The following is a 138,448-nucleotide window of genomic DNA, read 5'->3' as shown; positions in this document are numbered from 1 at the left end:
ACAACGAATCAAATAAAAAGGTCAAGTGCTCAAACAAATTACCTCATATCCCTTACAGTAAGGTAAAATCTCCAATTGACCTTGTGATAAATGAAATCTCTAGGATTTGATTTCCAAAATTTTGCTTGACGAAGATGAATGGAAAAGAAAATCAAACAACTATAACACAAAGAATCAACATCAACTCAATGATGTAAAGTATCGATCAAATTTTTCGAGATTATTCTCAAACCAGAGAGGAGAGAGAACTTGGAACTGTGTTGAGCATCGTTGAAGTAGAGCTAGACTTTCAAGGATGAAGAAGAAGAGATGGACCTTCAATGGTAAATAAAATGAGCGTTAATGAAGAAGAACTGAAGAAGAAAGGTGAGTGAAAAAGCAAGAGAAAAGCGAGAGGTGTACATGAAAAAAAGCGAGAAAACTTGGAACTGTGTTGAGCGTCGTTAAAGAAGACCCAAACCTTCAAGGATGAAGAAGAAGATATGGACCTTCAATGGCGAAGAAGATGAGCGTCGATGAAGAAGAACCAAAGAAGAAAGACGAGCAAAAGAACGAAGGGAGAGCAAGCGGCGTACCTTAGAAAAAACGAGAGAGTTTGAAGAGGAAAAGTGAAAGGTTAGAGAGAATAAGATGAAAATGGAAAGTGTTTTCACCTTCTCATATGGAAGAATTCACTTTCCTCCCATAATACATAATATTTGTGTTGACTGAAAAGTATTTTCCGTTGACCAAATCTTTTTTGGAGAACCAAACTATTGAAAATCCAGAAAATAGTTTCTGGTAAAATGCTTTTAGTGAAACAAACACATCTTGAGTGTGTATTTGGCTCAACTTTCCCAAGAGGTTTTCAACCCCTAAAGTCCCTTGCGGAAATACTAGATCTTTAGCAAGCATTTTAAAATAGTTTTTCGGCCAAATACTGGAGCTGGAAATGCTGAAAATTTAATGTTATTTATATTTAACCTTCTAAAGTAGGATTTGTGGAATGCCAAAACTAAAATTAAAATAAGTTCTTCCTTACGAAATTACTCTCACCAATTCTTTAATTTTTCAATTTTGCCCTTTACATAACTATTGATCTTTTTCATGCGACGGTGGCTAGGGAAGGGTCGACGAGGCCAAATCTGGCTGGTCACCCAACCCAGGCGACCTCTACTGGAGGTGGCACGACCTTGAGTGACCATTGCCTAGGTCTCACGACCTCCAACAATCCTTGCCTAAGGTCACATGACACCCAGGCAAAGGCAGCTTGAGGTGGCGAGACTTATGTGGTGGTCACCTAGGTCATGTGACCTTAAGCAGTCTTCGTTTGGGGTCTCTCATGGCCCAAGCAACTATTGCCTGGGTCGCACACCACCTACGTCACCCCAGTTCATGTAACCTCAGGCAATCATTGTTTGGGTTATGCGACCTTTGCCGAGTAACCTTAGTCGATGGCCACCAATGCTAGATTTGGCTCGCTAACAGCCGTAGTCATTTGGCAACTTTGAGGAAGGACTTATGTTCTTTTTTAATAAAAAAATATGAGAATAATAACCAAAGTCAATTACAAAAGTTTTTTTGCCCAACACCATTTGAACTTAAAGCCCATTTGCAAAGAGTTTGTACTAAATACAATTTACACTCCCAAAAAAAAACTTTGGCTTTTCAGTATTCACATTCCCTTAAAGCCCATTTGCAAAGCTGTACCAAACACACCCTAAGAGCTTTTAGTCCAAAGCAGGTTTGGAGGTCCTTCGGGAAATAGCATTTTTGAAGTGTAAGTCTTTAGCCCATCAAAATTGTTCATTCACTGTTCATATCTTCCATGGTTTGCACGAAGAAATCAAACAGAGGTTGACAGTGGTCGTGTGTGTTGGCGACCGCCGCTTGAGGAGTCGCCTGACCCGATGACCACTGCTTGGGGTCGCGCAACCTCATGCATCGCCTAGGTTCCCGTAACCTAATCGTCGACCTTGGCATCGCTCATTTGAGTCACGCGACTTGGGCAACACTTGAGGTCATGTGATCTCCAACGAGGTTGTTTGGCGGCCAACCAACGGATGTTTTGGCCGTCAATGGTTGATGTGACACCCTCACTTCAAGGTTATCATTGTGATGTCTCAAGCTTGTAGTCGTCTCATTTTTTTGATCATGTTATTATGCACATACAGATTCATATACTTAAAACTTTTACCCCAAAGAAACAACAACTGGAAGACAAGATATTCTCATTCAAACACACTACTTTTGTGTGTATATATATATATTCTAGTAATACATTACATGCGCTTCTTTGGCTACTCTATTTTTTACATAATAGCAAAAGGCTGGGGTGTCCTAGCCCCATTACAGGCCATAGTCTCCAAAATTAGGAATCCCTCCACTACTAGCCCGTATTAGGGACTAGTTTCCCGTCTCATCGAACAGTGCTCTATAATTCGATCCGATTGGTCCATTGAACTCACAATGGGGGTTGACGAGATCTCCATCAAACCATACATACCAAGTTATATAACAGTAAGGGACCAACTCATCTAGCCCCTCCTCGACCCATACAGTAGTAGTGCATTTACAGTATGTGTATGTAATTTCCTCCTCTATATCCACTATTTCGGTGACTGACATCTCTAGGTTCACGAGGAGATGAAAATGTTCGAGTAATGGGTTTGTCATACTTACAAACTTGAAAAAGTATAAGAAGTAAGTTTTGGGAACTTAGTAAAATTCCTAGTTCTCTACTAGGAAAATATTTCATCATCAAAGTCTAGTAAGTACAACACTTGTAAATAGGATCGATGGCATATCACTAGCAAATTACTTGCCATGCCTTTAACTAAGTACATGATATCAACGTAAAACTATCGTTGACTTAACAATGAACACATCAACATATCATACTTATGTATAATCGACATTTATGCAAATTCATATATCACTGTCCTAGCTCAATCAAGCCCTCCTGGCTCAATCAAGGCATCTCGCTTCTTGCTAAGCATCTTAACTCAATCAACGCATCCCAAGGCTAACTAATCCGAGGCATCTGGGCTCAAACCCAAGCATCTTGGCTCAATCAGGACATTTCGTTCGATGAATGAGACATCGCCGCTCATGCTATGTGGTGACGGGCACAATTCTCTTTAAGCGTACACAAGTGCATCATACAAATAAGTCTTATCTTTTTCCTTTAGTCGATTCATACATGGCTTGAAAGTGTGCTCATTCATACATACATGTAGGTCATGAATTCTTATATCGCATTATACAACATGTATGGAATGATCCTTAATTTGTGACTTGAATCGAACACTTAGCGTCGATTCCTGCACCGAACAAGGCTCGAAACCAACATGCCTCGATGTATATCCAAGACCTTGAGGCTTGGGTAAACCCTTCCTTGTGAAGATTCTAAGCTCGATGGACCTTGACTTTACCCAGCATGAACATACTTCAAGCACCTTAAGACACTATTCGATATCATGCCATGAATGACCCTTGGTTTATGACTTGATTCAATTGCCTAGCACAAAGTCCCTGCACTAATCAAGACATAGAATTGGCACACTTCAATGCTAATCTAGGGCTTTATGGCTTGGGCAACCTTGTCTCACATTGAACTCAACTCGAGCGAACTTCGATCTTACATCCTACCCATAGCTTGAACAGATGAGCACCTAACTAGACTCAACGATGGAGTCTACCACCTTAGAGGATAATTATGGATCTTACTTACTTGGATGGATCTCAAGAAAGCTAGAGCGAGCAACTTGATGAGGGGTGATAGTGTAAGGCTGAGAGAAAGGGAAGAGTGGCATGCAAAGGGCAAGAAAACTCAAATGGTGAGAATGAATGAATGGTTCTTATTTATAGGCACCATCCTCATCATTACTTATCTAAATGGCCCAATCACCTTTCTTGGAGTGGCATAGCTACAAAGTTGAGGTGGCAAGTTTGATTTGCAAGGTGGCACACATATTTGGAAAGGTGACACGCCTAAGCTTATGTGGCAATCTAATAGCCTAATGGAATGATTGGAGGCATGGTTTGTCTCCCTTTATTGGTCCACATAAGCTCTTGATTTATTCTTGGAGAACAAGTCACTATAAATAAATGGCACTCTAAAAAGGGTAATCTGGCACTTAAGCCTTAGGATAGTAATAATTGCCCATTGTGTCTCCTTTTTATTGGTGTATATCGTGACCTAATCTCAGGTAAACTACTTAGGGTTTGGCTAATGGATTACTAAGTCTAAACTTAGCTTGGGCTCTCCCAAACCTATACTAATCCGCGACTTAGGTTTATGTATTTAGCATGCAAAAGATTATTAGTTAGGAGTCGTCACTAATCTATTCTTTAGTGAGTCGATTAGAAATCCAAGTAACATGAGATTTAGTTTACTCCACAGATTGTGAGTTCAGGGACTTGATTATACTAAATTTCTTTAATGCCATTCTGGTACCATTCTTTTTTATTTTCAAAAAAAAAAAAATCTTTGTAAGCAGTCTGGATTGATTTTAATTTACTTTCCTAATATATGAGGTGACCATGCGAGTGCGCAAATCACAAATCTAAAGTAATAAATAAATTACGGGACTTATCTCATAGCAATGAAAGCATCTACAATATTAGGTCATAATTCACATCAACAACTCTAATCGAAATCCTAACTAAATGCAATCACTCAATTATTTTTAGGATTTTCTCTTGTTTAATGAAATCTAAGCTACATGTCATGCAATTTAACTAAATGGCCTAATTCTAACGACGGACAATTTCTAATTAAATGGTCCTAGCAACAATTAGTACATGCATTTCATGAACCTAATTCTATATGAGATACGCATGATATTTTTGTATTTTTTATAAAAAAAATTGTAATTAAAAATTACTAATAATAAAAATCTAACAAAAGTGAGATAATATCCATTTTAAGTTAGGAAATAGACTAATCGAAATCCTATCTTAACTTAGAAATTTATCTCAACATGCAATTTAATTCCAAGATATTATCTAACCTAGACATCATCTAAACTTGCGTTCTAATATAATTAGAAAGGTATCTAACTATTTTATCATGCAGTTCTTTATTTAGGAAATCAATTCTAATCTACATGATATGCAATTTTTTATTTTTTTTTTTGTATTTTCAGCATAAATAAAGCAATTAAAGCAAGATAAGCACCAAATCACTCAAGATCGTATATCATCTAATCAATGCGAATAAGGAAATAATACCCAACTAACTTAAAATTTTGCGAATAAAATCGATGAGTTGATCTTAAGACTTAAAGATCAAAACATCAATTTAAAGATTCCCGTGGAATCAATAATTCCATCTAAAGGCTTAGTTGCAAGTTAGGAAATAAATCTTGATTGGGGATGCACTTATCACTAAAATTCAGAAACAATATAATATTCCCAATCAAATTGAATCATAGAATGTTCAAATTAAGGGCAAACGAGATAATTACCTAATTCAAATTATTGTACAGATAAGCTTCCAAATTGGAACCAGCAAACAAGGAGCTTCGACGATGGATCGTGAACCGTGGTCGGTGATGGCTCGTGGTGCTCCACGGGGGAATGGTCAATGACACGTATTCAGTAATGCGGAGAAGAACGGTGGTCGAATGTCTTCTCACTTGGTCTTCTTTTGTTCCTTCTCTGTATGAATGTATTGGAAGCTACTGGAGGACTACCTTTAAAAATTAGCTAGCCACTTGGACGCCTGCGAAGACAAATTTATAAACTGCCGAGATAGCCCAAGCAAGAAGAGAGCTAGTCGAGTGTTGCGATTAGGAATAATGAAACTCGGACAGTGACTTCGTCAAGAACTGTAACAGGACGTGGCGCAAGTGCAGGCGATGGAGAGGCGACGGTCAGTGAAGAAAATCAGCGGGAGAGCCTTGTCGTCGGTCAGAAGAGTCCGGTAGAGCAGCAGCGGCAGATGGTCACCGTCACCACAAGGAACGACAACGTAGTCGCGGTCAGGACCGGAGAGCAGCAACTTTCTTCGTGGGTGCAGAAAACTTCGCAACCGGTGACGTAATAGGTTCGTCAACACGAGCTAGCGGCGTGGGTCTCAGGCAACGTGCGACGCATAACCAGGGATGGCAGCTCGGGCTATCGCAGCGAGACCAAAGCAGCAGCGTCGTCGGGAGAATGACCCACATCAAAGCTTGAGCGGAGGTTACACCGAGATCTCTCACGTGTTTCTATGTTGTGAAGGCCCACGATTCCTCCTTTCTATTCTCTCTCACGTGTGCTCTTTTTGTGTATTTAATGTGGCCATCCCTTCGATTTCTCCTTTCTATTCTCTCTCACGTGTGCTAAAAAAAAAAAAATGTGGCTTCTTTGTGTGTACCCCTCCCCAGGATATCAAACTTTGGACAAGGAAAAGAAATATATTCTTTCATTCCCTCTCATCAAGTGAGATTCACTTTTCGCTTCTTTCCATTATTTATTACTTTGCCAAAATTGGGTGAATATGACGAGAGAATCATGCATAATTTTTTTCCTCTTAAAATAATGTTGGTCAATTTCTTGCCCCCATGTTGACCGAATTATGGCCAAATGCATAATTTTCCTTCACGTGGATGGGCTTCTCCATGTACAAATCGGTGGCCGCTTACATGTTGTCCTTTCTTTGCATTTGTTCCCTCAAATTGGTGAGCATGCACAAATATATCAGTGCCAATGTGCTGGAAATTTCTTAATTGACTTTTAACAATTTAGGACACCCATGTAAATGTAATATCAATCACCATGGAGAAATTATCAACTTATCCAAAGTTTAATGCTCTTGTGGGCTTCAATATTCAAAGCCATTCACCTAAATCCATTCGCAGCCGGTTCAACAAATATGCAAATAAATGAAATATGCTCATAATAACTATATGTTATGCAATTTAATTCTAATATTTTTGTTTAAGGGTTAAAAATTAATCTCTAATTTTTAATGCGATAAAAACTAATCGAGTTGCCAAAATTTAGGTGTCAACGGTATATTTGTCCAAGAGTCCCTTACTTAATCCCCAAGGCAAATCTTGAATAATGATTACCAAATTCTCCTTATGCCACTTAAGGTGGTGAATCACCCCTTTCATTAAATGATTCAAGGGGTTCCATAATATTTTATTATGTCCATCTTCAAAGAATAAGGCAAATATGGGAAGGACTTTTTGTGTACCTTCCCTATTGACCATTTCAACACATCTGAAGTTCATGGCAAAGTCACCTTTGGTGTGGTTGTCGTAGGTAAAAATGGGCTTAATGGTCAACCCTTGGGTCAGCACTAGCTAATCAGATCGACTTTGGATTGGCCTTAGGCTTTGTCCAAGGCAACTCCCGAATTGTCATGTAGTTGTGTGAGATCGATCAATCCGTAATTGACACACGGTCGCACCGGGTCAACTCATGATTGTCTATGGTTGGTACATGACCGAGTGGAATAACTTGTGACCAAAACATGACCGCTCGAGATCGATTCATGATTGCCCATCGATCATGATAATATGTGACCATCCCTCAATCAACTCTTATGGTTAAGGCAATCGTCCATTAACCAAATGGCTTGGGTGCACTTACATGGTCATTAGATTAGTCCGTGGCTAATCCTTTATCAATCTGTGACCGATTCTTTAATTGGAACATGATTAATCCATCAATTATCCTTTCGATCAGGTCGATCGGTCCATGGTCGATCCTTACCACTGGTACACCGGACTCATAACTATTTCTCATATGGTCAAAAATCACGAATGTTATAGTTGAGCTCCATCAAAAAGTATTTAAAACCTTTTTCTTAAAAAAAAATTAGCAAAAGTCATTTACAAAATGTAATTTTTGCAAAATGGTATTTAAGTCAAAATTGTTTCTCAATACACTTTAAAATTATAATTTACCAGATGTTATTTATATTCAGAAAACCCTTTTAGCCCAAAAATATTTGTATTTTTTTAAGGATATTTTCCCAAAGCCAAACCAAATGCATCCAAAGTCCCTCAATCCAAGCATCGCCTCCATGTTGATGGAGCCAAATCTGCAGTCATTTCGAACCCTAACTCGGCCCTCAAAGAAACCCCCAGTCGAGAGCACTTGATTGAAGTCGACGGCCTAACCTACGACTACTTGAATCACGAAGACAAATCTATTTCGTCTTGCAGATTGACCTGGACAAGCAATCCCCTAGCGTTCAGGTACTGCGACTTCAACCTTAATGGGGTCACTTTGTGTAGGAAGCAAGATCTCGTGGAGTCAAGGATCAACCAGTTATAGGCCGGCAGTGACTGAAGACGAACGAGAGAGAGAGAGAGAGAGAGAGAGAGAGAGAGAGAGAGATATTGAGGGATCAGGGTTTAAAAACAAAACGAATTTACCCTTGATTTGTTGATATAAGGCAAATAAATGTCGGCAAACGTTTACCTTTTAAAAATTCTTCTTCATCTTCATCTTCATCTTCATCTTCTTCTTCTTCGACATCAACTTATGCATCCATGTCTTCATTGCCTTCCTCGTCTTCATCATCACATCATCCCCTAAGCTACGTCGGACTATTTATTTTGAAATAATGACATAGACAGATTTTTTGACTACTCAAATCAGAAATGGCACAGAAGTAATTGATTTTTTTTTACAAAAAGTAATAATTTAACGACCACGTGAAAAATTTTGGCACTAAAGTGAGCATCTTCCAATCAATCAATGAAGAATTGACATGTGTGGACGGATCAAATTATTTTTAGCAAAAGGCTCTCAAAATCAAGTGGTTTTGAATGAAGCCAGACCAGCGATTCTCCTGAGCTCTCTGTCGCCTTCATAGGACAGATATTTCCACGAGCCATCCGCTTCTACCAAATTACCAAAGAAGGGCGTGCGTATGAATTGACCGCTTACTCACTACTTTAGTTTTTCTTTTTCTTTTTTTAATTAATTCGGATTGCTTGAAAATTTCATAATAAGTAAGCTAGGCACAACATAATTTGCTCATATTCTCTTTATACTTGAATAAAATTTTGAACTTTCACAAAAAGTTAAAAAAAAAAAAAAAAAAATCACGAGCCCAAGATGTTGTTGAGTAAGTGACATCCAAATCGTTTAAAATCCATGGGTGGCTGATCTTTCAAAATAAGATTGAAAAATAAATAAATTAATTAAAACCAATTAGATTAAATAGAAGAAAAGGAAAAACCCTAGGTGTTTTTTTTTTCGTTGAAAAACCCTAGGTGTTATGATTGTGGTCGATGGTTGCCATCAAAGATAGCTACCAGCCTACCACCAACATTGCCTCTACATGGTGACACGAATATATAGATTTGAGACTGCAACAGAGAGGAGGTGAGAGAATTTCAAGGCAACCATCATCGTCGCATCCACAATTATCGATGTACGGGTTGTTGACTATATTGAAGATCTCCGGCCTCTCTCCATCACCAACTTCACCTTCCCCCTTGAGAGGTCTGCAATCCATCGCATGTCGTCGTCGCTATAGATAGGGTAGCAAAATTAGGAAGCCTTGCAAGATGATTGCTGATTTTAAGACCTTAGTTTCTAGCATCAAATTCCAACAAATCGGGAATTTGCTACCCTTACTCATGGTGTGGGAACTTGAATAATGGTTACAATTTGTTCAAGATTGCTAAAAAATCACGAATTTGAACAAGAAATAGCTTCTCCAGTGGCCACCCTTCTAATATGGAATGAGGAGGTGAGGGGTTCAAATCCCCACCTTCTCGTTGGGGAGGGACGCGTAAGTTTCGAGTGGTTTTACTCCCACGCCCTAGCAAGGTATGTCAAAAGTCCGAGTGAGTATAGAGTGGGAATAAGTAGAGACCGACAAAAAAAAAAATAGCTTGATTTTAAGTTATTTAAAAAAATCATTTATTCAATGTTGATTATTCCATTTATTCTCTCAAATTTCATATTCATCATTTTATTTAGGCGTTTTCAATTTAAAGAACGTTTCAAATTCAAACTATCAAAAATTGAGTGATTTATTATTATGGCTCGTATCAAATCTTGTGGGTGTGGAGAGGCCGCCGAAGCTCCTTCTTATTTTATTGTTTTTTTTCTTATGATTATTTAGAAAGAAATGGTTTTTATCTCCTCATTGTGATTTCTTTTCAAATAAAGTAATTTTCTTTGGGATGTTGCCATTCTCCCCGGGAAGAAGACGACAAGGAACGAAATCCTCGTCGTGGTTTCCCAAGGACAATGCCGAGTGGTGGGATGACGTCAGCCCGATCCCTCCTCCTCCCTTGTCCTTCACCCATACAACAAAATACATTTTCAACTGAAAGCTCAGAAGATTCCTCAGCTGAAATCGACGTAACGGCGAAGTGTCCATTCCGAGCATGCTCCGCGTGTCGCCTTTGCTGATTTCACGCGCCTCCACGTGTCCACCTCCACGTCCTCTCCCGCCACCGGAAGCGACCATCCTGGACAAGGCAGCACTAGACTTTTTTGCCATAAGCTTTTCTTTTCTTTTCTTTTTTGAGGTTCCGGGGAAGTAAACCAATGAATTATAGCATCTTTGACGTTAATTACAAATATAAATCAATAGCTAATGCGTTGATACAATTTCTTGTATTTCTATTAGAGCACTAAGGACCCGGGCACAATTTTTATGGACCCAAACTAAAGTCCTAGGCATATGTTGATGACCTGAGCACAGTATTGAGATCGACCCCGGTCTCAATGAATTTGAAATCAGGTGCTTGACTGGGTTTTGGACACCAAGGATTATGGAAATGATAATTAGGGTTGTTGACTAGGAATATATTTTTGATTAATTTATTTTAAATTGTCCAAACACCTTCAAATGATGAAATTTTTGCAAGATAAATGAAGCAAGAACTCGAATTTCTTCTTCCTTTTTTCTTTGAATCCTCTCACTTTTAAGAATTGCAATGCGAGAACGGAGTCGTTGTTTTGGATCAAGGTACTTGTCTGTGGACAATTCAAAAGGTTTAAAATTAGCTGTGTAATTACAAACGTGACGCAACGATCACAGGACTTAAGTGCAAATTTGCCATTTTTCACAATTGGACCAAGAGCCGTGCCCTTGTTATCAACTAGCCTGAGGGAAATTCAGACATTTCACTTTATCCGTCCCTCTCTCTTGTCCTTATCCTTTATTTTCGGTTATCAAATAAAATCCAAAACCCTGAAAATTTCAAATTAGAAAATCAACCAGAATTTGACTAATCCCAACATAAAGACGATTAAGAGTGGCGTCTAGTCAAAAGATAGAGTGACGTGACGAAAGGGACAATGATTAGAATAATATACTCTATTTATTTGGCAAAAAATTATTAATTTAAAAATTATTTCACTAATTATATCACTTGTAAAAAAATGAAAGAAATTTTTTTATCATCTACAAAAATATTTAGAATTATCAATAATGAAAACATTTTATATGGGCTAATTTTTTTTTAAATATAAATAATCATGACCTATAATTTGGCAGCAAGAGATTTTTGGGAACTTGCAGGGGAAGGGGGTGATGTGTCATAGCTCCACGTGGCGTTTTAAGATCAAAAGCATAGCATGCACCAGAAGTTTTCTCTTTTTGTTTTCTTCTTCTTTTTTTTTTTTTTTTTTTTTTGGTAAAAGAGACAGGAATTAGTAGTAGGACTCAGACTTTTTGCCCGACTAAAGTTACCGATAATCGTAACTTGTAAAAGAAGGATTTTGTTTCTTCTATAGATAAAGATAAAATTCTCACATTGATGGTAATCTCCACGTTACATGCCACTTAGATTGAAGTAAAAAGCTAATATGTAAATATATATATACACAATGATTGAGATATATGTCCAAGCTCTATCTAACATTAAAAGAAATTAACGGTTACAATAAAGATATTTGGTGACGTTATGCGTAATAAATATGTGCAAAAACCTATTAGAGGAAATGTTACTTAAAATACGAGTGAACTTTATGTCAAGTGACATATTGAAATTATAAGAAAAAAAATTATTCGATTAGTCCAAAATACATTATATGAATACCAACTTGATTTAAAACTTTTTAACTTAATCAATTTAATATTGAACATTCACAAGAACATCAAATACAATCATTCCAGACATTTTTCGCCAAAAAATTACTAGTCATCTTGGGACATTGTCGCTCGTCGAAAGAACTAAATTGGGACACCACGCAAGATTAAACTCACAAAATTAAAAAAGTTTATGGCTAGGCTGGGGATTGAGATTTTGCAAATCCCAAAAAGAGCATTCCGTAAAAACGCAACAAATTAGTTGGGGTTTGAAAAAAAGCCAGGCTTGTCCAGAGAGAGAGAGAGAGAGAGAGAGGGTCTGAACGTACAGAGGGAAGAGAAGAGAAGAGAGAGAAATTTGGGCCCCACTTTGCCACGTGTCACATCTTCAAGGCTCTTTTTATTTGTTGTGCTGGCCCCTACTGTGTAACCAATATTTTCTCGGCTTCGTCAAAGATGCTCGCTCAAAAACGGAAACTTCCAAAATCCCTCTCCTCCCCTCCTCCCTATAAATAACCGCCTCTCTCTCTCCCCCCGAACGAACGCCTCTCGCCCACGCACCGCCACCGCCAGCAGTCAGCAGCCAGCAGCCAGCGAGCTTCCTCCCCGCGAAGGAAAAGATGGTGGCGGCGACGGCGACGGCGACGGCGAATCAGGAGACCGCGCTGCACCGGAGCTCCGCCGCCGCGCTGAAGTTCCTCTGCAGCTACGGCGGCAAGATCCTCCCTCGCCGGCCCGACGGCAAGCTCCGCTACGTCGGCGGCGTCACCCGGATCCTCGCCGTCGACCGCTCCGTCTCTTACGCCGGTGCGTTACCCCTTCCCCTCCCCCTCTCGCTTTCGGTTCCGTTTCCGTTTCGATCGATGGTTTGGTTTAGTGAGACGCTGAGAGATATGTGCGGTTGCAGAGCTGATGGCGAAGCTCGCGGAGTTCTGCGGCTCCCCCGTCGCGGCGCTCAAGTGCAAGCTGCCCGGCGGCGACCTGGAGACCCTGGTCTCCGTCAAGTCCGACGAGGATCTGGCCAACCTGATCGAGGAATACGACGAGGCTTCGCGGAGATCGAGATCTTCTGCTTCTTCTTCTCCTCCCGGCGCGCGCCTCCAGATCAGAGCCGTCCTCTTCGAGCCGAGGCCGCGCGAGCGAGCGTCCCCGCCGCCGCTCTCCCCGTCGCCGTCCGCCGCGTCGAGCTCCGGCTCTTCCCCTCGCGACTCGCCTAGGCTCGTTGCCGGCGGCTGGAGCCCCCGCCGGAGCTTCTCCCCCAGGATCGCCGCCGGCGTCGGGTGCGGCGGCGGCGGCGGCGGCGGCGGATCTCCGACGATCGGCCGCTACCGCAACTTCTACGGTCCGGGACAGCCCGGAGTCGCGTGCGCCGCTGTTCACTGCTGCCGCAATTACTGCCAATAGCGAAGGCCAGGTCGGATCTCGTAGCAGTAGTAGGGCCATGAGAATCGAGAAAACTATACAGTTTCAGTTCGAACAGCAGCAGTAGGAAATTTGAATGTTACAGTATAGGTGCAGAAAAAGGATGACGACGATGGACTCTCGAGCTTTGGTTTTTTTTTTTAAAGCCTTCGTGCTTCATAGAGACTAGTCTTTCTTCCTGGATTTCCGATTCGCAAGGGAGACAAAATTTCCGTCGTCTTTTCACTGCATCTCCTCCGTCCGAACGACGTACAAATTTCGAGCGACCGTGCTGGGTCGCGTCGGTTCGATCTCTCGCTATCGTCGCTCGTTCCCCTTCCCACGCGGGCGGGAGAGATCTTTCTTTCGTGCCGAATCGCCGGTGGACGATCCTCGAAAGCTCCGGTGCGCGTTCCGATGCCGTGTGGAAGGGGGCTCGTGGCTTTCGGCCCCTCGCCGAACGCAACGCGTGTAAGTGACTGCCGCCTTGCTCGGTTTTTTTCCACCTTCTGCAGGACGCTATCTTTCTTTCTTTTTTTTTTTTTTTTTTTTTGGGAGCGGGATTGGGTTCTCGAATTGACTAGGGCATGGGCCTCGTACTGACACGGATACGGTGATTGTACTCGTATAGATCGAATTATTCGTAGACCTAAATAATCTTTCTTACATTGCTGGTGGGGAAAAGAAGAAAGGGGAAAACGGAAACTAGCTCTATCCATTCCGCTGCGTATGGTTTGATTTGCCTATTGTAAAGTACATTCTTAAGTGCATGCTAAATGAGAATCTATACATAAATTGAGAGAAAAGTAACAAAAAAATCCTAAATTTATTGCATTGATATTAATTCATTTGTAAACATTTTAATTTAACCAATTTAATCCTAAATTTTTCACATTAATATTAACTCAGTCCATCTGATAATTTAGATTATAAATCGGTCACCTGAATGCTGTCAATCTCACGTGGCACCAATGGCGTTGATGTAGATATTTTAAAATAATTTTTTACTAGAATTTCAATTTTTTTTAAACTTCCTTTTTTTTTTTGTCTTTTTCTTTGGACCGTGGCCAGTACTAGCCATTGTCAGTGATTGGCCATAGGTAGGGGCCAGCGAGGGTGAGACCCTCACGGCCTAGGCGAGGGCCCTCGTTGGCCCCCGTCCATGGCCGATACCAACCATAATCCAAAGAAAATGGGGAAAAAGGAAAATATAAATACAAAATAAAAAAATTGAAAAATTAATAAGGAATTATCTTAAGATGTCTACGTTAGCGTTGACGATCTTACGTTGATGATTTTGGCTGACGATGCCATATAAGATCGCCGACTTTCACGTCATTGATTTCCGACTTAAATTGGCCGAATTGACTGAATTGGTGCAACTGTAAAAATATTTAGAATTTAATTGATCCGATTGAAATGTTTATGGTTAAATTGATATAAATACAATATATTTATGATGTTTTTGTACTTTTCCCAATACACTAAATGTTAATTATAAATTGAAATGAAAAACAAACTCACGTGGAACTCCTACAGCGACAGTTGAGAGGAATTGCCAACGTTCAATCGCCATTTCCCGCCGTTTCCATTGATTGAACAAAAAGAAGTACAAAAGCAACTCGCAAAGATTTTAAAAAAAAAAAAATAGCAGGCCTTCAAAGATAAAGGAATTTAGCCAAGGTGTCACTATATTTCATCCAAAAATAAGATAGATTTTTATACTCCTTGTGAACGAGAGGGCCACTATATTTCACCTGGTAAAGGACAATTTGATCTGCAAGTCCTTATCCAATTCAATTTCGAAAAGAAAATGTATGATATAAGAGGTAATAAAACATTTATACACCTTTTTTTTTCCCTAAATCATAATAAGGAAGCATTGGACAAAAAACAATACTATACAGTCACGTTGGTAGAAGGATGTCCATAGACTTGAGCATGGGCGTAATAACAACCTTGGCCCGATGGGCATAAAAGTTAAATGCGGGCATTGGCTAGAGAGCATGGGCATAATAACAACCTTGGCCAAGTGCGGGCGTTCTAAGGAAAGACTTTTAAATGGAAAATACTCGATGCAAATAATTGAGTCCAAGCCCATAATCGAGAAATCACTATATAACTTTCACAAAAAGGCTTTACATGAAACGGTCCAATGTGAATATTTGAGCATCATTTGGTGACTTTTCATTATAAATGAATAAGGATGACGATAAGATCGCCGGCTTAATAGAGTCGGATGCCCATGAACGTACCATGTCGCAATGCATCCCTCCTTACCTTTTTCGACAACCAAAAATCAACATACGGCGTTGACTTCGAACGTTAAGCTAATGTTGGTGTCGACTTTCGTCATCTCATCTAGACGAAGGGAAAAAGCGCGACCCCCTCGTGGAAAATCGTGTCATTTCCAAAACATGGCGTAACACCGCAGAACACAAAGAGCCACTCTACTCTACTTTGAATAATTACAGCAATTTAGGACTGCCCCATCAATCCTCGTGAAGATCAAATCAAATCAAAGCCACTCTAGTCTATATATTCTATTACAAAAGGCTGCGTTCAACTACCAAATCTCGTTTTTCTCTGACAATTCTAAATGGGAATCTCCTAGAAATGTATAGGAAACAGCGAAAGCACCGGCTGGTCTAAGCCTCTTATTTTCCATGCCCACGAAAAATCACCTTCTCTTTCACACTTTTCCTAGAAGAGGACGTGAAGAATTCCAAGAAACCGAAACATTAAAAGCTTCGAGATAAAAAAACCGTCTTCGAGAAGTTGTCGTCCTCACCTCGACGTCTCCGAAACGCCGGAACCGAACCGCCTCTGCTCTCCCCTCCATTGCACTCTTCGATGTTTTCTCTCTCCATCTCCTACGTGTCCCCCTCTCTCGCCTCCACGTTCCTTCCCCCCGTGGCTCCACTTCAACGTCTCTCCTTCTCTCTCATCCACCACCACCACCTCCTCCACCGCCACCAGGAACGCACGCCCGCATTCCGTATCCGGAACCGATAGCAGACCCACTCGAGATCTCTAGGACTCGTCCGAGGTCGTTTGCTTCAGCCATGAGGGTGTACGTGTACGTGCTGGAGGCGAAGGGGTTGCCCGTGAGGGACTCGTACGTGAAGGTCCAGGTCGGGAAGCTCAAGTCCAAGACTAGGGTCGTGGAGCGCGCCGAGAACCCGCGGTGGAACGAGGAGTTCGTGTTCAGGGTGCACGACTGCGAGGAGGAGGTGGTCCTGTCCGTTTACCACCATGAGGATGGCCGCGGGGGGCTCTTCGGCTCGTCGGGGGAATTGCTGGGTCGGGTCAAGATTCCGGTTTGGTCCGTCGCCGACGAGGAGAACCGGATATTGCCGCCGACGTGGTTCGCCGTCGGGAAGCCTAAGGCGGGGAAGTTCATACGAAAGGATTGCGGTCAGTGTGTTCCATGTCCTGTCGTGTTTGATCAAAGCGGTGTGACGTGAATAGGGTAGTTAATTAGTAATGTGCACGCCATGACCATTTATCTTGCTTGCATATGTTGTGATCTGTCTATCCGGGATCAGGTCCGAGATGTGCAAATATTTCATATTGTTATTCGTCTTTGGGCAAATTGTAGAGCTGTTCTTTAAGTAGTTTGTGTTGATGCGGATGTTGAGGAGAGCAATGAGTCTGTGGTGATTAGAGGAAAATTACGGCGCATTACCGTTGTCCTGACTGAGAAAGATAATTTATTAAACTAGGAAATGGCCGATCGTCAAGGACTAGAACTAGTTTTTGTGATGATGCTTCTTCAAGAAGACAAATTTTTCAGACATTAGGGAACTGGGAACTTAATGACCTTGTTGGTCGGGTTATATAAGGTTGAGCAACTGGGTCTGTGTCCCTCCATGCAGCATTTGAACCTGCGGCAACTAATTTCTCTCCCCGTGAAAACTATGGGGAACCTTTCTGGAGATATCTAAATTTTACTGCTAAAATGTCCCCTCATGGATTTGTCCAACTTGGGTTGGTTTTTTTTGGATCCCATGGTGGGCCAGCAGTCCAGATTACCTATGTTGATCTTGCATATTTAATTCTACTGGGCATTTGGATATAGATCATACATGTGATGGCACAAGTCATTTTATCAATTTACCAAGCATCTGAAATCATTATATAACCCATGACGAGAATTTCCTTTCACACATCAACACTATCTTTATAAGGTGCTAAATCTGGAAACCACGCTTTGTGGAATGCTGCCATTGGGATCCTTTTGTTTTTGTCTCCCGGCTTCCATTTTAAATGCGAGATTTATCTTCGATCCTTGGACATATTCGTCACTTAAGATTTAGTGGCATTGTCCATTCAAACTTATAAAGTTGTCTGCCAGGGGGAAAAGTAATTCTAATTCTAAAATTTGATGCACCACACAATGCAGGGAAGATACTTGTATCGATTTCCTTGCATGGAAGTCTCCAGGACACGTCTTCCGACAGTCCACTCTTTCCCAGTTCAAATATCAACTCCAATCAGGCTGAAGAAGAGATGGCTTTAGCTAAATCTCAAGCCCAGAAGATACAAGATGGGAAACATTGGATGAAGGCTATCGCAAATCGTTTGGAGAAAATCTTTGCCAAACATGAGGATGTGTCAGAAACTTGTGCCTCATCAGAAGTATCTGGTACTCCATCAGATTATGAGGATTGTGTGGAAAAACAACAGTCTGATTACAGCTTTGAAGAAGCTCTTTCAATGATGCAGTCAAGGGATTGCCAAAGAGAAATGCCTGAAGACCTTCAAGGAGGCATTCTGTGTGATCAGATCTATGTTGTACGACCATATGATTTGAACATTTTTCTCTTTGCACCAGACTCTAAGTTCAGGAGAGACCTGGCTAACCTGGAGGGAACGACAGATTTAGAAGAGGAGCTGTGGACGTTGAAACAAGAAGATCCGCCACTTTTAACACGAACTGTTACCTCTACTAAGGCTGCCACAAAGTTAGTGAAGGCTGTGAAAGCGACCGAGCAACAATCTTACCTTAAAGCAGATGGAAAACACTTTGCTATCTTTGTAGAGGTAAGTACTCCCGAGGTTCCTTATGGGAATGCATTCAAAGTGGAGTTGCTTTACAAGATCATGCCTGGACCAGAAGAAGGATCAGGAGAAGAGTCTGCACGTCTAATAATCTCTTGGAGGGTGAATTTCCACCAGAAAACCGTGATGAGAGGTATGATCGAAGGAGGTGCTCGTCAAGGTCTAAAGGACAGTTTTTATCATTTTGAGAACTTACTGGCTCAAAGTTTTAGGACACTGGATTCTGCAGAGTTGTCGGACAAAGGTCAGATCATTGCATCCCTGGAAAATGAACAGCAGTCAGATTGGCAATTGGCCATCAAATACTTCTGCAATTTCACCATGCTTTCCACCATTTGTATGGTTGTGTATGTCATTATACACATTCTACTTTGCAAGCCTAGTGAACCACGGGGTTTGGAATTCCTAGGTATTGATTTGCCAGATAGCCTTGGAGAGCTCATTGCATGCGGAATAATAACCATTCAGGTGCAACGTGTTTTCTACATGGCTTCACATTTTGTGCAAGCCAGGTTGCAGAGAGGTATGTGCTTCATGACATTTCAAGCACACTTTAACCTCCGTTTTGACTCTGAGTGATTAAGCCATCTTAACTAGCATGGCCGTGTGTTTTTGTTAGGTAGCGACCATGGCATCAAAGCCCAAGGTGATGGATGGATTCTTACTATAGCTTTGATAGAAGGGACGAACGTGGCATCCTTGTCTTCAACCGGATATTCTGATCCATATGTGGTTTTCACATGCAATGGTAGAACAAAGACGAGTTCTGTTAAGCTCCAAACTTGTGATCCTCAATGGAATGGTGAGACCCTATATTGTACAGGTCCGTTTGTGTTTCCATCATATCATGGGCTAACAATAAGTCCTTTGGATGCATATTTTGCAGAAATAGTGGAGTTTGATGCTATGGAAGAACCGCCTTCAATTTTAGATGTGGAGGTTTTTGATTTCGATGGTCCATTTGATCAGGCCACTTCTCTAGGGCATGCTGAGATCAATTTTTTGAAACATACATCCACTGATCTTGCGGATATGTGGATCTTCCTTGAGGGGAAGCTGGCTCAGTCTGCTCAGTCGAAGTTGCACCTGAGAATCTTTTTGGACAACAACAATGGAGTGGAAACAATTAAGGAGTATCTAACAAAGATGGAGAAGGAAGTGGGAAAGAAGGTAGGCATTGTTGAGACTCTAGTTTTGACAATTGTTTGTTCAGTTTGATGATAATGACATGTCATTAATTCGATTTGTGGCATGTGCAGTTGAGTATGAGGTCACCTCACAGAAATTCTACATTCCAGAAACTGTTCAAGTTGCCACCGGACGAGTTTCTCATCAGTGATTTTGCCTGTTCGCTCAAGAGAAAATTGCCTTTACAGGTTTAATCACATCTCCCGTTCGTGGCTGTACCCTTTGCTGCAATTGGTTCTTTTGTGCGTAAGGGTTACTCTTTATGTGGCTTCTAACCCTTTTTAGGTTTGGATTCTTGGAAGTTGCAATTGTATGGCAATATGCCAAAGCAGCAGAAAAGATTTGTAAAGCAACACAGATAATTAGAATCTCAAGGTGAATTTTTTGCTTGACCAAGAAACTAGACATAAATGCTAGTGAAGAAAAGAGCTATAATTACCAAACATAAGGGACTTTTTGAACATTTCTTTGTGACTAATGTTAGACCTGAATGAGGTGGGCTTATATGCATGATGTTGTTATGTGTTAGTTTATCTGATTTGGTGGCCAGTATGTTCAATTTGCTTCTCATTTTCTTCTTGCATGACGTTTATCCTTCAAACAAGTATGGCTTGCTTAGATCTTGTACAATTGATTGATGTAGGGCCGCCTTTTCCTATCTTCAAGAATTGTCGGGTTTTACGCCAATTTGTTTGGTCATAAAACCAGGTTTTTCTTCCTTTGGGAAGACATTGAAGATATTCAAGAGCTTCCACCCTCATTCATTTCTGTGGGTAGTCCATCCCTTGTCATCATTTTGCGTAAGGGTCGAGGTATGGATGCAATGCACGGCGCAAAGTCTCAAGATGAAGAAGGCAGGCTTAGGTTCCATTTTCAATCATTTGTTTCGTTTAATTCAGCAAGCAGGTATAGGTGTTACATTGTACTTCCCTAAATGAATGCAATTACTGGAAGTGGAAGGTGATCGATCATGATTTTTGGTGGATAGGACAATTGTGGCCCTGTGGAGGACCCGAGCTCTGATGCCTGAGCAGACAGAGCAGATTGCCAAAGAGCAGTATGATCAAGAAAACACCACTGTGTTGGTTGATGAAGCGACCATTCTGGATAAAAAAGATGCAGACATGTCCATAATCTACTCTGCCGAACTCCCTATTGAGGTAAGCAGACAAATCTTTCCCAATTCTGCTTGGTAATGTTGCCTTGCAACTTCTCCTTTTAGGAACCGAGAGATGTCAAATTGTTCGAACCTTGTATCTTGGGGCTTGGGCAACAAAAAGTGAATTCCTATGAAATTCGTAAGGCTGTATATGATGTAGAATCGACTACTTAGGTGTTCTATCTGTACTGGTTGTTTCTCCTTTGTTGAATAGTTGACTGCCACTTGTTATTCCGGATGGAAATGCTGGCCATGCAGTGTGTTTCTAGTGCCTGTGACCAACGTCTTTTTTCTTCTTTTCTTTTTATAATTTTCCCCATAAAGTACTCATAATTCTGCAAAAGTGGAATCTGGAATAATCTGTTCCTGGTTCCCTACCTCATTTCATGTCCTTTTCAAGTCAAACCAAACCAGTCAGTAAATTCACTCGCCAACCAATGGAGAGGTCGAGAACATTTTTTTTCCTGATGCATTGCTGGCTGCTTGGATGACTGCATGGGATGACATTTCGAGCGACGTGCAGATAAGCTCCTTGATGGAACTCTTTGGTGGAGGGAAGAAGGAGCATCAAATCATGGAAAAATCCGGTTGCCTTAATTATTCAGCTACTGAATGGGAACATGTGAAGCCTGGTACCTTTGAGCGCTCGGTCTCATACAAATTCAATCGCCACATTTCGATATTTGGAGGGGAAGTCACCATCACGCAGCAGAAAGTTTCTACTGATGATGGGTGGACAGTCGATGAGGTCATGGCCCTCCACAATATCCCATTTGAAGAGTATTATCGAGTATGTCTTAGCTTCTATTTTTTCCATTCTTCTGGACACTCAAAGCCTTTTTCATTCAATTTCTCTGTCAAAGTCTCCTGCCATTGCTTTTCCTTGAGCTGCCTGGCTTACCTAACATCTTGTCTCACAAGCCTGAAAAGTTTTTCTTCGTTGTATTTGCAGGTGCAGTTAAAATATAAGATCGAGAAATCGGGCCAAAATCACAGCTCCTGCAAGTGCGACGTCTATATTCACATCATCTGGCTCAAAAGCACCAAGTTCCAGCACAGGATTACTCGCAACATAACCAGTAAATTGTCCCAGAGATTAAAGGACATTTTTGAGCTAGTAGAGAGACTCTCTTAGCGACACGTCTTCTTAAGTCTCAGGTACCCCGACTCTTAAAATTATCACTGTATCAACAAGTCAATGAAAATTATCACTGTATCAACAAGTCAATGAGAGATATCACACGTGTTGTTGTAGTCCTGTTTCTTCTTTGTTGATTGAATAGGAAGACAATTTTTTTTTTCCTCAGTGATTGGCTGTTAAGTGTGACAGAATGAACCGAAACTGCTGACTGCATCATGCTCTAACTCGGCATGTTGCGATATGTCTGTTCTTCACCATTTACCAGGAGGCGTTTATGGTGATTGTCGTTTCGCTCTGCAGTCTGATCCTATACTCACATTGAATGCATTCGAATGTTGCACTGGCCGTTTCAGTTTTGTCTCGATGAGTAGGACTATTTTCCTAGGCTGCGGTCCCCGTTGTACCGTCGACTTGCAAGCGTCTGTCTGGTTCGTTCAACGCGTCCATTTGATGAATTGAACAGTTCCATTCGATCCAAATCAAGAGGAGCGGAAAGATCCGAATCATTTTGTACCATGTTCCGGAAATTCCGTGTGCGTGCCAGCCTTAAGAGCGTGGCGCACATAGGATAACGGCGACTAGGTACACAAGCTTCCAAAGACCACGAACGTCGCGTGATGAGATGTCCTCTGGGGTTTGACCGAGACAAGGGTTGGCGTGATAAGATAAGCATGTCGTGCTCCTCGTACCCACGGGCGCCTTATCACTCATCTTATCTTGGTAGCAACTTGGCGGCCATGATCTCTACCCAATAATAGAAAAAGCAAGGACAGGAATCTGTCAACTTCGGACAGGGAAGAGAGATCCCTCCATTGCCAAAGGGGTCCATCTTCTTCAAGATCAGAAACCACCATCAGCTGAGAGATTGGCTGGGGGAAAGGGGAAGGGAAGTGACGTTTTGTGGCCTTCTTCTCAGAGTGGGACCATGAGGAATCCCAGTTAGCCAATCCTTCGCTTCACTTGACGATTGATGAACAGCATGTTCTCGTCCGGCATTACATAAACGGTAAAAACCATCGGCCATTGTCAGAAGTTCAAGGACATTCGTTTTTCTCAAAAGCAGAGGTGGCCCATCCCTGTTGGAGAATAGATTGGAGATACCATAATATGGCATGTATGGAAGGAGAGTCCCACACGAGTTTATGACAAAGAGATTGTAAGCAAATAAGTTCAAAGCGCAAGAGATATTAACATGGAATTGAAAGTGAAATCCACATACAGCCATACATTGAATCATATAGGAAGATAAGGAAATTTAGGAAGAACCCTAATAAAATTCTACTCAGAATTTTCGATTTTTATGATTGTAAATTCATTTTCTCATCGGATCATAAATTTATGAAGATAAAGTGAAATTCATATTTAATCATTCATGGAGCCATATAAGAAGATAAATAATTTTATGCAGAACCTTGATTAAAATTTTATTAGGATTTCCCGATTTTCATGATTTTAAATCCGTTTTCTTATCGAGTCGCAAATTCTAGACAATATTGCCCTTGCTTTATTTATCAAAATAGGTCAGCCAAAAAGTTGGCCCGACCATCCTTTGTTTGAGAAAGTTCACTCCCCTTCGAATTTTCATTTGAAATCGCTGCGCAAAAAAAAAAAAAAAAAAAAAAAAAAAGAGAAGAAGGAAATTAAGGAGGTTTATAATGAGGAAGTAACAAAGATCAAAGAATCGCAATTTGGTCGTGATTAATTGACCTCAACTTTTGGAACTCAAGAAGGAGGGTAGCCTTCAAAATGCTGACGTGACGCTGACGTGGCGCTTCGCATATGGTAAAGTCGTCTGTTTAGAAATCCGGTAACGCCCTTTTCGGCTATCCACGCCTTCTTCTAACTTCTCGTACTTTAAACCCTCTCTCTCTCTCTCTCTATCTCTTCATCTTCCTCCATAGCCAGCCGCTCTCGCACCTCCGCCAGTTCGCCGCACGCCGCCGCCGCCGCCGCCCGAAACCCTTATCCCGCTTGAGCTCGACCCGCCTCTGGCGATGGACCCGAACCCGAAGACCCACCCGGTCCTCTCCTACGTCATGGCCCGCCTCCCCTCCATGGGCCCCCGCTTCACCCCTCCTTCCCCCGCCGCCTCCGCCGGCCCCTCCGACGCCGCCTTCTCCGCCATCGACATCGAGCAGCCCCTCCCGCTCCCCGCCGCCGCCCCCGATCCCTCGTGGTCCGCGTCCTCCTCCTCGTCGCCATCGCGGCCGCCCCAGATCACCGACCAGATGCCCCACCTCGCCCACCCCAAGCTCCTGGCCTCCATGGCCAACGCCGTCACCGACGTCGCCCAGACCCGATCCGTGCTCCGGACCCTGGGCGAACGCCCCGACCACGAGGTCGTCGACAATGCCCGGGCCAAGCTGGCCGGCGTCGAGGCCACCCTGTCGAAGAAGCTCGAGGAGATCGTGCTCTCCCAGCGGCCGCCCGAGGTGGAGCGGCTCGAGTGGCGGGCGCTCCTCGCGGAGAAGGAGCGGGAGTGCCGCGAGGCCGCGGAGAGGGAGAAGCGCGCGTACCGGGCGGTGATCTCGCTCGACGAGATGCACGAGGCGTACGCGAGGATGCTGAGGGAGGCGGAGGAGAGGCTGGTCAGGATGTACGATTCCTCCTCCGTCGTCGCCGGGGAGGACGACGGGAAGTGCGACGTGGGCGTCGGGGAGGAGGTGAACGAAGAGGTGGTGGGGATATTGCAGGAGGGGACGGGGAACGGGAACGGGGGCTTGGACCGGGTTGATTTGTCGGGGAGGAGGTTGCGGATCTTGCCGGAGGCGTTCGGGCAGATTGTTGGATTGGTCGTGCTCAATTTGTCAAATAATCAGCTCGAGGTTCGTACAGTGAACGGGTGATTCTGATTCATTGGCTTTGTACTTACCATGGTTGCTGTGTGCTAAATTAAAGATGTGGCCTTTACTCATCCTTACACCCTCTGCTGATTCCACTCGAAAGGACATCCCGCATGTTTCTCTAGTGGAAACTGTGGATTGAGTCTATTCTATGTCTTTGGGAAGTTACTATTCCTGTTTAGGCACCATTGTATGCAAATTTGAGATTGAATTCTGGCATACAAGTAGTATCATTTCTCTCTCGATAAAAGTTTCTTGAAAGACTGTTTGGGACTTGGGAGTTTAGAGGGAAGTAATGTAGCCAGAATGAATTTGTTAGATGTTAATTTGTAAAATCTGTTGTCTGCATAGCAGGGTTTGCTTGCTGCTTTGTCCTATTGAATATCATTGGATATCTAATCTAATAATGAATCAATAGCCAACTGCTTGTGTTGATAGTGGAGTACTTCTTTGGTGGTTACTGTGGTTAAAGCCAATATTGGTTTTTGTTTTTATGAATCGTGCATAGATTTTGTTTACCGGGGGTAAGATCCTTGTAGATCAGCTGATTGGTACTTTCTTACCTGAATCAGATATTATGTGAATTGTATGCCAGAATTGCCTTATTGAATGGATGGCTGACCAATGAAGACATCCTATTTTGTTATGCCTCTTCGGTCTTTATCCTATGATATTTGGTGCATGTTGTTTTTATTCACTTGCAAAGATAAGGCCTAGTTATGAACTGAGAATTCGACATGCATTGAGTCATTGGCCCCTTAACTGCTCAAGGCAAGAGTGAGCTGCAGAAGATTGTTCCAAATTATTGAGGTTCTAGCAAGAATGTTCAATAGCAATTGATGACTTCATGTATTCTGTTGTAGCCATAAAATCCACCTTAATGCTTGTAATTTGCACTAGGCACATCTAGGTACATCTTTCTACCTTCCTCCTTTGTATGCTTGCTTTTGCCTTAATAAGTAGAGGAACCGTCTTTTTTTACCATATCATAATATTCCCAATTCTTTTGCTACTTAAAGAGGAATTCCACGGTCTCCACACACAGAGACCATCAATTTGTGATTGCATAATGCATCCATGAGAACATGTTGGGTGTAACACATCTCTTATGACCAAGCAATGCTAAGACATTAACTACAGCTCTGGAATTCCTGCTTGGAAGGAAGAAAATTCTAGAAAGATGAGCTTTTGAATATTGTGCATTTAGTGTGTTAGGTTTTTGTTTTTTCTAGATGATATTTCTGACTTCTTGATTGCCTGCAGACCATTCCTGACTCCATAGCTGGGTTAGCAAATCTGGAGGAGCTTAATGCTTCCTCAAATCTCTTGGAGTCTCTGCCAGACTCAATTGGACTGCTGCAGAAGCTTAAAATTCTCAACGTATCAAGCAACAAACTCACTTCCTTACCAGACAGTATCTGTCACTGCAGGTAATGTCAACTTTCAGCATGAAACTTGACATTGTTTTCGATTGTATCGGCCATAATATTTGATTTTTGTCTTGCCTGCCTTAGATCATTTGTTGAGCTGGATGTGAGTTTCAACAATCTCACTTACTTGCCGACCAACATTGGTTATGAGTTGCCCAATCTACAGAGGCTTTCTATCCAATATAACAAGATCCGTTCGTTACCAACTTCTGTCTGTGAAATGTACTCTTTGCGGCATTTGGATGCTCACTTCAACGAGCTTCGTGGACTGCCAGCTGCTATTGGGAAACTGACAAACCTTGAGTATCTTAATCTGAGCAGTAATTTTAGTGACCTGACAGAACTTCCTGACACGTTTGGGGACTTGATAAACCTCAAGGAGCTTGATCTAAGCAACAACCAGATTCATGCTCTTCCGGACACCTTTGGTCGGCTTGACAACTTGGCCAAGCTTAATCTGGAAGAGAATCCCCTAGTAATACCCCCGGTGGAAGTTGTCAAACAGGGGATCGAAGCTGTGAAGGTATTCATGGCTAAGAGATGGCTTGACATACTGATGGAGGAAGAGAGGAGGAGCATGCTTGAAGTGAAAGAACCGGCACAAACTGGTTGGTTGACACGCAGCACCTCTTGGATGAATAACTTTGTCTCGGGTGTTTCGGGGGGCGTTTCTGGATATCTGAGCTCCCCCAGGACTCCAAGGGACCCCTATCTTGATCAGCAACTATGATTAGGGGGATTGAAAAATTCCTCTTGAGTTGTGCGCCTTCTTGTGATGGCATTGACATCTGATGAAAGAGTGAAATGGTCAGATGTAAGCTGCAGATCATTCTAATAACTCTAAGCTTTAGAAATGGATAAAGGTCAGAAGTTTTGCTTTCCTTGGGTTATGCAGAAAACAAATGGTCGCAAACAGCCGCTGCATGATTCGATTTGCATGTTCTTGTTTCATTGATGTAAATCGAAGTCGCCAGGAAGTTTCAGGCTGCTTTAGTTCTGATACTTTTCTTTTTGTTTTTTTTGTTTTTTGTCTTTTTTTTTCACATAAGAGTGAGTCTTTTGTAATGAAATTTTCACTGATGGCTGATGACCTCTACTGTTTTTTGGGGTTTCTCGATTTTGTATTTCAGATTGTTCCTGATTTTCTTAAGGAACACAAGCGATGGTGGTCGGTGAAACCGATCGATGTTTATATTAAAAAAAAAAAAGTAATTCATACGAAATGTTATGACCTCATTTACAAGCTTATCCCTAGCGGGAAATGCTGTGGAGTGATTCATAAGGTCTGGCCCTGTCGGTTGTTGAAAATATATTCCGAGTCGTGAAATGTCGGCGAGGTTCTAGGCTAAAACCCTCTTCTTCATACGATAATCTTGCGTACCCTTTTTGCACCGCCGACCTGCTGCTGAGGTTTAGAGTAAGTTTAGCACATGTCGAAGTTGACCTCCCCGGCCCGATCTCGTCCCGTGCCTTATGCTTCTCGAGGTGAAGTAAAGCACGAGACCTAAGTCGCCCGCCTGACCGTCGCGAGCAGAGGAAGGCCGTAACACGAGAGGGAAAGGGAACGTTGAATATGGACGAAAAAGGAAACTTTACAGTGAAGGACTCACGCATCTGCCATGGAAGGATGGAAGGCGAGAGGCATTTTATAAAAGAGAAAAGAAGCTGGTCGCCAACCTCCCCATGTGCGCACATGTCTCCGCATTCCTTCCCACTCACCTCAATCATGTCTCAAGACTTAATCAAAACTCAATGGCAATCCTTAATCTCTTCCTTTACAAATCATAAACACCGCACGGAGCCTCCTCCTCCTCCTCCTCCTCCGCCGCCACCGCCACTGCAACCACCGCTGTCACATCCATTTCAACATGAACTCGATGAACATCGACTTCCACGAGACGAGGATGACAAGGACAACGTTGCTCTTCTCGTTCTTCATATTCTTCCACGCTCTCTTGTACTCCATCTCCATCAACACCGGCTGGTTAGCCCTGTGCGCCTCCATCCTCCCGGTTGCAGGGGTCTTGTTAACAGCCATGTTGCTGGTCGTTGCAGCTCGGGCCACGCTGATGATGTGGATCACCGTCCTAGTGCTGCTCGCCTTCTCAGGGAAGCGTCGCCGGTTCCTTGCTCTCCGAGGAAGGAAGATCACCACCGACGTCGCCATGTACGTTGTTGAGGTTGCTTTCCGGGGGAAGGGACTTGTTGCTTTGGTTTGTGCAACCTTCCTCAGCTGCCTACTCATCATAGCTCGGTGATAGTCAATTGGAGGCTTATGCTGATCCTGAGGAAGCCCCTTTAAGTTTTGCTTTTCTGATTGCAGCTTCGAGCCTTCAATACAAACTAGACACAATCAATATACTCATGATGTCCCCTTGCATTCTTTCCTTCCCCGATTGAAAAACGAAAAATCTCAAGAAACGTTCTTTGGCTCTTTGATGGGCTGTTGTAAGCTGAGATGATAAGTCATACGACTGTTGTAAAACTTCAAAATTGAAGATGCAAATCAATCCGATCATGATTTGAGCTCGTTTTAGATGTGTATCTTTCCACCGTATAATTTTGTATGGGCAGATTTCATCTTTTCTGATACTAATTTCTCCAAAACTTCCAAGCCAGCCATTTTCATTCACATTGCAACAGATTCATGATAAAACATGTTCTGCATTGTCTTAAACCACACATTTGCAAAAGCTGACTAATACACAAAAGCCACGGTTCTCAAGGTGCATTCCTGTGGAAGAGTTATGGTTAGCATCCCGTTCTCGGCATCGTACCCGAGATCTTCTTCCTTCCCACTGATGCTACAAGACCTCGGTTTCGAATTGGAGTAGGCACCGAACCGTCCGCACCCTCGCGCCTGAATCTCGATCTTACGTCCAGAGGAGTCGAGGGAGCTGTTCATTACTTCAACTGCTCCCCCAGAGTTGTACATGTCCAGTAACCCGAGTGGAGCGAATTGATATTTCTCATCAAATACCTGTTTTGCAGAAAATGAATATCACATAACTTAGGCTGAATTATCCCTACTCCTATGATAAAGATCTCATGTGAATATGCAAAAGATTTTGCTTTTAAGGGAAGCCCTGCAAGAATCACCGACCCTTATAGGAGACACCGTAAATACTTCAAATCCTAGAAATCCTAAAGTCACTTCAAGTCTTCCTTTCTTTGGCATTCTTGACAGTTCCCCTACAATACAATATAGCAGACTGTCAGAAAACTAATTCATGGGAAAATAAACTTATCTAACTGTATCTGAAGCTCAACTTATAAGTGGAACCTGAAGTATATGAGTAGACTGCGCAGTCTCCAAGCCAGTCTTCTCCTGCAACCTCGCCAAGAAATTCGACATCTCTAGGACTAACAATGCCCGATATGATGAAGGGTTCAGATTCTGAAGGTGGATTGTATGGAGCACCTCTTATAGGTGGCCAAATTCCACCTCTTTGGCAGTTGAAAACACCCAGGACACCCGTTATTTTGTTCAAGTTCCATATCTTCATCAAACTGCAATCGCCCAATTCAAGGTATTTAATAGATGGTGAATAGTCAATTTCAAAATGGAATAAATCAAAAAAATTGTTTATTTTTCTGGATGATTTTCACCTCTTCCCATCTGTTATGGGGTCACTGAATAAGCAATCTCGGGTAGGTCGACCAGCATATCTCGCTCTTAAGATAGATCCATCAGGCAGTACTAATCTCTTGATGACATCAAAGCCATGTTCACCTGGCTTGTCACTGTATTACCAGTTTCAAGAAAGAAAGGTATGACCTTCTTTTCAGGCAAAATATATTTATGAAGAATATCATTGACATGGATGTTCAATAGCCACCTGAAATATACTGCGCATCCACCTATTGCTCTTGCCGCAGCATGGAATTTGGCTGTGTAGTGATTGCTCTGAGATGAATGCAGAAAGTCAGCTTAGATAAGCACTAGTATGATTCAAACTTGCTCTTGAATGTCACTAATGCAAAAGCAAAACTTATATGTCAAATGCTGGGGATATTTCAATGTTACGAGCAGAAGCCATCTCACATGAAACATGTCCCAATCTGGCACAATTATTTCTCCTGCTAGAAGACATGTGTAGGCAACACCAGCAATGTGCATCGTCTGAAATGTTGGCTCTGTTGGCATGAAATCCTCAGATACTCTAGCAACAGCAACCTTCTTTGCACTGTACAAGATAGGAGTCATTTTAACTCATGTTGTCTGCTACATGTTGCTTCTCATAAAGAGAAGACAAACCTGTATAAGTAATCTGTACTCATGCACATAGAGCTGATCAAGTTGATATCCTTGAAATTATTGACCACTGATTCCTCAAGAGCTCTTAAGAATTCTCTGGTCAAGGCAACACGACCTCCATAACCAGAACCAAGAAGTTCTAATAGATTCTGATCATCTACCTTCACTCCATTGACACCACAACTTGCGAGGTAGCGGTGGAAATCTTCATAAAAGTCACGAATTCTCAAGGGCTCAATGAATGCAACCCCCTCATCCTCTACACACAGGATGGTGCCACAAACAACATGGCTCAAGTTACCGGGTGACTGAACTGGATAAATTATCTTGGCCATGTATTTTTTCATCCCCTCTGACGTTGGACTTACCCCTCCCCAGTAACCTAGCACCGTATGCCAGGCATAGACATATCTGCATTTTCTTTTCACAATTATATTACCAATCTTGAAAACAACAAGGGGGGGTGTGGGTTTTCAACGTATGGGTCATAATTATATCAACAATGATCATAATTAAATGGAGAATCTCACTTCACCCCATATTTTTCCTTGATGCTTTTGCAAAACTCCTGGAGTTCGATTGGCTTTCCCTGTCCAGAACCCTTGAACTTTGGATTGGCATCGAAATTCACTTGTCTCGACACATATCTGCAAAGCAACATGTGAGAGCCTACTAGCTGATAAAACAAATTGATGCTACAATATCCCTGCTATATCTGCAGATGACTAAATTTGATGAAGAGAAGACTCACTTTAATCCTTCCACATCGGCTAGTTTATGGTTGTCCGTAGTGTCATGTAAAATGTTTTGCCAACCATCATCTATGATCAACCATTTAGGCGGGAATCCTCCTTTCAACAGACTACTCCAAAAGGAAAAATTAGACCGAATAAGCACCTGCTTTATAACCAATAAAAATACATTCATAAAATACCTTTTGAGACCCTCTTCAATTCCGATGCAGTTGACTGCGTTGTAGAAGGCATCCCAAGTGCTCCATCCAAACAAGTCTATTTGCGCGGGGAGCTATGGATGAAGATCCAACGAAATTCTTCACTAAATGTTTATAAGTTGCATACAAGATTATGAAAATGAAAAAAACTTGCAATCTTTCAGACGAAAGATGTCTGATTTTGTACCTTCTTGTGTTCTATGCAGCTGAAGGTACCTTTATGCTTCTCCAATATCCTGGAGGAAAAAGCTCGTCACAAGACCCTTCAGAAATAGATCATTTTCGGAGGTTCCCAAATCAAGATCTACGCTGAAATTCGGTGACAAACCTGATAGATTTCTTGATTAGATCAAATGGGTTGGTATCCGTGTTAATCAATACAGCTTCTGAAAATTTGGAAGTCTGGACATTCGGATCCCCTAATACAGACATAATTATAATCGTGCTGCAGAACAGAATAACATTGATGACAGTACAAAAAAAATGGTGGTTGCTTTGAGCTCGAACAAACCACTCTCAGCACAAAACTGAAGTGTATCGACATCTGTTCCCTGCAGACTAGTCCTGAATGGTCCATCCAACACGGGCAAAATTAAAACATAGAAGATTTCGTCGGCATCCTCGTCCCCTGTGATGTTTGTCCCACTGGCTGGGGCAGAGGCTTCTCTCGCCTCCAAGAGAAGCATTTGAGTGTCCACAGGTACTTTGCTGGCAGCATCTCCAAAAGTTGGGATCATCCACCAGAGCTTGAACCTGAAGAGACTCAGGAACCTGTATCCCCTGCAATTAAGCTTAAAACTGTTACAGAGGCTTAAGTATCACCAACAATCATTTGGAGATTTCATTACTTATAGTAACACACAACACGATCAATGCTATGCAAAGTGAAGCAGTGAACTAACGAGAACTAGCGAGAAGTAATTGACTCGCTTCATTGCGTCCCAAGATATCCTTAATAATCTATTTCATCATACAATGACCATAAAGAATAGTGGAAAAAGAAGATACCCCACCTGAGAACTCCAATGTTGAAGACGTGGCGGCTGCTTGAGCTCCTCGAAGTTGCTCCAACAAAAGCAGCCCCATCTTTCAACGTTGTGAGGGTGATATTGGGAGCGACTCTGCTCAAGAGGACCTCATCTCCCACCATGAGACACCCATCTCTGATCTGCCATGGACTACAAGCAGCAGCAGCAGAAGTAGCCATCGTTTTCCTGCAATTCCTTGAGACCATCGTTTTCAAACAAGAAACAGCACAAGAATTGGGCAGAGTGAACATGAAGAGGTGGAGGGTTTTATAGCAGCCGCTCCGTTACATGAAAGATAAAGATGGAAGAAATGAACTCACCTGGACATTCTAGCGGCTGGAACAAGACTCTGCTATTACCCATCACAACGGTACAAAAGATCACCGATCGGGTTTCCACAGTTACTGCTTTCTTGATTCCTCCTCTTTCGGGGAACTGCCAGCACCCAGCAGGAACAGGCGATCGTGAGGCAAAGGAAAGGACTCGGGACTTGGTGCATGGCAACGTGTCGTGAGGACCTCAAAACCAAACAAAAATGCTGGTGATCAGGAGGTGGCTTTAAGTTCAGCAAAGAAAGACCGGCTGAAACCATGGTTCGAGGAAGCTGGTACTGCATCGTGCATGCATTCGACCCACGTGGACCCTCCAGATGCTAGTCTTTAGATCAAAGTGAAGGTGGCATTCAAGGGTCCAACTCCATTTGTCATCTACACCAGTACAGAGAAAATTGCAACACTCATTTTATCCTGTCTGCATAATTATTTGGGGAAATATACTCAGTCAGGAAACACAAATTTTTAATCCATACTTTCCTTTTTATAAACTTTTCGTACTGTTAGAAATGTATCATGGTCCTTAAGTCAAGAGCTATAAAATTTTATCTTCAAACTTTTATTTTGAGGTATGCGCGAATATTTATTTTAACTTGCATAAACTTTTTGTAATTATTGAAAATTGTCACTTGAGAACTTATCTTAGCCCTTTATTTAGCAGTTATAAGGGATGTGAATTCAAGTATTTGATTTTAGTTGTGAAATTGATTGTAGTACTGTAAAATGAGCTTTATTAATATTGACAACAGTCACTCTGTAATTTTATAAATTTATATCATTTCTTTAGTAGTACTGTACAATGAACTTTATTAATATTGACAACAGTCACCGTGTAATTTTATAAATTTATATCATTTCTTTAGGTCTTGTTTTCATGATAATAATTTCATTATCACATAAAATGAGTCTTATGAATAGTGACAAGAATTATCTTGTCATAAAACCTCCATGCAAGACTTTGTTCTATTTTTAGTGATAACAAGTATCATATAATACATTTTAAATTCAGGAACAAAGATATGAGGATGAAATAGAATTTAACCTAGGGTGGCAGACATCTAATCTATACATCTTAAGCTTTGATTTGATATATTAAGAGTCCTAAATGGATCTCATTTGCTAATATTTCCACCTTCATTTTGGCTAAGACACTACTCTTTTCTAGCTAACTTATCAAATCCTCCTCTCTCTCTTCAATCTATGGTTTCCTTTTCTTCAAGCTAACTCAAAATTGCCTTTATTTCTATCATCTCTCTTATCTTAATAGCTTTCACAATATAAATGTCAAATTACACCTAACAATATCATGAATCCTATCATCACTTTGTATAGAGAAAGTTATTAAATTTAATATATGATCTCATATTTTTAAATCACAAAAGTTACACAGAAGAATAGCAATTTTTAGTCATAATGGCTTATGAACATATGATTAATTGTCTATTTTTATCAAATAGTTTAAGGGAAACTTTATTTTAAAGTTGAAAATTAAAATTCAGTCTAATTTTCCTAATGGATTTGTGTTCTTCTGGAATGAGTTTGTAGGTTTTTAAAGTTAAACATTGTTGTTTTGTGCATATTTTAAAATGGGGGTAGAAAATTTATTTACAACTTCAAACTCGCATCAAATTTTCTCATAGGAAAGCTTTAAGCATATTTTAAAGTTTTGATCTACTTGATATGATATTGAATCTACAATCAACGCTAATTACTCTCTTCATAGTAGGAGTGGAATAGCAAGAAGTTTCTTCCTTGGTTTTTTTCCTTTATGCGATTATCTTTTGCTAATATTTAGATATGATCTAAAGATAATTTTTTTAATTTTTTTTTTTTACATTTGATCATGCTTCTGACAATTTAACCTTTTTCATATTTTGGTCAATTTTTCTTTTTCTTTTTTGTTCAAGATCGGCTAGATAATTAAATTGAATTTTAATTTTGACTTTTAATTATAGTTTCGCTCGTACTATTTGATAAATTGATAAAAAGATGCATGGTTAAGTGACGTTTTATTATGTGTAATGTAGCATTGATGATGAGAGAGATGATAAAAATAAAGGCAATTTTGTGTATTAGCCTAATAAAAAAACATTAAATTGAAATAAGAGAGGAGGTTATTTTAGCAAGTTAATTGGAAAAAAGAAAAACGAGTCTTAACTAAAATGGGGTGGAAATAGTGCCACGCTTTAACCTACCATAAATCTTCCATCATTCATCTAAATAGAATCTACATGCACACACAAAGGCCATGTTTGGTAATCATCCAAACAGGGCCAGATTCTAATTCTTTGTTCCTAGAATCAGTTTGGGTCTAGAATCGCGTTTGGTAAAAATTTTGTTCCCGGGAACAGATTGGGAATAGAATCAAGAACAAAAAAAAAAAAATTGATTCTTGTTCCGGAACGAATTTGAGAATCAAAATCAAGAACTCTTCTTCTTCCTTTCGACCATCTCGCGATCGCCGTCCACCACTGTTCGCCGTCCACCGCCGCCGGCCTGGCGAGCTCACCGGAGGCTTACCAGACTAGGGTGAGATCTGACGAGCTCGTTGGAGGCAAGCCCAGCCACCGGTGAGCTCGCCGGGGCTGGGCAGGGGCTGGGCAATCCTCGCGATGCCTAGCCCCACCGGTGGTCAGGTGAGGCTCCCTTGGCCACTGGCGAGACTCGCCTAGCCCCGCCAGTGGCCTGGCAGGCCTCGCCCAGCCTCGGCGAGGCCGGCCTGGCCACCAGTAAGGCTAGGCAAGCCTCGCCCAGCTGTCGGTGAGGCTCGGCCGATGAGGGCCGGCCTCGCTGAGGGCCGGCGACGCTTCGGTGAGGTCGCTAGCCCTCGTTTGGCAAGTTGCTTGGTCGGCGACCGGCCACAAGAAGAAGAAGAAGATGAGAAAAAGGAAAAAAGGAAAGAAAAAGGAAAAAAAAAGTAAAAAAAAAAATGAAAAAAAAAGAAAAAAAGTAAAAAATTTATTTAAAAATTAAAAGAAATTGATTTGGAACAAATTAATGAGCACGGTACCAAAACAATTCTATTCCAGAATCGAAATTTTGGACAGTTCTCAAAATGGCTTAAAATGTTTATAATCGGTTTAGAGCAGAATCGTTATCAAACGCGCCCATAATCATTGTTATTTATCACCATGCATAGCTCTATAGTTTCTTGTACATGGATCAGAGAATTATTACCAAAATTTGCGCAAAACTTAGAGATTTGTTAAGATTAGAGATTTTTAAAAGTGCCCAAGAAAATTATATTACAGAATAAAACTCGCACGTGAGCATACGATACGACCCGCCCCGCGTGAGATTTACTCTTTGTTTTTCTAATAGTCTCAGCAAATTTTGATGCTTGTGAGGAAAGAGAGATTCTTTTTCTTACATGCCGTCCCATGAAAGCAGAGGCAATCACGTGGACCATTTTTATAATAATCAAAGCTGTGTCCCTCCCAAAATCAATATGTGGGGGCAGGCTCCATTTGTTAATTATTGGATGAGAAGGGGAAAAAAAGTACAAGTGCCATTTCAAATTATGATAAACTTTTTGATATTTTGGAGTCTGCGTGTGTACTTGGATGGTACTTTAGCCCATTCCATGAACCAAATGCCCGCAATTTCAGTTACACTGGACACATACACCATCCCTTGTCTTCAACATTCATCGTCGTCACCAGCAACATCATCATCTTTGTCGTCGTTACTTTGTGGCCCATGTGTCGTGTTAGAAGGAACTCGAAACGCAAATTTTTTTGGACAGATACAGTAGATCGTCATCTCTATGTACACGATTCCCCTCAGGCGTGTGTAATACAAGCCCGGAAACCGTTCTCGTGACTACCATCTTGTGATCTTGGATTGCTACACTAACCATCATCCTGGAATTTGTGACACAAAAGAACAGAGGGATGGTGGGATTAATGATGTAGGGATTAGTACTGTCTCTGTCATCAACTCCCTGAGTTGATGGTACTTAATTCTCCGGATTTTGTGTTTATCGACTGTCATTGCTTGAGATAAAGTGCTCAATTTGTCCTTCACTGGACAAGAAATCAGGGAATGGGTGGAACTAAATGCAAGACAGGCAATGTGGACTCACTCACTAGACAAAACCTGTCTGCCTCATCTCTGCAGTCCTGCCCTCTCTTGCCACATCGAACTCTTTTACTGTTATCCATCGGTACCTCAAATTTTTTACGGAAGGTACCATCTTCTTTCTCCCGTTCATGCTTCATGCCCCCCATGTTTGTCGATCAGTCCCCATGTGCTCTTTCATTAGTTTACGTCTTCCAATCCATGTTACATTATTCACTCACTCTCTCTCTCTCTCTCTCTCTCTCTCTCTGTGCTTTGTTTATTGAACACGCTCTCTTATCTTTTTTCCGTGATTCTGTCTGCAGATCAGAGTAGAGCCCTGCACACCCCTCAAAGATTTATAATCAAATCAAGACTCCCAAAAGGCTATCGACCCTTTTAGTAGCTTTCCATCTCCGTTGTGTTCGCTGATGAAAGATTGGATCTTTCCGCGAGAAATCATGTTGATTGCTTCTCCTCCCCTGTTCCACTTTTTGGGGATTCTTCTTCTTACCCGATGAACTCGGAAGCATCTTTTTATTTTTTTGGGTCTCCGAGCTGTCTTGTTTTCTCTTGTTCTGTCCTTATCAAGAACTGCACTCTCTCTCTTCACCTCCTGCTTCAGTGTTCCATCTCTGTGTCTGAAACGTTTGGGGTACCCATTTCTTTTTGCCACGCCTTCAAGTTTTGAAGGTGGTCTGGTCTCTTCGAAAATAAGGAAAAAAAAAAAAAAGATTCTTGATTTTGGGGACAGTGCATTTATGAAAAATGCAGTAAATTGCAGGACATGTCTTATCCGTTGGTAATGCTGAACGAACCTTTTCCCGCTGTTTTTGAAGTGCGTTTTGCAAATTTAGTCCGAAATGGCATGGAGCTACTGGAATGACGTGCTTCAGATAATTATCATATTCTTTTTTGCTTAAGAGAGAGAGAGAGAGAGAGAGATGGAATCTGGGAGTAGAATTTACTCAAATGACGATTTCCGGATGGATGCTAAATGGCTTATTGACGCGAAGAATCTGTTTGTTGGGCCAAGAATTGGAGAAGGAGCGCACGCCAAAGTCTACGAGGGAAAGTAAGCTTTTTGGTTTTTTCTTTTTAACCTCTTGTTGATTCAAGTTTCTTTCCTGGACTCTCAAGTCATTGAACTTGTGTTCTGCTTTCGCATTTTGTTCGTTTGCATGTGACGTTGCTTCAGATCTTAGTTCAGGCTGTGGAGCGTTGCTGATATGGGTCTGTTCTCTTTTGGACAATTCTGTTTGATTTGATTTTGTGCAGATGCGCCGCAACTTTGCTATTGTGATGGTTACCGGATCTGACATCACTTGATTTTTTGTTTTGTTTTTTGGGTTGTTGTTCGAAGACATCTCTTGATTTTTTTTTTTTTTTTGAACATTGAAGACATCTCTTGATTGAGTGACCAGGAAAAAGTCCATTTTGGAACTCAGTTAGACTCTACTTCGTTTCAATGGCTATGTGCAGCAATCTTCTGAAATGTCAAGGATGTTACACTTTTTGGTTTTTATTCCGGCTGAAAATTGTCATCTGAAAATTTCAAGGATGTTCTTGTGTTTTTCCTGACATTCTGATAAAGGGTGTTGAATTAATGAGAAATTCGCGTTGTTGGTGTTTTTCAGATATAAAAACCAGACGGTTGCCATTAAAATCATCCATAAAGGGGAGACTCCGGAGGAAATTGCCAAGAGAGAAGCACGATTTGCAAGGGAGGTGGCCATGTTGTCTAGAGTTCAGCACAAAAATTTGGTCAAGGTAGGATTGAGAAGTTACTCTTGTTGCTTTCTTTTGTATCTTCATCATTATATGCTAATGGAAGAGATTGGTAGCTTGTGAATATAAAGACCCTTTTGCTGACACTTTGCTAAACCTTTTGAATGGCCAGTTTATTGGAGCCTGCAAGGAACCAATAATGGTGATAGTCACTGAGCTTTTATCAGGAGGAACTTTACGTAAATATTTGCTGAATATCCGCCCAAGATGCTTAGAGACATGGGTTGCAATTGGTTTTGCCCTTGATATTGCACGTGCAATGGAATGCTTGCACTCTCACGGGATTATACATAGAGATCTCAAACCCGGTAATCTTCACGTTTCCAAGTCCTGGATGCTTGATTATGCTTGACAACATGCTCAAGTACCCCTTACTGGATTTCTCTGCAGAAAACTTGCTATTGACTGCTGACCAGAAAACAGTAAAATTAGCAGATTTTGGTTTAGCCAGAGAGGAGTCATTAACGGAGATGATGACTGCTGAAACAGGGACTTATCGTTGGATGGCTCCAGAGGTACTCGATACATGGACACACACAATCACATGTGCTGGATAATGGATTCGCCATAGCGTGAGCACAAGCATGATTTTGATGTAAGCTCTTACTTTTTGTTTTTGTTACTGTTGGGGCAGCTATACAGCACTGTTACATTAAGGCAGGGAGAGAAGAAGCATTACAACCATAAAGTGGATGCTTATAGCTTTGCGATAGTGTTGTGGGAACTTCTACACAACAAATTGCCTTTTGAAGGCATGTCAAATCTTCAGGCAGCTTATGCAGCTGCGTTCAAGGTAATAGACATTCTCAGGCTCTCATAAAATGATCCTGTTAACTGGTGGACAGGGCCACTTGTTAGACAACCTATTATAATGTTTTGACAATTTCAAAGCATTGCCATTGTGGTATGCAATGCTTTGAACTATTCCATATAAAGTATGCTTAACAAATGTCTCGAGTGTAACAAGAATCCTCATAAAGAAGTGGTATTTCCAGTTTGGCTTAGCTATGTCTAATGGTGTAAAGTGTTGTCCTGAAATTTCAGAATGTGAGGCCCAGTGCTGATAATCTTCCGGAGGAAATGGCTACTATTCTCACTTCGTGCTGGAAAGAGGATCCTAATGATCGCCCCCACTTCAGCGAAATAATCCAAATGCTCCTTAATTATCTATACACCGTATCTCCTCCCGAACCAGTCATTCCTTCGCGAATCTTCACTTCTGAGAACAGAGTCTTGCCACCGGAATCACCTGGTACAAGCTCCTTGATGGCAAGACGTGATGCCTCGGGAGAAACGCCTAAAGCAAGGGAAAACAAGCCAAAGGGCTGCTTCTTCTGCTTTGACCAATGTTACTAACTGCACTAGCTAAAGATAGAATGGATGGGAGTCTGGTCCTTCATGGAGTCAAGACACCTGTAAAAGAAAGGTAAGTTTGGTCTTGCCCCATCTGTTCACTTTGTACCCAGAAAGGCTTATCTATGTCCGTTCATTGCACATTCCAAATGAAAAGGATAAAAATGCGCACTTGTTTCACACTATCCAAAATGTGCTACGAACCTCAAATGCTATATTTCCTTTTCTCTATGTGTCCGAGAATGTATTTCAGTGAAGCTTAGCAAGTTTCAGGTCATTGTCCCTGCATCAAAATTCGTGTAGCTCATGCATTTTACTCCATCTGATACATTTTCTCAATTTACAGGATCCTAGTTGCTTATCTAGCTATGTCATGGAAGAAACTCGAGTATTTAGTTTTGGGTATTGTATGATGCTTCAAGCTAAATGGGAAATTGTTCAACATTATCCGGAGAAGTTCTGCGAGATGGATAGGGAAAACCCTGCCTCTCCTTGAAATCTTTGCGTGTAAACAAGTCTATTACTACAAAGATGCATTTTGCGGTTTTCGCATTTGGGCGAAAACCATTGTCCATGTTGATCTGTATGTCCCGTGGTTTTAATTTTTAGTAGCTTCAATCTAGCAAATAAAGTTTAATATTTATTTTTTTCCTGAAAAACTAGTGATTGACTAGACAGTTTGCCTAGACATAATTCTGTCAGCAAGTTCATCATCGAAACGGGGATATAAAATTTCATTCCATCCATGATACGCTGAGTATACGGATAGTTGAAGTCTATGGGGAAGAGGGAAGTTTTATTAATTAAGTCTGTCAAAGTGAGTGACTATCTAGACATGCAACTGAACAGATCTTAAAACTAAATGCTGAATAGGAAGAATAAAAGTAGCATCTGCAATATTCTGAAGCTGAGATATGCTTGTATTGTCAAAACTATTGACCGAATGGCGAGTGGCACTATCTTTAATACTCCATGAGTTCTTCAGATAAATAAACTTCTCCTTTCAGTGCAATGCGTGCACAAACATTAAAATGTCCACATGATTCTGGTTTGGAGTTTCCCGACATGAAAGGGTTCTACATGTCCGATGCAACAATAATTTGCACTCACGATTTCAGATTTGTAATGACTATGAATCTTGAGTTTTTAATCATTTGAGGGAATCATCCCAGTAGGTGGCTTTTCAATGCTAAAAAATGTTCTTCGAAATCAGATGTTTAAGAAGATGCCGGACTAATTCATTCCAGGACTTTACATGATGAGAGCATGTATGATGGAAATGGTAATTGTACACGGAGGTTCTCAAATGGTTTCAGGAGATGGAGTTTGTACTGAACCAACCATTCACACCTTTTTTGCAAAGGAGGCTGCCCAAAGAAAGCTATGTTATCGCCCCCCCCCATTGCTAAAGAAATGAGTAAATATTCGTATCGCCAACTGGGACACGGTCAGAGAATTTTATAGTTGAATTTGAGACCGAACATCATGCAGCTCGAACACTTAACCTACCCAAGTGTTCACCAGTAGTCGTTGCAGGAACATTGCCCATCTCTGAAATGGTGGAACCTGTTCCTGTCTCTGACAATGATCTCTCTATTAAATACCTTTGAAATCATCTTTGTGGCATTATGGCAGTCCAAGCATACTCTAAGGTTTTTCGTTATTCTGATAGCCGTTCCCGGAAGGGTCCTGATAAGAGCAAAAGCAATTGCCAGCTTCTCGCTGTGATGAGAAACCGAGACCTCCTTATCTTCTTCCTCTGCATCAAATCTAGCCTCCGCTGTGTTGGGCACATAGCCAGCAGATTTGATCTCCCCTAGCATGTCCTCAATTGCCCTGTATATCTCCTTTGAGTGAGTATGCGCATCATCTTCAGAAAGAAATTCGTGAACGACTCCATCGACTTCAATCAGGCTGCAGCCAGGTGTCTTCCTAATTCCTCTCCTCTTCATCCGACTCCTCACTGTCATTGCATCTTCCAATCTCCCAACAGATGCATATAAGTTCGAGAGAAGTATGTAATCGCCACTATGCATGGGTTCCAATTTGACTAGATGCTTCAATGATTCTTCCCCGAGTTCCACATTCTTATGAACCCTGCATGAAGCTAGCAATGTTCTCCAAATAACGGCATTCGGTTTAATGGGCATGTTTTGTATTAACTGGTACGCCTCCTCGATCAACCCGGCTCGTCCAAGAATGTCAACCATGCAGCCGTAGTGTTCCATCCTGGGCTCGATGTCAAAGTCTCTACTCATACTGGCAAAGAGACACCGAGCCTCATCGACCAGACCCACATGACTACAAGCAGAAAGAACAGCGATAAAAGTCACATCATTCGGTGGAACTTTTTTGTCCTGCATCATGTTGAAGAACTCTAGGGCCCTCTTGCCTTGTCCATTGCTAGCGAGACCTTGAATGAGCACCGTCCAAGAATACACATTCTGCACGGGCATCTTCATAAACACATCGATGGCGCTAACAATTGATCCACATTTCGCATAGAAATCAACTAATGCAGTTCCAAGAGAAACAGTGAGTTTCAACCCTCTCTTCTTTATGAAGAAGTGAACCCACTTGCCAGTTTCTAGGGCTCCAAGGACTGCACATGAAGAAAGAACACTAACTAATGTGATCTCATTGGGTTCTACATTTGCAGCCTGCATCTCATGGAAAAGATTGAGCGCCTCCTTGCATTCCCTTGCTTGGGTGTAACCAGATATCATGGCGCTCCAAGCAACAACATCTTTTGGTCCCATCCGATCAAACAATCTCCTTGCAACATCCAAACAACCACATTTTGCATACATATCAACAAGACAAGTGATCAAAGTAGCGTTTTTCTGCATCCCATTTATCTCTATATAGTCTGCAATCCACTTTCCTAGCTCCAAATCAGCTAACCTCCCACAAGCAGTCAATACACTGATCAGTGTAACTTCATCAAATCCAACACCCGATTCTCGCATCCTCATAAACAACTTCACGATCTGCTCCCAATGCCCACCCTTACTGTAACCTGCAAACATCGAATTCCAAGCCATAATGTTCCTTTCAGTCAATCCATCGAACACTTTACGGGCAATCTTGATTTTGCCACAGTTTGCATACATATGAATCAGAGTGTTGCCAATGAACCCAGTTAATCTAATCCCCCTTTTCAAAACCTGGGCATGGATCTGTTCACCTTGATCTACAGCTCCTAACCTAGAGCAAGCCTTCAAAACAGAAGGAAAAGTGAATTCATCCAGCGGCACCGAGTGTTCAATCATATCCCGGTACAAAAGCACGGCTTCAAGAGGGGACTGATTCATAGTGAAACCTCTGATCATTACGTTATAAGCCGACGTATCGGGTCTGTCAATTTCATTAAAAATGGAGGCTGCATAGTCCATGGCGTTGGGGACGATGAGCGCTGCCGACTCGAGGAGGTTCTCGGCTATGGAGGGGTTGAAGAGGAGGCGGGTCTTGATGAGGTGGGCGTGAATTTGGTTCAGGTCTCTGACGTTCTTGCATTTTTGAAGGATGAGGGTTTTGGGGTTCTCTGGAAATTGAGGTATGGCAGTCAAGAAGTTGATGTTTTTGGCGGGTGTTGCTGGAGTTGCAGAAGCCATAGTTTCTTGCAACGGCTACCATGGAAGTCAAGCTCTTATGTATGAACCAGTGTGTCCTATTTGTCATGAACGGGCATTACTTTTTCTGTCAAAATGAATGCTCATGCTCATTTAGGCTTTAGCATTTATGTAAGTAAATCTCGTCGAAGACCCGATTTTCTGGGAATTTCTTTGCTGTGAAACTCCCGATCGACTTCCCCCTAATGGACATTGGTCGCGTCGAGGAAAAGTAAAAGACCATTAATTGCTGATATAACAAGATGTAGAGTGGCAGAAACAGATATATGCCTGAATCAGATGAAATTTTCATCAGAAGCAAGTTTTTCGTATGCATTTTCACCTCTGAAGCAAGTTTTTCGATCGACATAGATTGCAAGAGGGCTAATCTAGACTTCCAGTCGGATTCGATATAGCGACGTATGCGGTGAAACTGATATGAAGGCAAGATTGTCCTCACAGGATACTTCGACAAGATTCTTTGTACATTTTATGTGTAACTTTAGGAATTTATACAGGTTTATTCGCCTTTGCAGGATACCCGCGTGAATAATTGTTGCCACTTGCCAGGAATTTATCCAGGTTTATTCGCCTTTTGCTAGAAAATGAATCGAGGTCCCAGGAATTAGATGCACACTTTATCACTTGGAATCCCTAGAAAAAGCAGCAATTCGCCTATAAATTCACTTCAGAAACTGAGCTTTGAAGTGTGAGAACAAAACGCCTGAAGAGATGTATAAGAGCGGTGATTGCCAATCGTGGCAGCAGAATGGCTGGGACACCTCATCCCAAGAATACCATGAGCACCTCACAAGAATAGCGAGGTCGCCCAGTATCCATCCGAACGTCCCTCAATACCCGAATGTGCACCCTGCGTTCCACCAGAAAGTCACTTATGAAGAGGAGAGTGAATGTCTCCAGAGCCAGCACCAGCACCAGCACCAGCACCACCATCACCCCCCTCAGTTCCAGGAGAAGGTCGAAGTGATGAAGTTCGAGGAGGAGAGGTTCGGGCGTAACAGGAATGATGAGTTTGTAATGGTTGAAGAAGTCGTCGAAGTGAGGTCTGATGGCTACGTTCCACCGAAGCACCGAGGATTTGAACTGTGCAAGTGGGACACCTGAAAAGCGCATTAGGCCCGTAGAGCTATGAATGTCCACACTTAATTTGGCAGGCAAAATAACCTCCCTTCTCGTAAGGGTGTTACTAGCAACCTTAATATAAATAAAAGGCCTGTCTTTTGCTGTCATCTCAGTTTCTTTTAATCATGCTTGCTTGATGCCTTCTTATGCTACGCTCGCCAGCAAAATCACATTTCTAATCAGACTAAACCGGCAGATTCAAAGTGTTACAAAGATAAGCATTTGCAGAAATCAACATCGATAGAAGGAATAGTAGATCTCAGCAATGGAAATTTACAGAAGCCTATACAAGAAATGTGATTGAATTGACAACAGCCAAAAGCTGTGGGACTAATGTAAGGTGAATCTGATCAAAATTGATTGTCTAGTAAACTCGGACTCGGAGCATCGGGCTCATTATATCTTCTTGATGACATCAGATTGAACAGATTCCTCAAGCTATTCCTACTCTCCCGCTTCCTCCTAATGACTTTACCGGCCCCGGGCAACTCCCCGAATGGGTCGTCCAAATTCAACTTTGCCTCGAGCTTCTTGGCGACCGTCACGATCTCGTACGAATCCCACAGGGATTCCCTGAAGTCCCAGGGACCGCCGCTGAGACTGCCCTTGCCCTTGGAAGGCACCACCGACTTACCACTTATTGCCTCCATCTTGAACCGGGAAGGCCTGCTCTTGAAGTTAAGCCGGCGGGTGTCAAACTCGCTGCTGGCGGCCACTCTGGAGCCGCTGGAGTGGCTGTGCCAGGCTTGCGCCACCGCCTTGAGGATCTCAAGCTCGTGCTCGGGTTCATGCTTCTCTGGCTGCTGCTGCTTCTTCATCAGCATTCAGGGTTGGCATGAGGTTGGCTTCTGGTATGAGCCATGGTGGAAGAGAATCATAGCCTCACATTACTTTGTTGCTATTATGAGATGGGAAAGGTGGGTTTGCACCCATATCTGTTTTTGTCTGAGAGAATAGCGGAATCCCAGTACAGGATAAAAGATGGAGGTGAATGATTTGTCTGATTGTCCTAATCCCAGTACATCTAATCTGATGGAGCAGGATGTTTTGGTTGTGTGGATGTGAGATGCTGCTGTTCCACAGGAACTCTGTGTAGGACCAGGCTTTTTGTCTCTGTCTCTGCCTAGGAACTTTGGTTGCAAGTGTGGAATTTAAGGAATGGACTTAAACATAGAAAAAAAGAAAGAGAATAATGCTAGATGTACTAAGATTAATTTGCCACATAATATATACTGACCTATGCTGTAGGATTTTATGGAACAATGGATATATCCAATTTATTTAAAGGCCCATCAGCAACTTACGATGGAATTTTCCAATTTAGCAAATCAATCTGAATATTTTTAACATTAATATGAATGAGTTAAATGCTATTTCAAATAGTACAGATCGATTCTACATGGCAATATGTTTTTATGGACCCCATGATGCAATCACAATAATAACCATGGCCCTCAATTTAACATTAGGTTGGTGAAAAAGGAACACATTTTTTCAACCTTATTTTGGTCATTTTATTTTCTTTTGATTTAGCAATTCACACGTTTTTTTTTTTTGTAATTATGAAAAAGAAATATAAAAAAAATGAAAACTCAATTAGGCGAACAAGCTAGTCGAGTCAAGTATTAACGAGTTTGAATTCGACTTGACCAATACTCGAGTAGCTCGAGCTCAAGCTAAGGATGTCAACGGGCGGTGCCAGGACGGGCTTTCATGATACACGACAGGACCCGACCCGATCCCACCCGAAAACAATCTTGTCGAGCCTCAAGCTGGGCTCGAATTTAGGTGAGTCGATCTCGAGCAACTATCGAGCCGGGCCCGAGCTACTCGCGAATAGCTCGACCGAGTTTCGGCCCAATTCTCTCTAATCAAGGAGGCCGGCCCAATCGTAATTACCATAATGCCACTCCTTCGGCAGCCACATATATCCGCTTCAGAGCTTCGATTCATTTTCCCTCCCAAATTTCAAAAACAGACCGAAGACGAAGACGGAAGACCCCTCTCCTCCTCTAGGGTTCGCGACGGAGACGACGATGAGCGTTCCGATGGAGATCTCGGTCACCGATCTGGCCATCCGCGACCAGAACGGCGCCGCTCCTCCGCCTCCATCTCCGCCGCCGCCGCCGCGCCCGCGCCGCCGGTCTCCGACGACAAGATCCTCGTCCCCGGTAAGCTCTCGCTCTGCGCCCCGATCTTACCTCTTCGAGTCCCCGCCGGCAGCTTCGGTTTTCCGAGCTGGCGGTTCGAGGCGCGGCGATCCGTGTCGATTTTTCTCAAGCGGAGCTTTGCGTGTGTTGGATGATGCAGTCGAGGTCTGCTTGAAACCCTCCAGCACGGCTCGCACAGACGATGTCAGATCTGCCGTCGAGAGGTAAATCCGAGAAACTCTCCGAATTACTTGTTTTTAATGTTGGCACGACGCATGTGATCGGCGGCCATGGTTCGTTCGACTATTAGCTCGTTGATGAACGAAGCATGAGATGTTCTGTTTGTTAAAGGTTAGACCGATAAACAAGGGTGCCGAGGCGAAATTTTGGTTATATAACCTCGTGTGTTTTTGTACCATTTCCAGCCTGTGATTTGAGAGAGTAGGTTGCTTTGCAGGTGAGAACTCAGAAATAATTTTTACCTTTTTAATGTTCAGGATGCTTGAAAAGCGCAGTTTGAGCTACAGCGATGGCCCCGTTCCTGTGCCGATCGATTACGTGTTTCTTGTGGATAATGTTTGGAGAATTCGTATTTGCGAGACCGGTATGTTCTGACTCTTGAGGGAAAAAATTTTCAGGTTTCTCATTGAGAGGATATAGCAGATTGAGAAACAAAACCTGATGACATCCCTGATGCTATGCTTTGTGGTTTTGTGGTTTAGGCTGGGTGGATTTGTGTAGTGGACAATGTTTAAGTTGATTATATAGGAATCTTTCTTCTTCTTTTCAGGAACTTTCTTTGTCAAATGGGAGAAAATTTTTTACACATGAGCTCTGTTTATTCGAATTTTTTCCTTGTAGATGAGGGTGTCAAAGATCATGGCGTTCTTTTGTTCTGGCAAGTCAAGCCTGTCGTGCATGTTTTCCAGGTAACTTTTGCCCAGGCATATAGGATATACTTATTCTCCCTCTTCCCTTCCTCTTACTAATGTGCAGTTCTCCCAAATATAGTCAGTCACTTCATTTTCCATCGGTATTAATGTCTGCTTCTTAGCACTGCTTGGCGTACTTAATTTGATACTCCAAAATACTGCATTTCAGCAAACCCATTAAACTCACTGCTCAAATGGTTCTTGGCAGCTTAGCGAGGAAGGACCATGTGAAGAATCAAGTGCTGATGGCCAACTATCTAGTTTCCATGAGTGGATACTCCCTGCAAAGGAATTTGATGGGATTTGGGAAAGGTGTGTTTGCGACTTTTTTCCTGGAAACCACAGGAAGTTTGTTGGTCATAACTTTTGTATATCCAAATGCAGCTTAATTTATGAACCAGGTCTGAAGCAAAGGCTGTTGCGGTATGCTCAAAGTGCACTACTTTTCACTGAAAAGGGTGTGGATCCCTTTTTAGTGTCTTGGAACCGGTCAGTGGCATTTGCACATTTGTTTGTTTTTTGTTCAGTATTTGTAGCATGGTTCCCAATGTATTGAACAGAAATGTAGCTTCAGATAGTCATGATCTTGTCAGCATTTGTCTAGGATCAATGGATAGCTATGTAAATGTGCAGTCATTAACGTATTACATGGAAATAAGAAACCAGTAACAAAATCTACTGTTAATAATCTCTAGTGCATTAATTTACACTGATACTGGCACAAGGTAGTAATCATTATATCTATATCATTAATCACTTACTTCCCCCAATTAAGGTGTTGTCAGCTTTTTGTGAATGATTTGTCCTATTTTTGCAGCATCATTCTTTTACATGGACCTCCAGGGACAGGAAAGACATCATTATGCAAAGCTCTAGCACAGAAGTTGTCTATACGTTTTAATTCGAGGTTGGCATGCGACTTTAAGATTTCTATGTCCTGTATGTTTTTGGTGGAATCTATGTAAAGTCTGGTATTGGTCTTTTGAAATTTTCCACTTTCTCTTCCTTCAGATATCCACAGTGCCAATTAATTGAAGTTAATGCACACTCTTTGTTCAGTAAATGGTTCTCCGAAAGTGGCAAGTTGGTATGTGCCTAATTCATCTCAAGATAAATTATCTGATGCCTTCTCTTCTCTTTCATATAGTCTACGTTTAGTTTTTTTTTATTAATTAATTAAATCTTAGAAGAAATATTAATATGAGGATAGTGATTTAAATCATCTAAGCATCTGATGACTTGAATTCTGCCTGTGAGAAATCGCCTCTTAGTCAGCACGCTATGCTCATGGACAAAAGATTACCTCTTTTTCTTCTACTTTTCTTTTGAAAAGAACGGCCAAATTGTGACTGATGTCGCTTCTTGCTGGTCCAAAAAATAATGAGCCTTCCTTTGCCTTGAAATTTCTACTCTCTTCCTTAAAGAATTCATGAATTAGGTTCTATTTATTTCATAGAAAATGATTGATTTGGAAAATATTTTTCTAAAAATGATTGCTTGTATTACTTACAGAATGAATGAACAAAACACATTTCATCATCCAAGAAAATGTTTAGACATAAAGTAATGAAAAGATTCTTTGTGAGTATAATTTTAAGCAATATAAGCGATCATTTTCTGGAAAATGTTTGTTAAACCATTCAATTTCCGTGAAACAAATGCGGCCTAAGTATTCTCAATGTGCTGTTTCTTCTTCAGTGGAAATAGTTTGTTTGATACTCTTCACATGGGCAAGACACAATAATTAGTGCATGTAGCCATGCTGCAGTAGTAATTTTAACTTCACTATGGAGATCTTGAGCAGATATGCATTATCCTCATATCATGTATGCATATGATTAAAATTTCCACCAATAAGAGTTTCTTCCATAAGTTGGGAGGTATGGAGTGTGTTGCTCATGATTTTTTATTTTAGGTTGCAAGGCTTTTTGAAAAAATTCAAGAGATGGTGGAGGAAGAAAACAATCTGGTATTTGTTTTGATTGGTGAGATTATAATTGCAGCGTTTTTGCAGTTTAGCTCTCTTTCCTCTTCCTTTAGACTAATATTACATGGTGATGATGCAGATGAAGTGGAAAGTCTTGCAGCAGCCCGAAAAGCTGCTTTGTCTGGTTCTGAACCTTCAGATTCAATTCGGGTACTAGTGCAATTCTCTGACTTTCCAAACAGCAGCAAATTTACATGTCTATTCTGCTCTTTCTTCAAGCACCTGCCTGAAACCTGAGAGAATAGAGTATCGAGGAATGAGAGACTAATCTAATATTCTCTGAATGCATTGTACAAGAATGAGTGTAAATTCACCATGAAATGTTTCCTCAGGTTGTGAATGCACTGCTGACTCAGATGGACAAGTTGAAGTCATCACCAAACGTAATAATTATGACAACATCAAACATTACAGCTGCTATCGGTAAGACTGATTTATATCAACTTTATATCCTGTGATTTCCATCTGTACAGGATGCTGCATGCTATGTTGGACCTTTTTGTTGATTTTTTCTATGTAATACGTTCATATCTTTGATTGCACTTTTCTACATTCATAATATTATGTCCTTATTTAGCGTTTTCTGAATTCAGTCTCTGCAGATTCTTTTTTCTGCGAATTATTCTGTCGATTTCAAGAGATTTTCTTGGAAATTAATCACCAAGTTTAGTGGAGTCCCTCATTTTAGTTCATTGTTACTTGCGGGGTTTATTCTTGTTATTGCCTGTGTGATCTCATAGGGTTCTTATGTAAGAGTAGGGTTGAAAAGTATTAACTTAAAGATTATGCCTTGCTGCGTTGCAGATGTTGCGTTTGTTGATAGAGCTGACATCAAAGCATATATTGGTCCCCCGACTCTTCATGCTCGATACGAAATCTTACGTTCTTGTGTGCAGGAACTTATGAGAGCAGGAATACTGTCAGATACAGAGGTATAGATACAGCCACGCTTATACTTTTCTGGAAGATTGTTTTGCCATGAAAGAATTGTGTTCATTTTTCTGCTGCTGTCTATCAAGTCTTGAATTCATATGCTGCGATGCCTTATGCCATCACCTGTCTGGCTTGATACTTGGGACTTTTCTTTGGCTATGGTACTGAGATTGGGTCAACTCTCACCAGCACTAAGTGCCAAGTGGAATTGTTTCAGGAGCCGGTTAAGTTCACTCTTCCAAATTATGCAACTGCTCAAGAAAGGCAGGTTGCCCAGGGACCAGAGATGGAAGGACTTTGCAAAATGTTGCTTGAAGTTGCAGAGACATGTGAGGTCAGAGAGTTCCATTTTTCTTCATTGTGTTAGCTTTGCAAGTTTACAGCTGGAGGAGATCGTGCAATATGTAAGATTTTTTATATTGACCATGCTTATATGTCCTTGTCTAGGGATTGAGCGGAAGATCATTAAGGAGGCTCCCATTCTTGACACACGCATCTCTTGCAGATGCTTATTCTTGTGATCTAGCCAAATTCTTGTGTACTATGAGAGACACAGCAAAAAAGGAGCAGACTGAGCTACCTGATTGAAGTAACCTTGGTGTACAAGAGATGTCATGCCTAAGTTTACTGGGTAAAGGGACAGTTTTCGCAATTCCTTATGCCTTCTGCTGTCACGAGAAGGTGCACCATGCAGTAAAGGGACAAGCTAATCCGCATGGATAAGCATTTACTGATCAAAGATGGCATAAGTATTATGTCCCCATATAGCCTTTTCTAAAATCAAAGCTGCGGCCTCTTTCTGCAGAGTATTCAGTAGATTTCAGCAGATTTACTTAAAAATCAATCAAGTTTTATGGCAGGCGCTACAGCTTTGGGAGGATAAGGGAGCATGTAGCACGAGAAGGGGCACCTATCCAATTATTCAATCGGCTAATCCGCAAGCCGCACAATGCTCCTCCACTTTTGTAGAGAAAATAGCAGCTTTTCCATTTCTTGGTTTCTCATGTATTCTATCGTTTTCCTATGTTGTCCGTGCATTAATCCTTGAATCAGAATCTGCATCTAGATGTATGCGCTATACCTCTGAGAAGACTAGGGGATGATTAGGCATTGTGATATAGCATTGGGAATCTAGTGATATTGTTCGAGAAAGTTCTTATTGAGCAATGACCCCTTGCTTATGGCCAAAAGTTAAAGCGATAAATCTTAACCCTCGCTTAAACAAAACTGTTCATGAAGGTGAATAAAAAATGGTCATGGCCACAATATGAAAGCAAAGCTCAGGACAAGACGAGCATGGGATGCTTTAGTTAGGTTCAAGAACATGGGTTTGGGGTGGGTCAAATGTGTATCTTAGCCTATTGACCTTGATTGGGTTTGGAGCGTAAGCTTAAATAATCGGCCTCTGCCCTAGAAATCCTAGTATTTGGTCTTATTTGGCTCATTAAACCGAGAATTGTGTTTTACGATTTTATTTCCCAAATTTGGCCCAAGAAAAATGGACCTTGCCTCATCAAACCAAATGTGGATATGTATATTGCCCACAATGAATGGGCTCAGTCCAAGAAAACCTATTGGGCCTTATTAGGTTGAGGCTTACGAAATTAAGTTTTGAAAGCCACTTTTTTCTCTCTCCTCCTGGTTGCATTTACTACAAATTTTTACTGCATTCTCTCTCCTTTTTGTAACAAAACATGTTTCTTTTCCATCTTGCTTTTGCCTCTCTCTTCCCCAAGTGCTTTCCCATCTTGATTTTGCCTCTCTTCCCCAAGTGCTCTCTTCCTTGCCTTTGTCTCAAACCTATCCCTTTCACTCACCTCAAGTGCTCCCCTCCCTTGCCTTTGTTTTTGTTGCTGTTGTCAACTTTCCAGCCTTGGCTCTAGAAATTGCCAACCACTGATTGGCCTTTTGAACTCTTTTTTATCTTCTACCCCTTATTTGATCCCGATTTCGAGCTCGAGTACGTTGCTAAGGATTTTGAAGTGGAAGAGGTTTGCAAGGTTGGATGTAATGGTGGTGGCATTGAGTTTTGCGGTTCCGGCGATGCACATGACAATTGCGTGGGATATTGTGATGGAGGAGAGAGTGGTGTATGGGTACCATGAGACCTCTCTATCTCTCATTCCTTTTTATTTTATTTTATTTTTTTTTCCCTTTTCCATTAACTCTATTTTGGAGGCTTGGTGATAGTGGTTGCTTTGACTTCTAGGTCCAGTCGGCGTTAGGGAGCTTATCGAGAGATTGAGGGGGAGAGTTCTTTGCTAGCCGTTGTGGCTCCTGTGAAGCAACTTGTGTCCTTTGCCGTTCTTGCTGGAGTATTTGTCATCATGACTTTTGGTATGAAAAATTTAACATTATTGTTGATTTGCTGTGAGGATGAGAGTAAGAGTGATCATTGTCTATGATGAGAGTTTTTCTTAATAGGATCGACTAGAATGTGGTTGTTTAAGGTTTGACGTCACACCTTCTACAGTTAACGCTGCGGACGAGCAATTGGAGCCATGGACAGAAACTCAAGTTCTTTGTCATGCTGTCCTCTAGCTACTACACATGCAGTGCATTGCGTGCGCAGACGGGGCCGTCATCGTAGAATAGATCGAGGTTTTTTAGGTATGGAGACTTGGTGATAGTGGCTGCTTTAGCTTCGAAGTCTAGTCGAAGTTGGAGAGCTTATCAAGAGGTTGAGGGGAAGATTTCTTTGGTAGCTGTTGTGGCTCTTGTGAAGCAGGTTGCATCCTTTGCCAGTATTTGTTGTCGTGACCTTTGGTATGTGGAAGTTTTAACATCATTGTTGATTTGATGTGAGAAAAAGAGTGTGAGTGATTATTGCCTATGATGAGAAGCTTTTCCTAATTGGAATCAATTAGAACATGGTTGCTTAAGGTTTGGCATTACACCTTCTATAAAAAACAATGTTTGGTGATGTTGTTAGTAGGCTTAAGACTATGCTACCATTCGATTTTCTATGTGTATCTAATTGTTTGGATACCCCTGGCTTTAGCTTGCTACTTGGAAAGATAGTGCTTTTTTTTTTTTTTTTTTTTTTTTTTTTGCTTCATGGGAAAAGTATAGTTCCTTTCAGTGATGTCATGCTTTACAATTCGTGAAGTTTAATGTACAATTACGTTTGATTCAAGTTCACATTCTTCTCGAAATTAGCTTTGCATTGCCATATGGGCTGACTATTGGCATTGGGTACATCATTTTTAAAAGTCTAAGACAAGATAGCAAACTCCCATCAAAGCAAGTCGGATCATCTCTAATTCTAAACTTTTGCATTTTCATGCTTTGGCATCTACATTGGTCTTAAGCTTGGGATTACTTTGGTTTTTGTCCACATTGACCAAAACGATGGATTTGATTCATACTTTTGTATCAATGTCCATCTTAAGTTTTCCTATGACGGTTATTGATAACAGTTCCTTTATTTTTCCTTTTTATCTTGTAAGTTTTGTCTTTTCCTTCCATTGGAATTCTTTGATTTTTTTTGTTCAAATTGTTCAATGAGGGGTTCGGAGCAATTGACAATTCATGCATAAGCTATTCAACTGTGTGATACTAAATTCAATTTTTTTTTTTTTAATCATTGGTTGTCTTTGGAAACTCTTATGCTCAATTTATTATGTAATTGCAGAGGTTGGGACACCTGGAGTGCCATAACTTAGCACGGAGGGACACTTAAGTGCCATAACTTTAAAATGGTACACTTAAGTGCCAATATCGGAGTAAAATAGGACACTTAAGTGCCACTCCGGTGAAAATCTGGCCAAATGGCTGACGTGGCCATTTTTCAGCGAGTTTGGTCCAAAACGGCATCGTCTTGCATGCTGACGTGGCGGAGAAAATGCAAAAACGACGCCGTTTTCGTGTCTACATGTAAATAATAATATAAAAATTAATTAAATTAGATTTAAAATTAATTTTATTTAAAATATTCAAAAATTTAAAAAAAAAGAAAATTTTAAAAAAATTTAGAAAAATTTAAAAATTTTAAAAAATTTAGAAAAATTTTAAAATTTTAAGAATTTTAAAAATTAAAAAAGGGGGGTTCGAACGGGGCGGGCGAGGAGCCCTCAGCCCTCCGCCTCCCGCCGCCGCCTCCCCGCCTCGTCGCCGGCCCCGACCGGGAAGGGCGCGACCCTGGAGGGGAAGGGCTCGCGGGCCCTTGCCGTCGGTCGGGGCCCCCCGGCCAGGGCGGCCGACCCTCCCCACTCCGTTGCCGGCCCTTCCGGCGGTGGCGGCGGCGGGCGAGCCCTCACCGGATCCGGCCGTGACCCTTGCCTTAGATGGGCGCGGGCCGCAACCCTCGCCACCTCCCCGCCGCCGCGAGGGGAAGGGTCGGCGACGGGGCCGAGGCCAACGGCGAGGCCCGTGAGCCCTTGCCCGGATATGGGGCGAGGGTCGCGGCCCTCGCCGCGATCCGGCGGGCTTGCAGCCCTCGCCGTCGGTCGGTCGGGGCCGGCGACCCGGCCGACCCTCCCCTCGTTGCCGGCCCTTCCGGCAATGCGGGGGAGGCGGGCGGCGGCGAGGGCTTAGCCCTCGGCCGCCCCGTTCGACCCCCTTTTTTTTTTAATTTTTTAATTTTTTTTCTTAATTTTTAAATTTTTTAATATTTTAAATTTTTAAAATTTTCTTAATTTTAAATTTTAAATAACTAATTTTAAATAATAATTTTTTTATATTATTATTTACACGTAGACACGAAACGGCGTCGTTTTTGCATTTTCTCCGCCACGTCGGTGCAAAACGACGCCGTTTTGGATCAAATTCGCCGGAAAGTCGCCAAGTCGGTCATTTGGTCGGATTTTCGCCGGAGTGGCACTTAAGTGTCCAATTTAACTTGAAAACTGGCACTCAAGTATATCATTTTAAAGTTATGGCACTTAAGTGTCCCTCCGTGCCAAGTTATGGCACTTGGGCTGTTCTTTTGCCTGTAATTGCATATTTGTTTATGGTGGTATGTTGAGCTTGCAATTGAAGGAAGTAAAGTTTATGTTGATTGCAAAACCAAGAGCGAGAACATACCAAGAGTGTCTCGCAGATAAGTGGGTATGTCATTTTCTATTATGACTGAAATATGCACATTTCACAATCTTTTGATCTCATTAGCTTACATTTGTACAATTTTTTGATAGATTATTTTGAGTACTACACTACTGGCTCGACTTATTGTCAAAATAATGGATATGACTCATCTTTTTAGAATTAAAGTTAATTTTCCCTTTATTTACATTCTTTAAATGATTAGATTTTTTTTTTTTAATTTTCTAGAGGCTGTAGAGGATAATATCATCATGCATAATATTGATAAATAATTTCAATTTAGAATTGGCATGACATTTGTTTATGAGGATGAAGCATATAAGATATATAATACATTTGCAATTTCCAAGAGGTTTGGAGTGAGAAAATGATAAAAGGTTGATAGTAGTTAATGAATATTGTGAACATGCCTTTTTTTTTTTTTTTTTTTTTTTTTTTTATAATTGTGAAGGATACTCTCCACTAATTTCACTTTATGAACAAAGAAATATTTATAGGACTATGAAGAGAACTTGATGTCAAGTTTGTATAAAATTCAAAATTGAAAATGGAGTATGGATAGTGGACAAGTTTAAGGATTTTTATAATCATTATTTCATCGATGATAAATAGAAATATCTTATATGATCATATTGACACATGATGGATACTAATAAAAGTATTTTGACTTCTATGGTTGTAGCTGGTATAAGGGCTAAAAAGCATATTTCTACCTTAGTAGTGAAGACGCGAGACAGGAGAATATTGGCTTTACTTTAAGTGATTGTCAAAATATTTTACAATTAAAGAGAATGAACTTAATTAGTGCGGGTGACTGTCAAAGTCTCATTAACCATTTTAATTGCTTACAATCAAATGGAATCAAATTTTTTTTTTTTATATACGTTTCAATTGTATGAGGAACATAGACTAATCAACTTTTTTTTGGTCTGATGGTGTATCTAAGCTAGATTATGAAAGTATTGGAGATATAGTGATATTTGATATAACTTATCATACAAATAAGTACAATTTGATATATGTTTCTTTCTTTGACTTGAATCATAATTGGAAGAATGTCATCTTTGGGTGCATTTTTATTGAATGAAACCATTGTTTCTTTTGTTTGGGCATTTCAATCTTTTCAGAGGCAAAGGGTAATAAGGTACTCAAGACTATTTTTATCGATCAAGATCATGTCATGGCGAATGCCATTAAAATTGTTCTTCAAAATACTAATAATCGTTTATGTGTATGACATATTGGGAAAAATGTTACACATCATATTTGATATCTTATTGGAAAATAGGGTTTTTTGTGATAAATACTAGCATAATTTTTTAAACGATATGTGTCAAGAATGGAGCTTAAGAGACCACAAGTGGTTGGATAACTTGTATCGGTTGAGTTATAAATGGTGTCATGCATTTGACTGGGATTTTTTTTTTTGGGTAGGAATTAGATCTACACAAAAAAGTGAGAGTACAAATAATGTCTTTCAAGATACAACATGTAAGACCGTGAGTTTATATAAATTTGTCAATCATTACAAGAAGCAATCGGAAAAAATGCGCAACTCTAAAGTTATTGATGATTTTGAATACACTAGAAGAAAGTTGTAGATAATGGTTGAAAATAGTAGAATATTGAAACATGTTGCAAATGTATAAACTCATGTCATTTATAGGAATTTCCAGGATGAATTCTTACATGTTTTGCTTGTGTTTGTTTGTAAATTAGAAATTGATGGGCCATTGCACAATCATATCATGGCAACTGAAAATAGTGAAATGAGGCATATTATTTGTTTTACTTCGGGTGATTTAACCATTATATGTAACTGTAAGTTGTTTGAAATGTGAGGATGGTAGTGTATGGATATTTTATGCATCTTGACACATGTTGTAAATGTCACAAGTATTCATTCACAATACATTCTAAAAAGATGGACAAAAGCTGCAAAACAAGGGGCTTATTGTGATGTTGGGAAAAGCTCTCATGCTGCAGTGAAGTAAAAAATATTGCGCTTGAAAAGATTGATGCAATTATCTTTCAGTGTGATGAATAATGCAGATCATGAAATTATAGAGGAGCTTGCAACTATAACTTTCTTGCATCTTTGTTCTCACTCATATCACAAACAAAATGCAATCTTTGAGAGGTAATTATCATATTAATTTCTTGGTGGAAAATGATGAATCCAAAGATGTAGAAAATTGTGAAATTTGAATACTTGATCCCCTTCGGAGAAAATTAAAAGGTAAACCAAATACTCGATTTAAGAGCATTTGTGAAAAGCGAAAGAAAAAAACGTCTTCATATACTAGAGACACCTCACATAAGGTATGATGTTTGTTAATTTGATAGAATGATTTCATTAATTAAAATCATGGAGTTTATGATACTTTCATTTTTGTGCAGGATTGACTTTTTGCGGTCATTATTGTTGGATTTTCCTTCATCAAGTAATTTCAATATGGAAGTAATTGATGCATTAGAGGATTGTCATTGATAAGAAAGCATCTTTTTGTTAATTTAGACTACACAATCTTTGTTACTAGTTATTTATCATTTTTTGTTAAATTTTATTTAGGAATTTACCTTTTTTTGCCCTTAAATTACTGATTGTGGTTTGGAACAAACATGAGTGCATTGTGAAGAAATTGGGTTTAGAGTAAGGACAACAATTGGTAGAGTTGTTGAAGAAAAACTCAACCTCACAAGTTCAAGAGTGGTTTTAGAGAAGGTAATGGGATTCACTTTTACTTATTTTATTGCCTTTGAGTTTATGTTAATTTTTTACGTTTGGCAATGGATTTTTTTTTTTTTTGGGCATATTTATTGATTTATGGAGCTGATGGTAATGCAGTTATTGAAGCTACGCCAAGGAAGCACGTAGCACTAGCTGCGTGCTCGTTTAATATGTGGGCGCAAGAAACTTTTAGGGCATAATCATGTTATTTTGAAGGATTTAGTTATTGATATGTGGACGTAGGAAACTTTCCGCATATACAATTGCCCTTTTTATATGCTTTGTTTTCATTTAATCTATTGTGGCATTGTTTGCCATTTTGCATGATTAAGGCTACTGTTGTAGAACTTAGTTTAGTGTTTCTTTAGTTAAATCACTTTCATCTTCTTGTGCAAATTAATAGGATTTCAATATCAAGTATGAGAGTGACAGTTTAACCTAATGTTTGGGTTTGCAATAGTTGTCAAATTTAAATAAATAAGAGGGCTGACTCTTGTTTAACAAATCTCATATGGTATTAGCAAATGCTTCTTTGGTTCAGATTGCCATTAGTAAAAGTATATTACTTCAGAAGGTGCAATTGCGTGGAAAGTTGGTTAAGATAAGATGTTACACAATGCTCAGTCTTCTTGCCCACATTATCATGCAAATCTAAGCAGTGTATTTTGTATGACACAAGTATTCTATAGCCGAGGGCCAAAAAGAACTTGAACGCACCTTTTGACCTTTGAATAACAAAATTTTCAAGATATCTTGCAACAATACAAAGAGTGAAAGAGTTCATAATTGTCATATTCTTTATAACAAGAATTAAAAACTTGAAATTGTTCCGATTTCCAAAACTGATTGAAAGTTAACTAATGTTGATTTCATTTATATATCTATACATACTCAAGAATTGCAGAGATTCTATAGATCCTCTTCCTTGGCATACCGACTTGGTATTTATCTAAAAAATGTGAGGATATAGATCCTTGTAGGATATCCTAATCATCCCATCGGCGACTTCACTAGCAAGTGATATATTTGCATAAACATTTAGTTATTTATATGTACGCGCTATTTCAAATGCTATTTATTTATGCACCAGCATGTCTTTAGTTGTTTGAATTGAATAGGATTGGAGAAACTAAAACCTCGGAGAGGCTTCTTCTCATTGGAGAGCTGAGTAGTAATGTAAATTTTATTATGTTCCCGGGAAGCGATTTGCAATGGATATGGGCGTTTGGTCTTGCAAAATTTTTAGGACAAAAATAGAGAAGAGAATAGACTCATCACTTGAAAAGGAAAACAATATAGCATGAGTTTGAACTAAACTTGGTAAGTAATCTTTATACATAACAGGCCTATATCGAGGAACCTGCTTGAATCACAATGTCTTTCAACCTCAATAGAAGAAAGATGAAATGTCGTCAACTAAGTATTATAGTTTTCGATTTTTCCTCCAGCTTTGCCATTGCAATTTTAGTTGATAAGAGAATAACCACTGATATTCAAGTAACTATTAGCTAAAAAGGTAATATTGATGACAATTGACAATATCCCATTAAAATATTAAGGCACCATTACCCTTTAAAGTGTAGATTCCTATACCTGTAGAAGCTATGATATTTTGCTCGTGTTCTAAAGTAAAAACACCCAAATTTCTACCACAAAGGAATTTCAAGCAGCAAGCGAAAGTTGAGGGCACTTAGACAATCAAATACGTACAAAAAATCGAAATGTAACACGATCCTAAACCTAGTAACAATATCACCTGGTGCTGTTCTTAAGGTGCAATGCTAAACCTTAAACAACCATGTTTTAATCGATTTCAATTAGGAAAAACTTCTTATCATAGATAATAATCACTCAATAGACTCATCACTTCATAACAAAACAATACATGAGTTTGAACTAAATGATAAATAATCTTTATACAGGAACGGCAAAGGAACGCTGCTTGAATCACAATGTCTTTCAGCCTCAATGGCTAGAAATAAAATGTCTTCCTCTTAGCCTCCCGATTTTTCCTCCAGCTTTGCCATTGCAATTTTAAAAGCCAAGAATAACCACTACCAATTCAAGCCTAACTATAATTAAAAAAAAAAATTAGTTTATTCTTAAAATGGTAAGGCTCTTCCCTTTAAAGTGCAATTCACTATGCGTGTTTATTCTATTTTGGTGGCTCTTCTGTAAAAACACCCAAATTTCTACCGTGGAATTTCAAGCAGCTAGAGCATGGCATGCCAATCAAAACGTACAAAAAATTTCGATCCACGGCTTTGAACCACTAACAATTTCAGCGTTAACTTCTTAAGGTGTGATGCCAAACCTTAAATAATCATGTTCTAATCGATTTCAATTAAGAAAAGCTTCTTATCATAGACAATAATTGCTCACGCTCTCTTCCTCATAACAAATCAACACATGCTAAATGATAAATATTTCGACGGGAATAACAAAGGATGTGACCTACTTCACAGGAACCATGATAGCCAACGAAGAACTCTCCCCTCCAACCTCTCAATAAGCTCTCTGACTTCAGTTGGACTTAGAAGGCAAAGTAGCCATTATCACCAAGCTTCCGTATAAATAGAAAAAAAAAAAAAAAAAACGTTAATTCTAAAATAAAAGCTCTTCCATGAATAGCCGTGTCGTGATTCTTCCTCTTCTGGGGAGTGAAATAGGTTTAGTGGTATTGCTAAATGATGGCATGCCTAAGGCCCATGATTAGATGCAGAATTTGACCACTCCAAGCCTATACCTCGGTGTGATGTTGGGGTATTTTTAAGAATTTTGTTCTAATCGAGTCACCAATTAGTCTATTCTTCTTATCATAGACAATAATTGCTCACCTCTCTTCCTCATAGCATTCAAAGAATCTAGGGACAAATATTTCGACTTGAATAACAAATTGACCAATTAGTGCTATTTCGATACCTAATCATGTTCTTTTTAAAAACATGATTTTTGGTAGGCAATTTCGATTGATTTTATACCTATCCACTGACATGTGAGGTGAGCATGCGGGTACGTAATCATCAAAGTAATAATCATAACTACCGAGGTCCTAATTGTAGTAAAATTGAGCACGTGCAATTAAACATAATTAAATATACAAATTAAACACGTGATATAATCAATATACGGGTAAATGAATTCCTAATTACACTAAAAAGACAAGACATGACAATTCCTAACCTAACCTTGCATTTTTTAGATTTTCGAAAAAATTTTAACTTTTTTTCGGAAAAATAAAATATTTTTATATTTTTATATTCGCCAGTGGGTCGGGTTGGGTCCGACTTGACTTAGGTTCGGCGCGGTTAGTATAGATCGAGTCCGGTCAAGGAGGGTCAGGCCCAGCCCACTTGGGTCCGGCTTAGTTGGGCTAAGCCCAACTTGGGCCCAAGCAATGGGCCCAAGTGGAAACAAGAGCCGAGTGGGCCAAATCTATGATCTTGCCCACTCAGCCTGCACCCCTTGGTCTCGACTACTTAGTTGCGACCAGAGGTGCCAGGATGGCACATGTCGGCAACGGCGCCGCCTTGGCCAAGTGGGGGGAACAACCCGGCTCTCCTGGCCGCGGTGGCATCCCTCCTAGCAACTAGGAGTCCTAGGGCTCTACATGGAGGAGCTTCAAGGAGGGAGAACCCACATGGGCATTTTGGCGAACAGGAGGTGGGCACAAGCGGACCGGGAGGCCTCCGACCTAAATGGGACTTGAGGCGGCAGTGGCGGGGACTAGCAAGTGACCAACAACCAAACGGGGACCTAAGGGGGACCTACGGAGGCCGGAGCTCGCCCAAAACGGACGAAACAAGCTCCGGCCAGCTCGATTTCAAGAACTGCACACCGGGTGTTCGATGAAATACCAACTTGAGTTACGGTGGGAATGGCGGCTCGGAGACGGTAGTAGCAATAGGTTCTCGCCACTCCTCCCTGCTCTTTGCCCTTAGTTCCTTCTTTCCCTCTCTCTTCTCCCCCGGTTGGGCACTCCCCGTTTCTCCTGTTTTTTCTTCCCTTTTTCTTCTTTTGTTCTGCCTGTGCCTTCTTTTCCCTCACGGCTCCCCAACCAGCTTTCCCTACCATGCCAGATCCTGTTGTCCCCTATCGTCGCTCCTTTCTATCTTGGGTGGGTGCTTTCTACTTTGTTGCTTCCCCACGCAAAAGACAACTGGAGGGGAAGCAAATTTGAGCACGGGCCGAGCCAAAAAGGGAGAAGGGGTTGGGTCGCACGAGGGAAAAGACCTGGGCTGCGCATGGGGGAAGGGTAGGAAAGAGGTGGGTCGGGCCAAGGCCAGATTTGGCCTAACTCGGCCTTTCTCACCCCTTTTTATTTTTTTTTTAATTTATTTGGAAAGAAAAATTAGGTGTCAACAATGAGAAAGAGAGGTTTCATGGTACCCATATGTCTCTCTCTCCTTTATCACAATATACTTCACGGTTGTCACGAGTGTTGCCAAAACCCCAAAACTCAGCGCCGCCCATAGTATATCCAACCTCACAAACCTCTTCAAAATTCTTGCCATTGTACTCGACCCCAAAATCAAAATCGAATAAGGAGTAGAAGGCAAAGAAGAGTTCAAGAGGTCAGTCGATAGTTGGTGGTTTTGGAGCCGAGATTGGAAAGTTGGCGGCGGCAATGAGGATAGAGGCGATGAGGGGACCGCTTGAGGTGAGTGAGAGGGATAGGTTCGAGACAGAGGTGGGGACGGGAACGCTTAAGGAAGAGAGAGGCGGAAGTAGGAAGGAGAAGAAGCGTGTTTTGTTACAAAAATGATATATATATATATATATAGAGAAAGAGAGAGAGAGAGAGAATTCAATAAATATTACAATAAATGTAACAATAAATGTAGCCAGCTAATCTAGTAGAGGAGACAGAATTCAATAAAATGGAGCCACCAAGGCTTACAATAAATGAAAGTAATAAAAATTGTCAATGAAAGCAAAACTTAGTATGAGAATGTAGTGCATGGGAACATGAGCCTTGGGTGGGCCTAATGCATATCTTAGCCTATTGATCCCGATTGGGTCTAGAGCATAGGCCTAAATAATGAGCCTCAGCCTTGGAAATCCTAGTATTAAGTTTTCTTATTTTCGTCCATCAAACCAAGAATTGTGCTTTACGATCCTAATGCCTAAATTCTGCCTAATAAAAATGGACCTCACCCCATCAAACCAAATGTTAACAATGTATATTGATCACAAAAAAAAAAATGGGCTCCGTCCTAGAAATGCTTTTGGGCCTTACTAGGCCGTTATAAGACTGAGCCTAACAATATGTTGAGGCCCAAGAAACCAAGTTTTGGGCTATGCTATCTCTCTAGATTGAGTCTCTATGGGCTTCAACTAATTTAATGGGCCTCAACCTAGGAACCTTGGCTTTGCCGTATAGGCTTTATATGGCCCATGAACCTTGGCCCAAGAAATCTAGTTTTAGGCTTTAATGGACCCATGGGCTGAGGGCCAAAAATGGGTTGAGACCCAGTAGACCCAATTTTAAGTCGTAGCGGCCCATAAACCAACTAGTGATGCTCGACCCACGACATGGCCCAACTTAATGGGCTTTAGCGGGCCATGTGCCCATTAAAATATGGGCATTGGTCCATTAAATTTGTTCCAAGTCTTCTTAGGGCCTATGGATCCTGTCCTAAGAAGTCAACTTTTATGCTTAATTGGCCATGGGTTGAGAGGTCTTTAGTGGTGCATGGGCCTAATCTTCAACTGAGAATATGGCCCAATTACCATAATATTAGTCTTTGCCCATCCTTTATTTGGCCAAACTCATGGGTCTAAATAATAGAATTGGGCATTTTTAAGCAAATTTTTTGTAGCTTACGTGGTCTTGGGCCGAATAAATGGGCCTAGTTAAGCTATAGGTCTTCCTTGACCCAAGTAAGGCTTAATACATAAGCTCTTTAAAGGTTGACCATTAATGGTACACCCGGCAAGCCCAATAGTGGAGCTTGGAAGGGCCAAAACAGTTGAACTAGAAGGCTCCAATCGGGCCTAATTTCCTAATAGAGGCCGATGGGCCTAGGCTGAAGCTAAAGCAAGTCAGCTCATTTATCAATTTCTACTAATTGTATGGGTCGAAAAAAGTTGCTTCTCTTACCATTCATCAAGCGCCAAATATCATGACGCCTGTAAAGGATCCAAAGCTCTATCAAAATGCCTAAACTTTCACTCTACTTGCCATCCATTGAGAGCCAACCATACCAATGCCTAATTGGATAAAAAAAATATCAAAATGCTCCAAACGTGACTTGGTACCACTAGATAAATTGCATATACTCTTAAGTACACAAAAACTACATACATCCTATCTATCGTGCATTGCCAAGACCTTATCCTATTGATAACAAGTTAAATTACACAGGTCCATAAGTATTCTTGGCCTCCAAAACACAAACAAAACAAATTTGCATCATATATAAAGCTCCTATGAAGATTTGACATCAAAATCAATCCGTCCTCCACATAGAGTTCAAAATCTTCATGACTCCAACCGCCCATCGAATGAAGTCATAGCCATCTTGATACTAAAAAGGTGCTGCAAACAAGTAAAAACCAAACTTCAGCATTACTAGTTAGCTAATTACCATATTCCTAGCTAATTGCATAAAGATTCTTGATTCAGTACTTTCTACTTCATTTCACATAATGTAAATAAGTTCAATTGGATTTCTTTTGGCCCAAACAATTTTAACTGGTTTGCAACTCTCAATATCCTACATTAGGCTAATTGGAAAAGACATACCTGAAGTAAATAATAGACAAACTTACAGAGATATTGACTATCCTATCTAGTTAATCTACATCATCCTATCCATCTAAAATATGGATTAACCTGACATCTTAACCCCAAAGCACAATAAGAAGATTCTTTTTGTTTTCAGTGATAGTCTTATGTACCATGATTTTACAATCATGTGTCAACAACACCTGACAGTTATGAAGATAACACTATAGGAACTGACAATTTCCACTTCATTTAGTGTAAGCAAGTTTAATTGGATTTCTTTTGGTCCAAACAATTTTAACTGGTTTGCAACTCTTAATATCCTATGATATATTCTAAATGGGCAAGACATACCTAAAGCAAACAATGGACAAACTTACAGAGATAATGACTATCCTATCTAGCTAATCTCATCAGGCTATCCATCTAATATATGGATTATCCAGTCATCTCAACCCCAAAGCATAATAAGAAGATTTCTTCTGTTTTTAGTGAATGTCTTGTGTACCATGATTTACAACCATATGTCAACAACACCAAACGGTTACAAAAATAACACTATGGGAATTGACAATAAGTTTAATAGGAATGGGCCTGGTTTTACAATTATTCATTGGAGAATGTTGATTGTACAATGAAATGCAAGTGAAGATCAACTGCATAAGTCCTATCTAAGAGAAATACAAATCACTTAAGAACCTTATTGCAATATAACAGTTTTCACCATATGTGATTAGTATGAATAATGCATAAAGGACTAGAAATAAAAGAAAAGAAAGGAATGAGAAGCACTAATATTTTCATAGTGACAATGAAGTACTTCAGCTCTATCAAAAAAAGAATGGCAAGTGCAAGGCCATATAAAATATGAGAATCGAAATGGCATAAATCCTAAGAACCCCAGAAATTCCAAAGCAACGCCTAACTTGACAACAGATATTAAGAGAAAGATAGTAAACAACTCCATCTGAATTATGAGGAGCATAGTTCAAAGAGACAATAAATCAATAGAATAATGCATAAAGAACCAGGAAAACAAAAGAGAGATGCATTCAAAAATCTCCTAGTGATAATCAATCAATGACTACTTAAGCTCTGTTTACATGGAGAATGGCAAATGCAATGCTAGAGAGAGAGAGAGAGAGAGAGAGAGAGAGATACATCACATGTCACCATAGCTGTGAAAAGGAGTGAATGGTGGGGATGGAGTTGACAAGAGACAATTTCCATCGCTTCTCAAAATATGAAGAGTAGTTTGAATTAAATGTCTCTGTCACTCATTCATTGATGGACTGAATAACACCGGCTGCAACGGTGTTCCCACCTTCTTTGATAGCAAACCTCATTTCTTGCTCACAAACCACAGGCATAATGAGCTCAGGTACCGTCTTAGCACAGTCACGAGGCATAACCATCCTAGACTCTTCATCCTCATCATCATGATTGACGTCACACTTCCCTTGGCATCAGTAGCTCTTATGTAGGATTAGGGCCTGTACCTGTGAAAAAAGGCGAATGCCTGCTACCTTCTTTCTTCTTCAACACATACATAGTAGCAGACAATTAAGTTATGGGTGTAATTGTTCTGGGCTTTCAGAAACCACCCCTCTAAAATGTCAACCTAACGAATACCTCGAAACAAAAGACCCACAATATCCCTAGCATTGCCTTATCGAGAATGTTTGGAACATTTCAACACCAGTAATAATAGCGTTTCTGTTTTTCTTCAAGCCAACAACATTCATGATCTCTCTGACCCTAACTAAGCACCTCTTATGACAGCCTGTGGCAATGTTGCCACGACTAGTAATTGAGAACACGTCTTCAATAGCAAGTAAAATGAAAGATTCTTGCATTGATTCTTGCCTCATTTGATGTGAGTTTAGCCATCAGAGCCTCTAAAGCCAAAAGACCAAACCCGAAACTAAGGGAAGATTGTCTGCGAAGAATTAATGTGGTTAATGAATTATTCATGTGATTAGTATATGTAATATGTCTAGAATTTGTAATTTACATGTGATTACAAACTTTTGTAGTAAGGGCCCCAGATTTCATCCATTTTTTAACCCCACAATAACCCCCTGATGGCATGAATTTAACCCTCCTCCATGCAAAGAATTTTCATAAATAACCATCAACCATGGGGAAAGAGTAGAGAGAAGAATATTCTAAGAAACAGACACATAGGATAATAATGAAAATAACGCCACAGGGAAGATACAAATAGCTATATAGCTCTGAAGATAAGCTTAACAATCGGTACAATGGATCTGCATGGTCTGTCATTGTTACTAGGAGAATGATGATTGCACTATGAATCAATTTATAACTTGCAGTTAATCAGCATTGACGGGCTTGTTGTAATGATTAACACTCTTCTATAAGTTACAGACATCTAAACATCCAAAATCCACATATTAAGATACCATTGATCACAACTCCTCCTGGCAGCTAAAAAAAATAATTTGATCAGCATGATAAGGTTGGCCATTCCTCTACAGAAATAGGCTTTCTGTTATCTGTTATTATGCACGGTTCCAACTTTATTTCCTTGGTTGCCACAAGGATTGTGGCCTAGCGGTCACACACCCCCAATGACACGCGGGAGGTGGGGATTTGAAACCCACCTTTTCACAGAAGATGTTTCTTGCTCAGTATTTCAGCCAAAGTAGTGGAAAGAATGAGCAAAGCAATTGAAGACAATTTTGTTACCTCATAGATCTTCAATTTTTGAAATAGTGCCGGTACCCAGCATTATCAGAGAGTTGACGTGGTCAAGTTTTACATACACTAACTTCTCGATCCAAAGTTAGCAAAAGCACGAGCATCCGTTTCTGTTTATAAAGCAAGTTCGTGTGTCATTTTGTCTTTCAGTTTAATGAGTTCTCAAACAGCTAATTGCCACCTTCAACAGACGTTAAACCCCATTCCAATAATAAGCAGCCGACGTTGTTTGAGTAATAAATAAATTAAGAAAAAGATGATGAAAGGTTACGTCTTAATTAGAGAAGAGTATAGTCCAACTACGCTATATATCATCACAAAGCAAATCAATGACGAAAAAAAAATATGGGAAAAAAAAACAGTTACACCAATGGTCGCCATATCTGTGAAAGAGAGCAAACTGATTGGGAGGAGTTGGCAAGATACGACTTCATCACAACTCATAAAATTAAGAGCACTTCGAATCCAAACCAGATGCTTCCAGTGCCATTGTTACTCAATAATGGACTGAATAACACCGGCTCCAACAGTCTTCCCACCATCTCTGATAGCAAACCTCATTCCCTGATCACAAGCCAAAGGCATAATGAGTTCAACCACCATCTTAACACGGTCACCTGGCATAACCATCTTAGACTCCTCATCTCCATCATTCATCATTGAACCCACCCTTCCTGTGACATCAGTTGTTCTCATATACAATTGGGGCCTATACCTAGTGAAAAACGGTGAATGCATACCACCTTCTTCCTTCTTCAACACATACACAATGGCAACAAACTTAGTATGGGGTGTATTGTTCCAGGCTTTGCCAACGCCATCCCTCTCTGAATATCGACCTTCTGAATACATCTAAGCAAAAAACCCACATTATCCCCTGCCATTGCCTCATTAAGAGTTTTCTGGAACATTTCAACCCCGTAACAGTAGTGTTCCTAGTTTCCCTCAAGCCAACAATATCGACCATCTCTCCTATCCTAATTGTGCCCCTCTCAACATGGTCTGTGGCAACGGTACCGTGATCCATGATTGAGAACACGTCTTCAACGGCAAGTACAAATGGAAGATCAGTTTGTCTTTGTGGAATTGGTACATAACTGTCCCCAGTGTCCATAAGTTCATAAATTGTATCGTCCCATTGGTTCTCACCGCGTTTAATGTTAGGATTAGCGATCAGAGCCTCTAAAGCCAACAAGGTCGAACCAGAAACCATGGGAACATCATCTCCAAGGAATTCATATGAAGAAAGTATCTCCCTGACCTCCAATTTGATGAGCTGTAAGAGCTCCATCATCAACCTGGTCTTGCTTGTTAAGGAAAACCAACATACTGGGAAACACCCAATTGTTTAGCCAATAGTATATGTTCCTTTGTCTAAGGCATAGGTCCATTAGCTCCTGACACAAGAAGAATAGCACCGCGCCCCAGTTATCATGTTCTTCACAACGAGAATAGCACCACCCGTCAACTGTTACATGTCATCTACCTTAATAATTTGATTGTAAAGTTTAATGAAAATTAATGAAGAATAAATTTATTATAAGTGTATTAATTTGAACATTTTGTTACTGGTATATTAATTTAGGGCTTTCACAATATTAATCCTCGACAAAATATGGTTTTTTAACAGAGGAAATGAAGAAAATATAGATGGGTTGGTATTTAATCCAACAATGTAGAAGAAATTTTTCTTTTCTTGGAGTTAGAAAGAGCAATTGACATTCACATCCCATGACTTTGGAACCGAAGAATGAGAGCACATTTGAGTTCAAAGGAGCAAGAAGCGGCCTGCACCAAACTGAGACATCTTGGTCAGAAACCTCAGTTTTTTACAAAGAAGAACCACCACAGGAAACCAAATTGGAGCAACACTTGACACTTTAGAATAACCTTTTTGCATCTGTACATGTATACAAGCCAACAAATCAGTGGATGGATCAGATCAAGAATAAACAAACAATGAATGAAAACCAACATGTATTCATCTCCAAGCAAACGCAGACTTTTATATTCAATCGCCATGCGAACTGAAATTACGAGTGTTATCTCGTGCATCTCCACCATCAAACCAGGTCCTCCTAGCAGCTAACGGAATCATGGCGTCGAAGGTTGAATCAGTATACCCTTAACTGGCTATCTCCATTCCCGAGTCTCTTTAGCGGAATATTCTTTAACTGGAATCTCTCGTACCATGACCATCCATATACGAGAGTCACGAGACAGCGAAGTTTCCCATTTTAAAAGTAATGTGTATCCTTGAGTTGGCAGGGTGCCTCACTCTTTACTCCACGGAATTTTTTTCTTACAGAGATTTAGAACCAATTCACGGGTTTCAGGAGAAAGTTCATCCAAAAGATCTGAAATGGCGGCTTCATGCTTCCTCCTTAGCTCCTGTAGTTCCTCCTGCTGCTTTATCAGCAGATGCTCGAGCTTATCAGCAATTATATTTAACTCTTCAGATCCAACACCATCCGCAACTAGCGAGTTAGCACACTCACTGCCACCAGGCAGATCTTTGGTTGCACTACCTGTGCCATCGCATTGTTCTGTAGATGCATTGTCTTCTCCATCTACGCTCCTTTCACCACCAGAAGCAGATTCATGCTCACGCTGTTCGAGTTTAGGAATGCCATTTGGCCTCTCTCCATCACTTTCGCTGACAGAAGATTGCATGTTTTCTTCAAGCAAACTACTTTCAATAGAGGCTAAATCCGCAAGAGATAAGTTAGAAGGGCTATATCGAGCAGGAGAGATTCCATCTGGTTTCGATGAGTCGGCCCAGTACTTCCGACCAGAATTTGTTCTTTCCAACAAAAGATTACCAGAAGTAGATGGCTCAGTCGTTGAAGCAGAAGTATCGTCTACATTTGCTGAGGCACAGGCATCAGAGTTTTGAACTTCTTCACTAAAGTCATCCCCAGAAGGCTCTGCCGGTGTCCAATCTGGTATATGAGAACGAATTTCATGATTGATCATTGCAGCAATTGCCGAAACATCCTGATCAGTCAAGTCTAGTTCCTCGACCATTTCACTGGCAACTGCAGTTGCTGTATCTACCTCAATATCAAACGGAAAGTGGATATTCCGAAAGTGACCTGTGCAAGTTTGAGGAAGTGTGTCAGAGATGAAAATACTCACTTGTAGTAAAACGGAACCATTGAATTGCTAAAATGCAAGGAAATGCTTGCACCTGCAGAATCTGCAATCCTCAATTTCAGAAATATTGTGTTGACATCTTTTCTTTGACCCTGCACTGTAAAGTCCCTACTAGTCTCTGCTGTAGAATCATTTGCCCCTTTTCCAGCATTGACATTATGAGGATTATCTGCATTTAATCAAAAAAGCACATCAAGTGGCAGGACGACAAGAGAAGAAGCCAAGAAGCTCAGCAAAGTTCTAGAATTTACCCATCTCTTGAGGTCTCAATGAAGGCAACAATCTGCTAACACTATCACTTTCTTCCTCCGAATGCAGAAAAGGATCCATCAAAAGTTCCTTGGCACTCAATCGCTCAGAAACGTTTGCAATGCATTTTTCTATGAATTCTCGGACTCGATCGTCTTTCACCTTTTCCAGTGATGCAGGTTTTATTCCCTACCAATAATCAGAATATATATTACATACATGATCAAGGAGCTGAAGAGTGCAACAGTGTGTAATTCCAGCCACTGATATGACCAGATTAACTGCCACCACTGGACATATGTAAATTAACTCATTTTCTACATGTGTGCATGCATGACTATGCGGGCACATATGCAAATCTGCATTGAGAAACATAACCTAATCTCCTACACTTTGTGGAAGAACGGATGTAATGTCAAGGACCAAAGAGTCAAAATATAAAACCTTTCTAAGCTTTTATATATCAAAATTTTTATACTTTTCTCATCATATTTAAGCACAATCCTCGGTTTTGAAATGGAACTAACAATCAACCAGGAAGGAAAACTTTTGAGACTTCAAATATTTCCACTGATTAGGTTTCAGCGATGGAAAGGACTAGAACACACAGTCTGAACAAGAAGACTGAATGTGAATTAAGCAGCTTCATTGAATGTATGCTGCGTGATTTGCAAACAGAACAAAGGATATGACACAGTCTTATTGAGGAATTGCAAATTGAACTTTGCATTAGAGAATACACTATCAATGAGCCAGAAATTTCCGCAACTTGTGCCCAAGTCCGTTCCCTAATTCAGCTGGCTATCTAGTAATCGACAATGGTATCTACCACAGCCTCAACTCCTATAAACGAGAGGAACCTAATCAACGCCAAGCGTACACTGACATTTGACCACGACTTGAATCGCTCCCACAAAAGAAGTTGTGAATCCACGGCATGGAGATTTGTCAGTATTAGCAGAGATGAAGAGCTCATGGTACTCAACTTAAAGATGTTGCAGGAAAAAAAAAGCACGACAAATAAATAAAAGAGGAGATGCTTGGTGCCTTACCGATGTCACCTTTTTGTATATTTGAGCTGCATTTGAGCATTCGACATACGGGTACTCAAAGGTCACCAACTCCAGCAAGCACATTCCAAATGCGTAAATGTCCACAAGCTCGTTGTATTCCTCCTCATAAAGCTCAGGTGCCATAAACTCTGGGGTTCCTGCAAGTGCAAAAACGTTGAAATTTTTTCTTGGGTCATGGAGACTCATGTCACATGTCATACTCTCTGCGAGAGTATTGAGCACACAAATATAACAGGGTCCTCACCAATGACACTGTGAGCTGATTGAGCATGACGCAGAATGGCAGCAAATCCCAAGTCACCGATTTTCACTTCGCCTTGGTTACCATTAATGAAAATGTTGTCACACTTCAGATCCCGATGAATAACAGGTGGATCGTGACTGTGCAGATACAGCAGCCCCTCAAGAATCTGTCTAGACCATTTCTTCAATGCCCTCAAATCCACATGTTTGTGCTTCTTCCGGTACCTGGGGAAGATGGTCATTTAATGATCCCAACAAGCCTATCTCTGATTGATGGAGCATTAAAATCGACAAAAACTCACTGCCGCAATGTTCCTGATGTGAAAATCTCGGTGATGAAGTTAATATTCTCTTTCTTTGTATCGACCCAAGAACTGTAGAATTTGATTATGTTCTTGTGCTTCAAAGTTTTAAGCAGGTGAACCTCTGAATAGAGACGCTCCAAGTCCTCTGAATTTCTCAAGAGATCTGTCACCTTAATCTGATTCCAGGCCACTTCAATTCCTTCCAACTCATCAAATGCTCTATATCTACATTTCCATGTGCTGTCAAGGATAAACTCAAATCCACCAACAAGAATTTCTACAATGCACTTCAACTAGAAGAAAATCAAACAACTTTTATCCGAAGAAACACAATAGGGATTGCAGTGGCAAATTGAGAAAGGATACACTTTCTTGAAAGCCCCTTTTCCCAGAACTTCCTTGTACTGCCATAAGAAACCATTTTCGAGAGAATGTCAAACACTAAAACAAGAAGGACGAATTCATCCCATCTTCCAAATTCAACCAAAACAACCATCAAACGACCATAATCGAAATGCCACACAGAGCAATGACTTGAATTCACTCCAAAGCAAGCAATCAGCCATAAAAAAAATCACGCATTTTAGTCACCGATGAATCACATCACAAAAAAAACTCCCAAGAAAAGGGCATCCCAACTGAAATAGAGAAGATAAACAATTGCGGTGAAGTACAGACCCGAACATATCGACCAGTGGGATCAATTTCGACGTACTCGACATCGGGGTCATCGGGCTCTTGATCAGAAGACACGTCCTGCGGCATTCTCGAGCAAGCACCAACGCGATTTCAAGAACCGTCGGCCCAAGCCCTCGAGGTCAAACGGGGGGGAAAAGGGGGTACTAAATTGTCCTGATCCCACGCAATATGAAGGCCCTATGAAGCCGCTACAATGGTTGGCATCAACGTGGGCAGACCTCGACCCACCGCCAGAGACAAGCCGACCTCCAAGATGGCGGAGGAAAATTCTGACCCAAGAGAGGAGAGCGGCGTGCGAAAAAAGGGTGTCCCGTCGTTTGTCAAAGCCAAGAAAGAAGGCTGGAGCTTCGATCTCAGACAAAATACCCAGACAGATTGACTTGCGATGTAACGTAGTTTCCCACCTAATCTAAATGTCCTTTGAGCTTTCTTCTGAACTGTGTATTGGCGTTTCTTACCTCCAACATGACCATTTATTAATTCTTGATTATCTTGATCTGGGGGAGCGTTTTTCTTTTGTGATTATCTTGATCCGACAGAGCTTTGGGCTACACTTAGATGTCGCCTCTGCGATTGTGAAATTTTAAGGTAGGGCCCGTCCACATAATACCCACAAAGGAATTTAAAAGAGGGGCGTGTGTTTGTGGAGCAGCCAATATACTACTAATCAAAACTCAATCTTGCCCCCCACCCCCACAAAAATTTCGTGTTTGCCATTGCAATGTCAAAGCATAGTAAAATACTAAAAATTCATTTCATTTGTCCCATTGCATATGTTGGGGTTGTTCAATTTAGAACATTTTTCGGAATGTGCATAGCTGCCCATGGCTCTGTTTATCATGTATGGGATTGAAATTAAAACGGTGTGTGTCGCGAATGGATATGTGCTGCCATTTTTCTTAAAAGTGCTTGAAAAAAAAAAAGAACTCAACGGGATAGTGATTGAATTTATAAATCTCGTTAGAAGTGTTACATATAGATGAATAAAATCAAAGCATAAAAATAAAATTTTGATATTATCACATGACATTTAAATGATAAAATTAAAATGATATAATACTTGGTTATGTGAATATGACATTATATAATCATATATGCCGTGTGTGTATATATATTTATGTCATGTTACATTATTAATTGACACATCAAAAGGTGTAAAATAAGTAAAAAGGGATTGAAGTATTTTTATGTCCGTATGGGTATTTTACTACCAAAAATTTGTAGTGACTTTTTATACCTTTTCAAATTTTGCAGGGTACGTATTTTGACATTTATTATTTCAATTTCATGCACTTGAAACTTTCATAATTTATAAATATCAAAATGTAAATTTATATATTTTAGTTTCGTAACTTTAGAATTTGAAGAATATTTTAATGTTGAGCGAGAAAGAAGATAAGTTGCTTTTGATTTCTTAAGAGACGTAAATAGAAGAACTTTCCACTTGCTACAACTCTTTGACATCATGAAAAAAGCAGAAGCTTTACCCTCCAACGAAAACTCATTTCGTAAAAATGTTAAATAAGAGCAAAACTATACATTTTTATTTCACGTGCTGCGTTATGAAAGGACGAATTTCAAAATTAACTTTCTTAAAATTGCAATGAATCTCTTCATCATTTTCAAGGGGAAAATAATGTACAGATTTCTTCTTTAGAGGGTCAATAAAAAATATGGATTAGTGGGGCAACACGATATGGTGCGAGAAGAGAATGGTCAGTTGGGCATATTCTTTCCGTGACTATTCATTACAAGAAATTTATTCCTTGTTGACCAACCAGAATCGAAGAGCCGTATGATAAATATGTTTAACACCTTTTTCATGTTTCACAAGTTAGAGAGACAACGCAAAGATATACCCAATTAAAAGCATATTGATCACCCCACGAATTCCACGAACTAATTTAGTTAGGGCCTTGGATCTTGCGAACAACCCCACAATCCCCAATAAAGTATGAACAGCCGATGACGCACAAAAGTTTCAATAGCCGAAATGCTTTCCCAGTCAACAATGTCTTTCGGCCTTGACAAGGAAAGCTACTAGCATGAAATTATTATGCCCAGAGAAGCAGCGGGACCACCACAATCGAGCATCCCCTTCCAAGTTCCGCACCAGCAAAACTTTTAACGAGAGAGGATGGGAAAGTGACGGTCGTTTCGATCACGCAACACCTTGCCTTGAATCTCCTTTTCACGAAACATGCAAATCCATAAACGGCTGCCTGCCAACAACCCGATTTCGTCCTCACATGGCCTCAAAGTCTACAAGTTCGTCCCGTTTTGCGGGGGGACCAGGACAAATAAAGGCGAATTGCTATCGAAGCGTCACGTCACGTCACATCGCACCGGCGGACCGCTCCAGAAGCAGAGGCAAAGTCTCGCAAGAACCCACCAAAACCATTTTGAGCACGGCCGGGTTGGAACTAGGATTGCTTTTCTTTTGCAATAAACGACGATGTTGATGTTCACTCTCGGCGCGAGGGGGAACTTCTTTAAAAAAAAAAAAAAAACTCCTTCGTTCGACCTGGCGGGACAGGGAAGTGCTAGACCTGGTTGACATCCTTTAACGTGCACGAGATCCCCCTAGAACCTGGGGATTTCTTTATCCATGCCTTCGGGACAAATCAAACCCACGTTTGAGATTTGTATTGAATGAGGTTCACGTTGACAGAGGGATTGCTGTCTAGGCCTTCCAGCTCACCTCACCAGCCGAGCAATAGTTCAGGAATTGCTACTGAATGAATGGTTCAGGTTGACCTTTAAAGATCCAATCCTCCTCCTCTTTAAACAAGAGGAGGGTAGCTGTCGACTATAGTTTTCACTATCCAGGGCTGCTTCTCTTTTCTAAGATTCAGCACAACTAAACTAAGATCTATTCACAGACTTTACCAAAAAAAAAAAAAAAAAAAAAAAAAACTAAGATCTATTCACAGCCATTTAATAGAGGGCGGCACCACATGGTGTACTATTCCATGAATTACCTTATGGTATCTACTTCAGAATCCAGGATGGAACCAATCAATCACCATAGCTAGAGCTTGAGCGGATATTATACAAAATACTGGATGGACGATAATACTACTGGCCCTCAAGTTTTCGAGAATGTGACAGTCATTTCAATTTTTGTAATTTGCCCCTATTGTTGACTCCAACAAAACCTATTCACATATATCTAATGTTGTGACTAGTTGGGGAAGGCAAATTAACCTTATACCATCAATATATGTGAGTAAAAGTATAAGGATTACTCATAATTATATTTTAGAAATTTATATCCACGTGTACTTAATGTTGACTCTTATGAAATTCTCACCGAAACTTGACAAATTTGCCCTTTGTGATAAGTTACATGGTCAAAGCTCCTAGTAAAATTTGGTTATACTCTATGCCAGGGAACACATCGCACCCATTTCTAAAATTCAAGGGACAAATTACAAAATTTACAACAATCCTAGAAACATAAATTGGTCGATTTACCAACATCTTCGGGGAATCGTCCTATGGGGCAATATGTAATTTGCCAATAATACTGCTTATTTCGAAGTTCCATCATTCCATGCTAAGAATATATGCTCCCTCCTTGCAGACAAGGATCGGATGCAGGCACATCATGGACGACAAGCAGATTTTTTTTCGGTGAAGTAACTGTTTGTCTTTTGGGCCGGAGAGGGACAGGTTTACCCGTTCCTAGGGCTAGCTTATCGGTAAAGAAATCAGATGAAAATTAACCTGGTCAACATTCTCCATTACGACAGCTTTTCAAGATGCTAGGTGAGCTGTACAACAAGAATAAGCACCACAATCATATGGCACAAAAGATGTTGCATCCCAATACAATCATTAGTCGACGAACCAAAAAAATTGCAGCTGTTATTGAAAACTCAGAACCCGGTTGAAGGAATATTTCCTGAGTGTGCCACAGATCGATTAGCTACAGTTTCTTGAAACTATAACATAGCAGCTACAGCAAAAACAAGAACACCTCTGGAAGCTCAGCAGGCAATCATAGTATAGACCTGAACTAGAATTCCATAAGCATCCACATATTAACCTAAGGATGACAATAATCATGATAAATTGCACCATTTCTCATCAACAAAACAAACCGTACTCCGTTTCTGCAGTAAAGTGCGAATCGTCACACACTAACTACAGAGGTTGCTATTTCCTCTTAAGTGGATTCAGCCTCTCTCTTAGATAATAAAGCTTGGCCCTTCTTACTTTTCTCTTGTCCAGCACCTTTATCTCCTTTATGTTTGGTGAATACCTATCACAATGGACCACTGAAGGTGTCAAGCCAGCCATTGTTAAAGAGAACAAGAAAATCCTAGCAGAAGACCAGCCAAAATCCATATTACCGCAGACATAAGAGCTCGTGCAATTGCAAGCAAATCATTCATATTCTAATTGAGAGTAGCATAAAATAAAATAAAGAATGGAATTTTGAAATGCATATTGTCAGAACATTGTAGAAAAGACTAACACAACAACTGGATTGCCTTTAATTGCTTATTATCATTTATGACTTAAGAGGATTGAGCCCAAATGTCATCCTGTAGTAGTCAAATAAGAAGCATGTGGCAAATGACAGCTTTGAGATAAAACTAACTAGACGCCTACAAATTCTCCCATGCATCCAACTCACCAATCCAAGCATAAGCATGGCACTTCACATTATGCCATCACAGTGTAGTATCCATAAGTTCAATAAATAGGCTGCTTTCCAATACGATAACGATGAATAGCAACCAAATTGGGGAATCAAGTAAGTTAAAGCTTACTTACAGTGGAAAAAGAGATTCAGTTCCAACTCCAGCAACTAGTCTCCTTATTCTGAATGTACTATTTAAACCAGCATTACGTCGTGCTATGACAATCCCCTCTACGGTTGATAAACGTCTTTTGTTCTCAGGAACTTCCTGCCCATTGTGCAGAGAGATCCCATTAATTAAATTCACAAGAGATAAGTCAGCAAATCCATGAATACAAGCACAAGACACCCTGGTCAGCACTTAATATACCACTTTCATTCGAACTATGTAACCGGGTTTTATATCAGGCATGTCTCTCTGAGCCTTCACTTCCTCCACTGCTTCCTTATCTAGAATCTGCAGATGAGAACTGATAATAATCAATATGTCGCCATTCTTTACAGTGAAACCACCATGCTTAGATACACACCTTCATTATGTTCCTAGCAGTTTTGTCCAGCCTCTTAAATTTGATGCGAGGAGGCATGTCAGTCAAATGCACTGAAGAATCTTGCAAAGGCGCCTTGACCGAATCTCCCACTGTGGTCATCCATCTATTGAAGAGAGAAGGCAATGCCGCAGCCCATGATGGTGCTGGAATCGCGACATCGCAAGCCATAGTTGGTGCCACAGTTTGGGACCCCATTGTCGACTGTTAAATTGTTAAGTAAGCATCACACATCGTCGCATTTTATCAAATTCTACCAAGTGAATAGAACTAAAATCTTTATCAACATTACAACCAAAATCAAGAAATCCTATGACCATCACAATTCACACTGCACCTAAGCTCGTGACGAACGATATATATTAGCGAAATGCATGCAATTTTCTTCCCATATCGATAAGAAAACTTCGCAATCGAAAAGGAGAACACTAGAGAGAATAAAACTCCGGGCAAGCAAAGAAATGTTACTCAGAGCAGTTTCAGACGGCCCATAGCAATTCAAGATTGCAAACCGACAAGTCCCGCGACAACTATCTCATAAAAGCGCGGCCGAGACACAGTCGCGAATGCTCTCCTAAGACGAAGGCATAAACATAGAGACAGCTCAATGGATCCGAACCGCGGCAAGAGAGCATCGAAGCACGAGAAACGACTACACAGCAAGACACGAATCTCCAAAAGAAACAGCTCGAAGAGACGCGAGCAACGCACCGCAGGGCCGAAGCGCGCGGCATTTCTCGCCGGAAAGCCGGCGGCGGCGGCGGCGCCTCCGACGGTTCGCCACCGGGGAGCTCCGATCCCGCGACGGAGGAATTGCATCTTCGGCGGTTCCAACCAGAAGCCGCGACGGACGAATTCAGATAGGAATCGCAGACGGAAGAACCCTAGCGGAGGAGGGGTTTACGGCAGTGGAGAAGGAGAAGGAGACGAGCGAGCGATGTTGGGCTGGGCTTCCACAAGTTTGGGCCTCGAAATCGCCAAGCCCAATCTACGAGCAGCCTCAAAGTCGGGCCCGGCCCACGATCCTGCATAGACCCGAACTTTTGCTTTCTTGACGCGCGAAGGGCGGGCGCATACACTGAACTCATCACCCACCCATATGCAAAAATCAAAAGTCAACGATTTGCCTTGCCTCTACTCTACCCTATCCATCTGGCCTCCTCCCTGAAGTCAATGCTCCATAATTTAAAATGAGAAAAAGGAAAAAAAGAAAGAAAAGAAATATCGAATGTATAGTGATGGTGGAATGTTAGCGAAGCCAGACAAATCCAAGGTACAGAAAACTCTAGCCACTTTGTTAAGTGCCGTAATTTTCGGTCGCTAGTTCATCGAATTTCCATCTCGGTAGAGCATCGGTTTATTGATCAGCACGTGATTGCAATTCGTGCAACGGATTAGGATCTGCAGTTCAAGAGGATATCCCCGCGAGCTACATAATTATATTTTCCTTTTTCTCTTTTTGGCTTTCGGCGAGAAGCTATTTTTTCGATAATAAGACGAGCCACCTTCGCAAGAGACAAAAATAAATGAACAAGTGTCCTAAAGTCGACATCGACGCCAAGTTGTAGGAACGACGAACGTTTCTCTGCACGCAACGCAAGTTGGCTTTAGCCTCGACCGTACGGCTCAAGCTTCGTCCGCTTGCTCTTTCCAGGACACAAGGGGACAAGACAGTGAAATTTTAGAATAATGAGCTGATGAGCCAAAGAAAAGAATCCATCTCATCTCATCTTGCCGATGCTGATGCTGTGCACGGCTCCCTCGTCCACGAGTCCTTGTGTTCCACGCATCGTCCAGGACGGGAGCATCGATACGAGGTCAAGCAAATAATCTTTAAAACCCAAAACGCATCGCAAGAGTTAGACGGGGGAGAGTTTCTGCAGATCTCGATCGTGCCTCTTCGCCATGATATAGGGCCACTTCCGTTCTGCACATCCCTCCCCTTCTCGTCGTTTCAAAGTCGTCTTTCGGGGGCCGTTGACTTGCCCGACTTACAGTAGTTGCCCCACCCTTTGGCCGTTTGATTATTAGCATCTTCTTATTTTAAGGGTGGAGATTTGCCGGATTATATAATGGGGGAGACGGGTTTCGTTCAACTATCAAACAGGTATCGAAGGGAATCCAAAAACCCTTCTGGCATCTCTGTCTCTCGCTCCTTGAATCAGTCCTCTTGAGCTTTGCTTGTGTGGCGACTGCTTGAGAGGTGGGAGGAAGGAATCAATGGCGGCACGTAGGACCCTTCTGGCATCACTGGTTCTGGCTTGCTTGGCTCAGGCTTGTTATGGCAACGTCCTCTTCTCTTCTCTCCAGGGGACTCTTATCGTCTCGGCTTCGTCTCAGCCTGGCCAAGGTCTCTCTCTCTCTCTCTCTCTCTCTAAATTGCACCGAATTCTTCGTTCGTAATCTGGTGATTACCTCGTTAGGGAAAACCCATGTTGCACACGTTATGGGGTTTTTGAGATTCTTGAGTTCAGGATTGATTTGTTTTTGTCAAGATTTATGAGCTGATTTCGTGGCTTGAACTGAATACTGTCAGTGCTGAAAGCCGGCGAGGACAAGATCACGGTGACGTGGCGTTACAACCAGAGCTTCCCGGCGGGGACGGACTCGGCCTACAAGACGGTGCAGGTGAAGCTGTGCTACGCCCCCGTCAGCCAGGTGGACCGCGCGTGGCGCAAGACCGTGGACAACCTGGCCAAGGACAAGACCTGCCAGCACGCGATCACGTCCAGGCCCTACTCGCCGGCCGACCAGAGCTACGAGTGGCTGGTCCAGAAGGACGTGCCGGAGGCCACCTACTTCGTGCGCGCCTACGCCCTCAATGCCGAGGGCGTCCAGGTCGGGTTCGGCCAGACCACGGACAAGAACAAGACCACCGACCTGTTCCAGGTCCAGGCCATCACGGGGCGGCACGCGTCGCTCGACATCGCCTCCGCATGCTTCAGTGCCTTCTCTGTGGTTTCGCTGATCGGCTTCTTCATTGCCGAGAAGAGAAAGGCCAAGCCAAGTTCGGCTTCCAATTAACAACGCCATCAAACTTAGACGTGACTCAGTGTTTCCATGGTCTAAGAGTCTATATGGAGCACGTCCTCTTTTCCTATACTTTACTAATACGTCTTTTGTCGTATATCGCTCTCTTTGTACGTCGACGTTACAGTTGTATCTACGCCGTCCATGGAAAGCAGGCTCCAATTTGGATGATTAAGGTTTTGGACGGTGGAAGATGTAATGCGAGCTCCTAATAATGGCCACTAGGGTGTGAACGAGGTCAGGCTTTACTTGGGGGTGGGATGGACTAGGGAGTTCCATGATCATAAGTGAAGGGATGTTTGTTGCACATGGTTTTGAAATTGGAAGTTTATGATCTTTCTTTGCTGAATATCATGATAAAGCAATTTGGGGTTTGAGTGTGTTTGAGTGAAAATTTTATATGGAAATTAGTTTTTGGGACTTTTAGTAATTTATTAAATATGATTAATTAGGAAAATGAAAATTTGAAAAGTATATATATATATATATATATATATATATATATTATATATATTAATATATATATATTATTTTAATGATGCGCACCCATCAATATGGAAGATTGATGTGATGGAGAAAAAGTAAGAAAGGTATGCAAGGCGCCATAATTGCTGGTTATGTGTGGTGCATGGTCAACATCTAATTAACACAGATTTCTGCCATGATGTGAAATGAACTCCAATAGTCAAGCATGGCTTGTTCGCTGACTGATTCAATGCCGTGAGGCTTTAAGACACCACAACCTTGACAAGTTCCTTGGAAAGTTTATTTATTTATTTTTGTCTTTTCACTCAACTTGGAAAGTTAAGACGCAAGGAAATCGTGGGTTATGCCAGGGTTAGCTAATGGTTTTAGTCATCAGCTTCCTTGATTGGAGCAGGTTTCTGTCGCACATCCAACATCTTCGGGAGCTGGTTATGTGTCCAGAGAGGAGGACCGAATGATGAAAACAAAAATTAGTGGCTTATTCTGCGGAAAGCACCGAGAACGAGCCAATGGCGATGATCGTGCGTGGGTTCGTAGGATTAAGCTTAGGACTTGACTAAAAGTAGTGCAATGTACGTGAATTGCAATAAACTAGCCGCTGAAAGTGGGTCAGTTACTGCTGGCCCACTACCACCCATTTGTAAAATCAGAAAAATGGAAAGGCGATGCCAAAAGGAACATGACCCCTTGCCCGAATTGCACATGTTTTAAATAAATTACAGCAAGGATAGACTACAAGGATTGCTGTCTTTTGGATGCTTCAAATTAGAGGTGAATGTCTCTAGATTCCTTACAAATTTTACTTGAAACTTGGAATTTATCCTCGAGTACTAGTTGTTCATTTTTTGGACTCGTTGAAATTTAAAACTTGAAACCTTTCACAAGTTCAAAGTTCTGTTCCAGGATTGAATATATTATTTATTTCTTTTTTCTTTGGCTGAAATGAATGCAATAATAATGAACAAGTTTAGACATATTTGGCTTCTTAAAAATGATGGAAGAGTGACAAAAGAACTTCCTAAAAGAAACATATAGAAATCCTATTGACTGTTAACTTCAAATTTTTCTAACATTGGATAATCATTCATATATGAGTTCTTTATAATTATTTCATTCTTCCCACATTCTTTTAAGAGAAACCATAAGTAGGTTGTAGCCACAATCATGAAAAAAAGCAAAGGAAAGAGAACAAAAATGAATACCTTATTTAGAATATACTTTGCTTAGGAAGAATAATAAAGCAATGGGAAGACAAAACAAATTTCACTCTTTAACCCAATGGATATTTCGCTAAATTAAATAAAAAATCATGGGAAATGAAGTCAAATTCATCTCTTGTTTATCTTTATAGCTCACTAAATTGACCCATAAATGTGCACGACTCAAAATGGATGGAGTCTATTAGCGTCATGTTTTGTGAATTTGATGATGGAAATCCCATAAGATTCAAAACACGTTGGTAAAAGGCAAAAAGAAAAACAAAAGGCATAAATAATTTTAGGTTTAGGAATTCTGATATGATTTCCATTCCCAGTTCCAAAAAAAGAGGAATTGGAAATCGAAACCTCCTTCCTTAGAATTGGGAACTAAGCTTGCCCCTGCTTCAAACTGGTACTTCAGAAGTTGTTCCCCATAAGATAAACTAGTTAAACGTTTTACTTTCATATTTGGTGTGGGATAGACACTAGTATGAAGCCGAAACTCTGGCTATCGAGAAGATCACCGCCTCTCTCTCTCTGGAGTTCTCCAGATTTCTCTCTCTCTATTCCTCCAGTCTTTTCTCTCTCTCTCTCTAGACAATTCCAAGCCAATTTTCCTGTCCAAAGAGAAGCCGCAATTGTTGACAAATGGGTCAACAAGTTGCAATAAAATAATAGGAAGAAGAGATATTTGGTGTGGGAAGTCGGTGGATGTGCCGACTTTACATCCTATAAATAGGGGATCTTGCCTCTTGTGTGCGTGTAAGGGGTGTTGTGTAAAGTGTAGTGAGTGTAGAATGTAGGGGGTAGAATGGTAGGGGGTCTTGTGCAGAGTGTGTCGTGTGCGGCATGAAAAGAGAGTTGTATGAAGTGTGCAAGAGTGTTGTGTGGTGTGAGGTGTGGTTTGCGGCGTGAGTAAAAGAGATAAAGAGAGGAGAGGAGTCCATCCGTGAGGGTGAGAAAGAGAAAGTTGTAGGAGTCGAGGTACTCCGAGTATTGTAGAAGCTAATTTGCTCCGAATATTATATGTGGTATGAGAAAATATTGTAATTGTGAAATCATATTTCATGAGTTATATTTGTATCACGTTTCCGCAAGATTCAACAAATGGTATTAGGGCAGGTTGTCGGAGACCGTGCGAAATAGTAGTCGAGGACCATTGTAAGTGAGTAGGCGGTTAGGTTCGTCGAGCCAAGGAGTAGAGTACGTCGGAGTTCTGCTAGTGCACAATCTGGGATTGTGAAGTCGGTTGGTCTAGGACCAGGCTTACTTGGTATAGTGCGAGGTATTATACTTAAGTCACAATGGTGGATTTCTCAAGTTCGGAGTGTCGTCGAGAAGCTCAACAACTCAAATTATAATAATTGGAGTACCCGCATGCAATATTACTTGCTAGGTCAAGATTTGTGGGATATTGTTAACAGGAGCAACACCACACCACCCACGAATGATAGCGAATTAAGAAAATGGAACATAAAATCAGGTAAGGCTCTTTATGTTCTTGCCGTGACTGTTGAAGATAATTATTGCAACACATAAAGAGTGCGAAGACCCGAAGGAGGCTTGGGATAACTTGGCGACACTGTTTGCAAGGACAAATGATGCCAAGTTACAATGCCTGGAGAATGAGCTCCTCTCAGTCTCGCAACAAAGTATGACAATAAATCAATACTTTCCTAAAGTAAAATCTATTTGCGAATAAATTTCAAAATTAGATCCTCAGAATGCCATTTGTGAGACAAGAATGAGAAGAATAATAATTCACGGGTTAATGCCAGAGTATAACAATATTGTTACGGCCACCCGTGGATGGGCAAATGAGCCAACTCTAACAGAGTTGGAAAATATATTGGCCAATCAAGAGGCCTTAGATAAACAAATCCCTAAGGTCAAAATTAAAGATGATGAAAGTGCCCTCTTCAGTAATAAAAGAGAGTTCAAGGGCTGAATAGAAATAGAGCAGCTGCAAGAGATGGCAAACCATGAAAAAATCATGGAGATTGGCAGAGGCAATGATAACTCTATAAAAATAGAGTTATTTTACCTATCGGGAATAATGAGATATGAAGAAGATAAGGAAAATAATGACAAATATTAGGAATTCAAATAGAAAAAAAGCAGTGGAAGATGGATATCAAATCAGGAAATTATTAATTTTGTTCCCTAATGTTATCTGCAAACGTTGAGAGATAGATATTTTGGATATATCCTATAAATAGAGCCAGAGAGAGCAGTTAGGTTTTTTTGGGGTTAAATCATTTTTCATTGTTCTAAGAGCGTTTCAAGTATTTTGGAGAGAAGATAAAAGTGGTGACATAATTCTTGTTCTTTGATTCAAGATGCTTGGTTTAATTTATATTTATATTTTTTATTCTACTATGTTCTAATTTTCTTTTGTTAGGGCTACGATGTAGCCTAATCATGATGATATGAATTTCATGATTTTTATTTTTTACAATTGATTTTATTCATATGAGTTATATATTATTGTGTTTAATACTTTTGAGTGACTGGCCACCATGATCTGATGTGTATGTTTGAGACTGATAAGTGATAATATGCAATTGTTCATTATAATATATAACCATTGATTAAATGTGGATAGAGATATACCGCGTTATTTATGTAGTGTTTGGAAAGACTCATTGTAAGCCGGGAATAATAATAGTTTTTAGTGCACTTATGTTTATTTTAATTCACATAGAGATATAGTGGATTAATAAGATGAGTAAGTTTGCTATACCTAGAGATAGGATAGTAAATAGGTTAGGAAATTCCGCTATCACATGTTTGATATCGTTTTTATATTCACAACAATCTGAAATTCATATCTAGTTGTTATGGTGAAATCGGATGCTCTAACATATTTATCTGATCGATTTACTGCATTTAGTCTACAATTTTCGTTTTTAATTTATTCTTAATTATATTTTGATCTCTTAGATAAATTTTAGAATTAGTCTATTTTAGTATTCAATTGATTTATTAATTATCGATTTCCATGTGACGATACTTTTTCTCATCATTATATTACTTGTTCGACACGTGCACTTGCGTTTAGAATTTCACGAACAAGTTTTTGGCGCTATTGCCAAGGACCGTTTGTTTAATACTAATTAATATTGATACCAAGTAATTATAAGTTTAATCTAGCTTTTATTTTATTTTATTTTTCAGGGTGTACATCGGTTTATGACACATAGCCAACAAGGGAAACCTGTTGAGCTTGATCCAGAAATCGAGTGTACATTCAAAAGGCGACTAAGAGAACAAAGAAATCACGCTAAGAAGATGGTAGATGGTGATAATGAAAATCCACGTAGACTCTTAAGAGATTATACTACGCCAATAGTTCAAGGCACCACATCAAGTATCAAAAGACCTGCAATTCAAGCAAATAACTTTGAGATCAAGCCGTCACTCATTCAGATGCTTCAACAATCAGTGCAATTCAATGGGCTACCAAGCGATGATCCAAACACTCACATTGATACTTTTCTTGAAATATGTGACACCATTAAATATAATGGAGTTATAGATGATGCTATTAGATTGAGATTATTTCCATTCTCTCTTAGAGACAAAGCTAAGAATTGGCTTTCTTCTCTTCCTGCAGGATCAATTACTACATGGAATGATATGGCTAAAAAATTTCTTGATAAGTTCTTTTCACCTGCAAAGTCTGCAAAGATGCGTAACGATATTACTAATTTTATGCAGATGGATAATGAATCATTATATGAAACATGGGAAAGATTCAAAGAATTTCTTAGGAGATGCCCATATCATGGACTACCTGTATGGATGCAGGTACAAAATTTTTATAATAGCTCTAGTACAAATCTCCATTCTATGATTAATGCAGCTGTAGGGGGAATTTAAATAATAAAACACCAGAAGAAGCCTACAATCTATTAGAGGAGATGGCGTCCAATAGTTATCAGTGGCCTACTGAGAGGCTACCGATGCAAAAAGTTAGCAAAGTTCATGAAGTGGATGCTTTTGCTGCAATTGCTGCACAATTTGAAACACACAACAAAAAGCTTGATAATATGAGTGTTTCAGTCATGAAAATTCAGAATTTGACATGTGATTTTTGTGGTGGAGGACATGTTAGCACAGAGCGTTAGGTAGGTAATACTTGCAAACAATCTAGTGAAAATTCTAACTTTGTTGGGAATTTTAACAGGTTACAAAATAATGCCTACTCCAACACATACAATCCGGGATGGCGCAATCATCCAAATTTTTCATGGAACAATCAGAATGTGACGAGACCACCGGGATTCAAACAATCAGAAGAGACAAAGCAAAATTTGGAAGACATAGTCACCAAACTTGCTAACACAACTCATGACTTCATCAAAAGCACATATGTGAGATTTCAAAATCAAGAGACTTCAATCAGAAATCTGGAGATGCAAGTCGGTCAATTGGCAAGCTTGATGTCAGGAAGACAACGGGTTCTTTGCCGAACAACACAGATAAAATCTAATTGAAAACATAAAGGCTATTACCCTGAAAAGTGGTAAACAAGTGGGAGAAGAGATTTTCAGAGACAATGAAGAGGTGGTCAATAAACAATTAAAGGAGACAAGCAAGAGTAAACTTTTTCCAAATAATCTCAAGCCATATGTGCCGTCAATTCCATTCCCTCGCCGACTCCAAAGAAGAGACAAAAATAGATAAGCAATTTTCTAAATTTCTTGATGTATTTAAAAATTGCATATTAACATTTCTTTTGCAGATGCTTTAGCGCAAATGCCTAGTTATGCAAAATTTTTGAAGGAGATTTTGGCAAACAAAATGAAACTGGAGGATTATGAAACTGTAATGAGGAGTGTTCGGCCATCCTACAAAACAAATTGCCTCCGAAATTAAAAGATCTAGGGAGTTTTACTATTCCTTGCACTATTGGGGATTCTTACTTTGAAAAAAGCATTATGTGATTTAGGTGCAAGTATTAATTTGATGCCTTATTCAGTTTTCAAGAAATTAGGATTGGGCGAGGTAAAAACAACCACAATGTCACTTCAACTAGCTGATCGATCAATTAAATATCCGAGAGGTATTGTGGAAGATGTTTTGGTAAAAGTTGACAAATGTATCTTTCCTGCAGATTTCATAGTTCTTGACATGGAGGAAGATTTTGAGATACCACTTATTTTAGGTCGACCTTTTCTAGCAACATGAAGAGCTCTTATTGATGTACAACAAGGGAAGTTGATCCTTAGAGTTCAAGATGATCTTGTTTCATTTAATGTTTTTAAAAGCAATGAAATATCCATCTGATGATAATTCTTGTTTTAGAGTTGAGACAGTTGAAAAGTTGGTGAATAAGGTTTTTCAGGAAAATATGTTTAAAGATCCACTTGAAGCATGTCTGATTCAACCAATGGATAAAGATATTCAGAATGAAGAGATAAAGGAGTACGCAAATTTCATGGAGGCAATTCCACCATATTCAAGGCAAAAGGCAATTAAATTTGAGGAGTTGGGACAACACAATACAAAGCCTAAACCATCAATTGAAGAGCCTCCAATTCTTGAACTCAAACCCTTACCTTCTCATTTAAAATATGTTTATTTAGATGGAGTTTCTTCTCTACCGGTAATTATATCTTTTTCTTTGACAGATTTGATGGAGGAGAAATAGCTCAGAGTATTAAGAGAGCATAAGGGTGCAATTAGATGGAAAATAGCTGATATTAAGGGAATTAATCCTTCAATTTGCATGCACAAAATTTTGATGGAGGAGCTATATAAACCCACTATCCAACCTCAGAGGCGTTTGAACCCGAAGATGCAAGAAGTAGTGAAAGCTGAGGTAATTAAGCTACTTGATGCATGTATCATCTATCCTATCTCTGATAGTTCTTGGGTAAGTTCTGTACAAGTTGTGCCAAAGAAATGTGGTATGACTGTTCAGAAAAACGACAACAATGAATTGATTCCAACTAGAACAGTTATTGGGTGGTGTGTGTGTATGGATTATAGAAAATTGAATGATGCCACTAGAAAAGATCACTTTCCTTTACCATTTATTGATCAGATGTTAGAAAGATTTGCAGGACATGAGTTTTATTGCTTTCTTGATGGATATTTGGGGTATAATCAGATTCCTATTGCACCAGAAGATCAAGAGAAAACTACTTTCACTTGTCCCTATGGTACTTTTGCTTTTAGAATAATGCCTTTTGATCTTTGTAATGCACCAGCTACTTTTCAGAGATGGATGATGGCTATTTTTTTTTGATATGGTTGAAAAATATATTTAGATTTTCATGGATGATTTTTCCGTTTTTGGCCTATCATTTGATTCTTGTTTAAATAATTTGGCTTTGATCTTACAAAGATGTGAGGAGACTAACCTTGTTTTGAATTGGGAGAAGTGTCACTTTGTGGTGCAGGAAGGAATAGTGCTTGGGCATAAAATTTCTCAAATGGAATAGAAGTTGATCGAGCCAAAGTGGAGGTCATTGCAAAATTACCTCCGCCAACATTTGTGAAACTTGTCAGAGGATTTTTGGGGCATGTAGGATTTTATAGGTGATTTATAAAATATTTTTCAAAAATTGCTAAACATCTTTATAATCTTTTGGAAAAAGATACTCCTTTTAATTTTTCTGTTGAATGCATATAGGCTTTTAACACTTTAAAGGAGAAGTTAATTTTAGCACCAATCATGGCAGCACCAAATTGAGATTTACCTTTTGAGCTGATGTGTGATACTAGCGATTCTGCAGTAGGAGCTGTTTTGGGACAAAGGAAGAATAAAACTTTTCAAACCATATATTATGCCAGTCGAACCTTGTCAGGTGCACAATTGAATTATTCAACAACAAAAAATGAACTTTTGGCGGTAGTATTTGCTTTTGATAAATTTCGTTCTTATTTAATTGGCTCAAAAGTTATAGTTTATTCTGACCATTCTACTCTTAAGTATTTTCTTGAAAAGAAAGAATCAAAACCTAGATTGATCAGGTGGATTCTATTACTGCAAGAATTTGATTTGGAAATCAAAGGTAAGAAGGGGACTGAAAATCTATTGTAGACCACTTATTAAGAATTCCAGATTCAAAGGAAGAGGTAAGACCAATTTTGGAAGAGTTTCCTGATGAGAAAATTTTTTCTATCATGTCCACAAAAATTCCCTAGTACGTCGACTTTGTAAATTATTTGGTAAATAATGTTCTCCCTCCTGAATTATTATATCAACAAAAGAAAAAAATTCTTTTCTAATGTTAAAAATTATTTTTGGGAAGAACATTTATTGTTTAAAGTATGTGCAAACTAGGTCATAAGGAAATGTGTTCTAGATGAAGAGAATGCAAACATTCTACATCATTGTCATGATGGAGAGAGAAGTGGCCATTTTGGTGCCACCAAAACTACAGCTAAGATTTTATAGTCTGATTTTTATTGGCCTACACTTTTTAAAGATGCATACTCCTATGTAGTTTCATGTGATAGGTGTCAGAGAACTGGAAATATTTCAAGAAAAAATGAGATGCCTTTAAACAACATTATTGTGTGTGAATTATTTGATATTTTGGGTATTGATTTCATGGGACCCTTTACACATTCTTATGGAAATTTATACACTTTAGTGGCTGTGGAGTATGTGTCTAAGTGGGTAGAAGTTGTAGCATTGCCAACAAATAATGCTAAGGTTGTGGTGAAATTTTTGAAGAAAAATATTTTTACTCGATTCGACGCTCCTAAGGCAATTATAAGTGATAGGGGGACACATTTTTACAATAATCAGTTTGAAGCACTTTTGAGTAAGTACGGAGTCACACATAAAGTTGCAATCCCTTATCATCCTCAGACTAGTGGTCAAGTAGAGATTTCAAATAGGGAAATCAAGAGAATTTTAGAAAAAATAGTGAATGCCTCTAGGAAAGATTGGTCAATAAAACTTGATGATGCACTTTGGGCCTATAGGACACTGTTCAAAACTCCAATTGGAATGTCTCCTTTTAGGCTAGTGTTTGGAAAAAATTGTCACTTACCAGTGGAATTAGAGCATAAAGCATATTTGGCATTGAAATTTCTAAATTTTGATATGCAGTATGCAGGTGAAGAAAGATTATTGCAACTGAATGAATTTGAAGAATTTCGTAATGAGGCTATGAAAATTCTAAGTTGTACAAGGAGTATACAAAAAGATGGCATGACAAGCACATATTCAGAAGAGAGTTTAAAATTGGTCAAAAAGTCTTACTCTATAACTCTCGTCTTAAACTTTTTCCAGGAAAATTGCGGTCTAGATGGTCTGGTCCTTTTACAGTTACACACGTCTTAAAATTTTCCAGGAAAGTTGCAGTCTAGATGGTCTAGTCCTTTTACAGATACACAGGTATTCCCATATGGAATAGTTGAAGTTACACATGACACTTAGGGTACATTCAAAGTGAACGGTCAACGTTTGAAGCCCTACTTCAAAAGTGGTTACAATAAGTAGAAGACCACCATTGAATTTCATCCTCCGAAATAGTGACATCTGAGATAGTTTTGCTGAAAACTATAAAGTAAGCGCTTCTTGGGAGGCAACCCAAACATTTTAATTATATTTTTATTTATTTTTAAATTTATGTTTGCAAAAAAAAAAAAAAAGATTAACTTTTCTTTGTTTTATCCAAGTTAATTTTTAGGAGTATCTTTCAAGGGTTTAATCATCAAGATCATCTATGGACTTATCCTACAACCAATGAAGTTTTCTTATTCTTATTCTATTTTTCGCATTGAGGATACTGCTTCATTCAAGTTTGGGGGGAAGAAAATTTTTTTGCAAATTTTTTTTTTTATCATGATAGCATTCTTTGTTGTGAATTTTTGTGATTTTTAAGAAAATATAAATTTTATTTGAACTTGTAATTGATGTGTAAGTTAATCTTAATTCTGATGATGTTGATCCATTTACTAAGCACTAAAAGTCCTTAATTTTTTAATTATGTGTGAATCTAGAGAACATTCATGTGAAGTATGTGATTTTCTTAGATTTCACCAAAATCTTAGAATTTGTTTGATTTTCTCTTGAGACGAAATCCTAAGCTAAATCTAATAGAGAAAATGATTTAGGCAATTTTTGGATTGATTGAGCCTTTCAAGCCAACCCTGTTTATTTATCCCTACTCATCCCGTTGGGCCTTAATTATTACCCAATTTTTCATTGGCACCCATATATGTTTAGCCTAGTCGTGATCAACTTATATCCTTATCCCATGCCCTATGAACATGTTGATTTTCTTTTGGGATAAAAAATTATTTGAGCTTGATAGAAATTTGGGAGGAATGATGGACTATGAAAAAAAAAAGTGATTACAATGGTTGTTTGGGGTGTATTGTAAAAAAAAAAAAATTGCTTTTATGGTTCCCTATCCAACTTTCAATTGAGTGAGCCTTTTGGATAGGGTTGGAAATTTTCATGTTATATTATGAGGGACTTTGAGAGAAACTCCACCATAAAGCAATTCAAAAAAAAAGAGAAGAAAGAAAGAAGGAAAAAAAAAGGGGGATGATGATATATGGTGGTAGAAAAATTATCTTGAAGGAGTGAAATTGAACAGTGACATTGGCTCTAATTAGATCCTAAAAATCAATGCGTTGATGGGTGATTTGAGCTTAAAATTACCGTTATCTCATCTTTAGCCTAGCCTTACATTACAACCCAAGAAAAGTCCTATTGATTTTTGGTTGGATAATTAGCTTACATTAGTAGAGAGATGAATGAAAAGCAAATTTATGAGATTTGGTCATAATTATTAAGAATTTTTTAGAGGTTGCATGTTAATGTGAATTTATTTGGATTGCATATAATTCGAAAAAGATGAGGACTCACACACACACACACTTGGATCACATAGTTAGAATATGTCTTAACTTATAAACCGATTTCAATGTTTGGATGAAATTTGTGTTTTTCTTTGAATTGTGAATTTGAGCAATTATGGAAAGATGTCATGGAGAAGGTTGTTAGGTTGAGTATGTGTTATGTCTTACTTTTGCTCGAGGAACTAGCAAAATGTTAAGTTTGGGGGTTTGATAACTCTATAAAAATAGAGTTATTTTACCTATTTTAGGCAACAATTAATGCATTATCTATGAGAAAATATTTAGATTTCCTTATGATTATTTGAATTTTCCTTATTTATGCAGAATAATGAGATATAAAGAAGATAAAGAAAAGAATGACAAATATTAGGAATTCAAATAAAAAAAGTAGTGGAAGATGAATATTAAATCAGGAAATTCTTGGTTTTGTTCCCTAATGTTATCTGCAAGCGTTGAGAGATAGATATCTTAGATATATCCTATAAGTAGAGTTAGAGAGAGCAGCTAGGTTTTTTTGGGGGTTAGATTGTTTTTCATTGTTCTGAGAGCTTTTCAAGTATTTTGGAGAGAAGACAAAAGTGGTGACAGAATTCTTGTTCTTTGATTCAAGATGCTAGGTTTGATTTATATTTTTATTTCTTATTTTACCATGTTCTAATTTTCTTTTGTTAAGGCTACGATGTAGCCTAATCATGATGATATGAATTTCATGATTTTTATGTTTTACAATTGATTTCATTCATGTGAGTTATATATTATTGTGTTTAATACTTTTGAGTGACTAACTACTACTTGAATGATTTGATGTGCATGTTTGAGACTGAAAAATGATAATACACAATTGCTCATTATAATATATAACCATGAATTAAACGTGGATAAGGATATACCGCGTTATTTGTGTAGTTTTCGGTGATAAAGTGATCCAAAAGACTCATTGTAAGTTGGGAATATTCATAATTTTTAATGCACTCATGTTTATTTTAATTCACACAGAGATATAGTGGATTAATAAGCCGAGTAGGTTTGCTATACCTAAAAATATGATAGTAAATAGATTAGGAAATTCCGCTATCACATGTTTGATATCGTTCTTATATTCACAACAATCTGAAATTCATATCTAGTTATTATGGTGAAATCGGATACTCTAACATATTTATCTGATCAATTTACTGCATTTAGTCTACAATTTTCGTTTTTAATTTATTTTTAATTATATTTTGATATGTTAGATAAATTTTAGAATTAGTCTATTTTAATATTTAATTGGTTTATTAATCATTGATCTCCGTAGGACGATACTTTTTCTCATCATTATATTACTTGTTCGACACGTGCACTTGCGTTTAGAATTTTACAAACAGGCAATCGGAAGAGAAGGGTTATTAGCCAGGGGGAGCTCGTCAAGTTTGCGACGATGACGACGACGAAGATAAGAGTAACAAAAGGCATAGCAAATGGTGTTACATTTGTGGCAAAGTAGGACATATTGCTAGATTCTGTTGGTACAGGCGGGAAGAATGAAATGTCGTCACTTCCTACAATAAGGAGATTGAAAGCGAAGAAGAATGAGACTTTCAAGCACTTGTTGCAGTGGAGGAACAAGAAGAGCTTGCAAGCTCCTCCATCATAGAGTTAAAAGATGCAGTGACCCTCATCACGGTAAGTGATAAATTGATTGATTATGATGAAGATTGGATAGTTGACTCGAGGTGCTCAAATCACATGACCGGAGATCAAGGCAAGCTATCAAACATGTGTGAGTACAAAGGTAAATGAGTAGTTGTCACTGCAGACAACTCAAGGTTGCCGATTACTCATGTGGGCCAAACGATGATAACACCCTGATTCAATTTGCATAAAGTCGAACTGAAAAATGTGTACCATGTGCCAAGAATGAAGAAGAATCTATTGTCCATGGCACAACTTACAGCTCAAGGCAAAAGAAAGGGAGCTAGAGAAGTTCCGATATGAGTTTAAGAAGTTGCAAAAGCTTTAGGACCTCAAGCCCACTATGACGTTCCAAGTTAATCATATCGGAAGAGACAATGAACAAATGAATCCTGAAGCCCACTATGACGTTCCAAGTTAATCATATCGGAAGAGACAATGAACAAATGAAGGAGAAAAAAAGAAAGTTGTCTTTGAGAAAATGAGGCCATCTACACCCTACATCCCGTGGTGTAAGGATCGGTGGAATAAGATTGAGGAAAAGAAATTTTATGAGAAAAAGGATCAAGATATCTCCACTAAAGTGCTTTGGATGGGATTGAATCAATGGAAGCACAAAATGAAAGTCACAAATGAGAGACTTGATCGAATGAGTTCCAATCTCAAAATTCTTATAGGAGATATGTCGAATACAAAGAGCGAGTTGAGTGAGAAGAAGGAAAAGGAGACAAAATGATAGAATGAATTGCATTGCAAAAATTCAAGAATCACAAAACTCAATGGAAAGTCGCAGCAGGAGAAGCAACTGAAGATGGAGCCACAGACCCATCCACATATGAGGAAGCTTCGCAATATGCTAAATGGAGGAAGACAATTGAAGAGTCCAAAAGCAATATTGGCATGGCTACTATATCTAAATTAAAAAGAGTAGTCGGTGAGGGGGAGTGTTGAGAAGATCACCGCTTCTCTCTCTCTTGAGTTCTCCAAATTTCTCTCTCTCTATTCCTCTGGTCTTTTCTCTCTCTCTAGACAATTCCAAGCCAAATTCCCTATTCAAAGAGAAGCCACAATTGTCGACAAATGGGTCAACAAGTTGCAATAAAATAATAGGAAGAAGAGATATTTGGTGTGGGAAGTCGGTGGATATGCCAACTTTATACCCTATAAATAGGGGATCTTGCCTCTTGTGTGCGTGTAAGGGGTGTTGTGTAAAGTGTAGTGAGTGTAGAGTGTAGGGGGTAGAATGGTAGGGGGTCTTGTGCAGAGTGTGTTGTGTGTAGCGTGAAAAGAGTCACATAAAGTGTGCAAGAGTGTTGTGTGGTGTGAGGTGTGGTGTGCGGCGTGAGTAAAAGAGACAAAAGAGAGAAGAGAGTAGTCCATCCGTGAGGGTGAGAAAGAGAAAGTTGTAGGAGTCGAGGTGCTCCAAGTATTGTAGGAGCTAATTTGCTCTGGGTATTGTATGTGGTATGAGAAAATATTGTAATAGTGAAAATCATATTTCGTAATATGAGTTATATTTGTATCATTGTTTCCGCAAGGTTCAGCAAGGTTCAACACTGACAAGCTCAATGCTTAGCTGCAACAAGGTCCCTTTCGAGTTCCATTCTGGAAGCCACCGGCTGAGATGCTGCAGAGAGACATGGATCACGATACCCTTTTTAACACGTATCTGTAGGTAGATGTACAGCTCGAACCATCATATACTTGCAAAGAAGCTATATAGATATAAGGAATGAATAGAAAGTTGCGTTTTTGTGCGCTGCGAGAAACGAAATTCAAAATCCTTTTCAAGGGAAGCAATGTTTCATATCCAAACGAGAAACGAAAAGCAACGATTGTGTTAGATAACGGTTGACATCCACAGTAACATTCTCGGATTTTTATCAGGCAAATGACTGCCTCGTGCTGTCGCACGAAAGATGGAATGACCACACTTAATAGATCAACAATTGCATGTCAAGCTGCATTGCATCAGCGCTCCATATTTTGACAAAACTTCCCCAGGCTACGTAAAAGGAAGCCCGGTAATCAATAGAATCCCAACACAGACATTCTCTACAATGATGGTGACAATAATGCAAATTCTATACACTCTGATGTGTTTACATGAGCTCAATGGTTAAAATGCATATCGCAGTTCTCCATTTTACCGGCACCAAAAAGCGATAACCTGTCATCATAGACATCGACATAGCCATAAGCATCTGTTCCAGGAGGGCACTCCAATGCAGCTTCAAACACTTTGTGATGTACTCCAAGTGAATCGATCGAATGGCCACCTTTATGATCGTGTCCAGCAAGGCAGACCTTCACGCAGTCGTACTTATGGATCACACCCATTACTTCATCAAAATTCCACAAGAGTGCTACTTCAGTTGATGCACCTGGATCTAAAGGCAAGTGACAACACACCACTACCTTCTGTTTCAAATTTGTAGCATCACGAAGAACACTATCCAACCAGTGAAGCTGTTCTTCCCCAACAGCTCCATTAAACATAAGGAACCGTCGCTCAATCCCCACTAGCCCAACCGGACTATTCTTGTCCAAATTTGGATTCTTGTCCTGAAGAAATTTCAAGGCCTGCTGTGTCTTGGGATGATCTTGAGGCCAACCAATGGCACTTATGTCATATCCATCTAGCACAACAAATCTGTATTCTGATGTTGGAGAAAAATCATAGTAGGCACAGCCATCAATGCTTGGAATCCTCAGCAATGGAAGTAATTTTCTACGGGGCAGATTGTAAAGGCAATGGTTGCCAATCATGTGATAGACGGGACCATTAAATTTCTCGAATTCATTCACAACTCTTGAGACGGTATCAAGAGAACGGTCCTTGGGGCAGAATCCGTCAACAATATCCCCAAGATTAACTGCGAATTTGAGATTCCCATGATGGTTCCATTGCATAACTGCCCTTTGCAATACGGTAATGCTATTCCGATAGTATCGTGGAACACCAAGGAATGACCGACCATCAGGAATATCAGCATGTTGGACATCGGAAATGACCCCAAAAGAGAAGAGGGGTTTCTTTCCTTGCAAACTTGTTAACCCGTTGACTGAGCCCATAATGCTGTAGATGGAGCCCCAATCCTGGATTTAAGACTATGAAGCAAAACAACTAGGGTAAATAACTACACTTCAATCATTGTATTGCCAATCATCTCAAAATAAATGTAGACCGACCAATAATGCGGACATGAGGTTAAAAAATAACTTGAGTGGTAAGATTTACCCAACCATAGAGAACATGAAACATGTGGAAAACAGAATTTTCCTTTCAAGGTCATAATAAGAGCAGACGGGTCACCAACATTACTGCATAATCAAGTTCAATATCAATTACAGGTTCCACGAAGACCTATGATCACCCCAGCCCTCGAGTACCCTTTGCTTTTCTTTCTCTTCCCATTCCTTCCCTCACTTAAAAATAAATAAGAGAGCTTGTTAAAGAGCACTGACAGCAGGGGCTACAAAACCATCTGCAGCATGGTTACAACAAGAGAACTGATCCGAAAATGCACGAAGGGATGTCTATTCGATGAGCTCCCACCTTAGGACCAAAACTAACAGAGAATGGATGCAGTGTACTACATTTCACCACCCCCTTAGCAAGCTAACTAGCACCGAGCAGTACCAGCATTGGCTCATAATCCACCCTAAGATCACCGTGCTTTTCCACTATGCGCATATTTACATATGTACATCCATCTTCTGCCCACTCCATTACTAGATCTATTTACTATCTTCCGTATTAGTTAGAATGTGCCACATTTTAATCCTAGTTGTTTGCCGTTAGCCCTCTTCAGCAGAAGAAGCAATCTTAGTACATCGAGTTGATCTCAGAGGTAACCATCCCGAATCCTAAAAATGAAAGTACAATTACCTTTATTTAGAAAGTTGTTCAACCCATACAGTTTGGCCAAGCACAATCATTCAATAAAGTGCAAGGCCCAATTTACTTGGTAATCATAGAACATTAGAGACGGTTAAACCCTTAAAAGAAAAGAAAAAAAGTCCATTCAGTTTAATCTGTTTTCACCTTGTTTCAATCAAGTTCCTACAATGCATATATGGCCTAATCGCTGCACTTCTTGTTAGAAAACCAATGGCCAGGAAGGAACTACCATAGTCCCGGAGTAAATGTCCAAAACAGACCTCATATGCAACCTCAGCCCACGCCCAAATTCTTAAAAACAAAACCAATCTTCCCACTCACACAAACCGTTGTAAAAAGCTGTTATCTACAGCATTTGTCGCCATAATCCTGCACCGGTCACAACGCGCGCACTGTGGCGGCACAGGTCTGCTCGTGTGACCCTTGATCCTAGAGACCAAAACTCGAGATATAAATTCCTAGGAATCTACCTCGGCAACAAATTTTAAATGGAGTTATATCTCAGAAAAAACTGCACATTCCCGTTGTTTCCCATCTACCGGCAGCATAATCACATCGCCTCCCTCCCTCGCTCCCCATTTGCAGAAGGAAAACCCAGGACCCATCTAAACCAAGAACAAAACCACACAAGCCAAAAGAGAGGGAGATATCAGATTGAAGTACGGAAATCGCAATTCGAATCACAGGGGTCGGCGAAGGTCCATCGGAACAGAAAAAAAAAAAACAACGACGAACGACATAAGTTTCCGTAGGATGCAAGGATTTAGAACTAGAAGGCGAGAAGAGCGAGGAGCCACGAGGGGGACATACGTGTGCCGGTACGAAGGCGATCGAGGCCTCGTCGGAGATGCTCGCCGGAGATGGCACCGCGTGTGCGTGTGCTCTTCCGCCGTTCGTCCGGGGGGTTGGCCGTTGGCGGAGGACAAAAGGACGATCCCGAGCGAACGATGACGACGCGGAATTTGTTCCCAAAGTGAATATATTAAAAAAAGTGTCGGTGTAGTTTTGGGGTCGGTGTTCGGTAGGCACGTGTCGGGGTACCAATGTAATTTCCATGGCCTTTATTTCAAAGGCCCGTCGGAATTTGTCTTGGCCCATCGAAATTTTTTTTTATCATATATTAGTGAATTTTTTTTTTAGTCGATCCTTACTTTATTCCTACACTTTTGCTTTGCCTCATTCTAGGTGTGGGAGTCGAAATCTTATGTAGAAGTCGAACCCACTCCTGAAACTAAATTGTCCCAATCCCAACCTAAATCGTTCACACAACCCGATAAAAATGTGGGGGTTAACCCTCACATTTTTCTTTCATATTAGAAGCGTGGCCTCTCGAATTAAATGCTTTCCTTTTTTTCCCCTATAAATCAACTAATGGGAAATTAAATGGTATGGGTGAGATTGGTGCAGTTGGTTGGGGACGCGATGAGATTAACTCATGTAGCACGTGTGGTCCATTCCAAGAACTTTTTCTACTAGGCCACGTGGAATGAAATCGTATACCTTGCTAGTTACAAGGATCAATTCACATAAATATCATTAAAATATTATTTGCGCGTGCGTACGTGTTTTCACATGTAGTTTAATTTTCATCGTAAATGTAAAAGGGGAATCGCAAAAATTGTTTTGAAAGTTAAAGAGAACATATATAATGAATTACCAAATCCTGATATGATCTCCATTTTATTTTTACCACATGATAAGATCGTCCATCTAACCATCTTTCATCGTTACCATTACTATCATTATGGGATTGGAAAGTTTAAATACGGCATCTTGTGATTAGAAAAAAAAATTAAAAGCTAGCTACTATTATTCAAGATTACCAACATCATCGCATTACTGTTGTTCCATACAAAGAAAATGGTGACGATGAAGGCACATGTTCCACAAACCAAACTCTAATTGGCAAGATGCTGATAATTTTAAAAAATAAATAAATAGTGACTTTTTTATCATGTGGAAAGGTTTGAGATTAGAATAGAATTTGGGTATTATCATTAGACAAGAATATATTCTGGGCATCATTCGTTATTAATAATTAGGTAAGGAAGAATCATTTCCGATGAGCTTGAATTTCGGTACACAATTTCCTGATGCTTATTATTCTCTTGTAATGGAATTTGGAACAAAAGGCGATGCCTATACGTTTTGCTACTTTGCAGGGCGCTCTGATCTTTTAGTAGCTCGGGGTCTTATCTCGAACAGTTAGTTGGAAAGGGGACCAAATGAAGAAAAATTCACAGGCGACGAAACTCCAATTTGAGCTGCGGAAATCGCCACACCAAAAATTAAATACAAGGATTTGCAGTCAGTAATAAATCACTAATTCAGGTCATCTGTTGCTGTTAACTACACATTATCAGAATTTGGTAGGCGACAGCCCCGACGTTATAGCATCGCAGGGGACCATTTGGCAAAGCAGCCGCCAGAGGAGAATTTTGTTCAGGTGCTGCTGCCTGGCAAAGGGCACCTGCGCTAGCTATATACAAGGGGTGTCGCCCGCTCTGCCATGGCAGATTGGAGGGGGCTACCGCCGGAGGTGATCCCTGGTGAAGAAAGGGTGCCTGAGAGCTTCCCGAGCAGTCAGCCTGTCCAAGGGTTCGTATCGGAGTAACCCTTGTAACAAATGTATCAGGTCTCCTGCCGAATGGTCTACGTGCTGCATTATCAAGTTCTGCAGTTGCAAAGTATATCACTCAGCAATGAAATTCAAGGGGGCACTGCCTAAAAACCGAGAAGAGTGATCACACCGGGGAATCACCTGAAGACGCGGAAGCTTAAGAACTGCTCTGATGCTTTCTCTAGAGGCGGCACCTTCTGGCCAATCTAACCTACCCCTTCTAACATACTTCTCCGCATGTCGGCTGAAAACCCCCGATGCATCCAAGAATTATTAGTACGAGTAAAGCTACAGTAGAATAACATCAGAACCACCAAAAAAGATGAGCACTGACTCTGCTCTCTTCAACATGTGCTGAGGCAGAGGACCTAGCACTCTTTCCATCATTGCAAGGTGCTCCAAGTTCTCGTGTGTTTGGAATAATGCCTCACCCTGTCATTAAGCAAGTCAACAAACACCTTGAGTTTGAAATCGCTTGTCGTCGTGGCAAGTGTGACTATGATACTTGAAGGTGACCCATACCGTGCACAACTCCACAATAATGCAACCAACACTCCACACATCACAGGGATAGCTCCATCCAAGTCCTGCACAGCATCATCTATTAAAAACATTCTCTCTCAAGTGACAAAATACAAAGCAGAGTAACCATTCCCTTACCAAGAATGACCTCAGGAGCCCGATAATGCCGTGTTGATACAATGTATGTCTGGTCCTGACGTTCATATGTTGTGCTACCAAAATCAATCACTTTAATGGCACTTGATTTGGGGACCCTTTTAAAATAGGAACTGTCCCTTGGTGACCGAGACGAGCCCTGCAAACATCATATTGATAAATATAGTCATTCTATATTTATAACTGAGAGAAGACCATGTTTATTAAACACATGAAAATCAAAGTACAGGTAATAATACCTTGTAATCTGGGACTTTCAAATAGTCTGGAGAAACAAGAAGTATATTCTCAGGTTTCAGATCGGTGTGTATGAGGCGCAAATCATGCATAACTGCACATAAATCCGAAAAGCGAGGTGAGAAATCAAGTATATTCAGCATAAAAACTCTCTTGTTTGGTTTCTTAAAGAATGATTATTTTAAAAGGCAAAAGCTGTTTCCACTCTCAGAAGAAAAAGAAAATAAAGCCAAAAAAATGTGCCTCTCTCTCCCACAACAAATATATTAAGATGAAATTCAACTTCATTCCAAACTATAAAGCAGATGTGAGTAGAAGAGACTAGCTTAGTGATTACTACACACATGCTACACATTCCAACAGTTGTCTTCCAATCTCACGGACAAGATCAACGGGAAATGAGCGATAATTGTTTTTCCGTAGAAAATCGTATAAGCTTGGTCCAAGCTTCTCAAACACCTGTTCAGCACCATTTAAATTCATCCAAAACTTCAACCCCCAAACTGTTGGTTAATTGGGGAAATCAATTTATCACAAACCAATCATATACTTACAATACAGATATGGTTACGATAGTCAAACCAGTTCCGTATTTGTACACAACTGCAAGGAATAAACCCATTCAACCATTGACAGAGTTTTAGATGTGAAAACAAAAAGGAAATCTCATGTTACACATAAAAGTAAGAGAAATCTAACCAAGAGGGAGGCACGCTTACCGATTGCCACCCTTATCATGCCTTCCCAGCTGCTGTAGAACATCGATTTCGATCATTGCTGCTTCACGATACTTCTTAATCCCCCTGACAATCTTAATAGCGACCATTTCCTTCTTTTCCCTGTCCCAGCATTCTAGTACTTGGCCAAATGTTCCTATGAGAAAGAATACAGCATCCATCACATGCTGTTCAGCACTGAAAAAAGTACTCATGAGATGAGCACATAAATATTAGTACCTTCGCCCATTTTGCTGTGAATTCTGTCTGCAAAATGTTAAAAACAAAGTCAGAAATGTACATTTGATGATTAATCAAAATGTAACAATTCAATCAAAAGAAATAAGCCATTTTAGTTTCAGTTACTACTTTGCAGTACTCAAAGAACTTCACTAACAAGAAGTACCAAAAATGTACATTTCATGATCAAGTTAGGAGCAAAAAATTTCTAAATAGGTGAACTTAGAATATTAAAATGACATTGCCCATGCAAAAGAAAAGACTATTGTTGTTTAAAAACAAAATGGAGAACTTTAAAATGATAAAGAAACAAGTAAAACAATGATTACTGAAAACATTTCTTTATGCAGATTGGATCCAACAACACTTCACTAGAAAGTAGAAAGTGTAATTACAGCGTGATGTTAAATTATCTCCAAGCTCAAACATGTAATGCCCATCTTTGTCATCTTCTCTCCATGGAGGAGTACCATTTCGAGCACCTCCCTTTACAAATAGAGAGCTAGAAATATAGTCTGAGGGTGCTGTTGATGGTGCAAAGCTTGTCATAAGGCCAACCTCTTGTCCACAAAACATTCCTACCTGAGCCTACACACAGCCATCCATCCATGTACCACTCAATAATATAAATCAAAATCTCCATCATCATACCTCACACCACCAATATAATTCTGTCAGAACTAGTTAAGACATTCGAAAATGGGAAACATCACCGAGAAATAAACAACGCAAGTGAATTAGCACACACCCTTGTACCGATAAGAACATAAGCATTTAGCCCGAGAATACAGACATCTAACCAGGCAAAACCCAGATCTCAATAACATCCAGAAATCAAAAAACAAACTTTGACCGTATGAAATTCTCTCAAGTCAAACCATGTTTCAGACAGATCTTGAGCTCTACCTTCCTCGATGCTTAACATCAACAGGGGGAGAAAAATAACCGGAAAAAGATTGGTCGACATGAACAACGAAAAAAAGATAAACTTCCATATGTGCTATCAAATCTACATCTATCTGCACAGATACACAAGAAATTCTTCCAAAAATTCATTCCCATGACGATTACGAAACGCTAAGACCAACACAGACCGAAATACGTTCCCGATCCGCTTCTCAAAACACAAAGAACACAATCGCCACATCATTCTCGTACCAGAAACACCGTAAAAGGAATTGGCCCAACCAGATCGACACAGATCGGACAATCACAACAACCGAGGCAAACAGATCTCTCAGATCCAGTCAAACACAGGTCGAGAAAACGCCAAAAAAAAAAAGAAAAAAAAAACAGCGACAGATGTCCGATCTGAGGGAAAACGGATCGATACCTCGGGAGCCTCAGGCACGTCCCAGCCGAGGCGCGCCCTCTTCCTGGGCCGCCGATCCATGTGCGTGTGCGGGAAGTCGGTCACGCGTTCCATCTCCATGATCTGGGAAAACCCCTAAAACCGGAGGAACAGAAAATCGAACGGAGAAAAGCAGAAAGCGCAAAGAGCGAAGGCGAAGGCGAGGGCGAAGCAGATACGAGTCTCGACGAAGAAGGAGATGAGGATCTTCTCTCGCTCGCGATTTTGCAGAGAGGAGGAAGGAAGAGCGATGTGGAAGAAAGCCAACCAGGAGGAAACCCTAATTTTGGGGTAGGTCTGACAACGACGCGTGAGGCGGTCGCGGAGAGATCCGGACGTACACGTGGCGATGCGTCGACCGTTGGGTTGGGAGGATCATTGCTGTTCGCGCATGAGATGCTCTTTTGGCCGGTCGTAATATTCGCTTTAACTAACCGTGGTCAGGATGTTGAGCTGGATTCTAACCATGGTTGAGTCAGATGACTTTATCTTCATTCCGCGGTTGTTGTGGTGAAGAAATGGTCAACACGCAACACGCGCGCTTGTTTGCACGCGCCGAACCAAATGAAATGTTGGGTGGATTGGAGAGTGGACCGGCCTCTTTGCGTAATGGGCCCAATGGATGATGATGGGTGGCCCAGTGAAGCCCAAACGAGGAGCTGATTGGAGGGTCGAGGTTTCGGCCCAATAATCAATGAGGGAGACCCCCAACACTTCTTTTAGCATAAGGATAGAATTACATTTTTTTTTTTTTTACGATGTTGTGATATTCGGCATTAAACTGGCTACTCGCTAGTTTTCATTAGGATGTGATAGTCTCCCTATTCACCATCGGCCATGTGATTTTGAGGCCTCAAGATTATGTCTAGTTCTTGAGAGAATCGTGAACCTTTGTATATCTAAAATTATTGACTGCTGTTGTCCAAATAGATCAAGATTATTCCTTGGATACCTTAAGGTACTATGGATTGCAAAGTCATCTCGAGGCCAAGGACTTGTAATTTATGATCCATCAAATATGTCAATCACTTTCAATTGCTTTCTCCAAGAAAGAGATCTCATCTTCTTGTGGGCTTTAGGGTGTACTTGAGCTTAACTTTCACGCATCGATAACATCTATTTCATTGATCACGTTGGATACAATATCGTTCACATAAATACAAGTGGCTCTTGAGAAAAATTACATATGAACACAATTCATCGATATCTTAATCACCCTCTTCTAGAAGAGATCTCGTCTTATTACGTGATTATAGGCCGTGCTCGAGCCAACTTTCATGCGTTGATAGCATCGATTTCATCGATCATATTAGAGTCACATCATCTACATAAAAGACAAGTGATTCTCGAGATAGTTATAGACATACTAGAGAAATTATATAAAAGATGAAGGCTCACATTCATTGGCTCCTTGGAAACCCTTATTTTAGAAGGATATGACATAAACAAGCTTTGATGCTAGAGATTTCATGCTTGCTAATTAGTTGGTATGATTTCTCGCGGAAGTTCTCAAGACAGGTTAGATTAATGAAGTTTATCAAGGTAGGCGATCTTCTCCCACTAAAAAATCCAAGATATTTGTTGAATTGGTCAACTGAACCAGATGAAAAGGACTTGCGAGATTCGTGGAAAGGCACACGAATCAAAACTATTTGATCAACCCCCAACACCCCCCTTTTCTGAAAAAAAATACCATTCATATAATAGAATAATGCTTGGGGTACATAAAAGGCTTTCAAGCCTAGCAAAACCTAAATAATTATAGAACAAAGCAAATGGTAGAAAGCAAACAACAAAGCACAATCTAGAGCTAGAATTACATTATCATCCATAAAGAATAAATCTGACATCATATATGATCGGGCAGCTAACCACTAAATTTAATGGTGAATACACATTGAGATTTCTCACTTTATTTGCAACGGCTTGTAGTGCGTGTCTAAGTTTAATATCGTCATCATCGTTGTTGTTCAAGGATACCAACATCAAAATATTGAAAGAACACATAACAAATATCTATAAAGATAAGGAGCACCCAAATTTATATCTAGATCTTATTCATGAAAATAAAACTTCCAAAATGTGACCTACATCTAAATCGGTAGAGGAGAGCGGCCTAAACTCAAAGAGATTGTGGAATCATGTTACAAACATTCACCTCAATGGCTGTCAACTAAACAAATGGTCAAACTGGTCTCCAAGTTCACCCAAGATCAATTGTAGAAATTTATTCACGCACACAACTCCCAGAACAGATTAGGAGAGAAAAGAAACACCGAAAGCTTCAAAAGAGGGAAGGGGGAGACACAGAGGGAATGGAGGTTGGGGGAGGGAGACTCTTGCTTAGGGACGGACATTGAGAGTTTTTAGAAGAAAGTGAAGCCACCTTGTGGAATTAATGGGGCGGTAGTGAACAACTATAGTGGCAAAGTCAAAGCATGGAAGACTTGTATCTTTTGCATTATAATCGCTGGGGCAATTATCTAATTAGCCATAAATTTATTATACAAATGTCAGTTTACTTCTAAATATTTCAATTTTACTAATTCAATATTATATCTTTGCACAAAATTCCGAATAGTCTTTATGATTAATTTTCACTGAAAATCGCTACATGGCGGTGCTCCACGCAGGGCCTCCCTTTTCAGTTTTGAGGCCTGTCCCAATGAGCTCCGGACCAAGCTTGGCCACCACAGCGCTGCCCTCCTTTGAGAACAAGAACTTGTTTCTTGCCAGCCCACACATGATCACCAATCTGCTTGCCCAGTAGCGAGGTCCTGAAGACGGGGAAGCGTACCCGTGGATCCGCTCTTGGATGAACTTGCCCTGGTTCCCGGCCCGGTTGGCCCAGAAGAACTCGTGGCTCTCACGGCCGAGCTTGGTTCGGAGGCTCATCGGGACGAGGCTCATAACCAAAGCAGGTTATGAAGGGAGGGCCTGCAAGGAGATGCTCACGAGCTTCTTCAATCTTGAGGCATTGGTGACGTTCGAGAGCACCATGAATGAGGTGACTCAGCACCATCTCAGGACTCGATGGAAAGGTACGTAAATGTCATATTGCAGTTGCATTTTTTGCCGTGGTACATGTCGATCCATCACGAGAAAATCAGGTGATAGACATTATCGTGATATGATGATTCAGAAAATGATGCAAGGTTCATGAATAATATAATCTTGTTCGGTCTGTTGCACATTATCAATAGTTAACTAATAGATTTGCAGAAAATGCATACCTATGCATATGCATGAGCACTTATATGTACTTTTGTTATTAAGAAATGTTTATACTTTAGGCACGGTTAATTGATCATTCAATGTATAAGACCATGGCACTAATAATTCTTTCTTTTTGATTTTGCCTTTCTGGCATCATGTATGTACATTTCGAGTTTCCACGTGTTCGATCCAATCAAAGGGGAGTCATTCATATCGCTATCAAAAGTTTTAGAAAGATTTAATAATTTAGTCACCTAACTCTAAAAGCTCGAATCTGAGTGTACAAATCAAGCATGCGAAATTAGGTTTCTTTTAGGCTGGCCATTTTATTCTAGCGTGCTGACTTACCTATATCATTGACCTTACAATACCAGTAATTTTTGCATTAAAAGAGCAAATGACAAATCTCATGACCATTTTATAAAGTTGAAGGCACTTGATCATGCGTTGCATTTGAAATCGCTTTCTTGCATAATATATTATACCCTTGTGTTGTCCCTGCCATTCTAGGTCCCGTCAAATGCTTACTGAAACATCCCAAACATAATTTCAAATTTCAATCTTTTCATTTTGTTCCCCAAGGGGTCAGTGAAGGGTTGGTGATTTGATAAATGTTCACCACTTAAGGATATCCACCTTAAGAAATGGTACATGTAACTCACCATTCAATTGAATCCATCAAAGAGATATGGTCTTTTTCGGCGATACTCTAATTCAAGCGCTCAACTCCAAACCTTAGGGAGATTTATTATCTATATAGACCCAACGTGAAGCAACCCTCCAATTATAAACAAATCCCAGGACTTCTGACCTTTTATTTCCCAAGACAAGGCTAAATGCTCTGCACACAAAACATGAATAATGGTTTGACTTTAGAAACAAAATACATTGCATTGGACCCAACAAAACATAGAAAAACTGAGAGACTCACTAGCAGATTTCCTTGTCGCAGTTTTTGTACTTTGAGCATAACTTCCCCTACAAGACTCTGAATTGCTCGAAACTTGATTCAGAAGATAACACGAGCGCGAAAAGATAAATCTTCACCGCTTAAGGATATCTACCCTGGGAAATTATTTGCACATAGATGATTACTGTGAATAGCACTTGGACTTGTTTGAATACCATCTAATGTCCACGGTAAAAAGGGCAAAAGGATTGCGAAGATGGCCTGTTAACCAGTCCAAAAAAATCCTCAAAATCGAGCGGAGAGATTAGATGCTAAGTTTGTTGAGTGCCGGATACCTAAAGTGCTAAAATTTGGCACAGAGGGACACTTAAGTGCTAAAAGTTAAGAAAGTGACATTTAAATATCAAAATTGGAGGAAAATGGATCACTTAAGTGCCAACAGCAAGAAAATCCGGCTAAAATGTTGAAGTGGCGATTTTCTGGCGAGATAAATGCAAAACGACGTAATTTTGCATGCTGACGTGGCTAGACATATGCAAAAACGATGTCGTTTTGTTTTTGATGTGGTAAATAATTAATATAAAAATTAATTAAATTAAATTTAAAACTAAATTTATTTAAAATATTTTAAATTTTTTAAAAAAAAGGGGGGAGAAATGAGGCATGCGGCTGAGGGCTGAGCTCTCGTTGTTGTCGCCTCCCCGCCATTGCCGGGAAGGGTTGGCAACGGTGGGGGTAGCGTCAGCTGGGGTTACTAGGCCTTAGCTAGGGGTCGACAACCCTGGCCGATCGGCGGCGAGGGCTGCGAGCCCTCGCCCAAATCTGGGCGAGGGTCGCGGCCTTCCCCAAATCCGGCGGCGGCGGGGTCCAGCCCTTAGCCACCTTCTTCCTCCCTCTCTCCTTTATTTATTTATTTATATAACTTAATTTAATTTAATTTTATATTAAAATTCAAATCTACACAAAAACGACGTCGTTCTTGCGTTTCTTTGCTGAGTCAGCTCTCTGGCAAGCCATGTAGGCGAGAAAAATAATAAAAAATTGCCACAAAAAATTTCCGGTGGGGTTCGCCGGAGATGTTACTTAATTGTCACTTTATTAAGTTTTGGCATTTAGTATTTTTTCGTGTCAAGTTTTGATACTTGAAGTGTACTTCTTCCTAAGTTTGTCCTTTGCAAGTTAGATTATTCAACAATGCTCATTAATTTTCAAAGATGTTTAGAGAACTCCATGTTTGACCGATTCACAAGAGAGTGGAGGAGAGACGAGATCGAGCGCAAGTCAAGCCTTTCGTTTCGCTTCCTTGTCGATAGGCGTGGTATATAATGATTGAGTCGGGCGGCAATTTTGCAGGTCGGCAGACTCTGCAATTGCAATAGTCCCGAGATTATACACCAAATGATGAGCATTTGGCGACATAATGTCACATCAACGCCGCGAAGAATAAATAGAAAAAAGTGATCATTTGAAAAAAAGGAGGACAATAAACTTTTTGACAAGAATAGCAAGAATAATTAGACTTGAATGACAATCAAATAAAAAAAAATGACTAGGATAGTAGAAGTTATTTGGATGCTACAGTGATAGTATGTGTTTTGTATTGGTTTTTTTGAAACTCGAGGAGTAATTATAACATACATGATTAGTATAAATATATCTTTTCACCAGCAGTTTTATCCATTGTTGGTTTGATAGTTCATGAGAAATGAGATAATTAAATTGATCATATCATTATCATATCAAGGGTGGATTAGACTACTTATTTTAAATTTTCTTTACATTCACGATGTATCCTTTAATTTTCCAAACTTGACATCATTATTGTAATGGAGAAAAGAAACCAAAATCCCTGGAATAACTATGCATGATGTTATGAAGAATTTGCCACTTCAGTTATGGAACTTATTGATCAGTCATATGTATTTAATGGTAGAGTAATATATTACCAATCTATTTATAATGTGAACTTTTGTAGAACTCTCTAAAAGTTAAAGTTAGTAAATGAATATGTGATTTAATATTTAACTAGTGTAATCTTTTCCCTCTTGCATTGGTTGGACTTTCTGCAAAAACTGAAGTTTGGAAATATAAATAGTTGGATTGCAAATAATGGGAGATCTAGAAATAGTTGAAATCAGAATCTTTCTTGCTCTGTTCCTACTTACTTAGGAAATGCAATAACTCTTCAAGGGAGATCATCAAGAGAGAGCTTAAGATTGAGCACATATAGATATTTATTTGGATTTATCTTCACTTAAAAAGTTAAGACCATGAATTATGAGCTAATTAGCATATCTTAATACTTTGAAATCATATAATTCTCTAATGTAAGTGATAGATATATATTTAGCAGATTTTATAGATCTCTCTTGATTATGTATATCTTCCTTAATTATGCAAATCTCTCAAGATTGTGGATTATTTTCATTTGCTTGTGCATGTCCTATTTTAATATGGATTAATTATAATCCATATTATAACATATTACTTTAGATATTCATCCTCTAGATAAGTTCATTTACTTTTCATATGGGATATATACAGATTACACCACATACTTTATAATATTTTACATAGAGTCAACCGAGCTCAACAACAGCACTAGTAATATAAATCCTCCTTCCACCATTCAGAGTTCATAACCCAAAGGATATAAAGGTGGAAAAGATCATTCACGGGAGACACAAAAACAACGAAAAGCCACTGTTGTGCAATCATATCATTGACAAAGTTATAATTTGTATCTATATGTTTGGTCTTACAATAATATTTTGGATCTTTGGTGTAAGCAATAGCTGTTTGGCTATCACAATTAACTAACAATGAGTTTGCAGCATTCTTGACAATACCTATATGATTCAAAAATCTCTTAAATCAGATACCCTCTTGTACTAATGATGCTGATAATGCCACGAATTCGGCTTCTATTGTGGATAAGACTATAATATTTGTTTATTACTACTCTAAAATAGAGTGCCATCATTCAGTAAGAATGCAAACCTAGAGGTAGATTTTCTTTCATCTAAATCTCCACCCCAACTAGCATTTGAATAGCATTCAAGTCACAAATCTCTTCCTTGATAACTCAGCCTATAATTAGTAGTATCCTTCATATGCCTCAATATTCTTTTGATGACTACCCAATGTGCTTAACTTGGATTGGATTTACCATTTTAACTGCAAAATATTTGTTAGGTCTTGTACACATTATAGTGTATATTAAGCTTCCAACAACACTAGAGGAATACATTTCATTTGTCTTTGCTCTTGAGATATAATTTATGGTTCAATCTTTCACCTTTTGCAATACGAGTATCTATACAGTATTGTATACGAAATCATTTAAGAATTTTGTTTATATAAGTCTCTTACGAAAAAGATAATAATCTTTTTGAATGGTCTCTTGAAATAACTTCAAGAATATATGTAGTTTCACTCATATATTTCATCTCAAAATTAAAAGATAATTGATTCTTAATTATATTAACAAACTCGTTATTGCTTTTGACAATTAGTTTATTATCCACATATAATGATAAGATGACACATCAATCTTTAGATTTTTGATATATTCACAATGATTTTCATCAATCATTATAAAATCATACGCCATTATGGCATTATGAAGACATAGATAATATTGTCTTGAAGACTACTTAAAAGATCATATATTGATCTTAAAAATCGACATACCCTTTGCCCTTGACCTTTTATAATGAAACCAACAAGTTGTATGTAAATTTTTTCTTTTAATTTTCCATTGAGAAAAGTAGTCTTTATATTCATTTGATGTAATTCAAGATTCGTACTTGCCACTATTGCTAGGATAAGGTAAATTGAGGTAAATCTCACTATAGAGAAAAAGTTTTCTCATGATTAATTCTTTTCTATTGATTATACCATTTTACTACAAAACGAGCCTTATATCTCTCTATTGAGCCATCGGCTTTACGCTTTATTTTGAGAGCTCATTTATTTCCAATGGCCTTGCATCCCTTTAGAAGATTAACCAATTTCCAAACTTGGTTTGATTTTATCGACTTAATTTTTCTTTTTCCATTGCATGTATCCATTTTCCTTGTTTGGGTAATTTAGAACCTCATTTATATTCTTTGACTCATCTTCATCTTGTGGAGCGATTATGAAAGCTTCCCCTTCGATGTCAAAATGTTGATAGCGAATGCTCTTGCGACTTGTTCGCTGTATGAGAGATTGTACACTTTGTACATTATTCTACATTACGCTCCCACTGGGATTTAATAATGACAATATCATCTCATCGGTTGGCTGTAATTGAGACTGAGTCAAATTTAATTCCTCATTTCTTAGATTGCTCTCACTTGGATAAACTTCATTAAGTTTATTATCTTGATCAAATATTTCAAAAAGTGAGTAATCCTTAAATATTTCGCTATTTTTAAGAAATTCATTTTCTAAGAATGTGACATTTCTTGATTTAAATCATTTATACTTCCACTTTCATGCTCACTTATGAATACATGCCATTTCGAGTGTTTAGAGCATCTTTACGAAAATGTGAGTAATCCTTATTATAAGAATGTTACATCTCACTTCTTGCATTGCTCCCACTTGAATGAATTTCATTAAGTTCATTATCTTAATCAAATGTTTCAACTAGTGAGTAATCCCTATCTTAAGAATGTGACATCTCACTTTTCACATTGCTCCCGCTTGGATGAACTTTATTAAGTTATTATCTTGATTCGATGTTTCAAATAGTGAGTAATCCTTACCTATTTCGTCCTTTTTAAGAAATTCATTTTCTAAGAATGCGACATCTTGTAATTTAAATATAGTTATACTTCCACTTTATTATTCGCCTATGAATACATATACCATTTTAAGTGTTCAGAGTATCTTATGAAAATACTTTTTTTTTTTTTTTATCTCTTGGACCTAATTTTTCATACTTGTGAGAGGTTCGTGGGTATAAGCAACACATCCTCAAGGTTTAAAAAACTTAAATTGAGTTTTTTGCCTGTCCATAACTCATATAGAGTAGAAGTAACTAATTTAGAAGACACTCGGTTAAGTATATAGGCAGTATTTAACAAAGTATTATCCAAAAAGTAATAGGTAGGTTAGCTTGTGTCAACATGGACCTAACCATTTTTAGTAGGATTATGTTTTTCCTTAAGAGTATATGAAATAAACAATTGTCTTCCTATTTCTTTTACATCACATAAATTTTTAAACTCATTAGATAAATATTCTCGACCTCGATTGGATCTTAATGCTTTTATTTTCTTATTTAATTGATTTTCTATCAAGTTCATAAATTTCTTGAAATAATTTAATACCTTAGTTTTATGAAAAATCAAGTAGACATATCCGAATCGAGTATAATATTTTTCACGGATTAAATGCATCCTTATTCAGTGTTGTGAGAGAGTAATCTCTTTTGTTTGTTGAGAGTGATTTTTCCCACCAAGTGAGAGAATTTTTTCTATGTTCTTATCACACCTATTAAGAACACATGCTTCACACACAAAAGAGAACGTTCTTTTTTCCCTTTTGAAGTAACCTCCAATAACTGCCTTTTGGTGGTTGTTTTTTCTTTTTAGTTGTGGGCCCATTTTAATTACCGGCTGGATTAGCCCAACATGGGCGGCCCAGCAACCATAAAATCCATAAAAAAAAAACATTATAGTTTTTATTCGACACGTCGAATGCTTCATTTAAACTAATTTTGTGCCGATTCATGTCATTTCTTTACCTCAGGTCTATAATGGGCGAGAGGCTTCCGTACGACCGCAAGGACGTGACGCCGTACGGCGATTACTGGAGGCGAGTGAGGAGCATCTGCGTGCTCCAGCTGTTGAGCAACAAGAAGGTCCAGTCGTTTGGGACGGTCCAAGAAGAAGAGATCTCTTTATTTATGGAGAAGATCGAGCAGCACCGCTCAGTGGACCTGAGCAACATGTTCGCGATGCTGATGAACGACATCATATGCCGGGTGGCTCTGGGGAGGAAGTACAGCGACGACGAGCAGGGCAAGAAGTTCAAGGGACTGTTGACAGAACTGATGGATTTGCTGGGCACTTTCAACGTTGGGGACTTCATTCCGAGCCTTGGGTGGATCAACAAGGTGACTGGTTTAGATGCGAAAGTGGAGCGTGTTGCGAGGGTGTTCGATGAGTTCCTCAATGAGGTGGTGGAGGAGCACCGGAGGAAGATGGAGGAGAAGAGCGTTGGCCGCGGAGGTGAAGATAGGGGAGACTTTGTGGACGTTTTGCTGGAGATTGATAAGGACAAGACTTGGTTTTGCTCTTGGTGCCGATAGGATCAAAGTACTCATCTTGGTAAGCTCTCTCCTTTTTCTCCACCAACCACCCCATACGGTCTCGATTCTTTCTTTCCAGGCAACATTGTCCGACGACTCTAAATATAACATTTTTAATGCCTTCTAAGATTGGTCCGGTAACTGAATTGATGAATTATATATATATTAATTTTTCTTAAAACATATGAGCCACAATTGAATGAAATGATAAGCATGGTTAGTTGTCCTTGATGATTGATTATTGTTTAGCAGCTCCTTTTTCAAATGTTAATCTTCCATCCGTTCACTTTCTTCATCTCCACTGGTTCATTCCTTCATCTACTTTTGTGCTTGTACAGGACATGTTTGCCGGGGGAACTCATACAACGTCCACAAACCTGGAGTGGGCAATGGCCGAGCTTTTAAGGCACCCTAAAGCCATGAACATTCTCCAAACCGAGGTCCGCAAAATTGCCAATGGCAAGCCAAATATAACCGACGAGGACTTGGAGAAAATGCATTACGTGCGAGCAGTGCTCAAGGAGACTCTTCGCCTACACCCTTCGCTCCCGATCTTCCCGCGACTATCGACCCAGGATGTCAAAATCCGAGGCTACGACATCGCAAAGGGGACTATAGTGTTCGTGAACGCGTGGACCATTGGTAGGAACCCATCAAAGTCGACTGAGCCGAACGAGTTCAAGCCTGAGAGGTTAATAAAGAGCTCGGTGGATTTCAAGGGACAGGATTTCGAGATGATTCCTTTCGGTGCTGGCAGGCGGGTTTGTCCCGGGGAATCGTTCGTGATGGCGACGAACGAACTTGTCTTGGCGAATCTGGTGAACAAGTTCGATTGGGCACTGCCAGAGGGTCTAAAAGCCGAGGATTTGGACATGACCGAATGCCCTGGTATCACCATCCAAAGGAAAGTTCCTCTCCTTGCTGTCGCCACTCCATTTCCGAGTTAAGGTTGTACAAGGTTGTGAACATGACGAGCGTGTGGTTATTTGCTTTTGTATCATATGGTGGATGCGAGAGACCAAATGCACACAGTTATATAGTGAAGTACAAGAAGTAATTGACATGTCATTCGTATTATGGATATTATCACCCTTCAGAATGGTAAAAAATTCGAAGTTTTCTCGCCTGGTAATCTTTTGTGAGGAGATTCAGCCGTTGGCATAATTCATTAATCACATGTTTAACATAGAGAAATTCTTAATAATTAAACATTGCTTTTATATGTATGCTTATATAAAAAGGTTCAGACTAAACATGTTTTAATAAAGCTGATCGCATATCGTTAAATGGTGATACATTAGGCTCTGCTTAAGAAAATGTGGAGGCGATTAATTTTTTTTGGGTCTGATTCTTTCTAACAATGACCGTATGGTACTTAATTTATTGTTATTATTTTAACGTATGTATGTGTTCCATAGCTCCATGCCCAAAATGCGGTTTTTTTTTTTTTTTTTTAAATTGTTGACAAATTTGAATAAGTTTTACAATAGTAAAAAACTATTAGGTTAAAAAAATTGACTAACAACTCTTTGTCCAGGTAAACTTGCTAGAATTGTCGTGACCCGATCTCGCCGCCCTCGTATCCCTCACCATCACAAGGAGAGCAAATGGGGAAAGGTCGGGTTTAAGGATACTTGATCATGAGAGTTCCCTCACGGCTCGTGTTCCAAAAGACGTCATCACCTTGCCTTTAGGATCAAGCCTCTTGTGAGTTCCCTCCACGAGATCGCGAGCTTTCTCAAGCTCGTACCCCACATGACAGCGGAGTGTCGTGATTCATACCCACACGGGCGACACACCTTAGAAGAAGGGGTCGGGTGTGAATATCGAATTTAAGGGTACATTTACCATGGTAGCCCTTTCGACAGTATGCCTCGCCCATAAGGATGGCATCACTTCATCCTTTGGGGTACTACCATATCGAGTATGCTAAACCATGGTGAGTTTCATTGAAACTCGTACCCCATGCGACGGGTTTATTTATATATTATAGTTGTTTATGACAATCTAAAATTAAGATAGGAGTTGCCACTAGCCTCATTTTGGGGTTGGCTAGAAAACCCAATCAGATTCGAGAGTGTTCCCTCGATTCTTACGCAATCAAATATCTAGGTTCGGGGACTTGGGTTACGCTAATATTTCTATTAGCGCATTTTCGGTACATAAACAGTATGTTGTGTTTTCCTAACATGTCTATGCGTTTCTTGTTATATTTTTAGGATCATTAGTCCTAGACTAAGCAATTATGCATGGTTGGTCATTTTCATTCTATTTTATTTTTAGAAAAAACAAGGAAAGAAAATAATCAATAGAATTGAAATTATAAGACAGTAAGTAAACAATTAAGGAAATCAGTAAATCTATTATGCAATCCTAGAAAATATAAAAGAGAAACACAATTGAAAAAGATAAGAGAAAGAGAGAAAACCCACAACTTGTCCGCTTTATACAACAAATGGAACCCGAGACATATGTTGGGGAAATAAACAGTACATGATAATGGTTGGAATGGACATCGACCTCCACCATCTTAGCGCTTTTTCCATCTTCAAGGTCCTAATTTAAACCTAATATAAGAAACTTATAACCATGTGCATACAATGGAAATAAACAAGCATACATCAAAACAATAAAAAACAAGACATCATATTGAGATCAATCATTTAAAGAAAGTGCAATACGAAAGTTAAATTTTGGAGCCTCATGGTCGGCCTTTGTCTTTCATGCGAGGGTCCCACTAAGACACCTACCCCATCCATTTTTGTGACTTATAAGAATTGTTGACCAATTGTATTCTCGCATGGCCATTAACACTAATAAGTATCCTAATCAAGCGATCTATGTGATCCTAGGGTTTTCCATCGATATCATGCATCAACTCTACCATTCATTTAAAAGTCACATGCATTGCAAAAATTTATACATGCACGGGGGTCTTTTGAACCTTGTTTCTCAACCAATCAAGTAAGAAAGTGAACCGTCGGCAGGTCACTTAAGGGTGCGCATGACAAAATTTCTGGAATAGAAATTGATTTATGGCCAAAAATTGATTTTTCAATTTCTAAAATAGAAATTGAGAAGTTAAAAATTTTAGCTTTTGATTTTTCTTCAAATCAATTTCTGGAATAGAAATCTGTTCCAGAAATAGAAAAATCAAATTGCGTTATCAAACGGATTTATGTTCCAAACTTGTTTCAGGGAATAGAGAAACAGAAAAATAGAGAAGTAGAAATTTTATCATGCACAGCCTTATTACCAAAGGCATGCAACAATCACAATCATAGGCAATTTCAGAACAAGTGTGTAAGGATAGCAAAATTGGGCAATACCTAATGACAATTTGGCAATGAAAAAATTTCCTAACATGCATGACATGATGACAAACAACTTTCGTGATGAAAGTTTTCTCAAAAAATGTACATATGATTTTACAAAAATCAAACAACAAGCAACAACACATCAGAAATTTGCCAAAACAACAGGACATTCAGCTAATGTTACGAGGATTTTTCCTATCAAAACATGTCTAAGAATCATCAAATTTATACACAATATAGCCAACATGATGATAAACAAGTTTCATGAAGAGGCAAAGTTCAGATTTCAAATAGGAAAAATGAAACAAAAATATAAAAAGTCTGTTCAAATAGGGGTTAGAACAGGGGTCTGAATTTGATCCCTTGTCTAGATTGTAATCTAGCTTTGAAAAAATGGAAAATTGGTCCAAACAATGAGTGATTGGCATGAAATTAGCAGCATTAGAAACTTCTAAGTGTACCCTACGTCTTCCTAGAAGAGCTTGAGTCCAAACTAGGTTAATTTGGTATCCTAAGATCGAGATCTTTAAAAGTGTGCGCATTAGTAATTAAGAAAATAGAACATAAGCATTCATTAGAAAACATTAAAATCACTCAAAGAATGCCCAAACGGCATGTAGAAATCACACTGGACTTAGGATTGGATGCGACAAAAAGTTTAGATAGTCATCTAATCCTAAGTCGGCATGCAAAATTTCATACAATTTAAATGACATTATGAGACGATTCATGATTCATAATGATATGCTTGGGAATTTTAAGTGTGATGAACACTTTTTGTGAGACAATTTAATGTGCAAGATGAAACTTAAATGACATGACCTAAACATGCATGCAAATCTTGCAACATGTAGTTCAATCATCAAGGAGGCATGATTGTAAGATTTGATCCTTAGATGACTCAAACTAGCATGGAAATGTGCATATATGACAGGGTTTCATTTCAGCATTAAGTTTACAGAACAATCATGATTTCAGCCATCCTCAAGACATGCATAAATCCTACCAAAAATCTCACATATAGAGCATGCAATGCTGAAGATTTCTGGTTAAGAAATCAAAACTCAATTAAGATCACATGAGTCGTGGCAAAAATGGCAAAATAGACCAATCTATATGTCCAGCAGATATTGCTGCAGTATCTTTTACTCTAATGCATGCAATTGACTCACTTTGCCAATATAAAAACCTTGCAAAGCATGCATCAATTGAACATATATATCATGTATTTTAACTTTCATGAAGAATTTGAGACCAAATAGGTGCATTTATGAACTCAATTTCATTAAAACAAATCTCGGACTAATGTAGGACAGACTAACCTATGTTCAGATCTAAGAAATTTTGACCTAGCTAAACATGTCTAAAAATTTTGAAAAAAAATAAAAAACATGCACAACACCTGTATGAGAAAATTTTATGAAGGAAAGTTGTTCTAGAACTCAACACAAAAAGCAGCACAAAAATAGCAAAATCAGAGATTGATATGGAACAGATTGACCTAAGCCTAGATCTAAGTAGATCTGATCTAGTTGAACAGATCCAAAAATCATGAAAAAATTACAGAAAATGTATGAGACAGTTTGGAACAAAAATCATTAAGACAATTTTGTCAAAAAATGACCACAAAAGTTGAAAAAAAAAATAAAAAAGCTAGAAGGCGGAATAGGATTAGAACTGAAAAAAGACCTAAACTACTGTAGAATCGTTAATCTTCAGAGTTATTTTTCGAAGACCAAATGATGCTCGATTAGGGCGTGTGACCTACTATTTCGAAGCTCATGATGCATACATCAAACTTCTAGTTCATAACTTCGCAAGATAACAACATCTAAGAGCTCAAAAGCGACCTAACAGAAACATGCTCATCCAAACTCGAAAATCACTAAACCACCAGATCTAAATATAATCAACTCCAGGTCATTCAAGCATTGATTCTAATCAGATTTGCAACGCATCTTGGCCCCAAACCTTTGTTGTCGATCATGTATTTCAACACGAGAAGCTCTCACCTCATCGGACACTATTAAAAAGAGTTTTATCATGCTTACCTCAATTGAACCAGCGAAGAATTGACTTTATGTTTTAGATCAAGATGTTTAGAACAATTTTCATGAAGGAAGTTTCTTTAAATTTGCACCACAAAAATCTGTGTAAAATTGGCAAATAACGGAGGTCCAGAAATTTCGAAAATCAAAAGTGGCAACCTTAGTTGGAAAAAGGAGGCGTCCCACTTGGTCAAGAAGTATTAATTGTCGAGCATCCTTATCTCCCAAGTTTCCAACTAGGTTCTAGGTTAGCTTGGACACTTCATCCTCCTTCATTTAATGAAGAGATTCTAGAATTCTCTTTTACTTTATCATTTCCTTCCTCAAGAAGGCGGTCTTCCTTCCTCAAGAAGATGGGCTAGAGAATTCTATTGTCCAAGTTGATTCCAGGGTTGAAGAAGAAATCATTAGGCATACCTTGAAAAACCGAATCACATACACCCGAGGTTTGGCCATTACGTTCCATATTTGCCCAAATCATTCCTTTGGACGGTTGGTCGGCCAATAAGGTTGATTGTCCTTCAATCGGTTCGAGGTCAATCCTAAGACTACCCATGGCCTAGCACTAAGCCAAGGCACTCACGGACCTTAGAATTAGCGGCGAAATAGCCGGGTCTATCCTTGGGCTCATTTCGGTTGGCACCCGATCCATCGGTAGGGTTCATGGTTGGTGCATTACTGATCCATGATTGGACATCACCAATTCGAGATTTTGTTCCGATCACTAAGAATTAAATAGAAAATGATGCATTTTTGGTTGGAAGATGGTTGCATTTGATCATTCAAATCGTTCGTGTATCGGTGCATAACCAGGTGGAATCACCTACAACCGGAAGTTGCAACCGGTTGGATTGACCCATGACCATCCGCCGATCCAAAATCATCTCGTGACCAATTCTTGTGATCAAAAAGTTATCTTATGAGCTGGTGATCCTATCCCACTGGTATGGTCGGTAGAAAATTCGGGGCCAATACCTCGACCAATTTGTGACTAGTCAGTCGGTCGGTAGGTTGGACCATGATTGATCCGTGATTCCTTGCCAATTGAACCGATCGATTCATTGCCAATGGCCCATGATTGATCCTTTTAGGACCTTATGGCCGATCCTTACAGGGCCTGAATCGAGGATGTTACATATGTGAACCTTATAACATGCGGTTTAATCAAAAAAAATGCATGACCACAAAACTTGGTCTCTAAATGACTCAAACAAGCATGGCAAGATACATATACAACAAGCTTCATTTCAGCATTAACTTCACAGAATGTCCATGATTTCAGCGATCTCAAGACATGTAAAAACCCTACAAAAAATATACATATAGAGTATGCAATGATAAACATTTCTTGTTAAGAGTTCAAAACCTAAATGTGATCGTAGGAGTCACAACAAAAATGGCAAAACAGAGATGCATATCTAAGCTATGTATTGCTGCAGTACATTTTCATCTTAATTCATGCAATTGACTCACTTACCAACATCAAGACTTTCCAAAGCATATATCAATTGAACATAAACAACATGTATTTTAATTTTCATGAAGGATTTGAGACCAAACAACCTCATTTGTGGACTCAATTTTACCAAACATAATTCGGACCAATGTGGGGCAGACTGTCCTATGTTCAGATCTAAGTGATTTTGACCTAGTTAAACATGTCTAAAAATTCCAAAAAAAATACAGGATATGCTCCACACGATTATGAGTAACTTTCATGAAGGAAAGTTCTTCCAGAACTTGGGACAGAAATCGGTACAAAAAATGACAAAATTAGAGATCAACATGGAACAAATTGACCTAGGCTCAGATTTGAGTATATTTGACCTAGTTAAACATATCAAGAATCATAAAAAAATTACAGATAATGTACAAGACGACTTGGAACAAAACTCGTGAAGATGAAGATTGTCCAAAAAAATCATCACATAAAGCTACACAATAATGGTAAACTCACATTTCGGAGTTGATACAGAACTGAAAATCCACTTGAACTACTGCAGAATTGCTCATCTTTGGAGATGTTTTTTTAGGGTCAAATGACGCTCGATTGGGGCATACGACCTATCGATTCGAAGCTTGTGACGTTTATTATCTAATTCCAAGAGGACTTTAGTTGAAATGAGGTCATTTTAGACCTCATTTTGGCCAAACCATCATATCAGTCCCATAGCTACGGAATTGCAGATTTAAGCGAAATTAACTATAATCATTCAAGAATAATTAATTGCAGCAAATCATCATCCAAGTCCATCATCTAACATCTAATCATCATGTATTTACTTAAAATTGAACCCTAGCCCCGGTTGGTTAAACTGGTCTTGCTTCATGGGGTTCAAGACCGAGAAATTACTTTTTGATGCGGTTTTTTTTTTTGATTGCAATCGATCAAATAAAATCTTCTAGATTAATCCTTAATCCTTCTAATCACAATTGGACCACCACAAGCCGCCACAAAACTAGTTAGACAACCTGCAGAAATAGAAACCATAATTGGTGCAATTGGATTGCCCTTTGTGCATTGGCGAAGGAAGATCTGGTTGGTTGGAGCCCGTCGGTGGCCGATCAGCCGATCCTTGGCCACATGAGGTCAGGGACTTCCAAAGAAAATGATAGCTAGTGAGGTGCCTAGGAGCACCGATGGTCGCCGGTTCAAGTTGGAATAGAATCGGTCCTGCCTAGACTCGTTTTGGAGCCTCCTAGGAAGATTAGGCCACCGGGAGTAGTCCGACCATTGATCTTCAAGGCCTCGACCACCAGAGGGTTGGGGTTTCTCCTGTGGACAAATCGTATCGATCGGGATGCCGAAAACCACCGGACAGTGGCCGATTCACCCTACTGAACCGATCAAAGACAAGACTGGCGTGATCGCCAATCTTTGGTCTGGTCGAGGAGAGCTATCGGATGAGAAGAATCGGCCACCGTTTGGCCTTGCTAGTGCTTCGATTGGGACGGGGAGAGGGTGAAGACCACTGTGTGGGCTACCAATGGTCGGTAAATTGTCGGTTCAAGGTTGGCGAGCGGCGGTCGGAGGAATCAGCTTGGGGTGGTTTGAAGGGGAAAGAGAGAGAGAGAGAGAGAGAGAGAGAGAGAGAGAGAGAGAGAGAGAGAGAGAGAGAGAGATATTTTGTGCACAATGAACCCCCCTCCAAAATGGAAGGAAAATTGGACTTATATATTACCCCAAGTTAAGCGATTTCGGTCGTTAGTTTGATCCGACTTTTGAAATTTTGATTGCACAGTCAAAAATTTATTTCGAAGGCTCCAATATGATCTAGAGGTATTGAGTAATTGATCTAGTGGATTTGATTTGTGAAAACCCAAGCCAAAATTGAGAATTGCGACGAAATGTCTAATTATGGGTTAATTTACAATTTGATGAAATTCAAGGACCAATCTATAAAATTTCGAGAAATTGAAAGTGCATAAGTGAAATTGACATTGAGAGGATCCCGAAACCGGCCATCAAGGGGTTGAACCGGTCATCCTTGTCGGTGGCCAGTTAGACCAGTAAGACTAGTTTGGTCTGGTTCGGTTGGGTTTTGACCGGTTCTTGATCAATTTGGTATGGTGGTTGCCATTTTGCCCACTTGGGACCCTTGTGAGTCCAAAATTTATGCAATTTGGTCCCTAAATGACCAAATTGAAAAGGACTTTTATCTTTTTTAAGACGAAATTGGCCTATCGTGATTCAATTAAGCTAATTAAACCTTATGAACATGATCTAGAGGTCTTTTATTGACCTAATTGAATGTTTATCATGAAAGACAATGGGTCAAAAGCATAGGTGATTTAAATTGGGCTTAAAGGGCTAAAATAGTCGAATTTGCAATTCAATGGGCAAAATTGCAAATTAAACAAAATTGAGTTCAATTAATGTCACAATTGCCCTATCTAATGAATTATCCATATGCAAGATCACTCATCATCTTCAAATTGGCCTTAATTTGAAGCGCTTGGGCTTATGTCAAAAATAATTCTAGGCCTAATGTCAAAATTGGACCTAAAATTATGAAATTAAACCATAGCCATTAATCAGTCAATTCGAATTTTGATGATTGAAGCTTAATTACTTGATTTTCTTATGTTTGGGAGGATAAAATTCTTCAAATTGATAAGTTCTAATATGAATTTCTCAAAATCGATTTTGAATTTGGACTTATCTTAAGGAAATGGGTGAGAAACAATTGTCCGTTTGCAAGTTATGAAGAATCAATTTTTAGTCCTAATTAGAGCTCAAAACGGTAATTTGTATTTTGACTCGATAAATCATGAAATTGAATGCGTAAGAAGATTTCAAATAGTTCATAAACCAAATGTTGAAAAGGGAACTACACCTAATTATGACTATAATAAAAGTAATTTTATTTTTGGTGGATTTTTTTACACAAAAGTTAAATTGGCACTAAAATGAAGTGTTTTGTGGATTTTTGATTTTTGGGTCAAAAGTTTGACCAAAAAGTCAAAATTTTAGTTGACATTTCCTAAAATATTGATTTTTTTGAGTAAAAAGTCAATTTTTGACTCAGAGTTGACTTTTCATCAAAGAGTTGACCAAAAGTCAACTCGAAAGTCAACCATTTGACTTTTCAAGTTTTTCTTGAAAATGAACTAGAAATTACTTAAAAACGATACTTTTTGACCAAGAAATGGGGCTCCATTGCGATTAGAATTCCAAAATCTCGATTTTTACTTCTTAATGACACGTCGATTAAAAATCGTGTCAACACATGAAAATGACTCATTTCTTTATTTTTGAAGGGACCAAAGAATGTCCAATTTATAATCCATTGGTAGGTGAAGATTGTTGTTATCCCAGTCAACACGACTATGATCACAAATCATACACCGAGTTTGGTCATCGAAAGTCAAGATAATGTTTTGCATGCTTGTCTTTTTCAACGAGACTACTTAATTCATTACACATTTTTTTATATCCGAATTATCAACCAACTTTTGATTTGATGGGACACCTAACATCCTATCCACATAATGCTATAGGGCACTTGCCTGATAAAATAATGATATTCGTTTTATAATCATCATCCTCCACGATTGGCCCTGAAGTCTAACATAGTAAACAATTTTAACTTGTTCTACAAGGTGATGTTAATTATAAGGGTGATGATAATTATAAGGTTATGATGATTATCAAATTATCGTCGGAATATAGAATAGCTCGAACATACGACACAAGGCAGCTAAATAAAAGGCTAAAAGATGCTAAAAGTACGAAGTAATCGCAATATAAGTACAAATTACGTACCGACTAGCCCTTTTGGTTGATTGACGGCAATCTTAAGTAGATCATTTAGCTCCTTCGCTCTGGCCGTCTCTTCCTCCTCCTTTTGATTGCGACATGAACTTCTTTGAATAACGAAAACAAAAGAAATAGCAAATTTGGCGAATTCTCAACCATTATTATTTGATTTTATCCGGAACATTTTCTCAATATGAATATATATATTTATATATAAAACCCCAACAGCTCTCTCATTTGTAATGTTCGCAAAAACAAACAAGACCAATTGCTTTATACCCATTTTGCGTGTTAGCGTTTTTTATATGAGTTGAAGAGAGAAAAATGACCTTGGCAGGGATTGTCGATTGGTCGGGTTTTGGCTGGACCGATTAGTGGAGAGATTGGGGCTTGGGGGCACTTTTGAACGTTCTTGCTCTAGCTCTTGTTCTTGTTTCAAATGCATATCCCTTCAGACAATTTAAATAACCAACCATTGAAACATGAAATTTTACAAAAATAGATATTTTTGATTTTTTGATTTATCATTATGCTTTCAATGATCTCCAGAAGATATTTTCTGCAAATTCTTGACTACTACCCACGTGGTCATCACGAGGGAGATGAAGTCAATGATGGAATAGACTGCAAATGGTAGCTTGAATCTGAGAGACTGACTATGATTTTGAAGGCAAGGATGAGGAAGCCTCTCGAAAGTTTAGATGGGCCACGATACATTCGAATTATGGCTCCGCTGTAGACTCAGAGTCAAGAGATGAACGACTGTGGTCAAACCATGAATTCCACAAAGCCATCTTTCTCAGTGGGACCAAAAAAATCTCGTTACATTAATTATTCAAGCCATCCGATCCTTTAATTTTTAGACTTTGCCTATGATCTATTGCTCATCATTGCCACCTTCATAGTGTGATTGCATTACGATTTTTTATGGTCCGAGAGGGATGATGAAAAAGAAGAGTGTCAAGAGAAAGTGGGCGGCGATAGCTGTGACATCCTGAAATTTCGACCCTATCTCGATTAAATGAAATGGACGTTTCGTCAATGCGCCTATGGTCCTTTTTCTTGGAGTTGATTACTCTCGAGTTAACTGATCTATCAGGTAAAGCCATTAAGGGATATAAATGCGACATATTTGAGAATTCGATCGGAAATCGACTGCTTGATCGTGATAATTGGCAAGAGTCAATACGACACTATTATAATCAATTAGTGATCGGATGTAGGTTGATTCGATGGAATGACGTAATTAAATTGTGGGTGATTCCACATGATTGCAGCGTCGAACAACAATAACCCAATTTTCTGTCGGTTCTGTACCTGGTACCCGTAATTGAAACTTTGAGATTTTTATGACAACCGAGAGTTGCCAACGAGTTGGAAATGCATAAACGTGGATCGAAATTATCGACCACGGGTCAACGTGCTAAAATTCCTAAAAGCTACCTGGTAGGTTGGGTTTCGCTAAAATCGCGTCCGGTTAATTTTAACAACGAAATTGAACTTGGTTTTGGGAATCGAACGTCCGAGCGTGTCACGATTTATTTTTAGGACAACGTCTCATCTTTTGAGAAATTTCCGTCGAGCCCGGAAATTTGGCGGAAAAATCAAATTGGATAAAAAGAATTTTTGGAAATTCGGATGGGCACCTTAATTGGCAATTTTGGCTACCAATTTGAGTTGGTTTGTGAAGAATTGAAGGGAAATTCGTAGGGACAGCCTCTTTGGCATTTTTGGCCATCAAATTGAAGTGGTTTTGTGAAGATTTGTGAGGAAATGGGAGGGAAATTCGTATGGTTGTTGAAGGGGTCTGTTTTGGCCTTCAAATTGGATTATTTAGTGAGGAATTGAAGATAAAATCAGCCATTGGGTGATGTATGGACTTTGGGGGGGGTGGCTAAAGACTTTGTGGTTACACTTAAGTGAAAGATATCTTGCTTGCAAGGCTATTGGCTAGCTGGTTGACTTGCATGGCCCTTGTTTCCCCTCCCTCTTCACCCATGCGACAACCCCCCTAGCTGAACCCCTATCTTCTTCTTCTTCTTCTTCTTCTTCTTCACTTCCATTTTCCTTGCTATCTCACAGAACTAACCAGCTCTCTAGCCGAGCCCTTTCGCTAGCCGGTTCCGCTTGCACCGCCTAAACCATCGCCACCTTCTAGTTGCCGCAATTGTCGCTAGTCCGCCCGGTCCCCGCGTTCGCTTGGCTACTCCGTCCCGGTCAAGCAGCCATCACTTCATGTTGCTCGACCATCTAGCTCTGCCCAACTCACCACCATCCAGCCGTGCCATCCTAGCTCTAGTCGTGGCCCTGCTCGTCCAGCCGCCCGCCTTGCCACCTCAGCCTGTAGCCAGCTCGATGCAGCCCCATCCACACGAACCACTACCGATCAGCCAGCAGTTAACTCCTAATCCTTGATTATGTTGTTTATTTTAGAGCTTGCAAGGCTGTTTTTAGACATCTTTAACTATAACATATATTTTACTCAAGATTTTAGTATAATTTAGGGATTTAAAATCATCATTTACTATTTTTGAATGAGATTTTAGATTCTTTATTTGATTTTTAGGAAAACAGAATCTCGGATTGTGCTCAAAATCAGTGACCTTTTAGTGTTTAATAGATTTTTATCAACTCTTAGGGTTCGATTTTCGAAATGGTTCTTTCACAAAAGTTGTTCATCACATCTTTTAGTTTAACATAATAAAATTTCAGATCAAACGAACAAGTTTGGAATCTCGAACCAAGCTGGTTTTGGAAAATGTGATTTCTGGAAATGAACACAATTTTGGTAACGGATTGAGCGATTTACTGCTCTTAATCTAGAAATATCTAGGTTAAGGTATTTTCATGAAAAATATTCGTTTATATGTCCTTTACCACATATTCAAATTTGAGAATTTTATGAACTCGTTTGATTAGGTTTCTGGAATTAAACTTGAGGGCGTGCGAGTGATCCCGGTTTCTGCCGGTTAGAGCCAATTGTAGTTTTATGGTGTTCTTGGTATCTAGCTTGATAGATAATGCATATTTTGTGATGTGATTTACTTTTGGCATGCTTAGAGTTTATGCTTGATGATATGTGAAATTAATTGCTTAATTGTGTAATTGGGTGCTTGGTTGTTGTTATGGATTATTATCGCAAAAATTGGATTTTGGTATTTGAATAAAAAAATACCAGGTGCCGGTTTTTGACGCCAAAATTTTTTTATGTACTATATAAACTCGTGGAATTTTGAAATGGGAGAGTATCGTGTTTTATGATCCGATTTGAATGTGTGACCACGCATAATTATTTTACCAGGTATTTTTAATATGAAGAAAATTAGCTAAGTCCATTATTTAAAATGAAAGTATTTGAGTGTAAAGCACGATGTTCTTGGTCGAGCATGGATGTGCGTGTGGTTGCTATCGGAACCCGTCACCCAACGAGAGTTGGGGAGGGGATGCCTGATTAAGATCGAATACCCTTGATAACGGATGCCGGTTGTAGTGGAGGCTGGACTGATGTTCCTTTGGGGATGCCGTCTAGATGTAGACGTTACCGTGCCCGACGAAGTGGGACGATTCCCAATTATGTCAGATGACCGCCGACTGATGAGTTAGCCGTGGTTGTTGGGTCGTAAATAATTGGAACATGCTTGAGTGATTGAGATAGTCGCGCCTGATTATGGGACGAAATTGTGTGGTATGGAATTGGACGTGTCATAATGATTTGGTCTTATAATCGAGACTCCTGTGAATATTTGATGAATGATATGAGGTGTTCTAGTTATTGAATGCATTTACTGTATGCATATGATATATGAGATGTACTAGTGTGTAGGGAGGTGTTGAGGCGAGGTAAGTCCTATATGGTGCATGTTTAGGCTGCCTCTAGGTGAATTCTCGTCCTAATCGGGGTTTAGGGTGTTAATTCACTGAGATTTATTCTTACCCCATCGTAGTTTAAATATTTTCAGGTCCTTAGAGTGGAGAACCTGGAGCCCGAGGTTGAAGGATCCGAAGCGTAGGTGGCTTAGTAATTCTTTTTGGAGACAGACTAGTGTGTATAGATTAGTAGGTTAACCTAGTTTGTGTTAATTGGCTATCCTGCTTTTACTATCCCATGTGTTTGTTTGTTGGTTGGGTAATTATGAGTTCGCTTCCGCATGTGTATAAAAAGAAAGGGTTGGCGACGCGTCCTAAGAACGTCGTAATTTGATCGACCACTGAGGGATGTGCGCATGCCTGGGGTTCAGGGTGTGACATCCCCACTCGAAGTTGTATCGAGCTGGTCAGTGTTTGGAGTGATAAGGTGTGATGGGTCTTGGGATAGTTAGTAGGAAAGACCTTTTCTTTATGCTGACGTCTATGACTAATTGATTGTTTTGTGTGGGTCGCTCAAGTTTGACCTAGGCTTAGAACCAGGGAAGACGGAGTCAGTTTTCTGTAGGTATGCCTTCCCATAGTAGGTGAACACTCTCGTTCAAGCCCTTTAGGGACAGCCTTTTAGTAGAAAACCACTCAGACCTTTAGTTCAGAGCCTAGAAACATTCAGAGATGCCAGGATGGTAACATTTCTAACTATTTGAGCTGCATTTCTCAAATGATCCTACCAGGCTAAAGAATAAGAGGAGTTTTAGAAAGCCATTGAGAGTTTTACACAAAACACTCACTTTACTTTAAGGGACTTTGTCCAACACATTACATCCTCGCTTTTTATAGACAGAGGCTCCGAAAACTTCCGATAGGGAATTATTTTTGGCACTATGAACAATGACAATGAACAATGATTTTTTTAGCTTACTAGTACAGTAATTCTACAATGACTTGCTATAGTGATTTGCTACAGGCCGCTATAGTTAGCGATCTCGTCCATCACGAGCATTGTAGTCATAGTCTGAGTCATTAGAACTATGCATTGTTACCAGAAGATGTTTTTCATACTTTTGCTCTAGTCCTGCAAGTGAATCTGGCGAGAGAATATGATTTGACGAGGATGCTTCCTCTTGATTCTGTGAGGAGTTTGTAGTGTTGGCAGGAATGTTTGGTTGAGGCCAATTGGATGGTTGAGCATAGTGGGATGTGTCCATACCTAGAGATAAGGACAAAGGTCATTGGTCATAGGGATCTTGGGAAAGAGGACCTCTCCATTATGCATAGGGGGTCTTGAGAGGACTGTACATGGTCATATTGCTCCTGTGATGATGCAGCTTGTTTGAATTCCTCGAGTGCTTCCTTGGCTTTTGGTGCAAGGCTATAATGATCCCATGCAGTGGGTACATTATATTTTCATACGTCTTCATGAATGATTTTATTTTCTTGACACAAAACTCTTTGGAGTTCTCGGTACTGGTGTTCAAAGCAACCAACACGTCCTGGAAAGGATTTGTAAATCCAACCTTCTGTAAGGTGTAGCTAAGGTTTATAGGATGTAGTACCTATAATCTGTGGAGCATTAGTGATACTACCATTGTTTCTTATAAAAGCCCATGGACATCAGAAGAACAGAATAGAGTAGACTTCAGAGTTTGGTGGGGGTGGATCTCAATTCTTGCCGTAAGAGCTGCTTTCAGCAAGTGGGAGGGTAAAACCAATTGAGGAAGTCTAAGAGGTTTCCGTCATTTTCTTTTTCAATGTTTCAATCGAGTCCGAATATCCTTGTGAGGTTGGCAATAAATCTCCTGGTTGGAATTTCAATGGCTATTAAGTACTTATTGGTTAAGTACCATAATAACCATCGCAATTGATCAGGGAAGTCTTCTTCTTTCCAGATTAAAGGATGTATGAATGGATAATCTGAACTTAATCCAAAAGGATAAATAATTGAATCTCCATGGAGTCTGAATAGATCTGTGTGGCATTGCCACATGAGGTTTTCCATATTTTTAGTAAGACCGTCATTTTGGATTTGTTCAACAATCTCCTGGGGGTATCGCCAGCTTGGCCAATCTCGTATTCTTTCAATCTTATACTTTTCATTGTGATGAAGAGTATGGAAAGCATGCCTCATGATGTACATGTTGATTTTTGATGTTGCCTTTGGTCTTGACAAGAAGCCAGCAAGCACGTTCTTCTTCTTAGCAATGTGTTTAGTTTCAAAAGAGTATTTTGAAAACCATTCAGCCCATCGAAGCAGTTGCGATTTTGGAATTTGCTTCTGTTTGAACTTGGTCATCTGAGGAAATGATGCCATGTCTAGTTCTACTAGGAAATGATGGTCAACGAGATGGAACTCGAACTTTTTTATTCCATTTTTCACCGCCAAGATTTCTTTGAAAGTGGAGTGATAGTGCATTTCAGCATAGGAGAACTTTCCACTTTTGTAGGCACACATGTGTCTCTTACCATCAATTTCTTCGAACATGATGGCTGCCCAGTATTCATTACTAGCATCAGTCTGGAGAATGCTCTTCCCTGTTGAAGGGATTTACAATAGGGGAAGAGTATGCATAATCTTCTTAAGTTTAGCAACTGCTTTAGTTTGAGATTTTCTCCAAGATGGGGGATTCTTCTTCAGCATTGATTGTAGTGGAATCAATAGTTTCGCAATGTTTGGAACAAAGTCTCTGAGATAATTGATTATTCCAAGAAATTGTTGAACTTGTTTTGTCGTAAAGTTCTCTTTAGGAAATTTTAACATTTCTTAAGCAATGTGTGGCCCTGAATAGTATATCCCTTTGTTAAATTGCATACCAAGAAATTATTTCTGTTTGGGTAATATTCATCTTTCTTTGAGAAAGCATAATCCCATATTTTTTTTCACGATTTCTACAAACTGCCCAAGAAGTTGGCAATGTGATTCCTCATCAGGGCTGTAGAACAGACTATCATCAATATATATAGCTGCATTTGATAGAATTGGTTGGAAAATTTGACACATGGCCTTCTGGAAAAGAGATGGTGCTACCTTTAGGCCGAAAGGAAGAACTTTCCATTAGAAATGTTGGTTCAGAATATAGAACCCTGTTTTGGGTTTGTCTTCAAGGTGGATATCCAATTGCCAAAATTCGGCTTTAAGATCAACTTGGAATAGATATGGGCTTTTGATAATCTGGGAAAAAGGGAATTTCTGGAAGGTAGAGGAAATTTGGCATCTTGAAGAAAAATGTTAAGAGGCTGATAGTTTATTACCAGGCGCATCTTCCCTCTGTTTTGCTTGGCTTGCTTATTGACATAGAAGGCTTCACAAGCCCATTGAGAATTTGAAATTTCAATAAGGCCTTGCTAGAGCAATTATGAGATTTCCTTCTAAGCAGCAACCGGATGTTCTGGATTCATTCCCATATGACTTGCCTTAGTTGGGTTGATATCTTCATTCTTCTTGAAGGGAAGGTGAACAAAGAATTCCGGATTTTCCCATAAAGGATGAGAACACTTTTAAGAGAATTCAGAATGGGATTATGAACAGGATATTAACAATTTATGCATGATTGGATCTAACAGACTCATTTGGATGTAAAATTTTTTTTGGATATTGACAAATTCAGAGAATTGGTCTTTATATTTGAGACATTTTCTAGGAATGATACAAAGCTGAGAAATCTGAGTCATGATGTCCCAACTAATGATTAAATCTTTTTGTTGGGAAGGCTAGATTCGAAGATTTTGTGGTTATAGAACACTGAAAAAAAGCCGAACAGTTATTGGACTAGTTCTTACATTAGTAGAAAAAGTATCTCCTGAAGCGAAATTAAAATATCGAAACACAGGAAGTCCAATATTCTTCAGAAAGAACTTTAGTGTCTAGAATTAAATAACTTGCTCCAGTATCTATGAGAGCAATGACAGTGATAGGCTTAGCAAACTTTGAAGTGAAGATTTTTACTGAAAAATGGGGACAATGGATTTGGTTTGATAATATGTCAAGGTTTTGTTCCGAAGAAGTGAGGGATATGTGAAAAAGGTCTTCAGGATCTAAATCTAAATCAGTTTCACTAGAAGTTTGATAATAGGGAATGACACAAAAAGTTTGCTCAAATGGTTTTTCATCCACAGAGAATAGAGATTCGACATCATCATTTTCAAGTGAAATACCTGTCTTATTCTCTATGTGATGTATCAAGTGATTCTGACCTTTTCTTGCCCGGGGACAATTTTTGGCAAATTGACCCTTTTGATTGCAGATGAAACATCGGGTTGATTTCTTATGGCTTGATCATTCTGAATGATCTTTCCTTCTGTGTAGGAATCGCCATTTCTTCTTTCTCTGGAAGTGCTTAGAGCCATGTCTGGATTTCTTTATCCAGAATTTCTTAAAGTGCTTATTCTTTTTGGAAGCCTTTCCACAAGAACCATTACAGTCTTTTTTAAAGGATTTGATCTTCAGCTCTTGGCGAGAACATGCTCTATCGAGTTCTCTGTTGTCCATGAGATAAGTTTTGACCATTTAGCGCTTTAAATACAAATCATCAAGGCACATATGGATTTCTTGTTGTATCTCTCCCAAAGGAATATCCATAATTCTTCTGTGTCTGTTAAGAAAGGATTTTTCAACCTACTAGGATAACTCTTTGGGGATGGAGGTTAGGAAGATTTGCTTCAGGTTTGGATAAGCTCTAATATCATAGAAAAGCTTGAGCATTTCCCTATAATGTTTGTCAAGATGTTTTTTCAAAGAGAGAGCAGCATTCTCTTTCAAAAAATTCTCTCCTTTTGAGCTCATGAAGGTCAGAAGGTTTTCCAATAAAGAAATAATACAAAAGGGAAATGGCATGGCTAAAGTCTAGTGAGAGTAAAAATTGAACCTGGTCTTGTTCTGTCACTGATTGCCACAAATGTTTGAGGCTTCCTGTGAACCTTGTGACAAAACCAAAAAGGACATCATATTTACAAAACCAAAAAGGACATCATATTTATCCTGATTAGTAAGAGCTTGGGCATTTAACCAAGTATGGAATTCCTCAAATCTTTCTAGCCACTTGGAATAGGGAATATCATCAACATTAAAACACTATTTGGAGGAAGTGGTCATATTCGGAGATGGATTATTCACTTGAACCACATTTGGTTCAGAAGGATTGGATTCCATATCTTGATATGGGGGATTGACCATGAATATTGATGAAGTTATCGGTACAATAGGAAAAGAGTCAATGTCAGGAATTGAAAAGGATGAAGAGGGTGAGAGGGATACTTGTGGCATCCCAAAATTCAATGACAAGCCATAAGGTGTGTTAAAGTCTCTAATTAGGTGATAAAATTTCCATGGCTTATGCTTTAGCCATTAGTCTTTTAATTAGATGATTTGTGCATATGATTGTGAAAATTTAAATTTGATAGATTAATAATCTATGCTTGGCCATGTTCTTTATAAATTAAATTTCAATAAACAAGATGCCCCAAGACTTTGGCCAAGATGAAAATTGAAATTTAAAAATATTTATAGAAGAATTTCAAATAAAAGGGGGGGGAAAGTCAATTTTTGGGATGGGCCTTAGGCCCATTGGCCTAAGCTTTTAATGGGCCAAGTTGGCCGGCCCAATAGAGGCCCAAGAGAAGTGGTCAACCGGCCCAATAGAAGCCCAAAGCCCTTGCATGTGTGGTGACAAGTGGCACAAAGGAGAATGCCATGCATTGGCTAATTTGAAGGCAAGTAATCATTATCAATCATGAGGATTTGGGGGTATAAGAGGGAAGAGAGAGAGAAGGGTGGCCGGTCATTTGCTCGCCCAAAGAGAGAGAGAGAGAGAGAGAGAGAGTTGTGCGAGAGAGAGATTTCGAGAGAGAGGGGGGAAGCGGCCGAGAGAGAGAGGAGGAGTAACCGCCGTCCGTCCGCCGTGTACCGCCGTGTTCGCCGCCCTACGCCATCGACCGACCGGTATAGAGGCAAGTGGGAGTCCTCTAGCTTCTTATGCATGCTTGTATGTTGTTTGCATGTTGAATTCTTGGGTGTTAGATGAGAAATACCGAAGCATGGATGAGTTGTGTGTGGATGGGGTGACTGTTCTTGCTCGGATCACGTGAGTCAGAAAGTTGTTTGAGCTTGCATGTGTGTTTAGAGTCCTATTTTGGCTTCGATTTCTTGATGAGAGTTGTAGCTAACATCTTGAACTACAACATACTGAAATTTCGTGGAAAATGATGGATATTTGAGGGGTTAAAGTCTCATCCTACGGAGACCTCAGATCTGGAGAGTTTTTACTGACCTCTTGCTGGATTCGTGATTACATGTTGATTTGTGTTGAGAATCTCACTTCTATTTCTTCATGAAAGTTGTAGATAACATCTTAAACTATAACATACTCAAATTTGAAGTGAAATGAACAAGAATAGCCTAGTAAATCAACTAGATCTTGAAGACGATGATTCTGGTGATGTATTCCGAGATACCCGAGACTTCATGGACATAAATGATGACTATATTCTGGTTATTTGACCTAGATCTCTTCATGAAACTTGTAAAGGACATATTCATATATAACATATCCAAATTTCAGAGAAAAAAAAGATAATAGGTAGGTGAAATCTCAATATTTCGGAGATGTGTGCACTGGACGATGCGGTAATGGATCCAGAAGCTTCGTGAGACTGTATAAAATAATTTAAAAATAATCTGGCTTGGAGTTCTTCATGAAAGTTGTACGAAAATGTCTTGGCTATAACTCAGTAAAATTTCATAATTTTTGGAGGCCATATGGATATTTTAATCGAATTTCTTCGAAAACCGTGCGTTCTGGTTTCATCCGAGAATCATAGGATGTTTTGTGAAAATGGTGAGATTGTGTAAAAATTCAATTTGGCCATGAATTTTGCATGAAATTGTCATCCTATTGGTTTGTTTAGTGATTGCTTGAATTTTTATAATTTTTGGGAATTTATAGATATTGAATTTAATATTTATTTAAAAAATAATAAATAAATAAATAAATAAATAATAAATAAAATAATAAAATAAGATAAAATAGATTATTTTATTGGCCATAAATTTCATAAATGATTACACCATGTAGCATGTATGATAAGATATTGGTGTATGTATGACATTGATTTGTGATGCATGTGTGAATCCTATGCCAAGTATGACTTGTTTGATGTCACGCCATATGCCATGATAAATTGAGATCAAAATAATGGTAAATGTGGATAATGATAAGTGAGGAGGTGGTTGTGGTGGAGGATAATGCCCGGAATGTATAGAGATGCATTGCCGAATGGCCTTGGGAGATTCAAGATGCCCGGAACGTGGGGGTGCCGGAAGCCCTGTCGGAGGTTTCTGCCCGAAGGGAATGCCTCATGATGCCAGGATTTGGGATGCGGGATGCCCGCCGAGAGAGTGTAAATGCCGGAAGCCCCGTCGGAGGTTTCGCCCGAAGGGAATGCCTCGTGATGCCGGTTAGGATGCGAGATGCCCGAATGTGGGGGGCGGATGCCGGTGGCCCGGGATGGCCGAATGCTAAGCCTCGGAGGTCTTTGCCCGAGGGGATGATGAAATTGATGATTTGAGGAATGGGTGATGTGGTGATCAATTGGAAAGCTAAAAGTGGAAATTAAACCATGGCATGTTATGCATGATGATATGCATGATGATGATGATGATGATGATATGTGATGTGAAATAATGATGATCACCCATGGCATGACATGCATGATGTGCATGATGATGATAACGATGATGATATATGATATGCATGATGATATGCATGATGATGAGGATGATGATGATGATGATATGTGATATGAAATAATGATGATCACCCATGGCATGATATGCATGATGATGAGGATGATGATGATGATATGTGATGTGAAATAATGATGATCCCCCATGGCATGACATGCATGATGATATACACGATAATGATAATGATGATGATATATGATATGGCACGATGTCATGTGTAATGTGATGATGTCATGATGATGATGACATGTATGATATAATGATGCCATGACAATAATGACATGTGTGATGTGGTGATGTCATGATGATGATGAAATGTATGATATAATGATGCCATGATAATGATGACACGTATGATATGATGATGCATGATAGTATGCGCATGGCTTCAAGGTAAGTAACGCTTGCAACGCATGTATGATTTGCCTGATGCATTGAGTTGTTATTGGATTCCTTATCTGTTGAGTGGTTGTACTCACCCCTTTGGGGACTAACATTTCAGATTAGCAATATGCCGCTTCCTGCCATCACGCGTGGTGCATTTTATGGGTTACCGTCCGACGTCGAGGTAGAGTGTGAGGAGTTCAGCTGTCCTTCTGTACCTGGACTCACCTATATACGTGTGCGCTATTTTGTCTTGTACGACATAGGCCTGGTTGGGAGCCCGATTGTCCAAGAGTTTGTTTCCGTCCACGTTCGCCGCGATGGGGTGATGAGAGGGATGCTGCCACTGCTGCCGCCTGACGCACCGGACTGGGTGTGAGACCTGTGCGTGACGAGTAGGGGCTGTTTCTTTTTGGATAGTTAGCCGACACTTATGATGGGGGTTGTGCACATGTGATGTAGAGGGTCGAGGGTTCTTTTTGAGGTTTTAGGCTGGACATGGCTGAGTCCTAGCTTTTCCTTTTGATGTACCGACCCAAAAGAAGTCC

The 138,448-nt window shown here is 39.7% G+C and overlaps 15 protein-coding genes, 1 non-coding gene and 1 pseudogene across 22 annotated transcripts; 8 read left to right on the top strand and 9 right to left on the bottom strand.

The window, feature by feature from the left end:
* Nucleotides 1–12,538: 12,538 nt before the first annotated feature.
* LOC104434250 lies at nt 12,539–13,624 on the top strand. Its single transcript, XM_010047222.3, has 2 exons — nt 12,539–12,790; nt 12,891–13,624. Exons 1-2 carry the CDS (start codon nt 12,604–12,606, stop codon nt 13,385–13,387), a joined length of 684 nt encoding a protein of 227 aa, XP_010045524.2. The 5' UTR covers nt 12,539–12,603; the 3' UTR covers nt 13,388–13,624.
* A 2,517-nt stretch (nt 13,625–16,141) lies between these two features.
* On the top strand, nt 16,142–22,175 carry LOC104417749 (C2 and GRAM domain-containing protein At5g50170). Its single transcript, XM_018866548.2, has 9 exons — nt 16,142–16,801; nt 17,790–18,971; nt 19,068–19,250; nt 19,335–19,618; nt 19,708–19,824; nt 20,280–20,542; nt 20,625–20,796; nt 21,319–21,585; nt 21,748–22,175. The coding sequence occupies exons 1-9, from the start codon at nt 16,450–16,452 to the stop codon at nt 21,928–21,930; spliced, it is 3,003 nt and encodes a 1,000-aa protein (XP_018722093.2). The 5' UTR covers nt 16,142–16,449; the 3' UTR covers nt 21,931–22,175.
* Nucleotides 22,176–23,747: 1,572 nt separating this feature from the next.
* LOC104417738 (plant intracellular Ras-group-related LRR protein 9) lies at nt 23,748–27,387 on the top strand. Its single transcript, XM_010028964.3, has 3 exons — nt 23,748–24,761; nt 26,043–26,209; nt 26,294–27,387. The coding sequence occupies exons 1-3, from the start codon at nt 23,931–23,933 to the stop codon at nt 26,937–26,939; spliced, it is 1,644 nt and encodes a 547-aa protein (XP_010027266.2). The 5' UTR covers nt 23,748–23,930; the 3' UTR covers nt 26,940–27,387.
* A 1,520-nt stretch (nt 27,388–28,907) lies between these two features.
* On the bottom strand, nt 28,908–32,626 carry LOC104434249 (probable galactinol--sucrose galactosyltransferase 2). Its single transcript, XM_039305980.1, has 14 exons — nt 32,433–32,626; nt 31,931–32,199; nt 31,748–31,838; nt 31,607–31,655; nt 31,402–31,493; nt 31,219–31,329; nt 30,998–31,114; nt 30,468–30,878; nt 30,255–30,396; nt 30,049–30,116; nt 29,819–29,953; nt 29,493–29,719; nt 29,313–29,401; nt 28,908–29,189 (listed from the first exon to the last, which is right to left on the bottom strand). The coding sequence occupies exons 1-14, from the start codon at nt 32,624–32,626 to the stop codon at nt 28,908–28,910; spliced, it is 2,277 nt and encodes a 758-aa protein (XP_039161914.1).
* Nucleotides 32,627–36,818: 4,192 nt separating this feature from the next.
* On the top strand, nt 36,819–40,683 carry LOC104417698 (serine/threonine-protein kinase STY13). 4 transcript variants are annotated; one of them, XR_001983026.2, is made up of 8 exons: nt 36,819–36,967; nt 37,165–37,913; nt 38,476–38,608; nt 38,739–38,934; nt 39,017–39,141; nt 39,261–39,419; nt 39,671–40,052; nt 40,326–40,679. XR_001983026.2 is itself a non-coding variant. In XM_018866537.2 (6 exons), the coding sequence occupies exons 1-6, from the start codon at nt 37,783–37,785 to the stop codon at nt 39,980–39,982; spliced, it is 1,056 nt and encodes a 351-aa protein (XP_018722082.1). In that variant the 5' UTR covers nt 37,007–37,782; the 3' UTR covers nt 39,983–40,245. The 4 variants fall into 4 exon arrangements, 1 of the variants encoding a protein (XP_018722082.1); XR_001983034.2 differs by lacking the exon at nt 36,819–36,967 and having other exon boundaries at nt 37,004–37,913; nt 39,116–39,141; nt 40,326–40,683; XR_001983024.2 differs by lacking the exon at nt 36,819–36,967 and having other exon boundaries at nt 37,008–37,913.
* Nucleotides 40,684–41,178: 495 nt separating this feature from the next.
* On the bottom strand, nt 41,179–43,658 carry LOC104434248 (pentatricopeptide repeat-containing protein At1g08070, chloroplastic). Its single transcript, XM_010047220.3, has one exon. The coding sequence runs from the start codon at nt 43,591–43,593 to the stop codon at nt 41,497–41,499; it is 2,097 nt and encodes a 698-aa protein (XP_010045522.2). The 5' UTR covers nt 43,594–43,658; the 3' UTR covers nt 41,179–41,496.
* A 1,296-nt stretch (nt 43,659–44,954) lies between these two features.
* LOC104417688 lies at nt 44,955–45,717 on the bottom strand. The gene has a single exon (XM_010028921.3). It carries the CDS (start codon nt 45,555–45,557, stop codon nt 45,084–45,086), a length of 474 nt encoding a protein of 157 aa, XP_010027223.2. The 5' UTR covers nt 45,558–45,717; the 3' UTR covers nt 44,955–45,083.
* A 919-nt stretch (nt 45,718–46,636) lies between these two features.
* On the top strand, nt 46,637–51,806 carry LOC104417677 (pachytene checkpoint protein 2 homolog). Its single transcript, XM_010028912.3, has 14 exons — nt 46,637–46,904; nt 47,044–47,107; nt 47,381–47,487; nt 47,745–47,812; nt 48,024–48,127; nt 48,200–48,304; nt 48,633–48,722; nt 48,827–48,902; nt 49,731–49,800; nt 49,882–49,952; nt 50,135–50,225; nt 50,607–50,734; nt 50,953–51,069; nt 51,183–51,806. The coding sequence occupies exons 1-14, from the start codon at nt 46,637–46,639 to the stop codon at nt 51,321–51,323; spliced, it is 1,500 nt and encodes a 499-aa protein (XP_010027214.2). The 3' UTR covers nt 51,324–51,806.
* A 16,649-nt stretch (nt 51,807–68,455) lies between these two features.
* On the bottom strand, nt 68,456–69,398 carry LOC104434247 (annotated as a pseudogene).
* Nucleotides 69,399–69,730: 332 nt separating this feature from the next.
* LOC104417667 (probable serine/threonine-protein kinase WNK3) lies at nt 69,731–74,185 on the bottom strand. Its single transcript, XM_010028905.3, has 8 exons — nt 73,668–74,185; nt 73,356–73,393; nt 72,987–73,214; nt 72,686–72,909; nt 72,421–72,578; nt 71,371–71,557; nt 71,154–71,288; nt 69,731–71,058 (listed from the first exon to the last, which is right to left on the bottom strand). Exons 1-8 carry the CDS (start codon nt 73,752–73,754, stop codon nt 70,238–70,240), a joined length of 1,878 nt encoding a protein of 625 aa, XP_010027207.2. The 5' UTR covers nt 73,755–74,185; the 3' UTR covers nt 69,731–70,237.
* Nucleotides 74,186–77,528: 3,343 nt separating this feature from the next.
* LOC104417657 (50S ribosomal protein L19, chloroplastic) lies at nt 77,529–79,784 on the bottom strand. The gene is made up of 5 exons (XM_010028898.3): nt 79,599–79,784; nt 78,870–79,091; nt 78,710–78,796; nt 78,474–78,607; nt 77,529–77,955 (listed from the first exon to the last, which is right to left on the bottom strand). The coding sequence occupies exons 1-5, from the start codon at nt 79,704–79,706 to the stop codon at nt 77,850–77,852; spliced, it is 657 nt and encodes a 218-aa protein (XP_010027200.1). The 5' UTR covers nt 79,707–79,784; the 3' UTR covers nt 77,529–77,849.
* Nucleotides 79,785–80,594: 810 nt separating this feature from the next.
* LOC104417647 (high-affinity nitrate transporter 3.1) lies at nt 80,595–82,293 on the top strand. The gene is made up of 2 exons (XM_010028891.3): nt 80,595–81,237; nt 81,424–82,293. The coding sequence occupies exons 1-2, from the start codon at nt 81,108–81,110 to the stop codon at nt 81,909–81,911; spliced, it is 618 nt and encodes a 205-aa protein (XP_010027193.1). The 5' UTR covers nt 80,595–81,107; the 3' UTR covers nt 81,912–82,293.
* Nucleotides 82,294–87,289: 4,996 nt separating this feature from the next.
* Nucleotides 87,290–87,396, bottom strand: LOC120291046. The gene has a single exon (XR_005548852.1). It is a non-coding gene; the product is annotated as a small nucleolar RNA R71 (small nucleolar RNA).
* Nucleotides 87,397–97,055: 9,659 nt separating this feature from the next.
* On the bottom strand, nt 97,056–99,976 carry LOC104417636 (manganese-dependent ADP-ribose/CDP-alcohol diphosphatase). 2 transcript variants are annotated; one of them, XM_018866510.2, is made up of 3 exons: nt 99,828–99,976; nt 99,162–99,622; nt 97,056–98,224 (listed from the first exon to the last, which is right to left on the bottom strand). In XM_018866510.2, exon 3 carries the CDS (start codon nt 98,186–98,188, stop codon nt 97,226–97,228), a length of 963 nt encoding a protein of 320 aa, XP_018722055.2. In that variant the 5' UTR covers nt 98,189–98,224; nt 99,162–99,622; nt 99,828–99,976; the 3' UTR covers nt 97,056–97,225. The 2 variants fall into 2 exon arrangements, with proteins under 2 accessions (XP_018722055.2, XP_010027184.2); XM_010028882.3 differs by lacking the exon at nt 99,162–99,622.
* A 1,253-nt stretch (nt 99,977–101,229) lies between these two features.
* Nucleotides 101,230–105,131, bottom strand: LOC104417619 (serine/threonine-protein kinase AFC2). Of its 3 annotated transcripts, XM_010028866.3 has the most exons (12): nt 104,842–105,131; nt 103,904–104,096; nt 103,509–103,535; nt 103,272–103,425; nt 103,107–103,155; nt 102,897–103,011; nt 102,555–102,646; nt 102,298–102,454; nt 102,160–102,224; nt 101,972–102,069; nt 101,779–101,881; nt 101,230–101,691 (listed from the first exon to the last, which is right to left on the bottom strand). In XM_010028866.3, the coding sequence occupies exons 1-12, from the start codon at nt 104,938–104,940 to the stop codon at nt 101,545–101,547; spliced, it is 1,299 nt and encodes a 432-aa protein (XP_010027168.2). In that variant the 5' UTR covers nt 104,941–105,131; the 3' UTR covers nt 101,230–101,544. The 3 variants fall into 3 exon arrangements, with proteins under 3 accessions (XP_010027168.2, XP_010027174.1, XP_039163711.1); XM_010028872.3 differs by lacking the exon at nt 103,904–104,096 and having other exon boundaries at nt 104,842–105,130; XM_039307777.1 differs by lacking the exons at nt 102,897–103,011; nt 103,107–103,155 and having other exon boundaries at nt 104,842–105,126.
* Nucleotides 105,132–114,734: 9,603 nt separating this feature from the next.
* LOC104434246 (cytochrome P450 736A117-like) lies at nt 114,735–115,289 on the top strand. The gene has a single exon (XM_010047218.2). It carries the CDS (start codon nt 114,735–114,737, stop codon nt 115,287–115,289), a length of 555 nt encoding a protein of 184 aa, XP_010045520.2.
* A 389-nt stretch (nt 115,290–115,678) lies between these two features.
* Nucleotides 115,679–116,236, top strand: LOC120290196 (cytochrome P450 736A117-like). The gene has a single exon (XM_039305975.1). The coding sequence runs from the start codon at nt 115,679–115,681 to the stop codon at nt 116,234–116,236; it is 558 nt and encodes a 185-aa protein (XP_039161909.1).
* The last annotated feature ends 22,212 nt before the right edge of the window (nt 116,237–138,448 follow it).

This window comes from Eucalyptus grandis, chromosome 2 (genome assembly GCF_016545825.1).
Source record: "Eucalyptus grandis isolate ANBG69807.140 chromosome 2, ASM1654582v1, whole genome shotgun sequence".
In the NCBI taxonomy this organism is placed as follows: Eukaryota; Viridiplantae; Streptophyta; class Magnoliopsida; order Myrtales; family Myrtaceae; genus Eucalyptus; species Eucalyptus grandis.
The sequence above is the reverse complement of the archived record's forward strand: the minus strand, read 5'-3'. Positions and strand labels throughout refer to the sequence as shown.

Bases quoted from the DNA above. Each gene is read 5' to 3' on its own strand.
- LOC104417749 (XM_018866548.2), top strand. From the start codon at position 16,450: ATGAGGGTGTACGTGTACGTGCTGGAGGCGAAGGGGTTGCCCGTGAGG. The intron at 16,802-17,789 runs GTCAGTGTGTTC...CACACAATGCAG, and splicing joins GTTCATACGAAAGGATTGCG to GGAAGATACTTGTATCGATT. The intron at 21,586-21,747 runs GTATGTCTTAGC...TTGTATTTGCAG, and splicing joins CATTTGAAGAGTATTATCGA to GTGCAGTTAAAATATAAGAT.
- LOC104434248 (XM_010047220.3), bottom strand. From the start codon at position 43,593: ATGGCTTCTGCAACTCCAGCAACACCCGCCAAAAACATCAACTTCTTG.
- LOC104417636 (XM_018866510.2), bottom strand. From the start codon at position 98,188: ATGGGCTCAGTCAACGGGTTAACAAGTTTGCAAGGAAAGAAACCCCTC.
- LOC104417647 (XM_010028891.3), top strand. From the start codon at position 81,108: ATGGCGGCACGTAGGACCCTTCTGGCATCACTGGTTCTGGCTTGCTTG. The intron at 81,238-81,423 runs GTCTCTCTCTCT...GAATACTGTCAG, and splicing joins TTCGTCTCAGCCTGGCCAAG to TGCTGAAAGCCGGCGAGGAC.
- LOC104417738 (XM_010028964.3), top strand. From the start codon at position 23,931: ATGGACCCGAACCCGAAGACCCACCCGGTCCTCTCCTACGTCATGGCC. The intron at 24,762-26,042 runs GTTCGTACAGTG...GATTGCCTGCAG, and splicing joins TGTCAAATAATCAGCTCGAG to ACCATTCCTGACTCCATAGC. The intron at 26,210-26,293 runs GTAATGTCAACT...TGCCTGCCTTAG, and splicing joins GACAGTATCTGTCACTGCAG to ATCATTTGTTGAGCTGGATG.
- LOC104417688 (XM_010028921.3), bottom strand. From the start codon at position 45,557: ATGCTGATGAAGAAGCAGCAGCAGCCAGAGAAGCATGAACCCGAGCAC.
- LOC104417619 (XM_010028866.3), bottom strand. From the start codon at position 104,940: ATGGAGATGGAACGCGTGACCGACTTCCCGCACACGCACATGGATCGG. The intron at 104,097-104,841 runs GTATCGATCCGT...GGCTGTGTGTAG, and splicing joins ACGTGCCTGAGGCTCCCGAG to GCTCAGGTAGGAATGTTTTG. The intron at 102,647-102,896 runs GTGTGTAGTAAT...ATTTATGTGCAG, and splicing joins ACTGTTGGAATGTGTAGCAT to TTATGCATGATTTGCGCCTC.
- LOC120290196 (XM_039305975.1), top strand. From the start codon at position 115,679: ATGGCCGAGCTTTTAAGGCACCCTAAAGCCATGAACATTCTCCAAACC.
- LOC104417667 (XM_010028905.3), bottom strand. From the start codon at position 73,754: ATGCCGCAGGACGTGTCTTCTGATCAAGAGCCCGATGACCCCGATGTC. The intron at 72,910-72,986 runs GTGAGTTTTTGT...CATCTTCCCCAG, and splicing joins ACATCAGGAACATTGCGGCA to GTACCGGAAGAAGCACAAAC. The intron at 71,289-71,370 runs GTAAATTCTAGA...GATTAAATGCAG, and splicing joins ATTGAGACCTCAAGAGATGG to ATAATCCTCATAATGTCAAT.
- LOC104434249 (XM_039305980.1), bottom strand. From the start codon at position 32,626: ATGGCTACTTCTGCTGCTGCTGCTTGTAGTCCATGGCAGATCAGAGAT. The intron at 31,656-31,747 runs GTTTGTCACCGA...TTTTTCCTCCAG, and splicing joins CTAATCAAGAAATCTATCAG to GATATTGGAGAAGCATAAAG. The intron at 29,402-29,492 runs GTTCCACTTATA...ATTGTATTGTAG, and splicing joins AGTCTACTCATATACTTCAG to GGGAACTGTCAAGAATGCCA.
- LOC104417677 (XM_010028912.3), top strand. From the start codon at position 46,637: ATGCCACTCCTTCGGCAGCCACATATATCCGCTTCAGAGCTTCGATTC. The intron at 49,801-49,881 runs GTGAGATTATAA...GTGATGATGCAG, and splicing joins TCTGGTATTTGTTTTGATTG to ATGAAGTGGAAAGTCTTGCA. The intron at 49,953-50,134 runs GTACTAGTGCAA...ATGTTTCCTCAG, and splicing joins AACCTTCAGATTCAATTCGG to GTTGTGAATGCACTGCTGAC.
- LOC104417698 (XM_018866537.2), top strand. From the start codon at position 37,783: ATGGAATCTGGGAGTAGAATTTACTCAAATGACGATTTCCGGATGGAT. The intron at 38,609-38,738 runs GTAGGATTGAGA...TTGAATGGCCAG, and splicing joins AGCACAAAAATTTGGTCAAG to TTTATTGGAGCCTGCAAGGA. The intron at 38,935-39,016 runs GTAATCTTCACG...ATTTCTCTGCAG, and splicing joins ACATAGAGATCTCAAACCCG to AAAACTTGCTATTGACTGCT.
- LOC104417657 (XM_010028898.3), bottom strand. From the start codon at position 79,706: ATGCAATTCCTCCGTCGCGGGATCGGAGCTCCCCGGTGGCGAACCGTC. The intron at 78,797-78,869 runs GTGTGTATCTAA...TCTCATCTGCAG, and splicing joins CTGCTAGGAACATAATGAAG to ATTCTAGATAAGGAAGCAGT. The intron at 77,956-78,473 runs GTAAGTAAGCTT...CCATTGTGATAG, and splicing joins ACTGAATCTCTTTTTCCACT to GTATTCACCAAACATAAAGG.
- LOC104434250 (XM_010047222.3), top strand. From the start codon at position 12,604: ATGGTGGCGGCGACGGCGACGGCGACGGCGAATCAGGAGACCGCGCTG. The intron at 12,791-12,890 runs GTGCGTTACCCC...GTGCGGTTGCAG, and splicing joins CCGCTCCGTCTCTTACGCCG to AGCTGATGGCGAAGCTCGCG.
- LOC104434246 (XM_010047218.2), top strand. From the start codon at position 114,735: ATGGGCGAGAGGCTTCCGTACGACCGCAAGGACGTGACGCCGTACGGC.